This window comes from Cheilinus undulatus, linkage group 9 (assembly GCF_018320785.1).
Source record: "Cheilinus undulatus linkage group 9, ASM1832078v1, whole genome shotgun sequence".
Taxonomy (NCBI): Eukaryota; Metazoa; Chordata; class Actinopteri; order Labriformes; family Labridae; genus Cheilinus; species Cheilinus undulatus.
Window position 1 is genome coordinate 10,773,739 of NC_054873.1, and position 111,197 is coordinate 10,884,935.

At 39.3% G+C, this 111,197-nt stretch overlaps 3 protein-coding genes across 6 annotated transcripts; 2 read left to right on the plus strand and 1 right to left on the minus strand.

The window, feature by feature from the left end:
* The first annotated feature begins 11,599 nt into the window (after positions 1-11,599).
* Positions 11,600-43,642, plus strand: sin3aa (SIN3 transcription regulator family member Aa). 3 transcript variants are annotated; one of them, XM_041795471.1, is made up of 21 exons: positions 11,600-11,644; positions 18,340-18,556; positions 18,881-19,063; positions 19,562-19,668; positions 23,168-23,462; positions 23,580-23,828; positions 25,729-25,881; positions 25,988-26,143; positions 26,253-26,342; positions 26,763-26,881; positions 26,982-27,192; positions 28,712-28,828; positions 30,387-30,625; positions 30,922-31,105; positions 31,429-32,005; positions 32,377-32,546; positions 32,641-32,814; positions 35,713-35,805; positions 36,822-36,916; positions 37,135-37,327; positions 41,820-43,642. In XM_041795471.1, the coding sequence occupies exons 2-21, from the start codon at positions 18,371-18,373 to the stop codon at positions 42,048-42,050; spliced, it is 3,822 nt and encodes a 1,273-aa protein (XP_041651405.1). In that variant the 5' UTR covers positions 11,600-11,644; positions 18,340-18,370; the 3' UTR covers positions 42,051-43,642. The 3 variants fall into 3 exon arrangements, with proteins under 3 accessions (XP_041651405.1, XP_041651404.1, XP_041651406.1); XM_041795470.1 differs by lacking the exon at positions 11,600-11,644 and adding an exon at positions 15,767-15,978; XM_041795472.1 differs by lacking the exon at positions 11,600-11,644 and adding an exon at positions 15,767-15,978 and having other exon boundaries at positions 26,256-26,342.
* Positions 43,643-60,755: 17,113 nt separating this feature from the next.
* On the minus strand, positions 60,756-92,570 carry crabp1a (cellular retinoic acid binding protein 1a). The gene is made up of 4 exons (XM_041796048.1): positions 92,274-92,570; positions 84,796-84,974; positions 68,699-68,812; positions 60,756-61,120 (listed from the first exon to the last, which is right to left on the minus strand). Exons 1-4 carry the CDS (start codon positions 92,341-92,343, stop codon positions 61,070-61,072), a joined length of 414 nt encoding a protein of 137 aa, XP_041651982.1. The 5' UTR covers positions 92,344-92,570; the 3' UTR covers positions 60,756-61,069.
* Positions 92,571-99,190: 6,620 nt separating this feature from the next.
* Positions 99,191-110,702, plus strand: wdr61 (WD repeat domain 61). Of its 2 annotated transcripts, XM_041795825.1 has the most exons (12): positions 99,191-99,293; positions 99,652-99,709; positions 99,818-99,845; positions 101,869-101,974; positions 103,157-103,329; positions 104,753-104,901; positions 105,169-105,262; positions 106,632-106,725; positions 107,807-107,899; positions 108,293-108,371; positions 108,568-108,646; positions 110,444-110,702. In XM_041795825.1, exons 2-11 carry the CDS (start codon positions 99,698-99,700, stop codon positions 108,613-108,615), a joined length of 876 nt encoding a protein of 291 aa, XP_041651759.1. In that variant the 5' UTR covers positions 99,191-99,293; positions 99,652-99,697; the 3' UTR covers positions 108,616-108,646; positions 110,444-110,702. The 2 variants fall into 2 exon arrangements, with proteins under 2 accessions (XP_041651759.1, XP_041651758.1); XM_041795824.1 differs by lacking the exon at positions 108,568-108,646.
* Positions 110,703-111,197: the final 495 nt, after the last annotated feature.

The following is a 111,197-nucleotide window of genomic DNA, read 5'->3' on the forward strand; positions in this document are numbered from 1 at the left end:
AAAAGACAAAGATTTCACTGTTTCTTTAAATTCAAAACATGAACAAAATCTACTTTGAAAATATGTTGGCATTTAAAGGCTATCAAACGTAACTAAAATTTCTCATTTATCTGATTTAGACAGCTGCAACAGTGATGTTCTAACATAGATTTGATGGGTTGCGTTTCACTTTAATGATATGATTGGAGATAGATTTTTCTCTTGCATGCAGGGCTAAACATTAACACATTAAGTTTTTTAGCCACTGAATTTTCACGAGCCCCGGGTTTCTTGTTGTAAATATTATGTATGATTAAGGTTGACTATGGCATACTAAAATTGACTTAAACTAGATCATTTGAAATGCAAATAAAAATTTTACTTCCAGCTTCAAACTGTTTTCCCATCCACTCTGGAGAAGACATAAATTGACTGAGAAAGCTTTTGATCAAATATACAAATCTAGCACTTTGCAGTTATTTTAAGGAAAATTGACCCCTTTATGTGCAAAAACGGCCTCTTTGCAATAAGCATCTACCACTGAAACATATTCACAAAAACTGGCGCTAACAGCTGAGCACAGTTAGAATAAAGCACAGGATGTACATCAAACTTACACCCCTTATCCCGTTTGGGATCACAGAGTGCTGGAGCCTATCCCAGCTCATTAGACGAGAGGCAGGGTACACCCAGGACTGGTCGCCAGTCAATCACAGGGCAACAGCCCCACTTAGACTCAGACCTATGGCCAATTTAGAGTCATCAATTGACCTAACAAGCATGTCTGGTGGTGGGAGGAAGCCTGAGTACCTTGAGAAAACCCACATATGCACAGGGAGAACACACAAACTCCACACAGAAAGGCCCTGACCAGGATCCTTCCTGCTGTATGGCATGCTAACCCCTGCACTGCCATGTAGCAGCCCAGCACAGGATGTGTCGCAGATGAATTCAGCCCACAGAAGGGGCTAGTGGGAGTCATTGCACTACCTGCCACAGCTGAAATCCACCTGCATTTGGCTAGTTGGAAGGTGTTAATGACAGGCCCTGCTTGCATGTAGACACCTTGGTCGGACTAGACTAGACTAAATGCTCTGCACATTCTCGGTGCCAGGCTTAGAGCCAAAAGTTGAACAGAATAAAATCTTAGCGTAGCAGGAGTTGTGCAGGAGTTGTACAGTTGTCAACCTTCAGATACTACCATGAGTTAGATGCAGAAAGCACAGAGTGTATAGGAAATGTACAGAACTGTAAAGTTTGTTCAGACTTGTTAGCTTCTTGCATAACCTGTTTGCAAGGTCAACCGGAAGAAGGTCCTAAGTCAGGCAAGCTCCTGTCTATGAGTCGATTCTTCCGCTGTGCTTCAATACTAAAAAGACAAATACCCTCAGGAGTTGTAATTGTAGCTTGACTTTACTGTGCATGTAAACATACTGACTGTAACTTTTCACCATGGAAAATATAAATGAAGTCTCTTTTTACAGGGTTCTGTAACTGCTGCTTTACAGCAGTTCAAATAGGCGTAGCATATTAATAAAAAGAAATTCTTTGAAAGTCTAGTCATTAATGATCATGTTTCACTTTATTGTGTTAAATGGAAGCATCAGTATTAATTTAACTCATCACAGGAGTTTTAACTGCTATGAAAAGTTACTTGGAACCAAAAGAAAGCAAACTTGGGTAATATAAAAACAACACAAAAATGGTTACGAAATGTTGTCATTGGAGTTAAGTGACATGGCATGCAAGGAAGAGAAAACATTTATTTGGGCTGAAATCCTTTAATTTAGAGCACAATTTGATTCCACTTGAGGAGCTCGATCTCCACTGCCATGCAACAGTAAATGTTTAAGCCAAGTATGTGTTCAAACAACCTTGTGTGTGCAGGAAATTCTGCATTCTTGTTAGTGCGTTACTAGTTCATGGTGTTTGTCACGTAGATGGTACGAGCTTGTTTTGCAAAGTCTCAGGAGAGTCTTACTGAACACAAGGATGCGAAACTGCCCAACAAGCCAAAACACAGTTAAGCCAGTTAGGAATCGATTACCAAGAAGTTGCTGTCTTGCTTTGAGGTTGCCCCTGCCTCGGTCAGCATCACTGATTTCCAGTAAAGAGGGGTAAAGCACATCCTAAATGACACATCTCTTTGATCCAAACAAATCCTCTGAAACCCAGACCTTCTGTGTCACCTTCATACAGAGGTTCCTGTCTCGCAGTACAAACAGTGTCTTTGCTCACTAGCAGTGCCATCATGCTTTAGTGATCGTGGGAATGTATTGCTAAGCGCCCTCACACACACACGTTTAGAGCCGTCTGCAGTGACTATACCATCAAAGTGTACATCTGTGGGAGTCATCAGTTAAGACCTCATGAGTAGTGCAATACTTTTGTTCCTTTTTTGTACACAAATTATGTTTTAGCACTTTGAAATTAATTTTCCCATTGTGCTCAGAGATTAGATGACATAGGGTGGGATTACAAATAAAAACCTTGTAGTAATTCTTTAGGTCTTCATGTCATGCTGGATTGTTAAATTTAGTAATGCTATGATAAGTGGGATTAATGTAAACATCTGCATATAGCTTTACTGGAAATAATGAAACCTAAACTTAATGTTAGAAGCTTAGCTGAATAAGCATGAACACATTTGTGCCTACACCCTAGAGTCCCTCTTGGGCACTTCAGAGTCTGAATCTTTGTCTGACTTTAATTTTTATTGTGTAACCTTTAAGTTCTACAAGCTGTGGTTGTTATCCATACTCTCATCTGGTCCAAGTATCTTGCCATTATTATAGAGTACATGTACAAAAGCCGAGTGTCCGTGTCATATGTTCGCATTATGTTGCTGCCAGGTGAAAATAGAAAATGTGTTCTTTACTACAGAATTCATATTGAATTTGCTTGTAGTGAAGTATTCTTCATTCTGCCATCCTCATGCACTCTGAATTGTTTTTTCCTTTCAATGATGGACGCAAAATGTGCCCTATTTTATTTTTCTATTGTATTCAACAACTGTTTTCATACGATTACCCAGGATAAACAGTTATCTACATTAATTTTATATTTGTTCTATTATAACCTATTACTTTATCATTCGTATTGAATCAAGCTATACTGTATTAAATACAAACTATGTCAATGTAAACAGTTGTGACAGTGTCTTTATTTGCCCTAAAGTTACAAATAACAATATTTTAATTTTTTGAGCCGGGAGTTTTTTTTAGTTTTTTAAATATTATTTTCAGATCTCATTCAAACAGTTAGCAATGCATAGATAGAAAACATTAATGCATTTGCAGAATTTGATGTTACACTTACTTTAAAGGGGACATATTATGCAAATTCACTTTTTCAGGCTTTTCTAACAAAAATATGTGCCCCTGGCCTGTCCAGTCTCCTAGAGTGCCAGAAAAATCCAACCCCCCTTTCTCCACCTTTTAGAAAATGTGTGCTGAAACAAGCCATCCTAAGATTTTCCCCTCATGATGTCACGTGGGAATTTAGCCCCCCCCCCCCCCCCCAGCTCGGTTGGCCCTACAAAAATCCAGTACTGGAGTGTTTTTTTCATCAACAATCTTTACGGGCATGTATTGGGACCTCTGAGACCTATATAAACTTGTCTTAAAAGGGTAAAATATGTGACCTTTAAAGCAACACAAACCACTATTTTCACTTTCCTATAATCTTTGTTTTAACAGTCATCCAAATGTGCACACCTACCATGTCATACAAGGTGCGGCTATTAAATAAAGAGACTGCTCTTAAGAGGATAAGCGAGTCACATCGAGTCTCATATATCAAAGGTTGTGTATTCAAGCACAATTGCTGTAAGTTTCCAATAAGTGACATCTTTAGTTCACTGCTAGCTACTAATTGAAGTGCATGTGTTTATGCTAAGGTGCCGAAAAGTTATTAGCTTGAAAGCTTCACAGCTTTTTGAATCTTTTTACAATTCACTGAAGTGTGAGAGGAACACTACATGCCATGTGCATGTGTGTTTGAACAGTACAGAAAATTTTGTGAAGGCAGAGAGGACGCCCAAGACCAACATTCTGGGGTGCCATCAAGGACTTACAAAAAAACATTCAACAAACTGAACAAATCGTTCAAAATGATCGAAGACTCAATATTAGAATGATAGCAGAAATGGTCTCCACTGATAAAGAGACAATTCTGCAAATTTTGCATGAAAATTTGAACATGACAAAAGTGTGTACCAAAGTTGTCCCAAAACCTCTGATTCCTGATGAAAAAGAAAACACATGAGCAAATTTGTGGAGACATTTTGGAACAAACTGAATGAAACCCAAATTTTTAGAAGTGACTACACGCAATGAAACTTAGATCTTCCAATACAATCCTGCCCTCAATGCACTGGACAACACAATGGTCACCACCAAGGATAAAGAAAGCATGACAAAGCAAGTCAACATTCAAGGCCATGTTGATTGTTTTCTTTGACATTAAGGGCATCGTTCCAGCGAGAAAGTCAGAAGAAAGAGACAATTGTGGAAAAATTGTTTCTTTCTCCGTCAAGACAACACGCCAGCTCACACTGCACTCTCGGTTAATCTGACCCAAAAACAAATCACAGCGTTTGATCACCCTCCCTATTCACTTTCCCCTTTTCCTAAGATCAATTCCGTGCTCAAAGGAACACGTTTAGAGTCTGTGTCAGAAGTTAAGAACCACAGAGGGCCTGACTGACAAAGACCTACCGCACTGCTTTGATCAGGGGAAGACCTGAATGCGGCGGTGTGTTGATGCAGAGGAGGAGATGATTGGAGAAAGACACTGAGAAATGTTTGCATTCAATAAAACAGTTTTACACCATTAGACTTTTTATAATAGCCATACCTCGTATATCAGCAGAACATTGATTATACCAGTGTTTCACTGCTTAAAATTAAGAATTACATTTGTGGTGTTTTAAGTAGGACCTACAGATCTACCTCAGCCTTTTTTAATGATTTTGGGGGCCTTTGGTGTCTTTAATGATAGAGGAGGACAGTGGATAGAATCAGAAACAGGGATGAGAGAGCTGGGGAGAGACATTCAGGAAAGGGCCACAGGCCGGATTTGAACCCAGGCTGCCCATGTACATGGGGCTTGCCTTAAACCACAAGGCCATCTATGCCCCCTACCTCAGCTTTATTTTTATTTCCACCCTCATTCGTTAAACTTTTAAGTGTGTTCAAAGTTTTGGGGTGTTAGGTCTGAACTGCAGCCATCATGTTTGTGTACGTTCTCATTCATCCAGGTCATGGTTATCCAAATCTTGGTCTCAAGGGGCAACTGGACTAGACTGATAGTTCAACCTCAATGCCCCTTTGGACCAAAATTTGGATGAATAGCTAGTTTAAAAAAATATACATTTCAGTGTGTACTTGTGCAATTTCAACCACTTTGTCAGGGTTTGAAGGACAGAAAAGTCTGGATATGTCAGTATTATATTGGTATCATTTAGAAATAGTTACGAAAAACTGCCTTATCTAATATCTGGTATCCTGGAGCCCAAATTCAACGGTTTTACCAATCCCCAGGGACATTGGTTGGGCACAGTTTGTAAATAACATATTTCAATGAACAAAAGGATCAGACAATAATTTATACAAAAAAATAAGATAAAACATGGGAAAAGATTTGACAAATAATTCTAGACAGATAAATATATAGCTGAATTAAATATTTTAGCTCCAGTATAGAGACGTAGTCCTGAATTGGTCTTTCCTCAGGACTTTACTCCACTGATGTAATGAGAAATCACGGAACAATAATCTTGACATTTTCAGCCACTCAAATTTATTTAATAAAAAAACAATGAAATTTGTACCTTACATGGAACAAAACATGACTGGACAAAGAGAGAGGGCATGAATGCATATATCATTATTACTGTGTTTCTTTGGATAGAATGCAAATTTTAGCTGTTTTAAGGAGCTTGATAAATTAATACATAAGCATAGGAAAACTGGGTTTATTATCACAAAGTAAAAAGACAAGTTGAGAAAACAACCAAAATGTACACATTATCAAGGCATGAAAGAATACAATAAAATGTATGGATTAATGTCCGCCTAGGGCTTCTGTACATTATAGATTATTTTGCATGCAGACATTCATGACCCACAGAAAACATCTCCATGACCCACTTTAGGGTCCCGACCCATCTGTTAAGAACCACTGATAAAGAGCTCAAGAGGTCTCAAATAAATAGGCTCTTAAAAACAAATCCTATGTCAATTTAAAGGCCTATGGTAAAACCAAGGAATTTGATATACTTTTGAAGAATATCTTTTTAGTCGCAATATTGCTTATCAGCTGTTTCTGAGTATTTCACACAATGAATTTCAAGCTTTATACTTATCCTTTTTATAACCTAAACTATATCAAATTACAAGGCGAAGTAATGATTACCAGTCATTCCAACATCCAAAACATCACTTTGGTCTTAAAATACAGCACTGGTGGTTAGAGTACGACTCCTACATTGCTGCATACACTCAACAAATAAGACTGAGCTTAGTATGACTGTTCGCGGCCACACCAAAGGGAGTAGAGTAAGCAACAGTGACGTATACTCTGTATGTTTGATACTGCATCTATGAAGCATGCTGGGAGCTGAGTTCATCACAGTGTGGGTATTTTTCTCTCAGCAATGCTATCTTTTTGTGGGTGTAATGTTTTCAGGGCAAATTCTTACACTATATTGCAGCAGTAAATCTTACTCAGAGCAATGAAGTCATCTTTCTTCTTCTGTAATATTGATTTGTGTTTGACCCTGAAGCTTAAGAAGTATTTTTTGGCTTATAGTCACAGTAATTGTACTTTTCAACATTTAGAAATGAACGCTATGCTGAAATCCCCTTCAAGTTTCTATCAGGTAAAAACTCAGGGCCATCATCTTTTGTCAGCCTTATCAGGAGTCGTCTGCAGTTACAGAGCAGCTTTACAGCATAATTGTGACAACTTTGAGCCTGTTTTTTGTGTTAACATGAGACTCCACATGTCATTACATCAACAACCTCAATCCCACACCTGATATCTCTGCAGACTAAACTTTAACTAGAACATTTCATTTAAAATCTAAAACCTCTAATCTTCCACCCCCTACATCAGAGAACCGAGAAAACAAACTTTTTTGAGATGTCTGATGTTTTTGTTGCTTTCGACTTAGTCTAGACCTTTGAAATACAATCACTGATCACTTTCTCAGGTACACCTCTTCAACTCCTCATAAATGCAAATACTTAAACAGCCAATCACAGGGCAACCAATGCATTTAGGCATGTACATAGACACCGTAAAGACAATCTACTGAGGTTCAAACTGAGCATCAGAACGAGGAAGAAACTCCTGTCAACGACAAACAGGAGACTGAGGCTACCATTCAAGCAGGCTCACCAAACTTGGACAAAAGATGACTGAAAAATTGTTGCCTGGTCTTATGACACTTGACTTTTGCTGTGACATTTGATGGTAGGGTCAGAAATGTAGTGAAAGCCTGCCAGACCACCAACCACAGCCTATTCAAACTCACTAAAACAACCTATCTCCCCCATTCTGATGCTCATTTTGAACTTCAGCAGATCGGCTTGACCATGTCTACATGCTTAAAAGTACTGGTTGCTGCCATGTGACCGGATGATTACATTTTTTGTTACCAAGCAGTTGAACAGGTGTACCTAATACAGTGATCAGTCAGTGTACATACAGATAGTTTGCCTATAAAAAGTATTAACCCCCTTGGATGTTCTACCCTGTTATTGATTTTACCAATCAATGGGGGTTGATATAGTTTGGCTTTTATTTTAAAGTGACCTTTAAAATGACTGACTTAATTCAACAGAGATCCAGCCAATTGATGCAAGTAGTCTAACAATTCGTGAAATGGGGATCAGCAGAGTGCAGTGAATGTGTCTCAAGTGATTGTAGTATAAAGACACTTTTGTCCAGTCACTGGTAAATCAGTATTCCTGACTACCATTACAACATTAGGACAAAAGAACACTCCAAGCAACTCAGAGAAAAGGGTTTTGAAAGTATAAGTCAGGGGATGGATACAAAAACATTTCCAAGGCACTAAACATCCCCAGAGTTCAGTTAAAACCATCATCAAGAAATGAAAGGAATATGGCACATGTGTGAATCTGCTTAGATCAGGCCATCCTCACAAACTAAATGACCGTGCAAGAAGGAGACTAGAGAGAGAGGCCACCAAGACACCTATGACTACTCTGAGGGAGTTACAAGCTTCAGCAGCTGAGATAGGAGAGTGGAAAAGAGAAAGCCACTGTTCAAGAAAGCTCATTAAAATTTCCACAAGATTTTGCCAAAAGACATGTGGGAGACTCCATGGACAAGTGGAAGAAAGTTCTTTGGACTGAAAAGACCAAAACTCGTGCTTTTTGGTCATCAGACAAGACGCTGAGTTTGGCAGACATCAAACACTGCACATCCCCACAAACACACCATCCTCATTGTAAAGCATGGTGGTGGCAGCATCATGCTGTTGGGATGCTTTTGGCAGCCGGCCCTGGAAGGCTTGTTGAGGTAAAGGGTAAAACGAATGCTGCAAAAACACAGGAAAATCCTGGAGTGATATTCAGTCGAATCTTAATCTTCAAGAGAGCTATGGCTTAGGAGAAGATTTACGTTTCCAGCACGACAACAACCCGGAGCATACAGTGAAAGCTACACAGAAATGGTTTAAAGACAACAAGGTGAATGTTCTGGAGTAGCCGAGACAAAGTTAAGATATCAATCCAATAGAGAATTTGTAGCTGGATTTGAAAAGGACTGTTCACACCCGATTCCTGTGCATCCTGACAGAGCTTGAGCAGTTTCAAAGAAGAATGGAGTAAAATTGCAATGTCCACATGTGCAAGCCTGATTGAGACCTATCCACACAGACTCAGTGCTGTAGAGGCCAAAGTTGTATCTACTAAATACTGACTTGAAGGGGGTGGATATTTATGCTATCACTTATTTTATATTACACATTTTTATTTAATGGACATTACTTTGTAGAAATCTGTTACCACTTTCATAGTGAAGAGGCTTTGTTGTACTTTTTTTGTCAAACAAGCCACATTATATTGACCATGACTGATTTATTAAATCAATAAATGGGTAAATCATCAGATGTGAATACTTTTTATACACTCTACATATATATATATATATATGACCCCACATATGCTCTCAGACAGATCTTTAAAGTAATTTTAAGTGGCCATGTTGCATGATTTCCTGGTTTGTTTTGTAAATTAATACTATTTGAAATAGAATCAATAAACGTAGATAAAACAATGACTGTCAAAAAATGTCAACTGAAACTCTGAAGCATCTGTATCTCGACTTACTTCCTTGTTTAAGAAAAAAATCCTTTATTAAACAGGGAAGTAAATAAAAGACTTTGTATCACATCAGAGTGCATCAGAGTGTCAGTGAATTCTATCCTGCAGGCTACTATGGATGTTTATGTTGTCTTGAAGACCCCAACAACAACTCTTACTACTTCCACATCTACCCTGCAACTTGAAGGATGAAATGAGCCTTTTCTGCATGGATGTGACAATTTTTGAAGAGACGAGAGATGTTAAGACTTGACCTTACAACTCTACTTACTGTACTCACATACAGCTGCATTCTTGCCCCGTGTACCATGGAGATCCATGCCAGTGATCACCTCTTCAAGTAGACTCAAAGACATTTATACTTACCAAATGGCAAATGCATGCAACTGCCTGGGGGTTCCTAATTCAAGGGGGCTCATTGGCTGTATACCAATGTCTAAAATCCCTGAGAGTTCAGTATGCATTTTGGATGTAAATTAAGGCCAAGGATTGAGTAAAACAGCATCAAAATAAATGCAGATTATCCAAAAAAAAAAAAAAAACACTTGGGAAGGACCCAGGCTTTTAGGGTCATCGCTCTACAAAAAGACCCAAAATATCTTATATGTGGATTGCTGTGTGGTAAAATGGCATATATAAATATATTTTTTTAAATTAATGGTTTGCAGCTGAAGCGCGATTCTTGCTTTAGCTTCATTAGCTTTAGCTAAAGCTGACATAGCTATGTAATTAATATTACTACATGAGCCAATGTAGCCAAGTTAGTTTTAGCAACATGAGCTTGAGCGAACTTTGCTAAAGCTAATGTAGCTACGTAGACAAGGTAGCTACTTAGCTTACATAGGTGCTTTGAGGGATTAACTTGAGCTATGTTAGCTACATAGCTACACTAGCTTCATAGCTATGTTAGCTTGCTGCATTAAGGCTCATTTATGCTCTATGTTTGAAACGGATACAGATGGAATTTTCTGTTCGTACTCTGCAATCATTTTGTCTGTTTTCCATCCGTTCTCTCGAAGCTTAGGATACGACCCAAACTTTGCTACATCACCCCCAATCACTGGGCAGTGCTGAGTAATGCAGCCAACAGTTCAACCCAGAGTAGCAAACACAACGAAGAAGAATCATTTGGAAAAAAGGTGGAACTTAATCAAATTTTCTGAGGAAATATTGCTGAATATTGAGTGACTTGTTCGAAAACACAAACATATCAATGATGTTAGCTCACCTGGGCATAAAGACAGACAACTACAAGAGCACAGCAGAGGATGGACCGTTCTGTCTTCAGTCTAAGGGATGAACTGAGCAGCTTCAAAGTAGCTCCATGAAAGGTGGCATCCTTTAGTGGATTACTTTTTCAATGTCCACTCCAACATAACAGTCATACGTCAGTATGAGGGTAATGTTGGTTGTAAAGTTTTAAATGCACTGATCTATTTTGTACATGCGTAGAGCTTAAATGAGCCTTTAGAATGGTTTCATGGCTTTTGTCCTGCTTTATTAAACATTTTGTAATCAGGTTTTGCGATCAGGTTTTTAACTTTTCTCTTTTGGTAACCTAACCATTACCTTAACCCTATATTGAAGTTTTATCTGATTTTGTTTTGAAAGTTTTTATTTCCAGTCTGCCCAGGACATAGTCTCAGATGAAGGGTCTGTGAGAGTGGCAATCAGACACGTACAGTGTGCAGCCAGACCCCGGTCAATTATACTGGTCTCTGCCTGTGGCCTTCAAATCACTAAAAAGGCCCCTGCCAAATGGAACCAGACTTTGAGGTCAACTGCATGGATCTGATTCTGATGTGAAATCATCCTCCTAATAACTTCATAGATATAATCAATCAATTTTCATAGTTATGCTTCTTTACTTCTGTTGCTCTAAAATTCCAATCAGCATAAATATCAGTCTGTTTAGCTAAATAAAAAACTCTCACAGGAACTATAGAGAACTTGAAAGGCTAACAGAGTACATTTCTATTTGCTACTGATGATTTGAGTCATAATCAAAAGATCATTTTCATATGAGGAATAAGATCCAAGAACATATATTTATGGAAAAGGTTGTACTAAATTCTCTCGCCACCTTTTCCCAACTATTTTCTAACTGCAGAATGGATAATGCTGTAGTCCTCATAGGTGTTGTGAAATGGAGACTCGGTGTTATTTCCTGACGCTGCCTCGGTTTTAGCGGGTGATATTCAAAATAAAGTGACGTGTACTGTAGTATGCGCCAATGCCAACGGAGGGGGGCGTCTCCAACTATTTTGTTACAAACACGAATCCGGAGTAAGGAGTCTTTTTCCTGGGTATGTAACAGCTGTTTAAACTAAATAATATTTACAGAGCTCATTTTATATCAAGTTAATGATATGTACGGTGAATCTAGAAGTGTTGTGTGACCACCCGCGCCTTTTGTGTCTTTAAATGAATTGAAGGGGGCTTTCTTGATGGTCGTAAGCGGCTACAGAAAAAGCCAAATACATAACGTGGTAGATGGGTAAATCTGCAGGTCGTCATTTTGTCGGCTAGTAAACAATGTGTCCCCGGGGCTGTGTGCTGATAATTTGAGGCATCCCGCTGTCTGGAAGTGCAAACATTTTGTCTGCAGCGCTGTGTGAGCATGTAACGCTAATGGATCAGTAGGGGGGAGGGAGTTGTTGTGGTGAGGCAGGTTAGACATTTTACTCCCGACTGTTGAAGTAAACAAAGAATAAATAGGCTTAGGTTTGTTAACAGCTCGGTCTTTTAGATGTGCAAGGAAAACGAGGGCTTCGCTTTAAGACCGGAGGGGAATGGCGTGGCTCCGCCGTGTTTCCAACACCGCGACGCCGCCGTAGTTCCCATTTCGTTTGACTTTGGCATTGTTTAGTAAGGGCAACTGGATCTGCTCTTGCCGCCCAGAAAAGATGCAGTGTTGCTCGACTAGGCCTCTTTCTTTAGTGCCAAACGGCGTTCATGCAAGGCGTCAATTTCCCCAGCTGATGCGTTTCACTGCCATGAGCCTTTTGTTTGGAGAGTGCACATCGACTGACGCGTAGAGCACGGACTAGATGATCCTCCAGCCCGTGTAGATCGGTGTTGTGGGGATCTCCACTACCCGCACTGCGTTGTCTCGCATGCTTTTGCACAAACTTGACCAAAAAAAGCACACACAAAAACACTGCAAACACGCTTTTCAGTGCGTTTAAGCCGTGCGTAATGTTTGCCCAAAGCTGGCTTTATGGGTATTGCGCAATGAGGCGTGTAATTCTGTAAAGAAAACCAGTCTTGATAGTGGAGTACTATGCCCGTGTGTACGTGTGGATATGTGTGTGTGTGCTGCAGCCTACGGTCGCTGAATCCTCCGCCTCGGCTGGAGGGAGGAATCCCGGGCTGGTGTTGCAGCTCCGCCTGTCGTGGGCGATGGTTTATTTTGGAAGTTCCACCTTTTTGGGATTTGCAATGACGGCTTCATGCAACGATTGGCTGAGATGTCCACAAAGAGGAGGGACCCAAGTGCAAAGACAGACTCCCTCCTATACATCGTCACATGTCTGCAAACTCCAGGAAGTAGCTTGTCCTGTGGCTTGACACTGGGGGAGAAGATAACGCACAACAAAAGTCGAAATATATCCACATGAAGTGGTCGGTTGTTTGCTGTAGACTTACTGGTTTACAGTTTAACTGTGTGAGTTCTTTTGTTAAATCCTAGGGTATGGGTCTGACTAAATTACCGGAGATTTACTCGCTTGCAGAGAACCAGGTGAAAGGTACTACAGCAGCAACAATCGTTTTTTATCCGTTATTTAACACGGAAAAAGTCTTTCAGATTGAATTCATCGGTATTTGGTAAAATCTGGGAGCAACAGCACATATTAAAATTTCAAACAATGAAAAGCCACAGATAAAAAATTTTGTTTTTTTATATGTTTGTGGCTTTTTTACTCACAGGAAACTTTGCTCAAACGAAGTGCTCACCATTAATCTCATAGGTTAATAAGTGGGGGTGGGTATCATTTGGGGTTTTTCTCTGATACCAGAGCTAAATTGCTACTTTTTAGTGTTGGTGCCTAAACAGTGTCTGAATTATTACTTTTATGCATAAAAAAGTGTGAACAAAGCGGGGAATTAAAAGTCACCTGGGTATAGTAATTGATTCACAGTAATATCTTTATAAGATGCCAGTTGCATATGAGATAAGAAAAGGAAACTGGTGTATCTTGACACATAAATCACACAAATTCCATAACGATTTCCTTTCCTTTCATTTGGAGTGGTGGGATATCTAAATTAACTATCAATATTGGTGTTGTAATTCAGCCTGATAGGTATCAGATGTGTGGGTACTGGATTTCAATACTCATCCCTATCATTGGACAGTAAAATAGGGGTTGATATAGACAGCGCTATAACCAAAAAAAGACATTTGTGGTGACAATGATAACAAACACTTGGACACTATCTGTGTTTAAACAGGCCTGCCCACAAAGTTGGGTGGGCCCCTCACAAACCCAGTGAATGGGCCCTCAGTTGTGATTTGTTGATAGTATTAATGTATGCATGTTGGACCTGTAGCCCTGGAGCTACTGGCCAACAGTAACTCCATTTTTTAGCTGAAAAATGTGTCAAGCTATTATTGGGTTCTGAATGTTGGCATTATTTACAGAGGTTGTGCCACTTTTTAACCCATTTATGCCACTTTTATTGGCCTTAGTGGATAGTGGATTTGATTTATTGGCCTTTTTCATAAATTTTGTGCACTTTTTTACCCATTTTGCCAGATTTTAACCCATTTTCATCATCCGCCCCATGTGTGCCACTTCAAACATATTTCTTCCACTTTTAACCCCACTTCCTGACTATGTTTTATGCCTCTGTTTACCATTTTTTGCCACTCTCAACCCATTGTGCCTCCTTTAACCAATTTTGCCACTTGTTTTTCCCTTAACATACACCTTTCTGTCCAGTTTTTCACTTTTAAGCCACTTGCCATGTAACAAACTCTCTACACCACTTTTTCTGCAATTTTTTTTGCCAAGGTTAACCCATATATACCATGTAAACCACTCTTCACTACTTTTATCTTAATTTTTGCCCACCTCAACTATATTTTGCTTTTTGGTTTACCCATTTCATGAAAACCTGTTGTGAACCATTCAACGCAAACCCATTTTCTCCATTTTTAATCCATTTTCACCACTTCTTCTGCCCATTTTTCACCCCTTTTAGGCCATTTTGTCACTCACAATTCCTTTCGACCACTTCTTCTACCTGTTTTAGCCAATGTTAACCCATTTTTGCTACTTTATGTATACTGTTGGCTTTGTTAATCCATTTATGTCTCTATTAATCCCCTTTTTTTTACATTTTTATGCCAAACTTAAAAATTTTAACTGCATTTAACTTTTTGGTTTTGCCACTGTAAACCCATTTCTTTGCCAGTTGTAACCACCCTTTCTTCCTGTTAATCCACTTTTAACCCTATTTTTTCAACTTTCCACTTTTTTGCCTGTTTTAAGAAAAAGGGTTAACATTTTGAAGAAAACTATAACTTGTAGCATGAATAAAACATATTTGTTGCTTTGATAAAAGTGGTTATTATTCAGGTAAAAAAATGAAATATGGGTATCACAGATAAACTTCACGATGGACCGTGATCTTGCTGACATCCATGGGTCCCCATATGGCTGGGCTCTAAAAAGCTGTCCTCTTTATCCCCTCTTATGGATGACCTTGTGTATAAATGAAGGAACAAAAATAAAAAATATGTAAATAAACATCTAGTTGCTCCGTAAGAAATATTGAATGCTCATAGTTGACTTTTGAAAGGGGAAATCTGTCCAATTAAGTCAACTACGAATTCAGACCCTGAACCTATCATAAAAATAATACTCCAGAGCCTATCATCCATATCTGTTGGTACTGATACATAGAGATGGGGAGAGTTCATTGGATCAGCAAAATTATTTTTCCCATTAAAAATACACTTTTGTGACATATTCCCTTATACCTCACCCAGGTTTTTTTTTTTTTTTAGTACACAGAAGTCTCACGCATATCTTGCAGATATTTTACAGGATAGTAAATAGTCTTGCAGGAGCTATGATGAGTTAAAATGACTACATACAGCTAGAAATGTCAGTATTTCAGAGGTAAAGTAAATAAAACAATATGATAGGACTTGTCTACAAATATTTACTTCACATTCATACTGTTACCTTAAAGGTTAGTGTCCTCAGATTATACAAGCGGGACTTCTCTCACTGGCATTGTCGCGCTTCAAGTTAAAATGGGCGTGCTTGGTTACTGTGCAATAATTCCTTGATTGACAGTTTAAATCCACCAACCCTGGGTCGTCACCCCGCCCTTGTGTGGGCTCTCGGAGCAAACTGACCAATAGTCAGCGCCGGCGGGCGGTGCTGCATCTGAAATCCCGCCTCTCGCCAGTGCTAACCGAACGGAGATTGTTTTCCTCTCTCGGGGAGATTTTCAGTTTGCAGCCCCACTGCTTGATTTGTTTATTTTAAATCACACGCCACTGATAAGTTGCTTTAAGCGCTCACTTTGGAGTCTTTCCCAGCCAGAGGTTGAGCGGTTCACCCACAGTTAACGGATTATCGAAGCATCATTTGGGATCTTCAGCTTGCCATTTAGGAGAGGGGTGAGTTCATTCAGCAAGCTAACACAGCTAGCTTCACATCTACCGTTAGCAGACGTTTTTAGTAATCCACATAGGGGATCGGCATTTATTTGCGTGTCGTTCACTTGTGACCCAACCTTTCACGAGTGATCTAACACATCGATTGCCAATGCGCGTTGTAAACAGCTTGTTTCAGCAATAGTGATCGTTAAGAGTTAGCTGCATGTGCTTTCCTGCTAGCCCCAGACTGTGCTCGGTGTCGGGCTACTCATGTTGTTTACATTAGCTAGCAGCTAACAGGCTGCTCACAGTCCCTGACGACTAAACAAGTTTTCGGCTTAGCTTAAGGAAAAATGCTTTCGTGGACTTTAAACTGTGACACGGCGAGTAAGTCAGCTACATTTCGTGCTTACCTGCTTGAAATGGAGGGTAAATTGCAGCACTCCTGCGCCACGCTCTAAATGGCGGGCGTGGGGGAAAGCGTCGTGCTGTAACTCGAGGTCGGTGCTTGTGTTGCCAGGCCATAAAGGGGATGGTGAAACGTTGTTGTCGGCTAGCGACTGTTAGCATGTAGCAGACACAGCGGTAGTTGTCTCCGTCTGACTGTTACGCTGCTACACCAAGTGGAGCTGGGGTTATCTATAAATACTGCAGTCTCGCTTTCGCTGCTTTCGCTGCTCCCAGCCGTTAGGAGCGACGATTTTACTCGTTGAACCGCTCCGTAATGTCTCAACTGTCGGAAGCGTTACAAGTACTCTAACACTTAACTTGTACGTTTATTGTGTCACCATTACACTATATTTGAGTGTAGAAACACAATTAAACATCTAGAGGCGTATTTCGTTTTTCCTTTTATGCTAAAGAGGTGTTGCTGTCTTGAGGAAGTTGTGAATGGCAAGCTTACTGGTCTCCCACGTTCACACAGCACCTGTTTGTTGCAGCGGTGACGTAGGCTGCCAGTGTTTCATTGGCTCTGGATGCTGCAAGTTTTACATTCACTGCATGTTAACATTTAGATGCATTTCAAGATGTGCTTCTTATTGTAAGTCAACACTTGAGCTGCTCAGTGTGACACAAGCAACACGGGAAGTGCTATGTCAGTGTGCTGCAGCATTGTGCACCCTTTTTGTTGCCTTACAGGTGAATCTAAAGAATTAAACACCATGAAAAGTTAATTTTATTTCCTTGTTTCTTGATTCATCTCATAGAAAGTGAAATATTAAAGACTTTTTCGTTTTAATCTTGATGATTACAGTTTGTAGCTCATGCAAATCAGAAATCAACAAAAGTAGAAGTAATATTAGGCACCAAAAGTTGGGTACTTTCTTGTTTGCAGTAATCAGAATTGCTGCAAAAGACCTGTAGTTTCTACATTGCACACCAAAATTGAAAAACATTTAGACAATGTTCAGGAGAGTTCTTGGATTTTTGATGGATTTCTGTGCACCTGTCTTTTGAAATAGATGTTGTTTTGTAGTTTCTGTACTACTACATTATAAAGATCATTAAAACAAGAGACGGCACCATTTTAAAACATGAAGCATTGACCACCTAAGAATAACGGCAAAGGTTCATTATTTAAGATAGGAAAAACATTAAAGATAATGCAAGAAATTGTAAAATTATACTGTTCAGAACTATATTTTATGCAGCAAGTAATTCCTATGTATGTTTTAATACGATTGGTATGGGGAGGGTGGGGAGTTTATCATCATCAAATCCAAAGAGAGAATCTGGTGCAGAAAAGGAGCAAGAGTTGTGCATTGTTGTTCCAATGTGCTTGATCCTGCCTGTTTTTGCTTCCTATCTGTGTATTTTTGTCAAAATAATCCCCCCCAGTGTGCTCTTTCCATGTGTTCAGACTGTTGCAGCAATATCTCCGTGATGACGTTGACACGCTGTTGTTATGCATGATGATGCAAACAGTGAAGCATCAGGTCTGCAGCTGATAAGCACATCTCTTATGTATACAGTTCTGCTCCCATCTTGGTTGGAGAGCTATTATAAGACACTTGAAGTTGTCACTGACTTCACAGACATCCAAAAACTATAACATAAACTATAATCTGCACACTGCATCACAAGCTAGTAGGTCAAAACAGTCCCAAGAATTTAACCTCAGGCATGTGCTGCTAAAAGGATCAGATATTTTGATGGCTGGATGGTCAGAGACCATGTCAGAGTTTTTATTACAAGCTGTAGGACGGAGGTAGCTAGCTGGCAGCGTGTGTGTCCATAAATGTACAGTTCAAGTGTAACAATTATTTCCATGTGTTTCCAAGCAAATTATTGAATGACATCAATGAGCTGATTTAATGAATTCTGATCACTTGACTGAGGTCTGCCAGCTTGAAATGGGATCCATATGCTCTTTGTTCCCAGGTCTCTCAGCTCTTCCGAGTATGAGTTCATAATGAAGCGGCGTCTGGAGGATCAGGAAACGGTTTTTGCGTCCCAGCAGCGGCGCCTCGCTGGCAACGCGGAGGCTTTCCAGCATCGGGTCCTGGCCCCTGCTCCAGCCCCGGCTGTGTACGAGGCCGTGTCTGACAACATGCAGCCCACAGCAGGCGTTCAGTACTCCGTCCCCCAGGGATACCAGGTATTTTCCTGTCTGTCCTCCGCAGATTTCTTTTAAGCTTAATGTGTTTTAGAGTTTAAAGTAGGTCAGACGCAGCAGATTGAAGTCAGTGGAGGCTCATAACTCAAGATGTCATTCTGACTGTTCGACTATTAGCGTGTGCTACTACTTTCAGCTTGACTAAGACCTTTTTTTCTGTAAGCATTTCTCACTTTTTCTTAAGATTAATAGCTCTAAACTCACTGCTTTTGATTATTTAAATGAGTTCCCATTGAATCATATAATGAACTTTAGAGTTAAGTCTTCACAGTTAACTGATCTTGTTACGTTTCCCTGCTTACCCAGGTTCCCACTGTGGCCCAAAACAGTGGAGGGCATGGGCACACTCCGAGCCCAGCCGTCCACAGCGGGTCCCACCACCACAGTCCGGCAGTCCAGTCCCATGGGCCATCAGTGATGTCAGGGCACAGCCATACCGCTGCTCCTCAAGCTTCTGCACAGGGTCAGCAGCAGTTCCAGAGGCTCAAGGTAAGCCAGACAATTTTATTTTGAAAGGTTCTTTGCAGCTGACATGTTCCAAAAGGAAAAAACTACTGCAAATATCAAAGAGTTCCTATTGTCAAAGAAGAAACATGCCTTTTCATGGTTGAATGGAAACTGTGCCCACTGTATATTTAGTGGATTAGTTGGCTGCTCATAGTTTGAGAAACTTTACTGGTTGTAATCACACAAAAAATTGATTTCCCCTGAATCCTAATTTCTTCCTGCCATTTAGGTAATGCATGACTTTCCAAAGAGAAGTGTGTAAACAAGATTATGCTGTTAAAGGTTTAGTCAATTTGACACATAGGTTAAGGTGTGGTCTATGCTCTGGTTTATTCTTTTTGTCTGTAAAGGTATTAACAAATACAATAATGGAGTAAATTTATATTGTTGAATGTCATAATTCTCCATCCCTGAGATAGATTGGTGAAGAGCAACCCACTAGCTCGATGAAACTGACTTCCTTTCTCCTCTGTCCTGAAGGTGGAAGATGCTTTGTCCTATTTGGACCAAGTGAAACTGCAATTTGGCAACCAGCCTCAGGTCTACAATGACTTTCTGGATATAATGAAAGAGTTTAAGTCTCAAAGGTGAGTCCAATGTTACACTAGACAGAACGAATGTGAAATATAAAGATGCACACTTAAAGTCAGCCAACTTTTTGTAAATTTCACAGAACTGATATATTTTTTTGCCATTCCCTGCACAACAGCTTCTACAACTAATAAATGCAATGCATCACTCGTTACATAAACAATATGTCTGTGACTTGCTAACATCAGTAAAATCAGTAAAAATATACAATAAATCAGTTTATGCACCAGTTTTAAGGTCCACTGAGGCTCTGCAGCTTGTTATCATAGCTTGTTCTGCCATGCTTTGGCTCAGCGTCTCTAATATCACATGACCGCAGTGACCTTTTAACTTAACTTTTTACATTAGCCGTAGATGTGTTGCACTAAGCAATGCCGTAAAGTCTTACTGTTACAGTTCTCTCCCCCATAAATGAAGTCGTGGACTTGATGTGAAGTAAGGACAGCATTTGTAACGGCTGTAGGCTTTGGAGAAACGTGATTATTTACAACAGCTTATAAATATCACCAGAGTTAAAGTTTAGCTAAGATGCTAACACTAAACATAGCACAAACAGACCTGAATGTTAAACAGTTTTCTTAGTTACATTTCTGGTTATCGTGTTATCCACATCCTGATTTATTTCCTGGGTTCAAACCATAACGTGTTGTTGAGAGATTGATTCAGTGGCATAATCAATACGTCTGAGATGACTTTGACATTAACAGAGAGAATTCCACCCAGCTGGACATCAGTTCAAGAATGAAAACAAACCAGGAGGTCACATACAAAGAGAGAATGGAGGTGCAATGTTTTAGTGGCATTTAGACTAAAAATACACATCAAGAAGAACTCGTTATTCTCATTATTGTACTGTACTAGCAGACACACAGAGCTCTGTCTATCCAAATCTCCTTTAATTGGTAGATTAGCAATTGTGCTGCTTGGGAAAATGTAAGATTCAGTTTTTACTGTTATCAGGATCAGGGAGGTACAGAAGGACAAAGATTTATAAGACAGTCTGGCTGCAGACCGCTCATCGCTCATCTCTGTCTACCATTCTCACAGACGGCACATCTGAGACGCAGTGCATCCCAGAATGTAAACACATGCTAAAACTCCAAAAAATAAAATCGGTTTAAACTTCCGCTGTAAATCTAGCGCTTTCAGGGCTGAAATTAACACAAACCTTTCAAAATTAAACCAGATTACACTTGCGGATTAGGCGTTTTAGCTATACATCTATTTATAATGAGTTAGACAGTTGAAGCCTTTGTTTTTCATTTGAGGTGTGTTGTTTGTTAGAACCGTTACATGTGAAATAGTCTACATCTGACAATGTCACGTCCTTTTTTTCTTCGTTGGTGTTTATATGTGGTTGGCATTCGCTTCCTTCATCTTCTGCTATTACCAGTACTTAGCTTTTGTCTGAGATATGCGGCGTCTCACATAAGCGGTCTGCTGGAGGGCTGTTTGAGTTTGATGTCTGCAGTCAGACCCCTCTCAAAATGTATGGGCCAGTAAAACATTAATGATGATTAATAATGATGATGAAAACTTCATCTCATAAACATCATGTCAGAGTGTTTGCACAGAAGGACTGGGATTTAGTCTATTTTATAAATAACCTCAAAGACACTTAGACTTATGAAATTATCTTATTTCCCCTTTTGTTTTTCAGTTTTGTTCAAACAAAGTTTTTTGGATTCCATAACCAGTTTGTACTTGGTTGAATCCAATCAGAATGAATCTTTCTGTATTTTAATGAATCGTCAGTGCATTGAACATGGCCTGTGAATTGAAATTCGAATTGTCTATAAAAGGAAAGATTCAAACCCCTACTTCTTATGCATTTTTATGCACGTCCCCTTCCTTAAATACAAAGTCTGCCATCCCTCATAGTTTGGAGCCTGGCGGTATCTTGATAAATGTCACCTCTAAAGTTCACTGGGTCAGGCTGCTCTTGGTTTGGTTCATTTAAATTCCAGAGGCATGAGTTTGACTGTTTATACTGGAGAAATGAATCTCATTTAAAAGTAGAGGTAAATAAATGAGAAGGAATCTGTGGATAGATAATAAACACAAACAAAACATTGTACTTTTATTTTTTAAGTGGAATCAGGAGCCAGAAAATCCTCATTAGTGTTACTTATTCTTGAACTTTGCTTTGCTTTTTTCTAGATTACTCTTAGTCATCAATAAAACTTTTGCCCACATTCATGTTTTATTCAGAAGGTAAAGCAGTTTTTAACCACTTTGTGAAGTCATTTTAGAGTTACTTTTATGAGTTGTTTTTCTGAGAAAACTTTTGTAGATCTTCACTGGTTTCTGTGGTTTTAAGACTGAAACTTTGTACAGGCTGTGAAAGTTTATATACTATGTTCACACTCCCTGAGCTTTTTAAGTTATACCCGTTTAAACACAAATATCTAATCAGCCAATCGCATAGCAGTTTTCAATGCATGTAAGTATGAAGACATAATCAAGGTGATTTACAGAAGTTCAAACAGAATATCTGAATGGGAAAGAAAGGTGATTTAAAGACTTAAAACATGCCATGGTTTAGGTGCCTGACAGAGTGGTCTGATCTACTGGGACTCGCAACCATCTCTAGGGTTTGCAGAGAATGGTCTGAGAAAGAGAAAACACCCAGTGAGCAGCAGTTCTCTGGGCCAAAATGCCTTGCTGATGTCAGAGGGGAATGACCAGATTGGTTTGAGCTAAAAGGAAGGCAACAATAACCCAGAACTGCTTGTTAGAGGTGTGCAGAAGGGCATATTTGAACGCACAACACGTCAGACCTTAAAACAGATGGGCTACAGCAGCAGAAGACCATACAGGTGCCCCTCTGTCCCCTAGAAATGGGAAACAGGACCTACAGTTCACCAAAATAATACAATGGAAGACTGGAAAACACTGCTGGGTCTTGATTTCTGCTGCAACATCCAGATGGCAAGATCAGAATTTATGGTATTATTTATAAAGCCTGCTAGACCCCCAACAACCATGGTATGTTCAAAGTCACTTAAATCGCCTTTATTCCCAATTCTCAAGTTTGTTTTGAACTTCATGCCTGTAACTATGCATTGGTTTCTGCCATGTTATTGGCTGTGCAGACATTTGCATTATAAACTGTTGAACAGATAACAAAAATATTCAGAATCTTTTATAGTGCATAAGGACTCTTGTCTTACCTGTTCCAGCATCTGATAATAAAGACATATATTGTAGAATGCATTTCAAAATTAATGACAGGATACCATACCCAGTGAGGACACTATAATCTTTTTTACATGTTTCATTTTGCTTTAACCCCTTTTTTTTTTTTTTTTTTTTTTTTTTACCAACAGTCTTCCCAGATAATAAATCTTAGATTTTTCAGATCTGCCTAATTGTGTTTTTAAAATGACTGCCGTGCCTGTTTGTTTGTCTGTTACTGAAACATTTTAACCCAGATAACAGTGTTACATGTTCACAGCAAGAGTAGATTAAAATAAAGTCTTCCCTTTTTTTTAGTATTGACACCCCCGGGGTCATTAGCAGAGTGTCACAACTTTTCAAAGGTCACCCAGACCTCATCATGGGCTTCAACACCTTCCTGCCTCCTGGCTACAAGATCGAGGTCCAGACCAACGACCTGGTCAATGTGACCACGCCTGGTCAGATCCACCACATCACCCCACACGGCATTTCAGTCCAGAACATCCCCATAACAGGGGCAGCAACCCAACACCAGGCTCAGCTCCCGTCTGCTCCAACCACCACAGCTCCGCCCCACCTGACACAGCCAACACCTGCTAAGATGAGCAAGGTGAGGAATACAGAGTGAAGGCCATCCACAATCAAGATTCTGGTTTTAAAAATAAAAATAATGCCTTTTATGTTTACCTAAATCCTCTAAAACCCTCTGTGTTATTTTTCTCTGCAGCCTCTTCAGCCCCAAGCGTTGACACCAAGCAGTCAGAGCAATCCGTCCATACCTGCGTACACCTCGCCACGCTCCCCGCCCATGCAGCTCCATCCACCACTCAGTGGGACCCCCACCGGGCCACCAATTCAAAACAACCAGCCTGTGGAGTTCAACCACGCCATCAACTACGTCAACAAGATCAAGAACCGCTTCCAGGGCCAGCCCGACATTTACAAAGCCTTCCTGGAGATCCTCCACACATACCAGGTCAGTCAGTGAAACTGAAACCTCAGTCAGGGGCTACATCTGAAAAGATTCAGTTCAGTTTTTAATATAACATGCAACATGTTGTCCTATTTGTCAGCACCAAACATACTATAACCTTTTCCACTGTACTCCTGCTCTGAGTCTACCTTGTAGCTCAACCACATTGGTTTATGCTGTTTAGAGCACCCCATACTTGTGTGTTGCCATCACACTGCAATACTCCAAAATGCTGATCAGCAGTTTGATTTTGGATAGCAGTTCCCAGTCCCGCCTCCATATTTCCTGCTTGTTTTGTGTCTCGGAAACCATGTCAAACGAAACCAGGCATATTATGTTGGAGTTGGAGCTGATAGATATTGAACAGCACTTGATTATACTGCAATTATTGCAAAGAGGAAAATAGGGGAGACGCTGGAGGAGATGGAAAGTACGGCAGCTGAAACAGCTAAGGGAAGGGGAATTTGTAAACGTGTTCAGCCACTGAGAGAGACATGGAAAAGGAAATGCACCGCTGACAAGTAGATTTGACCAGTTGTATCATTGCCTGTAGCTATTTAGCTCAATCTAGAATAACCTCAATAATTCTGTAGACATGGAGGCAATGCCTGCTTAGGTTCAAATAAAAGCAAATAAAGTTGTGCACAGCTACTCTACTCATTAATAGGCCCTTCTCATCACCGGTATGAGAACAACGCAAATGGACATAACAGCCTAAAACATAGTTTTATGTTACTAGTATATGATTTCAAGAATGTCTGGAAGCAGAATATAAGTAATCGTTATCTGTAGATTTACAACGAATGGATAGACTGCATTTAATTATTACATCTTTGTTTTAGGTCTCGCCAAATGAGTATGGTTATAATTTAGATTAAACCCATTTGATGATTATATTTTCACAATAATTGGTACAGTATACCATTTGAAATCATCAAAACATCTCTTAGTTTTCTTGAAAGGTATATCCTGACCCACCTCTCTTTGTCTCAAAACCCCACTTTGGGAACCACTGCCTTCAGGATCAGTCAGACATAATGTTAAAAATGATGCGCAGTAATCAAATGTTTTTCATTTAAAGTTCCAATGAATTAAGGATGCCTTTTGTAGCTTTAAAGATCAAGTTTAAGTCTGAATATAACACAGTAATTAACGGGTGTATGTTTTGTGTTTACCACCGATTAGGAGGGAAAAGTCTTTTTCATCGTAGATGAAGGTTTCTCCATAAAAAAGCTTACTCATCCTATTGCTGATATTTCAAAACGCTCCATACAACGTTCCTACTGATCCTTGAAAAGTCTTTAAAGGTTTTAAAATAGGATTTTTTTAATTGAACGCCATAAAAAGTCTTACTTTTACTTGTGAGAGGTCTTACATTTTAGAAGAAACTTTGACTAAGATGTGTTTTAATCCAATTTTCATTCCTAGCTACATTGTTCAATATTTATTTGCCTTATGCCTGTAGCATTTGTCATTATTAAAATCACTATATGTTGTATTGATAGAAAAGAGGAATTAAATGTGCCAGAAATCATCAAATTTGGGTTTCTATGACCCAAAAATGTATCATATCAATTACTGGTCTAGTCCGCTTGACCATTTGCCACACAAAAAGTGGTTAATTTTTCTCAGCTCAGGTTTTTAAAGGTCTTGAATTTGAATAATAAAAGTGTGTAGAAACCTGTCCATGTGGTAAGTCTAAAATGTAGCTTACATTAGTCAGGTTTCAAGTTTTCATTTTTAAGAAAAAACAGCAGAAAAGGAGATTGGAAAGGGTTTTCAAATCTGTTGCCGATTTTATCCTACTGGATTCTGAATGACAGAATAAAGACCAGCTGGAAAGTATTTTAAAAATTATATTGAATGGACTTACTTACATGTAATCTTGCGTTTACCCCCACAGAAGGAGCAGCGTAATGCTAAGGAGGCTGGTGGCAACTACACACCAGCTCTGACCGAGCAGGAGGTCTACGCTCAGGTGGCAAGACTCTTCAAGAACCAGGAGGACCTGCTGTCAGAGTTTGGCCAGTTTCTCCCAGACGCCAACAGCTCAGTGGTGAGCACGATCATGATATCAAATTCCTCTGTTGCTCTTGACTTCAGAAAAGTAGAGGATGTAGTTGTGCTCCCTTGTCTAAGTCACTGTTGTGCTTTTGTCTCAGCTGTTAAGTAAGACCACAGCTGAGAAGGCAGAGTCTGTGCGAAATGATCACGGTGGAACCGCCAAAAAGCTGCAGCTAAACAACAAGCAGAGGCCGAATCAAAATGGCTGTCAGATCCGTCGACATCCGACACCAGGGGCCACACCCCCCGTCAAGGTACAAACGTGTATTTGCTACTACATTTCTGCTTTAAGTTTTCTTTTTCATGTCACTGATGTTATTGCACCTATATTTTCTCGTCCCTGTCCCATGCCTTTCTGTGTAGAAGAAGCCCAAATTACTGAATTTAAAAGATTCCTCAGTGGCAGAGGCCAGCAAGCATGGAGTTGGAACAGAATCTTTGTTCTTTGAGAAGGTGAGTTTTAGTTTTTCAACCTTTTGTTTACATGAAAACCCTACAGTCATCAAGTAAGCAGATACAAAGCAGCATGTGAAGGAAGCAAAGAGATCACAGAGTAACGCAGAGCAAAATTTTGTTTTGATTAGGTATTTTTAAGAATTATGCTCACCCTCAGACAGTTAAACTCTGTTTATAATTAGCAATTAATAATAATATTATATTATTATATTATATATTGTCATTATAATATTATATATATTTATTATTATTGTTATTATGAATATATTAAATAGTCCAAAATTTAAACTACAAATACTGTTAAGGTGAAGCTTAAACTTTTTAGCTTGACTGAGATTTGAATAAGTCCTGCATTCATTATAATTTGCCCTCACTTGGCTCTGTAACACATTGTAATCTGTTAATTTCTCTCCACAGGTTCGTAAAGCCTTGCGAAGTGCAGAGGCCTACGACAACTTCCTGCGGTGTCTGGTCATCTTTAACCAGGAGGTGATCTCAAGGGCTGAACTGGTGCAGCTGGTACTGCCCTTTTTAGGGTGAGAACTCTTTTCTTTCACTTATAAAATTTCATTCATTTTGTTTTATTTTTTACACTGTGCATTTATGTAAAATTATTTTCTTCATGATGTCCTACAGGAAATTCCCTGAGCTGTTCAACTGGTTTAAAAACTTCTTGGGATATCGGGAAATGTCACACATCGAAACATACCCTAAGGAGCGGGCCACTGAGGGCATCGCCATGGAGATCGATTATGCTTCCTGTAAGAGACTAGGCTCCAGTTACAGAGCTCTGCCCAAAAGTTACCAACAGCCCAAGTGTACTGGCAGGACCCCCCTTTGTAAAGAGGTAAGACCTGGAAAAGACATTCTACGATATCAACAAACATAGATAATATCATATTTTATTATTATAATGCCACAATCCATTGCCAACGGGCTGTCTGGCAGATAGCTAGTACACATAAGCCCCCTGGAAGGCAAGTGCTGACTATGCGGAGCTGCCTTAGAGTCATCCACAACCAACGGCCTGCCTGGCAGGTAGCTTGTATAAGCAACCTGGAAGATATAAACATGTCCCCACCATGTCTTTAGCTGCCTTGAAGTCAGCTAGGCTTAATATGATAAGTTACTAATTGGAAGTCGTCCAGAAGCCTACCAAATAAATAAGCTTCACTTGATTTGCTAAGGAGATTCAACTGGGTTGATTTTGTTTGCCAGTTTATTTTAATCACAATAAACATTATTCAGATTTGACTAAAGGTAGTTAAAATTAACAAACTTTTGCCTAATATAGAAGCTAGCAAGCAAGCTAGCATAGTTGTCTGGGGTAGCAGCTTGCTTGCTTGCTTGCTTGACACAATGGTGACAGGGGATTGGATGAGAGGTTAAGCTCATGACTTCACCTGATTGGAAAGGCGTTGGAGGGTGAAATTAAGGGCATAAAACACCGTAGAGCTTCAATGTGAGGCAGTGGTACCCATCAAAAGGGCATGAAAATGGTTTGGGGGTTTAAGTCCAGTACTCAAGAACAGATCTGATACCTGTCCAGCTACAGGTCATACATTTCATACAATGTCTTAAATAGTCTTATTTTTTACTACAAACAGGTCTTAAGTTTTCAATGGGACTTTAACTGGGACATGTCTGAATGTTTGAATTAAAACTAATGGGCATCATATTACACTTTTTCACAAGTTTACTTGGTCAGGTGACAATTCATGGTTTTTATGGCATCATTTTGCTTCTACTCAAAAGGAAGAGAGAAGAAGACAGTGAAATATATGTTCAATGAAATCAGGAATGTACAGAGAATAGTTTTCAGGGATACATGGTGATATTGTGGTCACCTGCAAGACATGCAAGAAAGCTTTTAAACTTTGGAAGAAGTCATTTTGTCACACATGAAATCCCAAAGCTACCACTATTCCACAGTGTAAAAATTGTATGAGGTCTAAAAAAGGTCTCAAAAAGTCTTGAAGTTAATTTTTTTAAAGGGTGCAGCATCTGGGGCTTGAATTGCAACCTGCTGGTTTCCAACCAAAATCCTTTTAAACTAAGCTACTGCCGACACCAAATACAACATCATCAAAAGTAAAGTCAGACCAAGAAACCAATTCAATATAAACAACAACATCAACATTAAAAACCAATAGTAAGCTCATACAGAAGTAGTAGTTTCTGCTGAATGGAAATATGCAAAAGTGCAACGTGGAGGTGTGTAGATGTGTAATAGTTGTGCAAGAAAAGAACATAAATGCATTGAGACGATGTGTCATTTCGTGTTGTGAAAGTGTCTACATTTGTTAGCATTTTCCTTCGGCTTCACATTAAGGTTTGTTTGTTGTGTTTGTTTCTATGTTGTCCAGGTCTTAAATGACACCTGGGTCTCCTTCCCTTCCTGGTCTGAGGACTCTACGTTTGTCAGCTCAAAGAAGACTCAGTATGAGGAGCATATCTACAGGTGTGAGGATGAACGCTTTGAGGTGAGCAGAAATATTTAACACTTAATACCTTTTGATTGAATCACTTGTACATTTTTATCTGCAAGGATGAAGAATTTTAATTTCTTTTTCATCAGTTATCAGTGGTGTACAACAAGACTAGATAAAAACAATCATCTTTTTTATTTGGGAAAAGTAATCTCAAGACATTATTGCAAGACTATCATCAAACATGTGTGCATTTCAGCCCATATTTACAGACAGCAGGCAGCAGGAAATGCAGACCTTGTGATTCTTTTTTTTACAGCTTTGATCTTATTTGGCGCTTCCAATGATCTTTTTCTCTTTCTCTTAATTTTAAGTAACATTATTTATAATTATTTACAAAGAAACATGATAAGCTGTCACTTTGAAGAGGTACAAAAAGGAGAGGAAAAAAAAGAAAAATACAAAGCAGGCTAAAGGATACAGAAACTGAACAGGTAAATTTTGCATTGGTGTTTAAATAAATTGTTTGGACATGATTTAGAAAGGCACACACCTCTCTATAGAAGGCCTCACAGCTGACCATGCATATCAGAGCAAAAGCCAATCCATTAGGTGAAAGGAACTGCCTGCAGCTCAGAGACAGGATTTTGCAAGGTACAGGTCAGGGGTAGGTTAAAAAAGATTTCTTCTGCACTGAGGGTTCCCAAGAGAACAGTGGCCCCCATAATTCTCAAATGGAAGAAGCTTCCACCAACAAGGACTCTTCTTAGGGCTGGTTTCCAGGCCAAACTGAGCAATCAGAGGAGAAGGGTCTTAGCGGAGATAGGACAAAGTTCCAGATGGACAACCATCACTTCAGCCCTCTGCTGATCTGGACTTTATTGCAGACTGGCTAGATGGAAGCTTTTCCTCAGTGCAAAACACACAAAAGCCCACTTGGAGTTTGCCAATAAGAAAAACCATGAAGGACTCTCAGACTGAAAGAAACAATATTCTGTCATCTGATGAAACCAAAATTGAACTGTTTGGCCTCAATTCTAAATGTTATGTCTGGAGGAAACCAGACAATACTCATCACCTGCCCAGTACCATCCAAACACTAAAGCATAGTGGCGGCAGCATCATGCTGTGGGGGTGTTTTTCAGCAGCAGGGGCTGAGGGACTAGTCAGTATTGAAGGACACCAGAATGGAGCAAAGTACAGAGATATCCTTAATGAAAACCTGTTCTGCAGCACCCAGGACCTCAGATTGTTGCCCTCTTCCTAATCTCTCCTTATGTTTTTACCAATTATATGCACAGTGGAGAATTATCAGATATTTTGAATGTCTAGCACTAACAATTTTGTCTTGTTTTAGGCTTTGAGACGAAAAAAACGAACTTAAAATTAAAGATCTGTTTTTAGCTAGTCTTATCTTTGTCCTGCTCATGGAAAAAAGGTAGTCAACTAATATTTTTGTGATAGTTTTAGTCAACAAAATGAACACTGAGCTGAACCATTTGAATTCCGGTGTATTTGGCATATTCCTTTCCCATCATGAGCCATTTCATTAGAAATAAATGGGAAGCAACACACAGACAGGTACTCAAACCGCTGTGTTGTCTTTCTGCAGCTGGATGTTGTATTGGAGACAAACCTGGCCACCATCAGAGTCCTGGAGACTGTACAGCGGAAGTTGTCCCGCATGTCAGCAGAGGAGCAGGCCAAGTTCAGATTGGACAACACGCTGGGCGGCTCCTCCGAGGTCATACACCGCAAAGCCATCCAAAGGATATACGGAGACAAAGCACCTGACATCATCGATGGCCTGAAGAAAAACCCTGCTGTGTCCGTCCCAATCGTGTTAAAGAGGTGAGATATGGGACAACAGCTTCAGCCAAACAGCCAAACTACAATTTTGAAGACTGCATTTTCATTGCAGCGGAAGCACAAAGCATTAAAATAAGACCTTGCATCAACAGCATTTAACTTTCATACTCATGCCTTAAATTCATCATATTGCAGCAGATTTTCTGTCCTTCTGTGATGATGCAAAGTAACTGAAATTCTTCCTTGCTGTATTTTCAGTTTGATTTTTGTCAGTGATGAATGTTTAACACATTCTTATGTGTACACTCCTTGACTTTGCCTTTTTTTTTCCATTCCAGGTTAAAGACAAAGGAGGAGGAGTGGCGGGAAGCCCAGCGAGGCTTCAACAAGATCTGGAGGGAGCAGAACGAGAAGTATTACCTCAAGTCTCTGGACCATCAAGGCATCAACTTCAAGCAGAATGACACCAAAGTGCTTCGATCAAAATCCCTGCTGAATGAAATCGAAAGCATTTATGATGAGGTAAGTTAACACTTTGTTATAATGTCATGGAAGGTTCAAAAGCAACACCCAAGCCAAGCATTAAAAGCAAGCATATCTTTCAAGGCAATCATAGGTTATCATTCTGACCAAAAAAGTCATGTAGTTTGGGAAAATAGGGCTGAGTTTTTTTGCAGAGCTTTATGAACCTGCAGCTTCTTTCTCCTGCTACTCAAAATAGGCTGACACTTGCCCCTGATGTCAAGTTTATTTGCATCAAACTTCATAAAAACCTGCCTCACAGCATGTCAAAAGTGTCATCTTGTCATCCATAAAGCTAATATAAAATCACTTTTGCCCTGCAGCGTCAGGAGCAGGCATCTGAGGAGAACGCCACTCCACCCACAGGCCCACACCTGACACTAGCTTACGAGGACAGCCAGATCCTGGAGGACGCCGCCGCTCTCATCATCCACCACGTCAAACGGCAGACCAGCATCCAGAAGGAGGACAAATACAAGATCAAGCAGATTATTTACCACTTCATCCCGGACATGCTCTTCTCCCAGCGAGGCGAGCTCTCTGACGTGGAGGAAGAAGAGGAAGAGGAGGACATGGACCTGGAGGAAGGCGCTTCCAAAAAGCACAACGGCGTCCCTGGCAGCGGAAGCCCCTCAAAGTCCAAGCTTCTCTTCAGCAACACAGCAGCGCAGAAGCTACGTGGCTGTGACGATGCCTATAACCTTTTCTACGTCAACAACAACTGGTACATCTTCCTGCGGCTGCACCAGACGCTGTGCTCAAGGCTGCTGCGGCTGTATGGGCAGGCGGAGCGGCAGATTGAGGACGAGGTCAGAGAACGAGACTGGGAGAGGGAAGTCCTGGGACTGAAGAAGGAGAAGAATGACAACCCGGCCATCCAGCTCAGACTGAAGGAGCCCAGTGAGTGGCTTTCATACATGAATTCTGCTCTGCTCTGTTTTCTTTTCCCCCTGAGTTCAGAGAATAAATCTAAATGTTGTGGGCACATTCCTGCTCTCTAACACATAATTGACATTCCTCTTTTTCGTGAGAAAATCTGAAAAGAATTTAATAATGTTGCTGGGCTTAACAAACAATGGACAATAGGGGAAATATAAGTAAGCTAAAATTTGATGACATTACAAGAGTAAGTGAATATTGAATCAGGGAAATGCTCAGACTTGGACAAAATTAGACAAGGCTGGCTGAGAATAATTTGAAATTCTGCCAGTCTTCCTGTCATGTGCTGACCCACTTATCCATTTCCATTTTTTCAATATTTCTCCTCTCAGTGGACATCGAGGTGGAGGATTACTACTCAGCCTTCTTAGAGATGGTAAAGAATTTGCTAGATGGAAACATGGAGGCGTCTCAGTATGAGGACTCCCTGAGGGAAATGTTCACCATTCACGCTTACATCGCCTTCACCATGGACAAGCTCATCCAAAGCATCGTCCGGCAGGTTTGTCCCAGCATTACTTGTTTGATTAGCAGCCACTTTTAGCTTCTTGATTGTTGATTTAATCCCTTTGACGTGATTCTCTCTTTCTGTTCAGCTCCAGCACATCGTAAGCGATGAGATCTGTGTCCAGGTAACAGACCTCTACCTCTCAGAGAGCTCTAATGGAGCGAGCGGTGGAACCTTGTCCACTCAGTCTTCAAGGAGCTCAGCAGAAACAATCTATCAGAGGAAAGCAGAGCAGCTCATGTCAGACGAGAACTGCTTTAAGGTAAATTCACAAAGCACCGACACACTAGCAATGAAACTGCTTCAGGTTTTAATGATAATGGTGATTAAAAACCTGCCATTCAAATTTTAATTATCATCACTGTTTGCTAGGACTGGACTATAATATCACAGCAAATAATGTCCAGCGAGTAGGTTACTTGAGTTCATTTTCCGAGGTGAATGGAAAAAACATCCACAATTCGATTGGGGAAGTAAGGACACATCTCAGGGAAGAGGAGACGTCGCTGTCTCTGTTCTTTGCTTACTTGCCTCCACCACTCGCTGTCAGAGTATGCTGAGAGGCATCTGGCTGCAGGTATCCATAAGCTCATGTGCCCTTAGACAGCTGTAACTTTTTTTAAAAATGGTATTATTTTTTTTTAATCTGTTATCTCCAGCTCTGCTGAACAAGTCAAAGTGATGAAGTAAAAGAGGCAATCCTAGAGCTTTTTAAATTTGCTTTCAATGGTGCTAGGAAGTTTTACAGGGTGTTGTGCTCCATCCACATTGTTTACCTGCTATCTTGTTTTTAATTGAGGTGTCTTTTCATTAAAAACTGAACTCCATAAGGTGAAAGTTCTTAGCAGTAAACCAGTGTTTCATTTTTGTGGATGAAATCCACATACTAATCCTGATAGAGAAAACCTGTTTAGAAGTGCTGACATTCCCAGCTTATGGTTCTGCCAGACGGGAGCCACACAAAGTATTTTGGGAACTTGGGAAGGCCAGAATAGGTCGGCACTTATAAAAACAGTTTCTTTCTAAAAATGTGAAATTAATCCACGAAATTGAAACATCAGTTTACCATATAGTACAAACACCTCATGGAGTTTGGTTTTAATGAAAATGCACCTCAATAAAGATAAAATATAGTAGGCAACATGCATGCATTTATGAATGTCCAAGTTGCCATGTGTTTTGGATGTCTGACGTCTACAGCCTGACCCCCTTACCACATGTTGGAGTTCAGTGCAGAGTCGCAAGCCAGTAGACCTAAAGAGCACTTTAGCAGCAGGATAATCAGTTCATAAACTCAATGCACATCAGCATTTTCATCAAATCAAATTAAACCAAAATGCAGTAGTCTGCCTTTGACTGTCTGCTAGAGTAAAAACAGAACATTCCTGACTGTGGGGATAGTGTGCACTCACTGGCTTTTGATGCACATCTGCCCAGGAAGGCTGTGAAAATCACCCTAAACTTTGTTACAAGTCCTGTTAGATAAAAACATTTTTCCAATATTGAGACTATTTTGAAATCAGCGGAAAAGAGGTTAATTAGTCCGTTTGGTGAGCCGACCTACAGTTATATTATGATGCATTCATGGTCAGCTAAGTAAAACTTTTGGGAGTATGTTATTAAAATGTCCTGATGTGTTCAAATGTAACATCTAGAAAAGAAAAATTTAGATTAAACTTGAAACTTGACAGTTGTGAGGAGGGAAAAAGTGTTTTTTCAGCACTTACTTTCAGTGTTTATATGTGGATGTTTCTAAAACATAAAGCATATAGTATATATATGTGCTGCTAATTTGATGTTTTGTTTTTTTGTTTTTTAGATAAACAAAACGTCATACAATTGTTTTAAATGGTGAACCAGTCCTTTCTTAACATTTTCAGCAAATAATAAAAAACTAAGATAATACTGAAAGCTGATATTTTAGGCCATGGTAGTCATGATGTGAAATTTTAATATTATTGCATCTCTACTATACACCTTTTAAAAAGGAGATGTGTTATTCCTTACTATTTCTTCCCACAAGACTGCAGGAGTTGCAGCGTCTAAAATTATCTAAAGCAGTCATTCTCGTGGTGTGGTGAGGCAGACTGGTATGCCTTGAGGCAAGTCTAGGTGTGCCGAGGGAATTTGTACGAACATGTTATTACTACAACTATACAACAATGGATAGTGTATCATGTGTTACTGCCGTTTTTTTGCATGCGTATTAATATGGTGTGAGATTTTAACTTGATACGAGTTGATTTATAGTTTTCAGATTTTTTAAAAGTATTTGTAGAGCATTCTCACAATACAGACTTGTTTGTGCCTGGACACAATTGCTCTCCCCTCCCCAGCTCGTCGGTTTGCACATTAGTAACATCTTTCCGTGCCCAAGCACACTTGCGTATGTATTCTGTCTGATTCAGTAGGTGTAGGTGGAGGTTTGAGGTAGTTTGTTTGCAAATCTGCCAAGAAAAAGAAAAAAAGAAACAACCATAGTAACCACTCAGGTCAACATTTATTTATGCTCTGTGCAAACAATGGTCCATCCTGCAGTCTACAACAGATGTTTTTTTTTATTCTTTTAACACACTAACAACAGCACTTGTCCTACTTCAACATATCACATGCAACTCAGAGGATGAAATTGGTCTATGCTATGGATGATTTAGCCTTTTACTGAATATATAAATCAATCCTAGTCAATATAATTGAGCCTTTTTGACAAAAAATGTACAAAAAAACTCTGTAATGTCAAAGTGAAAACAGATTTCTTCAAAGTAATGCCGATTAAAAAAAACCTGTAATGTAAAATAAGTGATGCATGGATATCAACCCCCCTTTAAAGTGATTGACCTAGCCTATTCATCAAGTTTATCCCTGTAGTTTCATAACTGGTGATCACCTGAGTGTAGTGAATGTGGCTCAAGTGATTGTAGTATCAAGACACCTGTATCTGGAAGGCCCAGTCACTGGTTCATCAGTATTCTTGGCAAAGCTTTGTGAAGGAGTGGCAAAGAGAAAACCCAGACCCAAGTATCATGTCAAAATTTCCTGGTTTGAACATAAGATTTCACTTTTACAGCTACATGTTTTTACCCTCTGAGCCCTCGGTTATCTTTATCTCCGCACACTGAAATAATTTTACCTCCTACTTGATGTGTCTGTCACTTCCCAGGTGATGTTTCTGAAGAACAGAGGGCAGGTGCAGCTCACAGTGGAGCTGCTCGACACAGAGGAGGAGAACTCAGATGAGCCCATGGAGGCTGAGGTAAGAGAACAGAACAAATATAAGTCAGTTTAAAAGTTAAGATTTAAAGAAAGGAGTCTGGATAAACACAGTGACACTTTGAATCTGTAACTCGCTGCAAACTATCAAAGACAGAGAGAAGCTCATTTTTTACCAAGCACTCCCTTCATACGTCTTTAGAGGGATTTATTGAAGTTACTGCACCATCAATCTGTCTTTGCAAGGTCATATCGCTTTACAGATAAAAAACATGCTCACTTAACCTGACACGCCAGATGGATTTGTTTCACACATCCACTAAGCGTTTGGGAAAGGACAGAGGCTTTGAAAAAACTCAGTGTATGATTGGATGAATGTTCTGTCACATCTTTACGGGCCAATCAGAGTAATAAAACGTGACATAGCCGTGACCGAGGTGCCATGCACAGGTACAGAGGAATAACGCGAACCATGGTGACTATAGACATGACAGTACATTAATTTTGTTGTTTTTGAAAAGAAAACAACTCACTGTTGTTCTTTGTTCTTCTTTAAACAAAGAAATTTCGTCAAATTCTGATAAAACTGGTGCTTTAGCAGTATCCACACTAAGCTCTTCCGCCATAATTGCACCGGCCTCTTGTTGCTGCTTACTTACGTCAAGACTCCACTGTGCTCGAAAGTACTGCCCCTCGTTGCTGATTGGTCCTGTCACTTTCTAACCGGGCCCAGACGGTTCAAACGGAAGCTTTGCAAGATGGATTCGTCAGTGAGAAACAAGGGAACTGGCATATCCATCTGCTTTGCAAGGTTAATGCTCACTTGCATAATTGCAAAGTATTCTTTCATTGTTTTAGTGACATCTGTCATATCAAGTAAGCTTGTTCGGTTTTATTAAAATAGATGTAGTCATTAATGTAGTCTTCTAAACAGGTCAACTTTTTCAGTTTTGGAAATACTGATTGTGATGTGTTGGCAGCCTTTTCAGAATGCTCCTGTAAAAGTGCTGTTTTCAGTTCGTGTCTTAAACTTTATTTACTTGTTTTTTTTGTGTGCAGCGTTGGTCTGATTATGTTGGACGCTACTTAAACCCAGATTCCACTACACCAGAGTTGAGGGAACACCTCGCTCAAAAGCCTGTTTTTCTTCCCAGGTGAGGTTTTTTTTATGCTTTTTTTTTTAATGCAAATTCTTTCTTGAATTTTTAAAAGTAAGCTAGAGTCAGCATAGTTTTTACTGCATTTGAGGGTTTAATTATCCCTGAATATCAAATGGCAAACATGATTAAGTAAACTCTAATGGATTGGTTCTGACACATTCACACTCTCATTCGTTACTTTCATCTTGTTTTTCTTCATGCTCCAAAACCAGGAATCTGAGACGGATCAGAAAGTACCAGAAGGGCCGGGAGCAGCTGGACAAAGAGGCCTGCGAGGGAGGCAAGAAATCCCTAGAAAAGGAGAAGATGGAGTGCATGTTCAAACTCAACTCTTACAAGATGGTCTACGTCTTTAAGTCCGAGGATTACATGTACCGACGCACCGCCCTGCTGCGAGCTCACCAGGTATGCACTAATAATACTGTCTGCTGGAGTTTAACAGGGCCAAAGTGATTCACCCAGTTACTCCAGCAAATAGATTACCTCCTCTCTTTGATTGGCAAACATTGATTTTGTTTCATCCTTGAGTTTTCTCTCTTATTTTAGAGTGGAGCTTAGGATTCATAGGTGTTTAATCTTATTTAAAACCTGATAACCACTGGGGTTAAACAGGATGGCCATTGTTTTTTTGTTTTGTTTTGTTTTTTTGTTTTTTTGCCAGGTATTCATTTGGAGGAAAACTTATGTTAAAAGACTCTGACATGAGAAAGATAAGGAGGAAAGATAGGATTCAAAGACTGATACCAGTGTACCATCTGTCTTGTATATAACTGCTATTTTAGTTTAGCATAAAAGAAGAAAACGGCAGATCCAGCTCTGTCTAAAGGTGGCTGTGTATCAATCCTGTCACCTTATGTTCGACAAGGGGTTGAACGAGGAGGGAAATTAATTCTGAAGCATTTTGGTAACAGCCAACTTTGCATTCAAGCTGTAAGTGCTCATCTGGGTTTTTCACAATAAAAAAGTCATTTAACCTGATGCCAAAAAAAGACACAAGCGCTGTATTCATTGCATTTCCACTGTACCGCTGTAACAAATCTCAGTCTTACACATAGAAAATATGCCTAATATCGGTGTCCTGGTTTGCGATTTCACATTATGGCATGGAGTTGTGGCAGCACAGGAGGAACAACATATGGATATATAGCATTTTACTCAAGTACAAGTACAGTTACTGGGGTAAAAATTTTCTTAAGTAATAGTACTGGTCTGTAAATCCACTCAAGTAAAAAGTATTTGATTTAAAGTTTCCTGTAAGTACTGAGTAGCTACTAAGGAGTTTGACACTACAATAAGAACTTTTCTTATTGGCAAGAACAACAAGAGAATAGATCTCCAACCAGGTTGTTCAGCTGAAGTCACACCCTTATAATGTGAAATACACAGCAACATGACAGTGTTAGTTAAACTCATATAGAGTTGAATGTAGCACTTATAAGATTTCTATGTTGGTCCACACATAATAGGGTTAAACTTTTAAACATGTGAAATGTGAAATATTTTACAGTATGACAGAGTTGAAGTAACTCTTGAAAATCTGTAGAATGAGTGGGTCTAGCAAGAACAAAGCAGAGAGTCAACCAAATAGTAAAGCAGTTCATACTGATGAAGTATATGCACTATGCATTCTTTAGAACACCTGAAGTTACAACTGAACTAACTCACTAGACAACTTCACCCATGGTGCAAATGTATCTCCTATGAAAAACAACAACAATCGACCGGAAATATGAGCAAAAGAACCCAAGCAGTGATCACAGTACAACAGCCATCATCCAAGCACAACTAAACACATCTAAACACTACACAAGGGCATGATTGGAAAGTCCGACCACACACACACACACGCACCCCGACTCCCAGATTAGAAAATTAAAATTACATGCTGTGAGTAAAAATCAACTCTGAAATGTTTAAGCCAGATATATCAACATTCCAGTTCTTGCTGTTATGGGATGTGCTACTGTGTACAGAAATGGAGGTGGAAAAAGTACAAGAGTAGTGTTTTGAAGTATAAGTGAAGTTACTCTGGTAAATATAGAAGTAAAGGTGATTTCAAAATGTACCCAGAAAAGCACAAGTACACAAAAACTACCCAATTAAAGTAATCTGAGTAAATGCAATCATTTATGTCTACCCCTGGTTACTGGAAGACACCACAACAGGGCACATGAGAGAGCTCAAGCTGTTACAGCTACCTGTTGTGTGGGATGTAAACTACAAACATGGCAACCTTTGAGGAAGTGACTATAATGTGAATTCTGTGATCAGAACTCAATTTATACTGACAATAGTCATCAAAAACACCATCAGAGCTGCTCAGCCTGTTGACCAGAGTTTAGAACACACCTTTTACAATCCATTTCTTTAACATTTCCTCCCCATACAAACAAAACACAACAAGTGTTTGGGTTTAATAAGCCACCGTGTTAGCTGGTGACTTTCAGGCAGCTCTGGTTGTAAATGTTTTTATTAGAACAGCTGTTGAGAACAGAAGGAGCGTTCATAAATGTCACTTTGTTTGGTTTTCATGTATGTGTTGGATGAAAAATTAAATTAATATAAACACAGTCACAGATGCACTTGACTGAAAGTCACCAGGTTGCAGATGCTTGCCATCACTTGTTGAACTGTAACACTGATCTTCGTTATTTTTACAGGTTTAAACGTTGACTTCTGAAACAAAATGTATCTGTCCCAGCTCATTAGACAGGCATGTTTGTCTCTATGCAGAGACGACGACACACCAGCTATGTTGATAATTGTGGACTTTATTTATTTATTTATTTTTTTTGTTGTTGTTGTTTTGTTTTGTTTTTTTGTCCGGCCTCCTTCACGTCCACGTTGCATTATGTTTTGAGGACGTGTACAGCTAATGCATCAAATGATGTGTGGCGGCCATGGTGCGTATTCGTAGTTAACAGCATGTAAAGCTCTGGCCTCATACCTCCATAAAAGGACACAGTTTGAAATATCTTACCTTGTTCTGTCAACATGTTAGCATTGTTGGATAAGCTGCCTTTCCCTCCCAGTGCTCTATCATGGACTTGTCCTCCACCAGTAACAAGCCAGAGCACATCAGTGTGATGTGGAGGTTTTGCTTTGGGCCCTTTTTCTTATTAGATATTGCTGTGTCTTGCTGTTTTCTCAAAAGTTGCTTACCCCAGCTGTAATGTACTCTCAAAAATGAAAACTCTCACTCTAAGTTTAGCACTTACAGACTAGTTAAAGTAAAAGGAGATCTTAAATCACAGCAGGGGCCGGATTCTTAATTTAGTTCTTAAGTTAATTCTATCCTGAGAGCCGAACTGGATCAACATGTAACCATAAACTGTCAGACTCATTTTCACCAGTAATAGATTATGGATAGAAAAACTTAGGACTGATGATTAATGATGTTGAGATTAAAAAAAAAAAAGAAAAGTTAAAAGGCTCACAATCTGAGATTAGAAAATAAACCTTTAGTTCAAAAAGTCAGAACACAGAATTTGAAAAGGTAAATATATGAGATACAAAGGCAAAATCATGAGTTTTAAATGTCATAATTTCAAATAAAATTAGATATCATGACCATAACAGATTAAAATATGACAGAGTAGTCAAAATCACATGTTTAGAAGGTCAAAATAGTAAGATAAAATTTAAAATTCTGAGTTTGAAAGGTTAAAGTATGAGATAAAAATGTAATTTTTGAGTGTTAAATGTCAAAATTGTCAAAGTTGGGAGTTGAAAAGGTCAAAACGTGAGGTAGAATTCAAAATCATGAGTTGTAAAGGTCAAAATATGAGATTAAAAATGAAAAATTATGACTTAAAAAGGTCAAAATTGGCATAAAAAGTTAAAGTAATAAGTTTAAGCCATAACTGTGAGATGTGAAATTGAAAATATGAAATGTAAACCCAGATGAGTTTCTTTTCCCACATTCCTGAATTGTTATCTAATTATTTTTACTCTTCATTTTTAAAATTTTTAGGATTTAACAAGGACGTTGTATATCATCAAGGTTAAGTTTTCATTTTTATACTGGAGGAAATCTGCAGACCTCATACTGGTGGGCCAGTTATAATTAAAATATGATTTGATCTTGCAGGCCGTGTATAACTGTACTTCAAGCCAGATTTGACCTTGAGTTTGACACCCCTGTCATAAATCATCCAGTCATTAGAGTCAACATCAGTCACCATGTTGGGACAGAATTGGCTCTATTTGAAAAACAGTTTTAATAAATTTGTTAGCCTTCAGCACGTACTCATAAAATGCCTGCATGGACAAAGTTAAGATATATTTAAAGAGTCGAGGGTTGATTGTAATTACAGACACAAAGATGTTAAATATGATGGATTGGAAGACGATCAAAACATTGTTATCCTAAAAATATGCATTGTTCATAAGCTTAAAGTCATTAAAGAACAGAAAAAACTGAATGTCATAGATCCCAACTATTTAATTGGAGGCCCTGGGTCTGGGTCAGGCCCCAGAGGCCATTTTCGTGGCCTTTTAAAGGGACTACTTCTCCTTAAAGATGATATTTAAAAAAAATTATTTACATTACTACATTTTAAAGATCTTCCATCCTAGGACTCATAATTTTGTTCTTGTGGTATCCAAACAGATACTGAGGTTGTTAGAATTTTAGTGTTGTTATGGATGTTAACTCTGGCATCTGTAGACCTCAGTAGAGAGGAGGATGTTGTTGCTTTAAATCACCAGTGAGGGGTGCTCCAATGCAGAATATCAGTCAATTTAAGATTCAGTCAATTGAAGATTTAGTATTCAACATCTGTTCTCTTCATGTTCACATTTCCTGTCACTTCAGAGTCATATTTCTAACATTTTTGTATAAATGTAGTTGATTAGTATTCTACAGATTCCTAAAAAGTTTCCCTTTTTTCCTCAGTCACATGAGAGGGTGAGCACGCGGCTGCACAAGCGCTTCCAGGCCTGGGTGGAGGCTTGGGTTAAAGAGCACGTCACTCGCGACATGAATGCTGAGACAAACAAGTGGCTGATGGGCGAGGGGCGTGACGGCCTTCTACCTTGTACCACGAGCCGGCAACCGGAGGTCCTTCACTTCATGAACATCAACAAATACAGAGTCAAGTACGGCACAGCCAGCAAGGCGCCGTAACCGAGGATGCACAGGAGAAAGAGACTGATTTCTGGGAGTGTTTTGTCTCAAATCACACAGGTCAGGAGTAGAGGTAGGGATGAGGGCTTATTCGTGTGTTTTTAAGGCCCACATGGGAGCACAATTAAGCTAGCTACCGTGTGTGTGTTGCACCCGGGGCGGCAGGATTACTGATTTTACCAGCGTTTTTAGCTGGGCCCATTTTTTCACAGGGCCTTCGGTGCCAAAACTTAGGAATGGTCACGATCCGGGTTGCAGATCTGAGCTCATACCAGCACTCAGAGCCGGTTCTCAAACAAACCTCCCTTGAGCCTTTACTTGACAGTGTGAACAGTGAGCCTGTGAGAGATAGAGTGGTGCTTTTTGTACTTTACCACAACTGAGCTTCGGATTTTTTGACGGATTCATTTGTGTGAAGCCATCAGGATCAGAGTACTCCTCGTTGATAGTGTTATTCAACAGTATCCATGGAAAACAATACGGTGGACAAGTGCACTTATTTAGTAAGAAAGAAATGTCGTTGAGTGAGTTTTGTATTTTAGATTGGAGGTTTTGGAGGGGGCACAAGAGAGTCTGAGAGATCTGGTTCAGACATTCCTGCGTTAAGGCCAAATCACAATAATGTATCGTTCACTAGACGGACAGAGGGACGCGTTTCCTTTTCCGAAACACATGGCAGCATTATTAGAAACTGTGCCTGAGCCCCAAACAGTATTGTCAGGTTAACATCCTGAAGCACTGTTGCATTTATGTAAAAAAATTAAGAAAAAGACAAAAAATTAGCCTCACAACACTGTTTGGTCTCAGACTGTAAAATTGTATAGCTCGTGAATGTCAGATACTGACATGTATTCCAGTGTATGTGTTGTGTATATATATTATATATAGTTCTATTAACACAATGATCCTCGCCGCCCTGAGAGTGTCAACGTTTTAAACTGCCCTCCGCCAATACACCAGCTTCAACACACATCAACAAACACATTGATCTGGGAAGACTGTCCACATTAATGCCGCTCACTTTGTAAATACACTGTAAATAGTCTCAGACTTTTTATGACAGATCTGTGTTGTTGTGCTAGTAATACTTTCCAAGCTTACTGTGGACTTTAGTGATAAATGGCTAAAGTTAGTATGTATATGAAAAAGACAAATGCAAGACCATTTATTACAGTTTTTACCAAAGGGAGTTGATTATAAAAATAGCTGTTTTTTTCCCCTTTGTGTGTCCCTTTCTGTCTTCTCTTTTTAATTTCTGTAGTAAAACGTGGAAAAGTAGAAATGTATCCAGGTCTTTCCGTTTTTATATATAAAAGTTAACTTCTTTTCTCCTCTGAATGTGACATTTGGTTCAAATCACTGCCCCCCCTACCCCCTTCCTTTTCAAAGCGACACCGTCCGTGGTGATGGTGGGACTCCAAAACGACACATCGGTCTCACTCTGTGATGCACGCTCTTTTCCTCCCTGGATAGATTTCTGCTGCAAACTTCACCCCACACCATATTTTTGATAATGGAAGAAGTCACACGAGCATGTCTTTAGTCCCTTTATTTAGACATTATTTAAAGTAATAATAAAAACGACATTTGTAGCCTATGGAAATGTGGAGTTGTTGAGTCACTTATTTTATACACATTCATATTTTACCTTCACTTATTTACCATCACATAAACTGATAGAGCAACTTTTCTTGTTTGCCAGTACACAAGCAGGGATTTTATTTGGTTTTCCAAATATGGTCATTTGGAAGCCTAATCCTCGTTCACATCCTGTGAAACTGTCCGATGAATTAAAGCATGTTTATATAGCCTTAAAAGTCGACAGATGCAGATTCATCCCCTAGGACAGCAGTTTCCAATCACCAGGCCATGGACCAGTACCAGTGCGTGGGTCATTTGGTACTGGGCCACACAGAGACAACAAATAACTCGATTTATTATATATTTAATTTTCACTGTAAAATACTGAACAGTAACAATAGCACAAAAAAGAAAGGTGCAAGACAGTAGATCAACGGTCAGTATCTTACCTTCAAACTCTTAAGACAGAGCTTTTAAGGTAAGGGACAGTCCGTCACCAAAGGCACATAAATCAACAATGACAAAGAATATAAAATACAACAAAGGAAATATGACAGATAATATAAAAAACAACATGTATCAACTTAATTTATTTCTATTTTATGGACTATCACAGTCAGAAAGACGTTTAATTGAAATTAGACCAGAATGTCCTCCATTATGTCATCTGCCTTTTGACCTCTTGAAACATGTCAAGAATCTTGTATCAGTCACATGAAACCCAAAAATTAAGCCCACAATTTAGCTAAAATTGGTTTAAAAAAAAAAAAAAAACATTGGAGAGCTTCTTTGCATAGAAGAAAAGGCTCAATAAGGAGACAGAAGTGGAGCCTACAACTGCAAAGAAAAAGAAAGTCACAAAAGACAACATCAGGAGTCTAACTTAAAATACGGGTTCATTGTATAATGACTCAGTACTGTAGTGAGTTGTATTTTTCTGCACTTTGTTTTATGCCATTTTATTTTTGTTGAAGTGTATTTATCCCTCAGACATTGATGCCCAATCCACTAAAATGTTGTCTTTCGTGAAATAGGTCTGTTTTACAGAGAAGTTTGGGGGCTGCTGCCCTAGGACACAGGAGATTAAAAACCTTTTCAGCACCCCTGAAATAATAAGATATGTGCCCCACAAGTTTTTTTTTAAGGAACCCTGCTTAATAAGATATGTTGACAAAATTAAATTAACATCAGTTAATATAATTGAGATTAATTAAGGGCCACAATTAGTGTGTTTGTATTTCACCAAGTGCAATCAATCACATGATGCACTGGCCCTCTGACCACAGTTCCCAGACAGCTCAGCAGACAAGTCAAAAGTCATCTGCACCTTGTGTGTAATAAAACATTTACCTTTTTACTGTTCTCTTACTTCCTTTAAGATCCACAACAAGGCCCAGGTTCAGAGCAGATGGCTATAGAACAGAAAAAAAAGATTATTTACCTCTTTTCATGAGGAAAAGTCCAAACGTTTTCAAGAGACTCCAAAAAGGATCAAGGTTGGCAGACATTTTTCTATAAAGCATTGTTAATAACTGCCTGGAAAAATGACATTATTACGGCAAATACACTGGGCTACTGAGAACAACTGCACATTTTAAATGACACAAAACTAGTCCATGGATCTTTATGGATGTAATTGTTTTTGGATTAAAAATTGGACTGGATTTTAGAGTATGGGGGTTAAGTGTTCAGAGGGAGGAGAGATGCAGGTGTACTAGGGTACTGGTTCTGTGGGAAACACTGGGAAGTGATGCCATATGGCAGCATTGTTCTTCCTAAAGAGTTTCATCTTTCAAACCTTTGTTATTTTGAATCATGTTTAGTTTAAAGAAAAAACAAGGGAGAAGTTACTGTAATGTAGACAGGTGAGTACGATCAGAAAGACATAGAAGACGAACTAAGCCACTTTAATACATGAGTGGATTGCACAAAAATGGCAGCCTACATTTGAAAACATTTTTTCCAGAATGAAAGAATCTATTATTTTTCTTTGTTCAGTATAGGTATGAAGACATAAATACTGATTCAACCAAGTCCGTATGCCCTAATCCACAGGGTTCTCTGTAAATGCTGGAGGAATTTCATAGGTATTGTTTTGACATGCGTTTTTTTAAGAATCAAAACTTCACATTTTAAGTCAAACATGCTCCTCTACACCCGCATATCTGCAAAGGCAACCCCGTCAGAAGACTTCAAGTGCTTCATACACATAGAAAATACTTAACTTGACCATTAACCCTGACGAAACCGACTTACTATTATTTACGAGAAAGTGAAGGGATAGAAAGATTTCTACACAAATCAGCAGATGTTTTTTTGGCCATATTTTCCTTTAAATTCCTGCAGGAGGAGTCCTCTCACTGTCCACAAACATGAAGAGGTCTCTGGATCTTAAATGCATTATTGACTAATAATCTACCTCTTCTCCCCAGTATTACTAGACCAGGGTCTCTATTTACAGCCAGTTATATGTTGGCCACAATATCAGTAACACCAGTGGGATCACCAAGTTTTATTCTGAATCAAATATGTTGGATCTTAAAATCCTTTGGTCAGTCGGCTCATTATTGTGACAATAAATTATTGGTGTTATTGTCTCAATTACTCATGAAACAAAAACTGATATTTAAGGGGTTCTTCTCAAATTCCAACTCTAAAAGCAAGAATTACCTGTATTCTTTCTAAAGGCCAGCAGGGGGCAGTGCCAGTGTTAGCAAAGGTAAATCTGATGGTGAAGAGTATGAGTATGAGAAACTGCCAAAGTGAAGAAGAAACTTGCCTTGTTTCTCCCTAAGTTTTATATCCAGTACACATTTCTCTAACATCTCAATCCCTAATTTTAAGTTGTCTTCAAGGGAGCAGTGAAGTGTTGAGTCTAACGGTCACATTTCATGGAAATCAGACAATGCAGCACAGTAACAGTAAGCTTGTTTAAATTTATTTTTTAACATGACAATGTCTTTTACAAAACAACAGACACAAGGCAAATAAAATGACAAATGAAAACAAAGCTTTATGGGAGAGTGGCCACTGTTGAGGAAAACTCGTATTAAAACTTGATTAGGGTTCACCAAAAGGCATGTGGGAGACTCTATGGACCAGTGGAAGAAAGATCTTTGGTCTGATGAGACCAAAATAGTGCTTTTTGGCCTTCAGATGACACTATGTTTGGCTGACACCAAAAACAGCATCTCACCACAAACACACCATCCCCACTGTGAAGCATGGTGGTGACAGCATCATGCTGTGGGGATTCTTCTCGGCAGCCAGACCTGGAAGGCTTGTAAAGGTAGAGGGTAAAAATGAATGTGGCAAAATATAGGAAAATCCTTGAGGACAATATTTTCCAGTCTGCAAGGAAACTACAGCTTGACAGAAGATTTATTTTCCAGCAAGATGATGAGCCGAAGCATACAGCAAAAGCGACACAGAAGTGGTTTAAAGACAAGATGAATGAGTGGCAGATTTAAAGCCCAGACCACAATCAAATGGAGAACTCAATTTGACTTGAAAAGGGCTGTTCATACCTGATACCCATGCAACCTGACAGAGCTTGAGCAGTTTTTGCAAAGAAGAATGGAGTAAAACTGCAGTGTCTGTGCAATCCAAATTGAGACCTATCCACACAGACTCAGTGCTGTGATTGCAGCCAAAGGTTCATCTCCTGAATGCTGAAGGGAGTGAACATTTATGCAGTCACTTATTTTACATTGCATATTTTGAAGTTAAGAAATCTGTTTTCACTTTGAGATTGAAAGGGTTGTTTGTATTTTTTTTTGTTTAAAAAAATCAAATTATATTGACTATGATTGATTTATAAAAACAAAAAAAAGGGTAAAACATCAAAGGGGGTGAATACTTTTCATAGGCACTCTATCTAAGATCCCAGTGATCTCAAATTTGACCAAAAGTTCCTTTTTAAAAAAGTTTACTTAAGGCTTTTTGCCTTTTTTAGTTAAGACAGATGAAGAGAGAGTACCAAACAGCGCCGGGACCACATCCAGCACGCTGAAGACTGAAGTGTCTGTTTATGGGTGCCTGCTCTGCTAAGCATTTCTAAGCATGCAAACACAAAAAAGCTATTTCTTTTTGGATGGTTTCCTATATCCCTATTTAATTGATAATTCTTTATGCATCAATTTGACCCCCATACGCTTGACTGACTCTGTAATCCCAAGTTTAGTACAAAACATGCAGCTGCACCATTAAAGAAAAAAATATTTCCACCAGTCATGCCCCAGCCCTTCTTCTTGACCCACCACTGTACTCATTAGGCATACACCCACCAGGCGATACCTATAATTCTGTGATGTAAATCCTGAATTCCTTAGATTAATTGACCTCATTCCTCCTGCCTCTTTGGGTGGTCTAACATACTGAACATTGAATTAAGTTTACAGGCAACTGAGTCTGAACATTCCCAAAAACCAAACTTCCCATCACTCGCAGCACCTGCAGCTTTCAAACCCTTAACAAAACACATCCTCTCATGGACACACACCCTTTACCCACTTGGCCGCCGCTGAGGCCCTGACGAGGAATGAGGCCGACACATGCCAGCAGAGCCCTCCATGCCTCCCACTGGCAGTGCTAACAATGAGTTCCTCAAAGGGAGTATCGGCTAAGGGGGAGTGAAGGGCTTTTTTTTCTCAAAGCTCTTCTGCGTGATTTCTTCCTTGGAGTGCACGCTCCTGAACTTTCAACAGCTTTCAGCTCCCTAATGTCGCCGCTTCCGCAACTTCTGACTCAGGGAGCCCAGTTATTGTCACAGCTACAGAGCCCGTATTGTCCCTCCTGCTCAGAGGCCTTGGCACTCACAATGTGGAGCAATTAACTCACTGAGAGTGACCACGAACATTTCTGTTCCCTACGTTTGAACACAAGGAGGCGGAGGATCTACAGTAGTTGCTGTTCTTCAGATTCAATAGGCACTTTGGCTTTTTACAGTACATTTGATGAGAACAAACCTTTGAATTCTTCTTGAAGGGGCAGAAAATCTTTGCAAACATGGACAGAAGGTTACAAAAACTGGAGGGGACTTGAAGTGGTGAATAAGTGGTGTACATTATTTCTGGAGTAACGCATTTTAAGACGAGCAGATTAAACAAGTAAGAAGTTTGAATTGGAGCTGCTAAAAATAGCGCACAGCATCCGTCATTTTTCTCCAAACTCATTTTTCTTACATTCAATAAAGTGGCCGATTTATATCCCCTGCATCCAGTGGCTGTTTGTGTCTTCATAAGAGGATGTTTATGTGTGGTGGTGGTGGTGGATGCATCGCCCTGCTGAGACATCTGCTGTGCTGCCTGATCCCTCTTAATGATGAGAAAGTGCCTCCCTGCAGCCTCCTCTGCTCTGTCAAAGGATTACTGAAGTCTCTTACATAACCACTGCAAGCTCCTGCAATGAACAGCTGAGTTTTCATGCTCAACTCTAGCAACTTTAACAAGAATGAAGAAAAGTTAACCTTTTCATAGCCAGTCTACTGCAGAGATTTTGCGTCCATGTCTGGCCTGCTTGTACTAATTATTTTGTGCTCCTACTATGCAATCCCCTCCAAAAGTAAGACATAGCAAAGCCAATTCTGTTGTTTTTGCTGTAGACTGAAAACATTTGGGGTTGACATCAAATATGAGACAAGAGGTCAACATTTCAGCTTTTATCTCCTGGTATTTACATCTGGATCTGATACACATCTTTGAAAATGGCATTGTTAGTAAGTAAGACTTAGTATTTTGCTTTCAATATCTGCATCAGGCCTGTCACCCACTGGCATCACCAAACTTTTGCATTCTTTTGTTGTGATGCTTCTGCAGGCTTTCACCGCAGCCCCTTCCAGTTGTTTGTTTTGGGCGGTCTCTCCCTTCAGTCTCCTCTTTAGCAGGTAAATGCATGCTCTATAGAGTTTAAGTCTAGAGATTGACTTGGCTAGTCTAAAACCTTCCACTTCTTGCCCCTGATGAACTCCTTTGCTGTTTTGGCAGTGTGTTTTGGGTCATTATCTTTCTGCATGATTAAGGATCTCCCTAACCTTGCAAAGCAGATTGATACGCCCGTTTCCATGTTTCTCACTGGTGAATCCGACTTGCAAAGCTCCCGTTTGAGCCGTTTGGATGTTAGAGAGTGACAGGACCAATCAGCGACAAGGGGCAGAATCGTGACGTAAGCAAGCAGTAACAAGAGGCCAGTGCAATTATGGTGGAAGAGATTAGCGTGGATGCTGCTAAAGCGCCAGTTTTATCAGAATTTGACAACATTTCTTCATTAAAAGAAGAACAAAGAACAGCATTGAGTTGTTTTCTTTTCAAAAACGACAAAAGTCATGTACTGACATGTCTACAGTCGCCATGGTTCGCGTTATTTCTCAGTAGCTACGCACACACACCTTGGTCGTGGCTACATCACGTGTTTTGTTGCTCTGATTGGCCCGTAAAGATGTGACAGACAGAACGTTCATCCAATCACCCTTTTTTCAAAGGCTCTGCCCTTTCCCAAATGCAGTCTATGAGTGGTTTACCAGATGAATGTGTGAAACAAATCCATCTGGTGTGCCAGGTTAGGATCTCCCATCATCAGTGAAGATTAATGAGCCCATCCCAGAAGAAGCCATGCAAGCCCAAGCCATGACACTACCTCCACTGTGTTTCACAGATGAGCTTGTATGTTTGGGATCACCATGAGCAGATCCTTATTTTCTCCAAATGTTAGCCTTTCCATGAGGTTGGTAAAGGTTTATCTTTGTCTCATCAGTCCATTAAACTTTGTCCCAGAATTTCTGAGGCTTGTCTCTGTAATTTTTGGCAAATTCTAGCCAGGTCTTCCCATTCTTCTTGCTAATGAGTGGTTTGTATCTTCAGTTGTCGCCTCTGTTCTTTAATTCATGAAGTTTTCTGTGAACAGTAGATGGTGCCCTCTGGAGGTTGTTGCTGATGTCATTTTAGGGTCTTTCTTTACAGATCTCACAATGTGACTGTCGTCAGCTGCTGCTGTTTTTACTTGGTCTACCCGCTCAACATCTGTTACCAAGTACACTATTTTTTTCCCCTCCTTCAGGACACTCTAAATGGTTGTACGGGCTATGGCCAGTGTTTTTGCAATTTCATCTTCTCTCAGCTTCATAATCACTTCTTCTTCACCCACAGACAGCTCTCTGGATTTCATGTTTGTTACTCCTCTTACTATAAATGTAGTCTGCACTGGCAAAATCCAAATCTGAAACTGAGTGTAGACATTCAGGGTTGTTTTAATAATCAGTGTAATAGGACACACCTGGGCAACAAAACACACCTGTCAGTCACATGTTCCAATACTTTAGCTTACATGAAAAGTGGGTGGGTTCGAACTAAAGGTGCTATCCAGATGTAAATACCAGGAAATAAAAGCTGAAATGTTAATTTCTTGTCTCATATTCATCTTTTGATGTCAAACCCAAATGTTTTCAGTCTACAGCAAAAATAAAGGGATCGGCCTCACTGTTCCAATACTTTTGGAGGGGAGTGTATATCCTGACTAAGCCACAGACCACATGTTGCAGTGCTGCTGAAGTAGAAACACCATGCTACAGCTCACAATTTCTTATTTTGCTTGAAGTGATAGATCAGGGGTGCAGATGGCCTAACAGCAGGGCCAGAGCGGGACTCATTCTGACTCACTCAGCCCTGGAGTTTCATGTCTCAGACCAGCCCACTTTATTCCAATCTAGATTTGGTATTACTTTAGGTCATTTAGAACATTATGGTGTTTTACTCATCCATATTTCCAGTAACACACATGCTTTGAATCAAACTAAAACCCCGACTACTGACTCATGTTTAGATTTGTTAACACAGCTGGTTTAATGTGGTTCTGCCCAAATTAAATCAAGTTTATCAGACGCCAAGGCATAAAGTTTGGTGTGAAAGCAAATAACTGACATTAAGATTAAAATGTGATTTTAATAAAAACCATGAAGTTCACTGTAGTCTGTTTGGACCACCCCTGGCTTTTATTCTGCCTGTGCTGTCTAAATCAATATTTCTGGTTCCTAAATGCAGCGGATAATCCAAACAACAGATCAGCACCGTTTCTTTATCAGAAATCCAAGGATGACATTTTTAATGTGAGTCCTTTATCTCTGCCAGTAAACAGCAGGGTTGATCGGAAACATGGAGCCAAACATGAGAAACTCACCCATGATCTCATTATTAGAGATGATAGACTTAAGTGATTTAAATGACCTTTTAAAAAGCTGTACTTTGACAGAGTGGTTAGCACGGCTGCCTCTCAGCAAGAAGGTTCCTCGCTGGATTCCCAGTCTGGGTCTTCAAGTGTGGAGTTCCCATGCTCCTCCTGTACATGCAGGGTTTACTCCAGGTTCTATGTGTCCTCCCAAAGACATGAGACACTTGTTCAATTAAAGGGATATTTCTGTATTTTTTTAAGTTGGGTCATATGTGGTTCTTGGTGTTAGAAGTGGCGTTGGCTTTCAAACATTCATTGAGTGTTGCACCTTTGAGAGGAACTCGCAAAGGTGCTAGGGTTGCTAGGCTATACAGCTTGGGAGATGGGCATACTATCTCAATGTCATTTAGGGAGTTTTAGGCAAAAATGGGCCAAAAAACAATGTTAGCTCATTTGTATGCTATATTGAAATTTTTTTTAATGTTTTATTTTTCATCCAGAAAGTGAAAAAATGTGAGCTTCTATGTGCTTTCCTGTCTCAATTTATCTAAACAGCTGTTGCTTGAGAGAGGGCTGTCTGGGCTGACTTACTTTACCTGCTGCCAATACAACCTGACCTTGGATAAGTGGATGGATGGATGGATGGATGGATCCACAAAATACTCATACAGTTTATTAGCATTTATTTATAATGGGTACCTAAAAAGCTAATTATACTAATGTCTTTGCCATGGTAAAAGTTTTCCTATGCTGTTCTAGGAGCAGACATTCATGATCTTAGACTGCAAAAAATATGACTTTACTCTCACCGACCACTTTATTAGGTACATCTGTTTAACTGCTCACCAATACAAATACCATATCAACCACTGCATTCAGATAATCTGCTGAAGGTCAAACTGAGCATCAGAAGGAGAAAGAAAGATGTTTTAAGTGACTCGAAAATGCCGTGATTGTCTTGTCTTTGCCTATCATTCATTGCCACAGCAGAAACTGAGACTCAACAGACGAGGCAACACTTTTCCAGTCTTCCCTTGTCCAATTTTGGTGAACCTGTATGAATTTTAGCTGACAGAAGTGACACCTGGTGTGGCCTAATGCTGCTGTAGCCCATCTGCTTCAAGGTTAGATGTGTTGTTGTTCATAGATGCTCATTTGCGTAACCTTGGTTAGAAAAAGTGTCTATTTGAGTTAGTGTCACCTTTCTATTTGCTTGAACCCCCTTGGTCATTTTGGCCGAGAGCAGCCACTCATTGAATATTTTCTGTTTTTGTCACCATAGAAACCATAGATTGTTGTTTGTGTGAAAATCCCAGAAGATCAGCCTTTTCAAAAATATTCAGACCAGCCATGCCACATTTAGTTTCACCTAAACCCCTTTTTTTTCTCCCATTCTGATGCTCAGTTTGAACTTCAGTAGATCATCTTGACCATGTCCATATGCCTAAATGCATTGGTCTCTGCCCTGTGATTTGCTCTTTGTATTAATGAGCAGTTGAAATGGTGTACCTAATGGTGTGTACTGAGTGTATGTGTGACAATTATTGAGACTTGAGCATGACTAAACATACCACCTGATAAAAGGCACTGAGGATGTCAAAGGGTAAAAGGCATGCCGGGTAATTTGATGTGACAACACCCTCCTCATTCACACACACACACTGATGGCTGAGTGTGACCTTTTCCGTCCTCCCCTTGCTGTTCATATCTGAAACATGTTAGTTGATGTGCTGCTTTTTACACCTTCTACACCAGTGGAGGGTTATTCAACACCATCTGCTTGGGTTAAATACAGGTGCACTGATTAGCATCATGTGACACTTTGGAAGCCTCTTCTGCATAAATTTAGCAGTGTCATTTAAGGACAGAATATTTTTGATCATTTAGATAAGATCTGGTTTTAAGTTTGGCCTAAAATTGTTTAATTTGTGGCTGACCTTAGTTGTTAATTTTGCACTTTGTCTTCATTTAATTTTATAAATTATCGTGGCAGACTTTTTCTGTCAGGCTTTTGTATAAAACCAGTCTATTTGGCTGCTCTTTTTTTTTTTTTTTTTTTTACCTCATTTGGCCACTTGTTAATGCTTTCAGTGCTTTCCCACACATTTACAACCAAATGGAAACACTCATTCCTGCTATTATTAACAGAAATGGTGGTGGTGGGGAAAACAAACACGTCTCCCCTCGGGATGCCTCCTCCAATGCCCCGGCTGAAGGGCACAGAGGAGAAGAGCAACCTTTATTCCCACAGCTGTTGAGCTCCTTAACCCTCCTAAACAAACTGTCAATAATGCAACTACCTCCTTTTTGATATGCACATTACAGATCCTTCTAGTATTAGATCAATTTATATGGACCACTTAACAGTCACAGAGTGACTCTAGTGAACATTTAACAGGCACTGAGTTACTCTGATGAACACTCAACAGTCACAGAGTTACTCTGATGAACACTCAACAGTCACTGAGTTACTCTGATGAACACTCAACAGTCACTGAGTTACTCTGATGAACACTCAACAGTCACTGAGTAACTCTGATGAACATTCAACAGTCACTGAGTTACTCTGATGAACACTCAACAGTCACTGAGTTACTCTAGTGAACACTTAACAGTCACTGAGTTACTCTGATGAACACTCAACAGTCACTGAGTTACTCTGATGAGCACTCAACAGTCACTGAGTTACTCTGATGAACACTCTACAGTCACTGAGTTACTCTGATGAACACTCAACAGTCACAGAGTTACTCTGATGAACACTCTACAGTCACTGAGTAACTCTGATGAACATTCAACAGTCACTGAGCTACTCTAATGAATACTTAACAGTCACTGAGTTACTCTGATGAACATTCAACAGTCACTGAGTTACTCTGATGAACACTCAACAGTCACTGAGTTACTCTGATGAACACAACATTTCTATTTGTGCTACTACCCCTATTATACCCCTATTATATGTCGTCCATTTCATATATCTGTTTATATCTTTACTGATTTGTTTGAGATTGATTTCCCTCTTTATATACTTGTTTCCAGTTGAAAATTTTCCCTTTGCACTACAATCATTCTTGGCTTTTAATTTCTTACTGTAATAGAGCAGCTTGGTTCATATATTTAACTGCCCTTACTGTCAATATCTGAGACCTATGTTCAAAATTGTCTGTTCATAGTGTTAATTTTTGCATATTGACATACATAACACCATATATATGTTTTAAATCATCTCCTTTCATTGTATATTTTTATATTTTGCAGTTGTGATTTTTTTTTATAGACTTCTGCTCTTTACTTTTGGTAATGTTGCTACTCTGAGCATCTTGAATGAGGACAAATAACGTTTTTTTTAGTTGAATTAAATTTAATTGAAAATAAAGTGTTTTCTTCTTAAGAAACTCCATCCAAACTCAGAGAAGCTCTGGGAGGAGTTAAACTGGGACACCAAGTGGCAAAGAGGAGGGAAACTTTTGTTTGTTTTTTCTCTAGGAAGCGACGCTGCTCTCGGCTGTACTCACAGAGGCTCCACTGTTTCGTGCCCAGAAGAGAGCAGTAAGACTGGCAGAGGGGGCCCCTTCCCCTACGAAATGGAGCAAAAAAAACACAACAATCCCTTTATTCGGCTGTTTGGACCTGCCATCTGAACAGCGGCTTGTCATTAAATTAACATCACAGCAGGAGTGCGCCCTGGCCCTTGCTTCCCAGAGCATTGTGGTGCACTCAGGAGGAAACTCATTCTTTCAGAGGATACCAGGTCAAAAAGCAGGGGTGGTATAGACTCGACCCAACAGCCTTGGCGTTGAGAAATGGGAACAGTCGTCGTGCCGCAGTGCAAGTCCTCGCGAGGCCGAGTGTTGAAAGGACAACCTTTTAATCCCTGGCAGCCGTGAAAGACAGAGACAGATTTGCTTTTTGTTTTTGATGTGCCATTTTCTCGCCACATCCACCCTGAGGACACGACTGTAGTCCGGGCCAAGGCCTGCGCCACTGACGAGGCTGTTACACATTCACTGCAACGGGGCTGTGGCTGTTTTGGCCACAGTTGTAGACTTGATTGTTGCACACCTGCTTCAGTGGAGAGTGTTGCATAAGGTCCCCAATGGTTTTCTAAAAGAGATTTGGAAATTAGTTCCGGAGTAGCCCTTAGCTACAATACAAAAAAGACAAACCCTACTCTTGTAAGAAAACGGAATACTTCACCTTTTATCGCTCTCTAATGTGAATAGATATGGTTTATCCAAGGTACACTACCGGGCCATGGAGTCCAACCAGTGTGACTGAGTTCATCTATTGTGGTCCACCAATTCTCTTTGCCCCTTGAAAAACCTGTCTGGCAAAGAACCAAAAACAATCCAAGCTAGAAACAAATAAACAGAGAGTCCTCTTCCTACAAGCAAAGAAAGGGTGACGTCTAAGTACTGGTAGTCAGCAGCATACTTAGAGGAGTTTGGATTACTTTTTTTTCTCATGAAAGATAGAATCATATTCTAAAGACATAAAAATGTTTGCGTCAAATCTTCTAAGACCTATTAACCCATCATCTATTCATTTCTTTCTGACTCACCATTTGAGTGATAACTCAAAGTCCCATTGTCCGTTCAGCATTAATCCCTGTATAAAATTTGCAGATCTTCCTGTGGGATTTCCTCAATTTTGGGGGACAACTTGGATCTCAGGTCTTGGTCATTTTGCCATCCGGGTGGGATCAGATGGTTCATCCTTACTGGGGGCCTATATCTCTTGAACTGCTAAAGAGGTGCGGCAGAAGTAATACTAAGTCAAGGCCGTTTTAGACTGGGTGTGTGGCGTCTGCATCTTGGTGCCTGACATGGATCTCATGCGCAGAAAATCTAAAGAATAGAAGGCTCACCTATTTTCTTCATGAGTCATGCTTGTCTCTCAGCCAAAATAGACAAGAAAATGATCAATATAGAGCCACATTTACCTTTATTTAAAGGTAGATATGTCCATATCGGTAGAAAAGGTATGCAATGTGATTCATGATGACCCTGATGAAGGCTGCAAGCCTAAGTGCATCAGTCTAATAAAGATCTACGATTGCTGGAGCTACAGAATGCTTTTATTTAAACACTATGAGCAGTCCATTATAAGGGTTCATGCAGTACGTCAGCATATCAATGCTGTCAGAAGGTTTTCGAAGGTTTTAGATGGGATTGTTGCTGTTACGGGATGTAATGTTGTGTTTTTTGTCTGATCTCTATTTATGTATTTATTGATTTTGTGACTGTATTTATTCATACATCTATTTGGAACTTTGCTGGCAAACTTAGCATATACAACAATGAAGTCACTGGCAGGGAGATTTACTGAGGAAAAAGTGTGAAGAAAACCAGGTGATGACCATTTAAAATCATTTATTCTGTGTGCAATCCGAGGAAATTTCGTCAAGTTCTGATAAAACTGGCACTTTAGCAGCATCCACACTAATCTCTTCCGCCATAATTGCAGCAGCCTCATGTTGCTGCTTGCTTACGTCACGACTCTGCCACACCAGAAAGTACTGCTCCTCGACACTGATTGGTCCTGTCACTTTCAAAACAGGCCCAAACGGTTCAGACGGGAGCTTTGAAAGATTGACTCACCAGTGAGAAACACAGAAACGGGCGTAACCAATCTGCTTTGCAAGGTTAGTTACCTGCTGTATCAGACTGAATACATACGCAAGTGGTCTCGGACAGGGACTGATGTTGGTGGTGTGAAAGCAAGCCAGCGGGGGAAAGAGGAGGAATCACAGCACGGTTCGAAACAACTGGTCCTAGTGTGAAAGCACCCTAAAAAGCATGGCTTTAAAGGACTATTTCACCTTTTCCATGTCTTTAAAACAAGAACAAAAATGAACGTAAAGGAAACAGTCTCTTAAACAGTAGTCGGCTCCTGTCAATCACAAAAGGAGCCAGCTCTTAGAGCAAACTCCCTTATAACATGTCTTGATAATACATACTACAATAATACATCAGTAAGTCATTGAAAGCATGTTCATCAGCCGTTAAAGAAGCAGTGGGTTCACTCTACATAGTATGGAAGTCATGTATGGGCTGTTGTTTGCTTAACAGGCAGGCAAGTGACTTCCAAAATCTGGTCATCACTGAAACCGTGTTGGTAATGGCATAGTATGAATGCACTTAAGTGGCATCCCTTGATATCTGAATGTCCAATGCATTGTCCAAACAACCCAAAAGACCAGGTTGTGGAAGTCCTGTCACACATGATGCTGATTCTCTCTGCACTAAAGAGTCAAGTCCAAGCAATAAATCTCTTTGACAAACCTTTGCATGTTTCAAATAAATGGTTTGTAGTCCATTGTGTCAACCTTGAACAACTATGCAAAACCCCAAAATGAAGCGTCTTTAGCAGAACTTATTAAATAGAGTACCTTCTTATCCTGTTAGTTTAGTTTCAACAGTCAGCTGTTAAAATAAAAGTCAAAACTTTGGTTATCTTAAAAAAACACCTGTTCCTAATACTGCGTATCCATGTTCCTTTTTATTAGACTTCATTTATTAGACTCAGTCTGATTCCCTTGCTGGTACTGTAACTAAACCAGACATCAGTTTGGAAAAGCAAGTGAAGCAAAAGAGGTCAGATAGACAAAATGACCACAACATCCCTGTATCTGTTCATTTCAATAACTTCATCTCGAGATGATGGGACCTATAGTCAAGACATGAGGATGTTTTTACCTGATTTCTTTCCATAAACATGTAAGAAATCACCAATGTACCCACGTGCCTCTTCTGGATCTTAAACCCGATTGTGAACAATTAAAGTCGCCCCTCTCTGTGAATAGATGATCCATGGAAATGTGAAACTGTGTCATTAGTCACGCCGGAGCGGCAGGGTGCTGCTCGGAAGCTTTCGACTGTATTCGCTCCAGTCTGTCTGGTCTTATCTCACCGCCCCACTCCGTCTTTAATCTTGTTGCCTCGGTACAGCTTCAGACACAAAGACGTGTCTCTCGGGAGCGTCTGGGATGAGACGAGCCAGTGACGAATGGCAGCAGAGAGCAGGGAGCTGGAGCATTATGGGATGTGAAGCTCTTTTTGACAGGCAGTTTAGAGTGTTCATGAAATCAGTCTGAGTTTATCAGAAGCTGCCGTCACCATTTGTTGTCAGGTTAGCCTGAGTGTCAGACCAAGGGAGGTTAATCTTTGATATGCTCTGAAGAAAAATGCTAAACAGTTTCCCAGACAACCTCAAAACTTTATGTTCAGGATGACAATTTCATAAAGATCTGGAGGATTTATCCAGTAATAAGTGACATCTAAGCCAACATGCTTTACCTCAGATCTGCAACTATCTTTACACTTATTCGTTCTGGATCAAGCACTGTTGTAAGGGTGTGTTGTTTTTTGCTTGTTTTTTGTTTGTTTTTTTTTCTTAAAGAAGACGATAAGTTTCATTCACCAGATGAAATTTGTTCTAAAAACTCACTTCCACATTTTCTGACATTCACCAAAGTTTTCTTATCTGTGGTTTGTTCTTATCCGGACTGAATCGAAAAACTCTACAGAGCATTTTTGCACACATTTGAATGTTGATATAGAAATGGGGATGAGAGAGTGGAGGAGAGACATACGGGAAAGGAGCTGCAGGCCGGACTTGCACCCAGGGCCACTATTGCCAGACAGAGCTGATAGTTTCTCTCCAAAAAAAATCTCTCCCAGAAGGGTTTTCTATTTTAAATGTATTGTAATTCATATTAAAAAACCACCCAACTCACGAAAAACCAGTCCAGATTATGTCCAACCACCCAAACTTCTTTAAACCTGTCCAATCTAACTGAAAACTACGCAGTCGGGCAGCATTGCCAGACAACATTGGACAAGACCTAGACACTAGGCCATCTTCGCCCTGTGATTGTTTTACATTGGACATTATTGACATCTTGCTACACAGCCCTGCAGTTACATGTCTATATATTGGCATAAAAGAAACGTTTCTCTATACGAAACTGGAAAAACATGCACAAGCTTCTTACTTATTAGAACATGGCATTCATACATCTAAGAACACATCATGAATCTTTTCTGAGTTACTGCTTTAAGAACAAATTGTGAATTAGAATCAATGGCACCTAATAACCAACTATTTATCAGCTTCTGTTTTCTATTGCAGGAGGTAATGCGCAAATCAGTTCCTATTTTCTCTGTCTTTCTTTCTTTTCTGGGGGGCCTAGGTATTTTTTAAGATAAGACAAATAACATAAAGCAGTTGACCACAGTCTGCACAGCCATGTAGCCAAGCTTCCATGTTGGCACTGCAGCTGGTATCCTTATTTCCATGTGACTGATGTCAGAAAATCTGTAAATATATATATATATATAAAATTATATATATAATTTTCTGTAGCCACAAAAAGAGGATGATGTTGTCTCCATTCAGTAGCTTGGAACTGGTTTAACAAATTAAATATTAGTTTATATGTTTACTAACCCATGCCTTCTAGGTTAGCACATTGTCATACAGTCTCACTGAAATCTGCTGCAAAGTTGAATTTTTTCACACACTCCAGAAGAAAATATTACAGAGGGGAGGATTTTCTTAGGCATGTTGGATATCACTGAGATTCCCATAGGAATAAATGGAGTTCTGGTAGACCCGCCTCTGTAACCATACGCAAGTGGAAACAAGGCCTATGGAGCCACACTGACCAGAATTTTTGTGCTTGCTATTGTAAAGTGGGTTCATCCCCATTTCAAGCACTATTCCTTTAGGATGCTTAGTCAAGCTTTGGATAAGTACTGGGGCTGTGGTGCATTGTTTTAGTAATTGACTGTTTAAAAGATGCAGATATTGACATGGCCATGCTAGCCACTAGTTTCTGATTTCCACTTTAATACACTGAATACTGAGGATATCTTTTAACAGAAAATATAAAAGCTAATTTCAACAGAATTGTAACATAAGGACAAAAAGAATCTCTGATATGTTTGTTCCATTTTTATTGTTTCCTGTCATTGAACATGGATTCATAATCAATGCAACTGACAACAAAATACCTAGGTAAACATCTGACACCAGAATTGGAGATATGGACACCGACATATCCAGCTACTGTTGTGCTGAAGCAACACTCACTACTAATAACCAGATTACAGAGACATCGCTATTGTTTTGTGGAGACTAAGCAGTTTGAGTGAAAACACAGACAGATTTGCACATGTGAAAGTGTGTTAGCGTGGCAGAGTGCTGTTGGCTTTGAAAGAAGGTGTGGTCCAATCAGGTTCCTGCCTCATCCTGATGAAGGTCGTGGGGCTTCATTCCCGGTAGTAAATCCGTGTGCACACTACGTCATCTGCCCCGAAAGTCTGTAGGAAACACAAAAAATTCTGCATTTTAGACACAATAGTGAGTTAGATAAACCAACAACAACAATTCATTAAGTACAAACATTTAAAAAAAAACACTGGCTGTAGAAATGTAACTTAAAAGCATTGACCACTACTGACACTCAAACAAAGGGTGGAATAGGTGAAGTGGGACTGAGACCAAGTGTACGCCATTATCTCCTGATAGTTTGCTAAAAAGGAAAGATAAGAAAGGCAGCAGCTCTTAGGGTTACAACCCCAGAATTAACCTTGCAAAGCAGATGGAAAAGCCCGTTTCAATGTTTCTCACTGGCGAATCCATCTTGCAAGGCTCCCGTCTGAACAGTTTGGGCCCAGTTAGAAAGTGACACTATCAATCAGTGTCGAGGGGCAGTACTTTCTGGTGTGGCGGAGTCGGGACGTAAGCAAGCAGCACCATGAGGCTGCTGCAATTATGGTGGAAGAGAATAGTGTGGATGCTGCTAAAGTGCCAGTTTTATCAGAACTTGACAACGTTTCTTTGTTGAAAGAAGAACAAATAAAAGCATCGAGTTGTTTTCTTTTCAAAAATGACAAAAGTTGTTTACTGACATGTCTACAGTTGCCATGGTTCATGTTATCTATGGAGTTTACTCCTTGGTAGCTGTGCCTCCCTAGCTGTGCAACTCGGTAGCCACTACGTCAAATGTTTTCGTCTGGCGTGCCAGGTTACCCCAGAATGCAATCATTTGCAAATCTCATAAACCCATTTTATTCATTATTCACAACAGAACATAAAAAAGATACCATATGTTGAAAATTAGACATTTTACCATTAAGGGGTAAGTGCTACTAATGAAAAACAGCTGGCTGAGCATTTTGGAACTAATTAGGTTAATTGGCAACAGGTCGATAACATGCCTAGGTATAAAAGGAGCATTTTAGAAATGCAGAGTCACTCAGAAGTAAAGATGGGCAGAGGTTTACAAATCTGTGGAGAACTGAGTCTAGAAATCGTGAAACAATTTCAGAAAATTTTCACCTACATAAAATTGCTAAGACTTTGAATATCCCACCATCTACAATACATAATATCATCAAAGGATTTGGAGAATCTGGAGAAGTCTCTGTGCACAAGGGACTGAAGGTCAGCGTTGGGTACTCGTGATCTTTAGTCCCACAGATGGTGCTGCATCAAAGACAGGCATGATTCTGTACTGGAAATCACTGCATGGGCTCAGAAACACTTCCAGAAATCAATGTCTGTCAACACAGTTTGTGGTGACTTCCACTAACGCAAATGAGAGCTAAATCATGTGAACACAATCCAGAAACGTCGCTGTCTTCTCTGGGCCTAGTAGTTAGGTAGCATCCCGTGTACGTAGGGGGGCCAAGGTTCAAGTCCAGCCTTTGGCTCCTTTCCCCAATTTTCCCCCACTCTCTCATTCCTGTTTCCGGCGTTTTCCACTATCATCCTCTGAGGCAAAATGGAAAACTGTTCTGTGGTCAGATGGATTGAAATGTACATTTATTTTTTGGAAACTATGGATGCCTTGTCTTGTAGACTAAAGAGGAGAGGGAGCATCCAGCTTGTTATCAGTTCTAAAGCCTGCATCTCTGATGGTATGGGGTTGCATTACTGCCTATGGCGTGGGCACTATCAATGCTGAAATGATCTAGACGTCCCTCATTCAGGGAAGGTCTTGACTATTTCAGCAAGAAAATGTTGACCACATCCATCACAACAGCATGGCTTCACAGTAGAAGTAAACTGGCCTGCCTGCAGTCAGGACCTTTCCCTAACAGAAAAAATCTGGAGCATCATAAAACAAAATGTCCGACAAAGAAGACCCAGGACTATAGAGAATGCTACATCAGATAAGAATGGGACAACATTCCTCTCCCAAAACTCCAGTAACTGTACCCTTCAGTTCCCAGATGTTAAGAGACTGATGTTACAAAAAGAGGGGGCACTACACACTGGTAAACATAGCCCTGTCCCTTTTGAGGACTTTTTTGAGATGTGTCGCTGCCATTAACTTCATAATGAGCCTTTTTTCCCCATACAGTGGTAAAATGTCTCAGTTTCAACATCTGATCTGTTGTTTATGTTCTATTGTGAATAAAGTATGGGTTTATGAGATTTACAAACTATTGCATTGTGCCCAACTTTTTTGAAATTGAGTTTATATGATGATAAACTCCCTGCCCACTGGTATGATCCAAACAAGATGTTCTAAAATTCACAGTGAATCCCTGCTCATGAAATAAACCTTGATGTTGCCTGTTTATTCTGCGGAACTTATTTGAAGCTCACTAAGTTTATTAGAAGTACTTTATTAGCATTATGAGTCAAGTCAAATAAATGGGCTAAAGCTTAACTCCAAAATGTCAAGGACTCCCAGTTAAGCAATGATGTATGTGTCACAAAATCATTTAAATTTATGCCCACACTAATTTAGGTCAAGCTGCAAACTGTTGATGATGAAACTGAATGAAACTCTTTCAGTGATCAGTCCAATCGTCTGATGAGCCTTCATTTCTGGGTTTTATTCCAGGCTTGACATAGCTGAAGAAAATCCACACAACTCTGCCCCTAATGTGTTTTCCGACTAAACCAATTAAACGGATCATGCAAATGGTATGGAAATGTGCCCCACTTACAGTGTGAACTGCCACAGACAATCAGACCTCTGCTTTATGATCTCCAGTCCTCCTTCCCCAGCCAAAGCCCTGCGATTGTTGGCTTGTCTCTCTGTGTCAGACGGCTTTTTTGGAAACAGCTGTGATTCAGATTCAGACAGTGTTTTGGTTTTTTTCTATTTTTTATCAAAGAGAAGGAGGTCACCGGGGAACAAAGATGACTCATGCCTCTGTTCTCTACTGAGGTGAAAAATATTTGTGGATTTCAATACGAAAGTTAGCACAATGAGAACCACTTGAAGAAGAGTTTCTTGGTTTGTTAAAGTTTGGCCTGATAAAGAATAAGAGGGATATTTTTACTGCTGCTGTGAAACACCACTGATGTGAATTCTGATTCATCTCAGTAGATCTGCTAGATAAGTTTAAATATATGACGAAATATACACACATAAGATCCAGCAGAAGTCAAACCAAGAATTTGTGCTGCACTGATCCCAAATGGTGGCCTGTGGACTGGTCTGGTTCACCATTGTGGATTATCTGGCCTGTGTGGATCTTTGTCCTAATTTTGTACAAATTTACATTTGCCTTAATTTCATATAAAGGGTAAAATAAAGTGATCTTGACAAAGTTTGCCATGCCCACCCTTTATTCACCTGCATCTTTAGTAGGGGTATGCTACAGTATTTCTTATTACTTCATTACAGGATATGATCATTTTGAATTATTCTACTGCCTGTACTGATAAAGAGATACTGAGATAAGGAACTAGCAGCAGCATTTCTTTCTCTGTACCAGAACTAAGGTTGCCAACTGTTCCATATTAGCTAGGATGTCCCGTATCATTTGCCAGTTTTATTTGTAACAAGCAGGACGCCCCTTGTCTCAAATATCGACGTTAATTCTCTGAAATCACCAGACAAAACTTTACTGATCCTGTATCAGATCATCTGACACACCTACAGCATTAAATGCCACAAACCACGCCGAGACAAGTTTTGTTTTTGAATGGCTTCTTTGGTTGGCACCTAAATGGGGTTAAAATACGGATACAACAAGGAATGGGAAGCAATGAAGACATGGCTCAAGCAGTCAATGGCGACCTGAATAAAGCTTTTCTTTTTTAAGGCCACAGAGATGAGATGACAGAACACAACATGCTGCAACAGTAGCTGTGTTTACATGGACCACTTGTAATCAGAATCAATACCTGATCTGAATAAAAACGCTTCATATAAACACTTCATTTGGAATAAAATCCTCCGATCTGGCTCATTCATAAAGAAATTTAATTCAAATTGAGACTGGTGATTTATGCCGATAGTCGTTCAGATCAGTGTCCATGAAAACGTTTGGTCTGATTGTTTCTACCCCTTAGCCCTTATCTTAGCCCTACCCCTTGGTTTTGTGCGTTCATGTCAGGTGAAGTGATGTCCCAATTCCCCTTGGCTAAGGGCCAAGGGCTACATAGCCCTTGAAACGAAGATTTTTCAGGACCACACTTGAAACCAAGGGGTATGATGAATTTCCCCTCCATGCACTGCATTCAACTGCGAAATGGCACAATAGACTATGAGGGAGGCGCATAAATGAAAAAAATATTTTCGGCATAATGATATAGAAAACACAACAGTTGTATTTTCTTATATATTCAATCTTTATTGAAGTTCATTGTATTTTTGGCGTCTACACGAGTAAATGAGGGTTATTAATTGTATAAATAAGTGGAGAAGATCAACGCAGTATGAATGAGATGGTTGAAGCTTTATAGTCACCTCCGATGACACAGGAATGCAGTAAGGCCACACTAGCAAAAGATGCCAGCAGTATTAGTGCCCTTCTGAGACAGACAACATCAGAAGATTAAAAAATGTAGCATGAGAGAAGCATGCGTATGTGCTCCTCAGGCACCTGGTGCAGGTGCAGCACAGAGCTGAACTCTTTATGTATGGGGTAGGACTTATCATGTAAGAACTTTTTTAGAGTGTGTGACGGGACTAAAGACTCCTACAAGAAATATCTATGATAAAGTAAACTTAGTGAGTCATGCCTCTCTTTTACTTATTATCTTAGGCTCCATGTTAACATTTATTTTAAGGTTTATTTGAGCGGTTCTCAAATAAACGGGGTTCAGGGACTGTCAGAGGTCAATAAGGGAGTAAGAGGGGGGTCAGAAGTTAATAATCATCTTTAAATGACAGAATCTAAAACATTTTTAATGGTTTTATTAATTTTCTATAATACATATGTCAAAAATGATTCTCAGATAGAGGTCTGTAGTACACAGTACTTGCTGACAGTACAGTCCTGAATCATACACACTGCTGTAACTTTGAGCTCAAAAAATAATATCATATCCTTATTTGGCACTGAAAAAGTTGGAAACCCTAACCAGGACTGTGCAGGTTGTTCACAAAAGAGGAAAACTCTTTTTAGTGTTCCCTAACTTTTTTCATTTTGCAGAAGTGGTATAATGTATCATTGATAGTGAAAATTCATTTTTACCTTTGCACTAAAATACGTTTCAGAGCCTGTGCTCTCTCAGTTTTTCCGGACGAAAGGAGTTAAAGCAGTACTTCGACCTTAATCAGTCTTTTTTCCACACAAGTTTCTGTACTTCTACTTAAGTACAGAATGTGAGGACTTTTGCCACCTCTGCTCTGTTAGAGATGGAGTTTGATGAGTCAGCTGATTATTTCTTACGGTTGCTGGTTCAATTGCAATCGCAATGCAAACAAACCACTCCAGGGTTCATTTGAACTGAACTGAGACCATCACTCCCATGCGATCCCAGTGTGCTTGTTGTCTTTCCAAACAGTGTTTAATTGTCGTCAAGCTGAAGGGAGAACCCCCTTTTGTTTTTGATCAACCCCTCTAAACAAACCTGGCATGGAAGCGTCCTCAGCCAACTGAGCAATTTTACCAAAGACAGACTGCTGCTGTACTGACTGTCAGCATAACTACAGCTTTGGTGATATTAAACTCTACAGCATAGTGATGACGCTTTTACTCAGCAGTTCTACAAGATGATTAGCACACGTAAGCAACAGCTTATTTCTTTTTCTTTGGACATGCAACAAGGACGTTAGCCATGAAAACACACACATGCACAAACAGGATCCTACGGTGCTCTAACTCCAAAATTTAACTGGAGCAAGGAAGGCCGTTTTTAACAGCTTTTCTCCCTAAATATGTGAAATTCATCCATGAAAGGAAACTAGTGCTTTACTGTTTAGTAAATTCACCACATGAAGAGCAGTTTTTAAATAGTCCTCAGTTCAAAGAAGACATGAGCAGCAAAGGTGGAGAGAGCTGAGCGTTGGGTCTTTGCATGATTTGAAAATGCTCATGAAGCCACGTTGTTACAAGGGTGGGGTGAAGGGGGACCCTCAGTGTCATCTTTTGTTTTTATTAGTTATTGTTCTGGCCTTGGAATTTAAATACCATGCACTTAAGCGTCCTTGCAAACAACTATAAAGTGCCTATGCTGAACTTTTAGACTCAATAGAATCAAAAAGCATAAATTGAAACTGATTTAACTCCAGTTGTGTGCACCAATAAATACATACAATATTAAGACCACAACTGGTTTTTGAACCAGGCTCTCAACATCTAGCTGTAAAAGGTGGCATTTTTGTATGATAGTCAATGTAATTTCTAGGCCTTTGCAGGCTGCCTCTAGTGGGCACTCGATGAACTGCAGGTTTGCACACATGACTTGGTTAATTTTCTTTACACCAGAGGTCGCTGCGCAGCTTAACCCAGCAGGCCCAAGCTGATGCGGCTGAGAAACTAGGCCAGATGTCTCGGGTGAATGATGACAAGATTTACTTGTTAGTGTTGTCATGGCACCAAGTACCAGCTGGAAGCTTCAGGAGCCAACTTGACAGAATTTAACTATCCAGTATCCTGATACAAAATGGGAAAAGCTTATATGCATAACTTACAGTCTGACTGAACTCTAAAAGTGTTCTCTCTGGTCGTTGGATGGTGTGACAGCAGGGAGGACTGAGGTGAGAAGAGCAGAGACTCTTGACCAGATCAATCTCCATCAGCACACGAACGCTTCAGCTCCTCCAGGGCAGCGGGGCCAAAGTGTCACCAGAGGGCCAGGCGCTTTAACACATTTTGCTTTTATCGCCAGACCAGAGGAGATTACTGCCCACTTCACAATGCAGAGTCATGTAAGCACTGTACGTTTGATTAAAGCTGCTCTTTTCCTCAGCATTTGCTTCTGGGAGGTAAAATAAAGCTAGGAAAACATCCTGTGATTACTTTCTGCTGCTTCGAAACCTTCTATATTGTTGTTTCAAGCTTTTGCCTTTTGGACATTCATCTTGTAAGCACTTGAGGAACAACAGAGCAGAGCGTGGGAGCGAAGAACGATGGGAGAGTAAAGCTGTGGAGTCCCTGAGAACTGTTCGCCCGGTCCATTGGTCTTGGACTGCTCTCCTGCACATCGTTCGAGGGGCTTTAGACCCATTGACTTCTGCCCATATTAATCTGGCTAAATACAGGGGTATTACTGTGATGTTAGCATAGCAGCTCCTCTTGTTCTCCTTTCACATCTCTCTGCAGGGTGGATGAAAGCTAGGCTGCTTGGGAAACGGCCTCTCTTATTTCCTTTATGGATGAATCTCCGGGGTGGCTTCGTACATCCACTGCCTCGTTTCATTAACCGTTTCTCAAACAGAGCTGCTCATCTCAATTCACCCCCCATCTCCATGAGAAAAAAGCCACGTAACAGACAAATCATACAGATTAGTCACCCACCAGATCACACTTTCTCTATACTTAGAACAACATTTTAGAAAGTCTTCTTTTTGTTGAGTCAAGCCTGAAGTAGGAGTTCATTAATCCACTGAACTTCCAAGCTTTTGTCTCTCTAAAGACGCTCTTTTCTGAGCAGTAATCTATTAAGAAGCTTTCACTAAGATGATGAATCATTGCCCTCACCAGCGTGAGCTCATCTCCGTTCAGCTCTCGGGTCCAGTAGGTTTTGGGGCCATTGCCATCCACCAGGGTCTGCTTACAGTAAATCTTGTTCTCTGTCTCCCAGGTGGCGAGGCTCTGCAGACAAAAAGGAGAGACAGAAACACATTTATGAGACAGATCTTGAAACAGTCACTTCATAATGGAGTCACTGATCAGTGGTGGGCAATGACGTACTGATACGCTCTAAGATGCATCAGATTTACAGTTCAAGGGTCTGTTTTACCAAAGCTTTCTTGTACTTACAGAGCCTATCTTCTACAGGTGCATTTCACAAAATTAGAATTTCATGAAAAAAAAATCTCAATCAAAAAGTCTGAAGTTTCTCATCTTCCTCTTGACATTTCTCCAGATTTTCTTTGGGGTTCAGGTCAGGCCAGTTGGCTGGCTTATCAAACACAGTGGGTCTGGTTTCTGGAAACCAGTTTCTGGTAGTTCTGGCTTCACTGTGGGCAGGTGCCTAGCCCTGCTGGAAAAGGAAATCAGCATCTTCATAAAGCAGATGGAAGCATGAAGTGCTCTAGATCTCCTGGTAGATGGCTGTTGACTCTGGACTCAATAAAGCAAAGTGGACCAACAGCAGCAGACAATGTAGCACCCCAAACCATCACTGACTGTGGAAACTAAACACACTGGATATAAGTTAAGTTGGATTCTGTGCCTCTCAGATCGTCCTCCAGACTCGGGACAATGATTTACAAATGAAATTAAAAATCTACAGTGATCTGAAAACAGGACTTTGGACCACTGAGCAACAGTCCAGTTCTTTTTCTCCTTAGCCCAGGTAGGCAGCTGATGAAGTTGTCTGTGGTTCAGGAGTAACTTGGCAATAGGTTGTAGCCCATTTCCTTGACCTGTCTGTGTGTGGTGCCTCTCAATCCACTGACTCCAGCTGCAGTCCACTCCTTGTGCAGCTCCCCTAAGCTCTTGAATCTGCTTTGTTTGACAGCCCTCTGAAGGCTGAGGATGCTTGTGCACCTCTTCTTACGACACATTACCCTTCCAGTCAACTTTGCATGAATATGTTTTGATACAGCCTCTGAGAACATTCGCCCTTTTGTGACCTTATGTGACTTACCCTCCCTGTGGAGGGTGTCAATGGTTGTCTTCCAGACAATAGTCAAGTCAGCAGTCTTCCCCAAAGGTCAAAAGGGTCTCAAAATATTTCACTTTGCATGAGATAAATCAAGAAGATATGGATTTTTTTTTCTGAAGTAAAATAGGAAAAAAAACAACTTTAACACGATATTCTATTTTTTTTCAAGATGCATCTGTAGTACGGTGTTTTGGAGATCAGCGTTTTAAGTGTAAAAAAGGCCTCGACATCAAGGCTCCCTGCTCGAAACCCATTCAGATACAGACAGCAGTTTCTGTCTGTCAGTTTCTGTCAGCACCATTTTCCAAAATAGTTGGGACAGGAGGAGGAGCATGTTAACCACAGTCTTGCATAATTCTTTCAGCAACACTCTGCAAATGTCAGGGGGCTGAAGACACCAATGATGACATATTGAAAGTGATATTCTGTCCTTTTCTTACTCAATGTTGATCTTAAGTTGCTCAAAAGTTCGGGGTTTCCACTGTCATATTTATGCTTCATAATGCCCCCTACATTTACAGTGGGAGACAGGTCCAGTACCCACACTTTTCACCGTGAAGCCATGCTGTTGTAACTCATGAAGAATGTGGCTTGGTGAGTGTCACTGAAAGGAAGCATGCATTGCTCCAAAATCTCTGTACCTCTTAATATTATCAGTGCCTTCAGAGATATGCAAGTTACCCATTCCATGGACACTAATACACCCCCACACCATGAAAGGGACCCAGTGCAACAGCTGGTTGTAAATAAAGTTGTTAACTGCCCGTGAGATGTAGCAATGACTGACTCTGAGGCCTGACTTTACATCAAGTTTAACAGAATAGTTGAAGCTGCACTTGGTCTTAGCCCATGCTATCATCAAACCCATTAACTGTTGGCAGAAGATTTTAAAAATCAGAAGTGTCTGATAAATATTAATGTGCCTCATCTGATGTTTAAAATATCCCTCATGTCTGCCCTGCTTGTTTTAACTGCACCTTTTTGTTTTTGACATTCACGAAAGATGACAATCAAAGGGTGAACTTCCATGCCTTATGGTCTCAACGACCTCACCTCAATCACAAGCTTCTTTTGGGGAGGCTGCACAATTTTCTATAACTTCTGTAAGCTTTACTGACTCAGCGGTTAACGTTGCCTCATTTCTTGTCACAGAATTTTCTATACGTATGTACTTGGCTCCCCAATAACCATACTAAATAGGACTAAAATTGTCAGCAGAAAGCTAAAAACCTGTCTGAACAACATCCCAGACAAAGGATTTGGATGTTCCACTGGCACATACAGCATGAGTGTAATATGCAAGTCCTTTATCCATTTATTCCCCAGTCTACTTGACTTTTGTTACATGGTCATTAATTCATGGCTAGACTTCTAGGAACAAAGAAATATGATATTATAAGTCAGTGACCTATGTCTTTAGCAGACAGCGAACAAAAAACATCAAATCCTCTTAGCAATTAGGTCAGCCAGGGCCCCCCCTCTCTGCTAATTCACTTTGATAATATTTCTAATGACTTCAACAGGATTAGTCAGAGTCTGACTTCAGGACTAATTTCTCTTGAAGCCATTGACTCAAATTACCTCTCTGAGCTCAGAATTCATAGAAGATCACGACCAGGTTCACCCCCCTGGTGCTAATTTGTGTTAATGGTCAGCTTAGGGTCCATTAAGTGAGCTCTTATTTCATTGCCTCAATTGTTCATAGTCGCTAATCGACAGGGTTAAGGAACAGCTTGACATTTTGGGAAATCCATAAGCCACAGAGTCTGAGCTGTTAATTTACGTACCAGCGGACACAGGGATAAAACAGATCACCTGCAGGACACACGGTTACCAGAAAGCCAAATAAAGCTCTAATACTTCTCGTATCGTCCTAACATGTCACCTTATTTACTGTGCAAAATGCTATTTCAAGTGCTGAATGTGATATAGATATCTTTTGCAAACAGCGCAAGGATTTCTCTTGCATAACTATTAGTAATTTCTGTTTTATAGAGGGCCAGGAGTATGGAAAGCATAAGGAAAACTCAGTCATTGAATAAAATGATTTAATTGGTAGAAAACCACTCATCTGCATTTTTAATTGCTTCACACAGTTAAAAAAAAGGAGTATTAAGAGCGTCATTTAGTAAATAATACATTAAAATACAAATATACATCAGATAGGAGCCTAACAACTGACGATTTCTTTTTCTAAGCTTGAATACAAACAGATAAAACACACTTATATCTCACAGGTACACACGTATACAGTGTTGTTGACCAATGCTGCTTGCACTTACATTATTACAAATATTTCCTGACAGCAGTCAGTCAGTCAGACAGAGTTCCACAGACATTTCCTTTTTGTTCATATCACTCTTATTTGGATGCCCCATCAGACAGACACGCCTGTTTTTGCCGGTTCTCTCTGACAGTTGAAGTTAGGAATCGGCTCAACTATACTCTTATCATGCTTGCATGCAGTCACAGGATTCTTGTGGAGCCTTCAAAAGTCAAAAAAAAAGGCTTGAACTTGACAGTTGAAATCTAAGGCCTCAAAAAGTCTTTTATTTTATTTATTTATTTTTTTAGCCAGTGAGAGGTCTAAATTAGAGTGGCTAAATTCACTAAGAGAGGACTCTTTGTTGTTTAAGGCTGTTCCAGAAAACAGCAGAAAATGATGGTACCGGCATGACAGTACAATAAGCATTGAATATTATGATTCTATTTGTTGGGCTGTGTTCTGAGTTCATGTTAGGGCTAAAATAATGTGCCATATTTCCACAGCACTGTCAGTCCAGAAAGTTTCTGCCAGTATCAAATCTGACTGGGTATCAACTAGGGATGTAGCGGTTTACATATTCAGGATTCGCTGCAGGAAGTCAGACGCATGCATCCAAACCATTGAAAAAATAAAAAGAAACACAAATGTCACAGTATTTATCCACCAATCTTGGCAGCAGTAATGCTGGTAAGCGTGGTTGCTAACCCACCAACAAAGAAGAGGAAGTAGCATGCAGAATAAAACCAAGCAGCAGCCTCCGGTCCTGAAAAATTAAGCCAATGCTGAAGTGCAAACAATTGCAATATGCGAGTGTCCACTTGAGGCTGGCTGCAGGAACACTAAAAGTCACGTAACCAACACATGTTAAAACACAATTTTTTACACTTGAAATAAACTGGTATGGGCGCGCTGGTAGTCGAGTGGTTAAGGCACGCACCATTGTACGCTGGCGGCCCGTGGCATCATTTCCTGCATGTCTTTCCCTGCTCTCTTCCCTGTTTCTGAGTCTATCCACTGTCCTCCTCTATCTAATTAAGGCACGAAAAAGCCCAATAAATCTTAAAAAAAAAAAAAGAAAGAAAGAAAGAAACTGGTATACTGCCTGATTCAAAAAACGAGACGTGTCTCATTAGCTAATGTCTTCATGAGCATGATTAAAACACATGAAGAAGAAAAGTCTGCTCTCGGCTTCCACAGCAGAGCAGCGAGGCCTGCTGTCCTTTTCTCCCCCTCCTCATCTCCATGCTGTTTTAAAGAAACCTTGGGATGGTAAAGCAGAGAGAGCTGAAGATATAACTGCTTATTTTAAAAACTGTACACGGACCGGTAGAAGTAGAAAGTGATACCAAATGTGTTTTTAAGTGCTCTGCTCAGACTTTGTTGTAACGTCCCATCCTGTGTTTACACGAACTAGTCTGGGATCCTTCACTGACACGGGAGTCAGGATTTTGGAGATACTGGGCTGTTTTCTGGTTTGCTTTCTGTTTTGCATATTATTTTGTTGAACTGTTTTTGTCACATGTTTAAGACCTTACAGGCTGTACCATCTATCGCGGATAGTTCTTAGTAAAACTAGACATTTGATCAATTTTGATCAATTGATTCAAATTCATATATCAAACATCTAAATAAAGTAGCTTTGCTATCATTGGTGAAAGATAAAATTATAAGTGAGGGAAATCTTGAATTATAAATTTGGGCCTTCTCTTTTTTTATTGATGAAATGAACAGAACCGTGACCTCCGTGAACCGTTACACCTCTAGTATCAGCTGATACCCAAGGCTCTCAGAATGGAAAAAATGGTATTGGAACATCTGTAATTGTCACTCTTATTTAGTCAGCAATGGTGAAAGAGAAACTGGCTGTAATTAAAGGGGACATATTTTACCCTTTTAAGACAAGTTTATATTGGTCTTAGAGGTATCCAAAGTTGAGGACCTGCCTGGGATTTGAACAAATCTTCTCATAAAGTCTTTAATCCAAGCATTATCTTATGTATCACATGTCCTCTTAAGTGTTGGCTCCTCACTGCTATCTGAATTTGATTAAATCTTCCCACCCTGCTGGAAACTGTTCCCCTATCAGTACAGCCAGCTGCATTACTCCTTTTCAGTATCACATCTCAGGTCAGTGATCTCGCCCCAAAGCTGAAACTCATCAAAGCTGACATTACTTCATCCAACCCGAGCAAGACATCTTCATCCAGTCGAGTTAAAATCTGGAAAGACTATCATAATGTTTCCAAGTATTGTTTGTGTTGTTGCTCATAAACAATTTGTTTGACAGTTTAATTTTGTGGGCGTTCTCCATTTAGCAGCAGCCTGAGTTTCTCAGCAGTAAGTGTTAATCACCATATCAAAGGGAAGGGAAGCCATCGTGGATCCCTGCAGGCTGCCGTCTACACTCTGCCAAGCTGAACAACAGCGGGCCTTTCCACAGCTTTCCCTCTGATTTTTTTAATAAAGCCGGAACCCAGAGAGGCGATTAGGCACGGCTCCATTTTAACGCTAGCATCAGTCTCAGCCTCTGACTTGGATGAATTTTCTCTCATTCTTTCTGTTGAACATTAAGTCAAAGACAAACTCTAACACTGGAGAGCTAGTGCACACAAACAGAACGACTAAGACATCCCGCTTTCTCTGTACCTACTAAAGCGAAGCTGCCTTTGGATCTGGTTCGGTTTATGAAAGACATTTGAGTTTGTGTTGCTTTCAGACACAAACAGCATCTAGAAAAGAAGAACAGTATCTCATTTCCTGTGAGGTTTAAAGTTTTATGTTGGGTTTTATAACGTTTCTCCAAACTAAAATCATAAGCCCACTACCTCTTGGAGTTGACTCTTCCCACAGTTTGATCACATTACAGCTCCCAGGCCTCTCTCAGTGTTTTGCATCGCTTCTACAGACCTCCGGTGCCTCCGTTTTCACCTTAGGACAAAAATGTTCGACATGTTTGCTAACAGGGACTAAATAAACACTTATGAGTGCTGAAAACATGCAAATGGGCCTCTATCTGTAATCTGTAAGAAAGAAACTGACCAAACAAAAACCTGCTCATTGCTATGATGCATGAGCAGGTGCTGTTTGAAGATTTGTCAGCATGGATGCATCCAGCCAGATTTTAAATGAGTGACAGAGCCACAGGGTCGCAATACAAAACAATCTAACACATTCTACAAATTTTCGCAGTGAAGGCAAATAAAAACGCAAAGGACTCAGTGTGCAAGGTTTGAGTTTTTTCAGACTGCGGATCTGGAAAAAAATGCATCCGAAAATAACGGATCCAGTGTGTAAAGAGCTTTAGGCTGGGAGGAAACAAACTTTTTTTTGGTTCTGCAATTATGTTCCTTAAAAACGGTTAATCTCGCCAGCCTAGGAATTCACGACGATAGTAAGCAGGTAAGCTTGCTCGGCCGGATGTGCAGCAGAAAACACAACACGTAACAGGCAATCCACTATCCAAGTTGATGAATGAATCCGGTGAATTATGTGGTGTTAGACCCTACAATTAATCCCTCAGCCTTCATTATGCAATACTGGAAACATTACAAACTCACATCACAGAAATTTAAACAGGATTAAAATGTGATGATGTGACCAATTAAGAAAGAAGTGGTGACATGACTGATGCTAAGCCGTTGGATTGTCTATTAAATTGCCTCTAATCTCGAGGGCTACATCAACACAAGTCTCAGACAGAATGACGCAGGGTTTTTCAACCTTCAGAGTGAAGAGACAGATCGTACAAAGGCTCTGCAAATCCCTAACCCAATATCTTTGCCCTCAGTTTATATTAGACTCAGTCCAAAAGAATCCGTCTCCCCCCTCGCCTCTATTTCAACAGATTTTTGATTTGCCTGTCATTTGCCTCAGGCTTGTTCCTGCTGCTCCATGCTAAATGACACACTGTCAGAAGCAAAGAAATCACACTCCAGTCTCAGACACACAGGGCTACAGCTGTGGAAATACAGCCACACTTTTATCATTTCCCCAAAGCCTGTGGTAAAAAATGTTCCTCCCCATCATACTGGATCACCTGTCTGGCAGCTGGCTTTATAATCCATTATGTTTGGATACATACAGTTTATCCTTGTCCTTTTACTTTTTCTCTATATATAGGATTTCTGGAGGAGTGGTGTTCATTTTTCTTTTTATAGTTGTTTTAGATAGTTGATAGTATTTAATGTATTATGGTATGATACAGTAGTTCCCAACCTTTTTTCTGTTGAGCCCCTTTTCACATATCTTTAATTTTAAGACTTATTTTGTTCATTTTGTGATTATTTGATAGAGTAGGACAGTGGATACATTCAGAAACAGGGCTGAAAGTGGGGAGAGACATGTGGTGAAGGGCCAAAGGCTTGATCAGAACCCAGGCCGCCCACATACATGTGATGTGGCTTGAACCACTCGGCCATCTGCGCCCCCCCCACCTTCACATATCTAAGAAGAGCTGCGCACCCCCAGGATCCACGCCAAAAACAAGCAGTGCCATACTGCTGTCAAAATACACATCAAATTGAATTATTTTCATCACTTTAGGCAAAACAAAATAGCCAAAAACACAAACTGATGGCCAAAAGATTTTTGTATGAACAATTCATGTGTTTTATCAGTATTTTGGTAGATTGAGTGACACTAATTTTACAACCTCAGAGTGGACAGACCTTCACGCCCCTTCGACCCCAAAGGGAAGCCTGGACCCCAGGTTGAGAACTAAGGGTATAATACATGAAACAAAAAAAGAAGAGCAGCAACACAGAAATGAGCACCACAGAAATTAATCTCCTTCATTTTTATTAGCAACGATAAAAAAAAAAAAAAATCCAATTTAAAAATGCAAACTAAAATTCGTGCTTTTAGATCAATGTAATAAATTTATGATGAGTGCCTTGACACCATCCTGGCACACAGTAAATCGTCATGGCAGACTTGTGCAAAATCATGACTCATGTAGTTCAGTGAAAGACCCCAGACTAGCTTATGAAAACACAGGGCAGGACCATGTAATGGAGCCTGAGCAGAGCACTTAATTGCATGGTTGTAGCGAGGCACCTCTAATACTTTATATTTGCACATGGCTTTTAAACGTATTAACATCTTTGATGTCTTCAACTCTCTCTGCTTTCACATCCAGAGCCTTTTTAAAAATAGCGCCAAGAGGTTGGGGAGATAAGAGGCTGACCGGTCTCAAACCATTACACTTCAGGACAAATACTTAACAAAAATGCGTCATCACTTCTCAGTCGTCCTCCTGAGAGCCCCTGTCCAATGAAGGAGTCCCCCACTGTGACATGGATGTATGAACAGCCTGCCTGAAATTTTCCGGAACTTTTCAGGAGTATTAGCAGCTTGTGTCAGCTTTTAGCTGAATGCCCTATTTCAAATCAGACTTCTCAGTTGGACCTACATGTTATGTAAGATGAAAATACTGCTGTATCATAGACGCTGTTTCACTTCCAAAACTTAAGTCATTATCCAGAAAAACAGAACCTCTAAGCAGACAAAAAACTGCTGTGCTCATTTTTGCCTCTAAGCTGTTTTTCCGTACGCCTCCATCTACGAGAGCAGGCTAAAAATCGCCTCATTACGACTCCCTCTCTGTGATGTACCCCGTCTAGTGTCTGTTTCTCCTCTGGCACTGGGACTAACAGAAACTGCCTCATCACTTTCTCCTCCTAGAAGTGAGAGAAGGCCGTCTGATCCTGGAGCGCTCTCACAGATTAACTGGAGCTTTTTAACCTTGTGGCGGTGTTAATCAGACTTCTGCTCCTCGCCAGGCAAAGATCAGCGTGTAATCCCTTTAACCAACAGGCCTCAGCCAAAACCCACATAGGACTTTCCTGCCAGACACCACCTGAGAATCAGCCAACACCCCACACACCCCTCACAGCTCCCGTCACCCCTCTGGCACATGTTAAGAGTGTCAGTGGGCGCTGCCTCCTGCAGGTCAGGATCCACTCTTGCGTGTGATTGCAACACAAAAGCACCACGTTCTTGTAGCTGAGAAACACCTCCCTTATTTTGTCTTGATAAACAATGATAGATGGAAAACAGTCAGAATGATTAAGAGATTTTTTTTCTTGTTGTGTGAGCTTTGTTCAACTAATTAGTTAGAAAATAAAGCTTGTTTTTCAGCTTTAATCTAAGGTAAAAAAATCATGATTAGATGAACAGAGTGGCAGATGCAGTGGCAGTCTCCCAACTTAAAGGGACAAAAAAATTTAACAATTCGACAGGATCTCTAGAAAATGCTACTGTTTTGGTTTTCATCTAAACTGGTTTTCTCTTCCACGCTTGGGCGCGGCACACTTCCCTGGCTCCAGCACAGAAGGACGAGGTGGGTCAAAGCACGGCACAGATGCAAATAAAGGAGCATGTGCGTGGGAATGTGACGTAATGTGGACCTAATACACATTTACATCCATCTATTATTAACTATTTGTTATTAAGGTAAAGGAGAAGGCCAAGCTGATGCACTGAATGGTTTAAATGAGGCATGCTAAATGATCTTTATGGCAAAGAGTAATATGGATCAAAGGATGCGCTTCAGAGCGCACAGCTGCATGCTCACCAGACACGCTATCCGGTTTCACAAAGAGGTTTTTGCTTTGTAAGGCAAAGCTGCTTCTTTTGAGCCACAAACAGCTAGATAACTAACACTCTCATCCACTGTGCCAACAGGAAAGTCTGCCACATACGTGGACAAATGTGTGCGGTTAATCTCCTGACTGATTTAACCTCTGATTATTTAGTTATAATGCAAAATTAATCCATCTATCATCTTCCACTTACTCGTGGTGGCAGTAGGCGAAGCAAGTCAACCCAGATGTCCCTCTCCACTGCAACACTTCCCAGTTCCTTCTGAGGGACTCAAAGGTGCCCCCAGGCAAGATGAGATATATAATCCCTTCAGTGAGTTCTGGGTCTCCTCTTAGTAGGACATGCCCGGAAGACCTCCAGGAGACATCCTGCAGATGCCCGAACCACCTCAACTGGCTCCTTTCGACGTGAAGGAGCAGCGGTTCTACTTCCAGATCCCTCCGGATGTCCGAGCTCCTCACCCTGTCCCTAAGGCTGAGCCCAGACACCCTCCTAAGGAAAATCGTTTGACTGCTTGTACCCGCGATCTCATTCTTTTAGTCATTACCCAGAATTCATGACCATAGATGAGGGTTGGGACATAGATTGACCAATAAATCAAAAGCGTTGTCTTTCGGCTCAGCCCCTCTGCACCAATCCGCCTGTCAATGTCACGGTCAATTCTATCCTCACCAGTGAACAAGACCCAGAGATACTTGAGCTATTTCACTTGGGGCAAAGACTGGTTCTAGGCACATAATGCAAAATTAATATCTACTGAATTCATTTACTTATGATTTAATTTCACAGTGACACTCTGGTCTTGATCACTTACGTTATGGTGTATTTACCTCCAGCTCTAATCAGACAGTTCAAATTCCTCTTGTCATCATAAGAAATACTTCTATAACTGAACATATAATCCTAATCTGGATACAGGCTTTCCTAAGAGTCCCGTGCGTCTTTGCTCCAACACAACTGCTCAAACTCCAAGCCTCCACCTCACTTGCTGCAATATTTTAAATGACCTTATAGGCTGGTGGATAGGCATCTGTTGCTAACACATTGCCCATTTGAATCTTTATTTTTGCATCTATTTTGTTGGGTTTTTTGTGTGTTGCAATGAAAACTAACCTGTCATTTTGGATTTTATTGTTTGGCCTCTTCCCAGACATACTGTCTCTTACTGCAGCTTTTACTGCTATTTCACATTTTTCACCTTGTTTCAGGAGCTCTCAGCCTTCAGCCTGGTCCTCAGAGGAAAAGTCTCGACAGTTGGAGTCAAAAAGAGAAAAGTTTTCTGCATATTTAAACCCAGCTCAGGAGTCAGTTGCTGAAATAACTTTGGAAATTTAAGCAAAAGAAACCTGACTGTGGTGGATCATTTACAGAACCAGGCAAATACTTTTATGGTGATGTTCAAACCCAGACAAGTGGATGTGGTAAATGTGTGCTGACAACTTGACCAGCACAGACATCATGTAGCCAGAAGTCGTACTGAGAGCTGTCTAGCCCTGCCCAGTACCCAGCATGCCACAGGGCACAGACAGAAGGAGCAACACTGTCTCCTGGAATCAGAAGTAGGTCAATTCTGCTCGCACTGACTGCAACATGTTGTTCCCACCATAAGGAAAAAAGGTAGGTGACTTCATTCATATGTTTGTGAATACAGTTAATTTAAAATGTCATTACATGTAAGTAAAGCGAACAAAAATGAATAAAAACACTGATGAATTTCGTGTCAACCCTCTTGAGAAGGGCACCGTGGTTTCAGCAAGACTCGTACGCTAAATTTCTTGCACTTTTGGCAGACTATCTTTGACTTAATGTGCTACACTTAAACAATTACATATCTTCTCCACACCCATGAATATCACAGCTTTCTGATGCCAAATAATTTTTGAGGGAGGAAAGTATATTTCTTTCCCCAGCAATTTTTGTGCAGAGGCCCTGGTTTATTTTTTGTTGATCAATATTCATATGTTTATTGGTTTTATGCCAATTTCCCCAAGTTTGAAGCTTCCTTCTAATTTGATCTGAGAAGTTTTCCTCTAAACATTGGCTTACAAAAACTAAATACATAAAAAACAGTCTTTCAATAACTGCACACATGCAACTTTCCTCTGCTACACTGCGACAACAACTGCAGCTCGGGCCAGAAAACCTGAATTATTAAAGACCCTTATCCATCGCTGACTCTGTGACATAAAACTCTTGTTTCCATTAGTTTAAAAAATTAATTTTCGAAAACATCCTGCTTTAAGACATCCTAAATAGATTGCATACCTAGATGATTGAGTGATTATTTATTTTTCTGTTATAAATTAACCATTGCTTTGTATTTGGTCAGTGACCACCTGAAATTTGCTTCTAATTTCAGAATCAGATTTATTGGTCAGGTATGCTCACACAGGAAGGAATTTGACTCAAGCTGGCTTTGCTCTCAGAGTACAGGAATTCAACATTAAATACAAGAAGTAAATAAACCGAGAAAAGTTTAGATTTAAATATGCACACGCTCGTTTAGGTATTTCTAGTATATACAAGTCTGTGTGCATTGACAGTATGGTTGCAGGATAGTTGATCAGTGAAATGTGTGTATGAAGAGAGCCTTTTTACAGCATTTAAGTGCAATGAATAGATTGAATTAGTTATACAGTAATTAGTGCAAATATGCACAGGAAGTGGGGCATTTTACCGCAGAGAGCCTTCTTACGGCATTTGAGTAAGAGTGAATAGAATTTTTTTTTGCAGCATTTTAATATGGTAAATAGATTGAAAAAGTAACGAGGGTAGGCAGATTGATAGATCTTAAATTAAACAGGCAAATACTTTCACATGTGCTCTTTCTTTTGCTGCTGTTCGAGAATAAATACATATATTTAAATCAAATTAATTGTATGGAAAGATACAATTTTGCTGTATTACCTTGGTTGCACCACCTGACATGGAAAGTGTACCCACACATAACTGTAATTAATCAAGAAAAAAATTTAAATGGGATACCTTGTTTACCTAATTAGAAGTAAAGTAAATATTTAAATAATTTTATTTATGTCATATCCCAATATACCTGCAGGGATTCAAAAGGGTTTTTTTTTTTAGAATATAGAGTTTGCATTTAATTCTTTGAAATGAAAGCATTAGAAGTCTTGCATGTGGTTTGGGAAGTGTTTTGTGCACAACATAACTCTTTCAGTGACAGTCTCTTATGCTATATCAGTACAGATACTACTGATATGCAGTGTATACTCCCAATAGATATAGGTGGTTTAACCATTCGACAAAGGTGGGAAACTGCCTGGGGCTTTATGCATCAAGGAGCCTTGAGGTAAAGGCAAAAGTGAGTATCAAATGTGAGGATACATTAAAAATTATTTCAGTAATTAAGATATTTAAAATGTAAGGCTGCATAAAACAGCATTAGAATAGAGTTTGATAGTTCACAGAAATCCCTGGGATGGATCCCTGAAAACAGAGTATATGAGAGCTCTGGCATGAACGATCTGTCAGAAAAAATAAACTTGTTAAAATATCAATTTCAATTAAATGTGCTCAAAAAACATACATTTTTAATGTAATAACATTTGTGATTATGTCTGGAAGAATTTAAAAGCTGATTCTCATTAAGCATATTACTTCTTCTTAAACCTTTATTTCATCAATAAATGTCTCAGATACCAAAAGTATATCTTTTGGTCCTTTATAATCCATCCATATGGAGTGCATAAAACTTGATTGCTGATGAGTGTTTATCTCATTTGCCCACATTTTCCTAGTTTAAACTTAACAACTCTCCTGTTCTCTCAGGCTGAGGCTTTGGTTGCCAAGGAGAGGGCGATAAACAGATGTCCGTCTCTAGATCTATAAAAACATATCTCTTTACCTCAAATGACTCAGTGTCAATGTCTGTGCCATATCTTGTATTTATTTACTTCAACTTGAGAGTGTTAATCTGCCTTAATGAGGGTAGGTGCAACACAAGTGACTCAACAACATGTAACATCTAATGCCCGTGCTTCTTTTTGGGTGAATAATCATTAGCCCCTTTTATATTGCCAGTTGAATGCAGGATATGCAGGCCCCTAAATGTCCTGTCTTCAGTGTCAGTGCTAGAGGTGTTACCATTCTGGCTCTGTGAGGTAGCAAAGGGATACAGAGTGGATGTAGAATGTAATAAATTACAAATGATGCAAAACAAAACCAATAACATCAGAGCTTCATTACATGGAAAATGGCGCTCTAAAAAGGCCTGTTGATTCATGGCTTTGTGTCTCTAAAAGAACCTCAAAACGCTGTTTCAATTTATGATATACAAGCAAATCAAATTAGATAAAGTCATAATGTGTCTGCACTTTATCAGATTCAGTCAAGCTGTCTAATCCCCTTAATTTAACTGTTCCACCCATATATTTGTTACATAGATGACATAACCATCTCAGTACTGAGATAATATCAGATGTGTTAGGCAATCAGGTTACTCTTATTACATGTTAAAGGCCATTCCCTTTATGTCAGAGCCTGAGCACTTATTTCCAGGGAGGGCTTGAATAAACAGGCCACTGATGCTAACAGAGAGAAGTTTTAGCCTGGAATCTGCACCTGAAAGTTACAAGAAAAAAAAAGATACCTCTAAATGGATTAGAATCCTCGTCTATTCACATTCCCACTGTAAATAAGTGACAGGTGCTTTGCAAGGTTACAAAGTTGGTCCACACAGGTGGGACTTCTCTAACTGAGTGGGCAACTTCACTCATGGTGCAAAGGTGTCATCTATGCAGATTAAGGGATGATTGTCAAATAATTTGAGTACAATGGCAAAAATACTTAGAGTGATTGGGTACTCTTTAATTAAAACTTGGAATTTGTGCTATCAAGTCAGATAAATAGAGTTGAAATAGCTATTTTGGATTTTTGAATTAACACCCGTTTATCAAAACAACCTTTGACTGTTCAGTGCATGTAAACATACCGATCAGCTGTGTGAAGCCTTTGATCTTTCCTGGTAATGATTCCATCATCACATGCAGGCACTATCAGCAGTATTCAATTATTCCCCTCATGTGACAGCAGAGATAATTATCATTTGAAACAGAATTAAGATTATTACCTCAAAAGACCTTGGCGTTCTGAGAGAAAGAGCCTAAATCTCTCCGCCTTCTCTCCAAACCTGTGAAGTAGCTCTGACAGTGTATATGTGAGAATTCCCCCTCGAGGGCTGAAGAGGTTCAAAGAGAAACTCGAGCTGTCCTAATCCAACTGCACAGACGTGAGCCTGATACAAATGCATGAAACTGCAAGGAGTTATAAATTTTTCATTCAACCCTCAGCAACAATAGCATACAGATAGCTTTGAAGGCATTGAATTTTCAAACATGAAGACAGAGATTAACCTGATAAATAAAATGCTACGAGCAGGTATTACATCAGATATCTGTGTATGATAGGATTACAGTGCTTCTTCATTGTTAACACAGTAAATAAGCTTGATTTTGTCACTTGTTACCTCATTTAGAAATAAAATCAAAACAATTGCCTTCAATCTGTAGATACTGTTAACCATGGGGTACTGAGGTTTACAACAAATTTTAAGTCCTGGACTCATCATTGTAGTCCGTTTGATCGAGTTGGTTGACTTTCATTGAGCACCCTTATTTATTAGGCTTGACTAAATCTGCTTCCATCATACTTGTGCCATTTTATTCCTGTGAAAAGTGCTGGAAGCTGCAGTCTTCACTTTGTGACTCAGTCACAAAATTTACTTATGCAATCTGTTCCCAAAGTCTGCCTCGAAATGGATAAAAGGAGTTTCAGGTACGCCGCTACTGCAGCCTAGAGTCTCATTCTGGAATTTTAAGGTAGATTGAAGGTCTTGGAGGAAAATGCATCAGGTTCTAGATGTTTTGACTGATGACTTCTGCTCTGTGACTCAGGATTTGTTTTTGTTTCTGTGATTGTAATTGCTCTGGTTTTTATGTCTGTGTCTTTGTTAATTGTGCTGCTGCCTGTCTGCAAGGACATTCTTGTAAATGAGATTCTTAATCTCGGTGAGGTTTTTCTGGTTCAATAAATTTAAATAGAATAACATAAAATTGCAACAGTAATTTGCAGTCCTACCTTGCACTTGCGCCCATCCACCGTCTCCTCGTCAAACTCTTCACCGATGTGGAAGTTGATTTCAGTCGTGCGAACACTGGTGGATGTCTTGATGTAAAACTGCTCCCCGTCTTGACGGATTTCCACGTGGGGGTTGGAGGCCGCTGCCACGGCAACCTTCCTCAGCATGCTGTTCACTCCTGACCAGGAACAAACCAGACGAAATTTGAAGAAGAGACGTGGGCCAGTTTCCCCTCATAATCAGATTAATCCAAACATTCAATATTGAATTATCCTCGCCTCACTGTGCTAACTCTTTGTCTTCCTTATGGGTCATTGATTACTGCTCATGAGTCAGTATTGTACAGTCAGTACTTTGTTTTTTGTTGCTCAGAATCAACCGAGAACTAAATAATGGGCTGGGTCGGAAACTTCTGGTCAGAGAATGGAAAGCGAGGGATCTTCCTTTGCCCAGCCATTGGTTTACCTAATTGAGTGTAGTTTCGGCTTATGAGGAGGTGACATATAGGATGTTAAATCAACTAGATTTATACTACGCTAAATGGGGGAAGTACATCAGCCTTGTTACGAGACAATGACTCTCAATTTGGTCAAGACAACTGTGTTTTACAAACAGTCATAACTGCTCTGCTTTGAATAAAAGCTGCAATCTTAATATAGGTTAGCAGAACCTAACTAACACAACTGATCCTATCTTGGTGAGCTAAGCCAGCAGCCCCCTGCAATTTTCTGGTGACATTAAAGCTTGTATGTTGGAGACAACTCAGTATTTATTTTTAATTTAGATGTATTTTTCATTTTCCTCTTATCTCTTTTGATAGGATTTATTTCTCTCATGTTTTTTTTCCTTTTGTTTGACTGATTACTTACTTGACATTAAATATATTTTGTGTTTTATCCTTTAAGCTTGGTCTTTTGTCATGTATTTTATTGTTGTTAGATGTTTGAAAAAGTAATACAAGTTTGGTCACAAGAAGTGCCATTTCACATGCAAAATAATTAAGGAAGATGTGCAAAAAATAACTGTAAATGAGGGTACCTGTTATTCCACTTGTGTTTCAAAAATAATTGGACATAGATCTGCGCCTGTAAATCAGTTTATTTATCTCAACTTTGTGGACGCATGAAATCATGAAAATATCCCCCATTGTAATGTATTGTATGTAGTATTTTGTCAGTGTATAAAGTTTTTTGAGAGTTTGTTAATTGAATAAAAAAAAATTATTTACTTGTAAAATTATTCAGCTTGTGTAAAAACGTCAAAGGGCGTGGCTGTATTGTCTGCTTAAAGCTTGATGCCTCGCCATGGTTCAGAAAGTAGCTTTTACTGAAAAACAAAGACAGTTCCCTCACCTAGCCCTAACCTTTTTTTTTTTTTATAAACAAACAAACAAAAAAGGATTATTTTTGGATTTCCTATGCCCTCATTGCCAGCAGAGAACAGTGGGCAGAACCAGAAACAGGGACGAGAGAACTGGGGAGAGACATGGGGAAAAAAAAACCCCGAACCCCGGCCGACTGCGTACAGGCCTCATCCGCCCACCCAGGTCCCTCTTAAATTAGTTTTAAGCATTCATAAATCAACTCTCCATGCTATCACGTAAAGCTTTTGGTATGCAGCAACAGCTGTTGCCTTGGTGGAGCATCATTTGCCATGAAACAGGAAGTAGATTTTTCAGGAACTTAAAACACCTGTGCTGACTTTTGGACGGTGGATGAATTAGAAGTTTCATATGGGTTTCATCAGTGAGCAACATGTTCAATAAGGCTGCAAGAATGAATCAATTAAACCCATAAAAATCTGCAATCAAAAGTGGTGGCAAAGACTTTTTGCATCAGTTTGTTGTGATGCATGTTTATGGTATCATTTGATTCCCTTACAGGTTGACAATCCCTCTTAAAATGGGTTTCCGGGGTGTGCAGATGGCCAGAAGGCGTGACCCATGTAAGCAGGCGGCCCGGTTTCGAATCAGGCCTTTAGCCCTGTGCCACGTGCCTCTCCCCATGCTCATCCCATTTCTGACTTTCCACTGTCCTCCTCTGTCGAATAAAAGGCACTAAAAAGCCCCAAAATACATCTTTAAAAAAATGGGGGTTCTAACATCCTTAAATAAAATCAGCAAGCTGTCACATGAATCTTAGAGGTCTGTGACAACAGCTGTTGCCTTGGCAGAGCATTATTTGCCATGAAACAGGAAGTAGGTTTGTCAGGGGCTTGAACACCTATCCTGCCATGTCTTGATAGACACAAGGACAGTGGATGAAATAGCAGTTTCTTTGGGTTACATAAGTGAGCAACATGTTCAGCAGGGCTGCAACAATGAATCGATCAAACCTAACAATCAACAAAAGTGATGGCAAAGATTTTTTGCACGAGTTTGTTGTGTTCTGCAATCATGGCATCACTTGGCATGGTGTGGATTTTTGTGTCACTGAGTAAACTGTAAACTGAGTTCTTCTCTGATTATAATCTGATTAACTGAATATGGGGAAATGTTCATCAGCATCTGTTTACCAAGATGGAGACATGACGCTGGATATCTAAAAATAGATCTTTCTCCTAAACTCCAAGAGGACCTGGATTTCATTTTCTGTTACAAGATTTGACAGGATAAAAACTGTCAGCGGTTGGCTGTCAGAGATTGATTTCATCCATATTTCCCCAGTTAACTTCATGTTTTAGTAAAAGACCAGACAGTTCATAGCTGATAATGCTTTCAGTGTCCAGTTGGCATCAGTGCTGCAGCATTTTTTGCAATATTGCCAGAACCCTAACATGCACCTTACCCTGATGTGCAGGGACGTGCAAAGTCCTGTTCAGTCATGCTTGCAGCCCTAATTAATTTTGATGTTGCAGTCTTGACCAGGGCCTTAGTACCTAACTGCGTTCCTTCCCATGTACAACTTGTGGAAAGACAACGCTTTTATGAATTATTTGTGGTCACAGAATGCGCGCTGTTTTAGTAAATCCTGTAAAATCTATCCACTGCATGTAAATCAGTCCATATTTTGCATGATTTGATCATTTTTATCAGTTTATCCCAACATCTTTCATACCCACCACCACTGCACTAACATGCCTGGTCAGTAAAACTTGGTCTGATTCAGATTTTATATAAAAGAAAAAGGTTCTTATCATTTGATTATATGGTCTCTTTTTGTTCCGTCGGTGCATGCATTTGCATCAAATCTTCATCCAGTATGTTCTTTTGTCTCTTTTAGTCTGCCTTACCCCTCGACCCCACCCACATTTAGACCTCTCCAGGCCCCCATGCCACACTCTATCAGACTCTGGACCTTAAATACTGGGGCTCCTGCTGGCTGCATGTCTCCTTGTATTTCTCTTAAATGGTGAACCAGAACATCTCTCAAGCTTAAAATTTGAACAAAGAATGATAGAAATGTAGTCATTTAAGTTAGAAGAAATAAACAATAAATGCTTTGTGGCTCTAACAGAAGCAAATTATTTTTCCACACAGAGAGAAAGCGAAGGAATTTTGGCTCTGACCCCTGCATTGAGGGATTATTTGGCCATGTCCTGAGGAAAAAAGCGAGCCTTCGGATAGGTCAGGGCTGGCTCGTCTTTTGTCTGGTGATTGTGAGAGTGGAGGTCATATTTGTGGCACTACCCAAGCTTGTGGCAACACTTTGGCACACCCAGTTTGACTCTGCAAGGCCATCTGGCTTTACGTCATGCCAAAGTCCTCAATCTCTCTCCATTTTTACTTCCAGCTCTGGAAAAAAACTACAGAAAAATCTTTTAACAGGAATGATTATTTATTTTTTGAAGATTTAAATTTTTTAAAATACATTTTAAGACATTTTCCTAACCAAAAACAAAAAAAAGTGTTGTTTGGTCAACAGCCATGCTGAAATACATCGATTTGACAGCTTACACCCGACCCCACCCCTGATCTGAGGGATCACGCCATGTGTTTTTATAACATCAAATATGTATGAGCATCAGTAAGCCAACCGGCTGTACTTGATTTTATAAATTTGACATCTTCTCGATTTTAAATTCTCTTGCATTTTTAAATATTTTGACATTTTTGTGCAACATGCAAGTCCAAATAGATACTACAATAGCAATAAGCTTACATTTGCTTTGACCAAGCTTTGTAGCAAAACTTCCATTAACATCTGTAGACATCACTCAGCCAATAAGATTAATATTTAACTAAGAGACTAAGGTAGTGGTACTCAATCCTGGACAGCCAAAGAGCCAAATTATTGAAAAAATACCATTGCAAGAGCCACAATCTGAAAATAAATTAAAAACATACAAATCAGAGCATACTGAGAGCTTGTTTTGACCTTTCATTTTCATCATTTTTCTTTATCCATTGTAATTTAAGATAATTATTTGGGTTAAAATAAGCTAGTCTAAGCCATTAATTTTATCCCCATTATCGACACCAACACTCTGCCATGATTGTTTTGTTCATTTTACAATGGACAGTTATAATTCCAGCTAATCTATATGCAATAAAGGCTAATTTATTTTAAAAGATTAGTTTAATATGGTTAATATTAAATATAAAGTTGGAAAAAATTCTGAGATAACATACTTCAAAACAGTGTTTTTTTAAATGTGTGAAATAATGTTTTGTATTACTAAATATCATAACTGAATACGGTATTAGAAAACTGAAACATTCATCTTGATTAATAAACTAAAAATTAAAGAGATGTTAGTGTGTCTGACAGAGTTCACAAAAATCAAGATATTTTTGGCAAAAAAAGACGGATTTTAGAAAAAAAAAAAGTTGAATTAAAAATCTGTGTCTACACACAATTGCTAACTGAGACCTCAACTTTAAAATATTGTGGTAAAACAGAAGTACAAAGTCAAATTAGGAACCTGTTTTGACCCTTTTCTCAAGAATCACTGATATATATCTTGCATGTTCTCTCTTGTGCACATCTGATGGAAATATACAGACAAAAAAAAAAAGGTTTACGATTAAGATTAAATTTTCTCTTTTTAAGGTTTTTCTTTTTCCAAGACACACTTAAAAGAGCCACACACTGAGTATCAGTGGACTAGGGTTTCTGCTCGTCACGTTGCCCCAATTCAAATTTAAGTTTGAAGTCATTTGGTTTAATCGTGAGCAAATCCAAATTGTAGCTCAGTATTGCTCATGAAGTGTGCTGCGGTTTCAAATTCTTTGATCTCAGTTAGCAAACTCTGATCCTGATTGTTTTGTACGTCTGGGCTTACTCAGCATGTTGCTCTGCTATCTGCAGACTGAATGCAAAAATTCCCTGCTACTGAAGGGATGCATTCTATAATTATGAGGATGTTGATGGAGAGTGGTGACACTGATGACAACTCAACAGCCACAGGGTCTCAGGAAATAGAACTTTAATTTAACAAGCACCTTAGCCCTGCTTCATGTAAAATGTAAAATATCTTGCACCATCTAGTATGGCTTCACTGTAGCTTCACTACTGTGACAATGCTCATTGTGGTAAAATACCTCACCTCATATGCACATGTCCAATGATTAATCTATTAACTGTACCTTAATACTGTAAGAAAGATCACTGTGGTAAAATGCCTCACTTCTTGTGCAGATTTGCACTATTTATTCCATTTACAGTACTAATTTCTAATTTGATCTATTTACCATATTCAGTTACTGTATGTAATCATTAATCTCTCCACTGTAACTCAAATTCTGTAAGAGGGCTCTGTGGTAAAATGCCTCACCTCATATGCACATTTGCACTCAATAATGTAAACTATCCTAAACGATCTTGTATACCTCATGTATCTGCCACATAATGCATACTTTATACTCTGTCTGTTCAGCATTATTGCAGCCTTTGCACATCCTATTTTTTCCAGTCTTTAATTCCTGTACATTGAGAGCAGAGCTAACTGGACTCAAATTCCCTGTTGCTTATGCAGCTTTCCAAATATGTGCAACACATTACCAAAGAAAAAATAATGTAAGGGTGGATTAGAGATGTTTGATGTTTGATAATGTGTTCATGAATTGATGAGGTATTTATTAATGGAGAGACTGATTTCTCCTTGCAGCTGCAATCCCATTGTAGGAACGACTTTGCATTTAACAAACAACAGAAAAGTTTCTAATTGAATAGTAAATATGTTCAAGAATAAAGTGATGACTTCCTTGTTGATTTTTGGGCATTAAGATAAATTCAGACTAATAAAAATACACCAGAAGTTGTTTTGCAACTTTAAATCATTGAATAATCCCATGCAGAGCTAAACCCAACTATCAATCTCAGTTTCTAAATAACTATTCTCATTTCAAACCCAACTGATTCCCACTAAGGACATAAAACCAGTGCAAGCTGTAAGCAGGTGAATTTTTACAGGACTATTTTTACTGATGTGGTGATAACAGGTGCAGAACATGTTATTTGTATTTATTCCAAAGAAACCACAATATTTAGGTGATGATTTAAGACAAAGCATGCAACAGTGCAACACTTGTGGCTATCTTTATTGTTATTTGTAGTTAGCATAGATTTACATCTGCAGGACAGAGTAATAATGTGTATACCTGCAGTAGACCAGGCTGTGGCTACAAAGGGAAACCTGATTCAACCTGATAAAATCATTGTTTTAGAAATTGAAGGCTGCCAGCAGCCTTATACTTAAAGAATACCATGTAAGAAAGAATTTTAGGTGTTAAAAGGGAGCTTTAAGAGACAAATCAGCACTCAGAAACCTCTCAATCGTGCACCATGCTTACTCGCTGCAGTGATGCATGACTAATGTGTCAATTGTTTCAGCTTTTCAAATTGCAAAACTGCCTCAGCATTGTCAGATTATACTCAAACAAGGGCATTCATGTTTTAAAAAGTTTTAATAGTTGTCCAGTTTTATGCCAGTAGAGTTTTTGCAGCAGCTCCCTGCACCCACAGTGGGACTTCTCCCTAAAGATTTCTACATTATTCTAAAGACAGCCCGCCTTTGGCCGTGCCCGGTCTGTTTCAGAAGTGCCGGCGTGACCAAACGCTGCAACACAATTGAATGACCCAGTTAAAGTGGTCCAAATCTAACCCATCACAATCATCAGCTACGACTAAGAAGGGTGTTAAAGAATGAGAAAAGATAGGACACAAGAGAATAACGGGGCTCCAGAGACCTCCCCTGGCATTGCTAATGCATGCCCTACTTAAATGCTTAACATGAATAATGTTGTGCCCCCCTCCTCTATTCATGTAACAATACCACGTCTGTTTAGACTGGAATTCAGCATCCAGTGTTTCATATCTCCTGTAAAGCTGAGGGATTTCCCTTCAGCAGCATCTCCCTGTAGATCTCTGCGTTCTTTTCCCAGGGAGGTTCTCCGAAAACAAAACCATGTTGTTAGAAGTCAGGCATACCGGTCTCATAGAACAAGAAAAGCCTTTTTCAGTATAGACATGATGGATAGTCAGCCTCATCCAGGGAGGGATGTAGGGGAGAGAGAAACAGGCAGGAGAGGACTTACCCAGGGCTTTAAGAAGTTCATCAAAATTCTCACTCTTCCTCATCTTCCAGGTGCCGGCAAAGTTAGGCATGTCTGCTGAGGCCGAGTGTGAGAGCTGCAGAAAGAAGAACCTGTTCCACGCTGTGATGCTCTCTCTGTCCTCTTCTCGTGTCTCTCTCTCTCTATCTCTCTGACTCTTTCTCACCCTCCTCCTCCTTCCCTGTGCTCCTCTCTCAGCCTCTCACTCACACTGTTACACCCAACTGTGTCTCCGGGTATCTTTATATCTTGTATTTTTCTTCACACACCCTTGCTGTGGCTGTGTGTCTCAGTGTGCTCTCTGGCTCCTTTATAGCTCCTGTTTTTAATGGGAGTCAGAGGAGGTCCCTCCCCCTGAAAGCTCTGTCCCATTAATGCGGAGCAGCATAGACTGACATGCTTTCTCTGGGGATTAATGAAACTAACTTATAGAGAGTGAAACATGTCAAGACTTTTTTGTTAAATCTTGATGATTATGACGTACAGCACATGAAAATCGTAAATCATGTGGTTCAGTACACACAACTGCAATCATGGGGAAGACTGCTGATTTAACTATTCTCCTGAAGACAATCACTGACACCCCCACAAGGAGGGTAAGCCAGAGAAGGTCATTGATGAAAGGGCAGGCTGTTATCAAAGCAGATTCTTGGAAAGTTGACTGGAAGGGAAAAGTGTGGTAAAAATAAAAAACTGCCACAAGGAACAGGGATGAGCTCATCCTACAGAGGATTGTCAAACAAAGAAGATTCAAGCATTTAGGGGAGCTTCACAAAGAGTGGGCCGAGGCTGGAGTCAGTGGATCAACAGCCACCACACAGACGGGTCCAGGAAATGGACTACAGTTGTTGTATTCTTAGTGTCCAGACAGTCCTGAACCACAGATTTCAGAAACGTCTCACCTGGACTAAGGAGACAAAGATTTGTACGGTTGCTCAGTGGTCCAAAGTCCTGTTTTCAGATTGAACTAAATTTTGAATTTCATTTGGAAATCAAGGTCTCGGAGTCTGGAGGAAGACCAGAGAGGCACAGAATCCAAGGTGCTTAAAGTCCAGTGTTTCCAGTTTCCATAGTCAGTGATGATTTGGGCTGCCATGGGATCTGCTGGGGTTGGTCCACCATGCTTTATCAAGTCCAGACTCAGCACTGTCAGCCATATTTTAGAGACCTTCATTCTTCCATCTGCTGAAGAGCTTTATGGAGATACTGACTTCTTTTTCCAGCAGGACTTTGCACCTGACCACAATAAAGCCAAAACTAACTGGTTTGCTGACGGTGGTATTACTGTGTTTGACTGGCCAGCCAACTGGTCTGACCTGAACCCTGCAGAGAATCTCTGGAGAAATGTCAAGAGGAAGATGGGACTCAACAATACAGACGAGCTGAAGGCTGCTATCAGAGCAACCTGGGCTTCATAAAACCTCAGCAGTGCCATGGACTGATTGGCTCCATGCCAAGTCACATAGATGCAGTACTTTCTGGGAAAGGAGCTCCAACCAATTACTGAATGCATAAATGAGTACAATTTTCCAGGGGGTCAACATTCCTGTACTATAGATCCTTTTCGGACTAGTGTTTTGTAATATTCTTACAAAGTGTTTTGTTTTTTTTTCTGTGAGCTGTGAGCCATATTCATCAACATTTAAAGAAAAAAGGGCTTGAAATGTTTTATTTTGTACAAGATTAATCTAAAATATATGGAAATGTAACTTACTGAATTTCATCACAGAAATAAATGAACTTTTTAATGATTTTCCAATTGTTAGATGCATCTGTAGAGTTAACATTAGTGTCTTTTTATGTTATAACTGCAGTTCCAAAATAGTTTGGACACTAAATTTTGAATAGATACAGAATGCAGTGATTTGCAAATGATTTTATATTCTGGAGCAAAGCCAAACACAGACAGAATCCTTGAGACCTTCAGTCCTTCTGGTGGTGCTGCGTTAAAAACAGGCATCATTCTGAAGAAAAAAAATTCTGGTGGGGAAAAACTAATTTCAGTTAACACAGCACACTCTGACGAGTCCATTTCAAATTGTTTTGCCCGTCAAGACATCTGGGCTGAAGATGAAAAGGACCATGCAGATTGTTATCGATATTAATTTCCAAAGCCAGCATCTGTGATGGTGTGAGGGTGTATTAGTGATCATGGCATGGGTTACTTGCACATCTGTGAAGGCGCCATTAATACAGAGGGGTACATGCAGGTTTTGGAGCAACATGTACTTCCATCCGGACAGCATCTTCAGGGACACGTTCTGCACGAGTTACAACAGCATGGCTTCACAACGAAAGACTGCGATTACCAAACTGACCTGCATGCAGTCCAGACCTGTCACTGCTGAGCAACTTAAGATGTGCATCCTTTGTATACTTCATCACCTGTATGTATGGGACATTCTTGTGAATGTGAGATCTCAAAAATGATTTCAAGAGATTTTCTGTAAATGATGCACAAATGTGCAGAGACTGAAGGATGAACTCATTAGATTTTGGAGGTTGTAGGCCAAAGGTCAAGGTCATCAGACCTCAGGTCAGTCCCTTGCTGCTGAGTGTGATATCTCATGAACACTTCGAGAAATTTTCTTCAAAATTTTGCGTAAATATCTCCTTGGACTCAGAATAAATTGAACACATTTTGAAGGTGAAAAGCAAAGGTCAAAAACCCTTATAGCCCTCCTTCTTGACCCAAGGCTGTACTTTGTATACCTTGCTGACAATAAGGGGATGGTGCTGTATTGGTGTCCAATCATTTCAGGTGTCAGTGCAAACCTTGCATAGACTGATACCTGGGTCTATCTTTGACCTGCTCCATCCTTGTTACTCTACTCAGGTCTTCTAGGTTCTAGTTGTTTTCTAGTGTCAAAAACAAGGGACATGATGATGACTTTGAATATGTGCTTCAGATACTTTAAAACACCTGCCAGCATCCTTTAAAGCTCTCTAAGAGGACCTTAATACATATTTTTTGAGTTGGCTTTAAACCACCCAATGCAGTTCACACAGTTGTAGTTTTTATGTGCTTTAGTAGATTTAGACCTTTTTCTGTGAAAGGTGCTACACAAGATGAGCTTTACTTGCTTAGTTATTACCTGCTAAATCAATATAAACAAAAGTTTTTGCAGGAGGTTTAACCTGTCTTGTACTTTGTTTATCTCTATATTTGCATTACATAATATGACCAAATTTAAGAGGACAATAAAGAATGTGGTGACAGGCATGCGGTTGTTTTTCTTGAAAGTCTAAAAACTGTTTCTCATGGGGCCAGGGAGGTTTCAATGGCTTTTTTCCCCTTAAAGGGTGCATATTTTGTACGTCTCTGTCTCCACTTTTCAGAAAATGTATGCTGAAAGAAGCCATTCTTAGATTTTCCCCTCATGATGTCAGGTGGGGAGTTAGCCCCGCCCCCAGGTTCAGTTGGCCCTCCCTGCTAGGAAGAAAGTACTGCCCTCCACTCCTGATCCTCCTCTCGGCTGCCAGCTCAGAGGAGGATCAGGGGAGCCACGTCCATTAAGCCACATCCATTTCCTGAGAGGGGTGTGGTCAGGGGCGGAGTCAGACAGCACAGTAACATTTAAAACCACAGACACAGAAACAGCTCATTCTGAGCAGGGCTGAAACAGAGGGGTATTTAGGCATACTATCCTATACTGGTATGTCTTTCAGCAACAGACTTAACAGGCTTGTTTTGGGGACCTCTGAGACCAATATAATATTGTCTTTAAAGGGTAAAATATGTCCCCTTTAATAAATTAAATCAACATTTAAAAACTGCACTTTTGTATTTACTCTTTTTTTGTCTAATATCAAGATTAGTTTAATGATCTGAAACATTCAAGTGTGACAAATATGCAAAAATACAAGAAATCAGGAAGGGGCAGATTCTTTTCACAACACTGTAGCTTCTTTGGCATTAATATTGAGCTTTAAAGCTTATTTTTTTATGAGTTAGTCTTTTTTATTATTATTTCCAATGACACAGTAGCCAATCATATCCCATAGCCAGACAGGACTGATCATTTAATAGCAAAAGACGGAAAATGACAATCGCATAAGGAGCTGACAAAGACTTTTTCAGTTTATAACTTCGTCAAGTTGTGTCTAAATGACATTGCAAATACAAAGATTAATTTTCTTTAGCTATGAATAAGATATTTATGTCGATACATTATGAGAAATGTTTCTGAAATAAAGTTTCTGTGATATGAAGCTTAGTATATGGATATTTTTCTGAAAACCAGCTATCTTTTTATCCTATGTGCACATTCATCTGATATGAAATAAATGTTTATTGTTTGTCCTGCTTTTATTTAAACCTCTTGAGATCAGCAAACAAGATGAGTAGAAAATTACATACATGAGTGACATGCTTGATTGTTTCTGTCATCCCAATCTGAAAGCACTTCATTTTGTCCTCTCAAAGATAATGGCAGAAGATATGCATGTTTCTTTTTAGCATACAGCAGCTAATGCCATAAAGTAAAGGTTCATTACCCTCTATTATTAATGCCCTGAAAACATGAATGAATCACTTGGCTGAAAATAGCAGCCGCAGCATCATTACTGCCCGAAGGACCAACAAAAGCAGAACACACAAGTGTCTGAAAAAGACCATACTGATATAATTTCAGGGCTGGAGAGCAGATCCGTTCAACAGATGTTATAAAATTATTTGTACAATTATAGAGGCAAAGGAAAACTTTCAGAGGCTGGTAATGTTGTTTTTCTTGCTTTCATTTAGAAAGCTGTACCTGGTACAACAGTCTTAGGAACAATTCTTTTGCAATAACTGTTGGTTTCAACCAGGATTTCTGCAGTTCCACTGTGATTTGTTTGTTCACTAGGTTCAAAGGAAGATTTTTGGAGTTGAAAGAAGCCCAGAAAGCACTTAAATTTGCCCATCACTACTCTTAAGTTGCCTAAAGACTTTATAAGCATTAATCAGATGCAGAAGTTTATGCTACTTTTATGGTGAAACAGCTCAAATTGTTTATTTTCCATTGTGTTTTCTTTTCTAGAGTAACGATCAACATTGTACTTGGTAACATATTCTCTGTTAAAGGCACATTTTAAGACTTTGGGTTGTATTTTGTCCATTGAAATGACGATCTATAAGACACTATATGATCAGTTCACCCCACAGAGCACCCAGGCACCCTGAAATCAAAACTTAATTCAGTTTTTGATCACAGTTTAAGCTTTCTGTGCACCTTAGCTGGACAGGTTTAATACACTATTTAGACAAAATGAGCCACGCCTGTTAATTATTGAATTCAGGCATTTCAATCAGACCTGTTGCCACAGGTGGATAAAATCAAGCACCTAGCCATGCAGTCTGTATTTGCAAACATATGTGATACAAAATGGGTCACTCTGAAGAGCTCAGGGGCTGCACAGCAGTGCAGGGGTTAGCACTGTCGCCTCACAGCGAGAAGGTGGGCCTTTCTGTGTGGAGTTTTCATGTTCTCCCCGTGCATGTGTGGGTTCTCTCCAGGTACTCCGGCTTCCTACCACCATCAAAAATATGCTCATAAGCTTAATTGATGACTGGTTGTCTGTCTCTGTACGTCGGCCCTGTAATTGACTGGTGACCAGTCCAGGGTGTACCCCGCCTCTTGCCCAATGACAGCTGGGATAGGCTCCAGCTCCCCTGCAACCCTCAGTGGGATAGAATATGGATGGATGAAGAGCTCAGTGACTTCAAGCGTGGTACTGTGATGGATGCCACCTTTGCAAGAAGACAGTTTGTGAAATTTCCTCCCTGCTGGTTATTTCACAGTCAACTGTGAGTGATATTATTAGAAGGTGGAAGTGTTCAGGAACAACAGCAACTCAGCCATAAAGCAGAGGACCATGTAAAATCACAGCCAGTCACCTGGCTGACTGCATGGGGCCAGCTGTGAAGTTTGGTGGAGGAGGGATGTGTCGGGCTGTTTTTTAGGGTTTGGACTAGACCCCTTATCTACAGTAAAAGCAACAGCTTAAACCTCCACCATAGCAAGACATTTTGGACAATGCTACCAACTGTGAAACAACAGTTTGGGAAAGGCCCTTCTCTGTTCCAACATGACTGTGCTCCAGTGCACAAAGCAAGACATGGTTTGATGAGTTTGGTGTGGAAGAACTTGACTGGCCCCATGGAGCACTTCCCTGAATATTATGCCTTTACAGTCCCTGTTGGTGTAATGTTTAGGTGATCAAAGACATGGTGTAGCTCTTCCATACCATTGGTCTTTTTATGTCCTCTTGTTTTTAGATTGGCCTTGTGTTTTTTTGTGTTTTTATTGTTTTTGATTTTCAATGTGCAGCCCTTTGGTCATCTTCTAGTTGTTTTTAAACTTGAGTAAATAAATACATTTGGATCAGACTGGATTGTATGGTTTGGATTGAGTTGGAGGTTAATTCATTACTACAAAGCTGTAGATAAATTGAAATACCTATAAGCCCCTTAACTATTATGTAATGAAATATAGGTTATGATATTATAAACAGTCCAGCCAATCAATGTAAAATTTCATGTAACACTCTTAGAATTCCTCTATTCTGGTCTTACTTTAAAGACAGAAAATATTTCTGAATGCACAAAATGAACTAATATCATTAATGACTTAATGTTTGTCTTTTTTGCACTTAAATAATTTTTTTCTCAAGTTTCTTCTTTTTTTTTTGTCTTTTTAGTGGATTTTTCATTTCGTATTATGTTTTTCTATTACCTTGTTAAATCTCCAATTTGTGCTGATTTTGCGAGTGTTTTGAAAGATTAAAAAAAATAAAAACTTTAAAAATAGAATCATCTCAACAAAAGAAATCGTTTCACGGACATTTCCCTCCACTGTACCACCGGTGGCGCTAGTTCACTCCACACGTTGATTTCCAACCCGTATGTAACAAACGAAGAAGAATCAAACCGGAAGTTACGCTGAATGTTGTTATGGCGTCTCACATGTAAATTATCAAGCTAGAGAATTAAAAAATACAACTTTATTAGAGGGTTTGAAGGTACGTAGTCACGTTTTATATTAAAATGTAAACGAAACAGTCTGTTTTGACACAGTAAGTCCGTTAAACTGAGTTATCTCGCGATAATCTTTTGACTGAATCAGCAAACTGCACTTTGTTGCTGTCTGGATGCAGCGCCAATCTGCCACAAGTGCATGCGTTAGCCACGATATTTTAGCTGTATGTTGAATCCTTTAACCTCTATGAATATTTAGCTCTTAAACTTTAATCATCCACTAATTTGTTAGCTTTTGTCTCTATCTGCTTGCAGCCATGCTATCTGTTAACATTTCGGTTTTAAAAATGAATGAAAATGCCTCATCATGTCAAAACTAGCTCACTTCAATGTTGTTTCTAGGTTTAAACAATCCAGCTGGCTGTAAAACTCCTACAGGACCAAAGCAATGAGCACCCAAGTAAGCAACACACTCACAAACCAACATCTTTACAATTATTTTGCCAAATTTGATTTTGCTGGATGGAATAACTGAAAAATTGACTGTAAGCTTGTTCTTTAATTTCAGTACAGCATCCTTTTCAAGCAAGAACATGGTGAGTAATATAATAGATAAATACACCTTACTGTTAAACTGAAATGAGTTAGCCTACTCTCTATTACTCTCCTATTAAAAATAGTGTCATTCAGACTTCCTACAACTGCTACTTGTTTTTTATTTGACTCAGTACAAGAAAAGGAATCTAGATAAACTGCACCAAAAATAGAAAATATGACTTTTGGTTAATACATTGTCTTTTATGTGTAATATTGGCACCAGTAATTGTTGTTTGTGGTGGTAATTCAGGATATTTGTGTGTTCTAAAAAAGTATTAAAAGATAATAAATCAGTGTAGCCAAAATACTTGTAATTATTAAAAATAATAATTAAAATAATAATAATTAATTTTATTTATGAATTAAATTATTTAATCATTCATTATATAATAATATATATTAACTAATAACACAAATAATGTACATTTATATTATTATAAATAAATTGGTATTATGAATCATTATAAAATAATAATTTTTAAAAAGTCTTAAATCCAAGAATCATATACATGGTTATCATATACACATTAATGCTTTCAAATGAGAAAATGAGAAATACTGAGTATTTTATGTGTCCTGAGAGGCATTTATAGCTTGTATCTTTTTTTTCTAAAAACCTAAATATATGCTGTTCTACTTTTTTAACTTCAAATGCAGTGCAGAACTTGCAAATCAGTTCTTCAAGATTGTGGTCTAACTTTTTTAGGCCACCTAAGTAAAAAAAAAAAAAAAAAAAAAATAAGACCTTACATTCAGATTCCTTATGGTAGACATTTTTTCTCATAGATGAATCTCAGAACTTTCCAAGAACTCCTAATTTGTAAACTATGACAAATACTAAGGGCATTTAATTTTTTTTGGCACATTTTTGTCTTGCTATCACGACAGAACCCATACCCATGTCGTTAATTTACTGGGTGAGGAAATTAAGATGCAGTAGTCTTAAAATGTATTAAGAGGGTCTTCAAAATGCCTTAAAAAGTATTAAATTTAATGTCAGTTTTCTCTGTGAACCTTGTGATTAAGGTCAGTGGGCCAGGATTGATGGCATTAGCATTGTTCCTACCTAGAGTTTGCATGTACAGAGCTCGTTTTGTTTTTTTAGGGTGGTATTTATGTAGCAGCTAAGGGTAATGTGCTACAGTAGGTTTTATACTTTATCTGTAGAGCATATGGTCATAAATGATTAAAGGGGTCTCCTCACTGAGACCTTATCCTGCCATTCGGGCAAGTATTTTATGTTTATTTGAAGTTGTTAATAGATCTATTTGAGTATATAGATTAGATTATTAGATTATTTATTTGTTCTATGGAGCTTCTCTGTGCTCTGAAATCTTTTAAGTTTTCATAAAAGTTAACGGAAAAATAGAGAAACACAATATTACTGGTATTTATTGGTATTGGTAGATATTTGGTTAAAAAGTGAAAGAGTATCTGCACATTTTAAAAAATTTATGCCGGTATTTACAACCAATATTTTGGCTAAAAAAAAATCTGTCAATATCGGGTGTGAATATTGACTGTACCAACAAATAATTAAGTAGAGTTTTTAGGTTGGACCAACAGACCTACACCAGCTGAAGTCTTTCTTTACTCACCATCATCCCTTACACTTGAAAGTCTGTTTTAAGGACTGAAATTTGTTAATTGATTCTTCCTCAGACTTAAGTGTGTTTTAAGGACTGAAGTTTTAAGTCTGAACTACATTTAAATATCGGTGTTGGCTTGAATTATTTTATAAATACTGGCATATAGGATATCTGCAAAACATCCAATATTGTTCTTCCCTATGAAAAACCGCTAAGATTTACATCATCAGGTGAAAACATGAGCAGTAAGCCACAGGGAGTCTAGTGAAGTCTAAGTATATAGAATCATAGACAAGAGAGGATTTCTTCTGTGTTTCAATGGGAATTGTTGGCAATAACAAAAAATAGAATTATGTCTGGGTTAAAATAAGTATGTTGTTCTTATCTGTACTGTGGATATCTTAAGAGATTCAACCTGAGTTTGTCTCCTCAGCACACGATGATGCCATCTGGACGGCAGCGTGGGGTAAAAGTGAGGCAGATGGGTCAGAAACTATCGTCACCGGCTCGTTAGATGATATGGTCAAAGTCTGGAAATGGTGAGTGTGTTTTCTCTTCCTTTTTTCCCTTTTTACATCTCTATTCTACATGATAGAATAGTGTATCATAAATGTGTTTTAACACGCACGTCTAGATGGATGCACAGATACTGATACCAGTGTCAGGTATCGATGCTTGTATCAAGCCTAAATTCTTGTAATCGTAAAACATTGCAGATACTGTACTTGGTGTCATTTTAAAGCATAAAATCAGCGTGTCATTATGTGAGTATGATGTCAAAGTTAAAGCCATGTCTGCAGTTTAGTGATATATTAACAAAAAGGAGGATGACAAAAGTAGAGGAGAAGGAAAACTTTGCACTGATAAATTGTCTGGAGGACAGATAAAGAGTATCTCTTCTAATAAAATAAAAGCCTCTTTCAAAATAGTTCAAAGAACAGTTATTATATTATGTAGTGCTCAGATTTGTAATCCGTATCAGTGAGTGCCCAAATTTAAGTACTTTTTTCCTACTTCGTCTGGAAAAAATGTGGTACCATCCCTATCTAGATGGAATTTTTTTCTTCCCCAGTATGGTACTTTTTTCTTCTTCTTTTAGATTATTGTTTTTAAGTAACATTGTATCTTCACACTCATATCATCCTTATGTTCTTAAAAAAGGTAAAAATCCAGATGAAATAAAAGCAAAACAATATTACATTAAAAGCAAAAACAACCAAAGTTATGAACAAACAGGTTAAAATTATAACTATTACTCTTGAGCTGAAATATTTGTTTGTTTTAACAGTATTGTTTGTCAGGCAATCATTTATGATCAAAGATTGACTGCAATAGCAGAGCTTACTACAGCTTGTTAAAAGTAATACCTTAGTAATGCCTGAACCTTTAGGGTTATAGTTGAAGGGTATTTTCTTGGTAAATTGAGGTTCAAAATGCATGAATGTAGATTTCAGTGTTTGCTGGATACATTCTCTACAAATCAAGCATACTTGTAGCATAATCATTGAGATGTGTCAGCTCTGTACCCATAGTCATATTCTGTGCATGCAGTAGCATCCCTGAACTTTATATTCAATCCCATAAATATTCACCAGCAGACAGAGTTTGCCCACTTCTTGTAGAATTGCAGATTTTGGAAAATGCCTCTTGGCGCAAGAGTTGAATTGACTTGATCTGGTGTGACACGGCGGAATAATCTGGTTGCCTCTCTGTTCCTGCAGGTCAGACGAGAAGCTGGAGCTGCAGTGGACTCTGGAGGGCCACCAGCTGGGCGTGGTGTCAGTGGACATCAGTCACAACGGAGCCATCGCAGCCTCCAGCTCCCTGGACGCTCACATCCGCCTTTGGGACCTGGAGTCTGGAAAACAGATAAAATCTATGGATGCTGGACCAGGTACGACCCGGCCTGAAAGGACTGTCTCTGTTCATGATGTTTATTTATAGGGGATGGAGGTGCTTTGACCCTGGAGGGCTTGTAGGTAGAGGGAAAAAATAAATGCAGTAAAATATGGGAAAGTCCTGCAGGACAATCTTATTCAGTCTGCAAGAGAACTACGATAATGACTCATAGCATGCAGCGAAAGCTAACCAGAAATGGTTGAACAGCAAGGTGGATCCGATAGAGAATTTGTGGCTGGACTTGAAAACTATTTTTCATGCATGATCCCTGTGCAACCTAACAGAGCTTGAGCAGTTTAGCAAAGAAGAATGGAGTAAAATTGCAGGGTCAAGATGTGCAAGCCTGATTGAGACCTATCCATGCAGACTCAGTGCTGTGATTGCAGTCAAAGGTGAATCTATTAAGAACTGATCTAAAGGGGGTTAGTATTTATGCAGTCACTTATTTTACATTGCATATTTTTATTTAATTGATTTTAGTTTGTAGAAATCTGTTTTCACTTTGACATTAAAGAGTTTTTTTGTCTTTTTTTTGGCAAAAAATCCAAATTAGATTGACCATGATTGATTTATAAAATCAATTAAAGGGTAAAAAATCCAAAGTTTGATGTCTTTTGATTTTCAAATAATGAAAACTTCCTATTCTCTTTTACCGATATTTAACATGTTTATTTGATTACTAAACTGATAATATATCTTGTTAAACACACATTTTTTCACAGCCTTACTTTCACTTTCTGCTTTGTTTGTATGCCAGTTCATTTTTGATAGCTTTGCTTTTTCTTTAACTTTTACCTGGATTAAAATTTGACCTTGTGAATGTGGTCTTATTTTATTAATCAAGTGTTTATTTACTGAGTTTTACAGTGACTCTCCTAAATAAGGTAATTACAATGAAAACTGTCACCCAGTTTTTGATAAAACAGACCTTCAGGGGCGATAGCCCGCCTCTCTGCTGTGTGGCCCTCTGAGCTTTGTTTTATTTTTTTACTTTCACCTCCCAGAGACCCCACACCCTCAAATGTGTGTGTGCTGTTGTGTGTCTTGAACCAGGCTGTACTTCATCTAAATGCCATGTCACCTTCTATTAGTGACACCTTGTTTCACACAGTGGTTGGTCTGGGTCAGTGGATTTAAAACCTTCTATTCCCCGCCTTGGACCTACTGTATCTGGGCATATTTGGATTTCTGTTACTGTATAAACCTGCCTTTCTTCCTCTTTGTTGATCAAATAGTTGGCCTTCTAGGGTGACTATGGGAAAGAAAGGAGGGTTTTTATTTTCTTGGGAGCTGTTAGTTAAAATACACATTTATAAATAGGCAATATAGCTGTATTGGAGGCTGTAAAAAATGAATATTTCCCCTATAATGATCTGTTTTTGTGTTTAATGTTCCATTTGTCTGTCTGCTTTCTCCAGTCGATGCTTGGTCGGTCGCCTTCTCCCCAGACTCTAAATACATCGCCACAGGAAGCCATCATGGCAAGGTCAACATCTTTGGTGTGGAAAGCGGCAAGAAGGAATATTCCCTGGACACTCGAGGAAAATTCATCCTCAGTATAGCTTATGTAAGAAACTATAAATTGACATTCTGGTCAGTTTGGTGGTGACTTCTAAAGCTCAGAGTTTCAGCAGGCTGATAGCTCTGCTTCAGTTTTACAGTGAATTATATCATTTTGGTTTATCCTCATTCACAGCAAGGTGCTTTGTGATATCTTATCCTTTATGTTCTTGTCTACATTTTTTATTTAAAAGGTTACTGCTCATCCAGTTCAAATATAACATTCATAATCCAGAGTTTCATTGTTTGTCTTTTCTTCTTTTCTGCACCCCAGAGCCCTGATGGTAAATATTTGGCCAGTGGAGCCATCGATGGAATTATCAACATCTTTGACATTGCCACTGGAAAACTGCTCCACACGCTGGAAGGTGACTGAAACTACTGATATTCTTTATTTAGGCTTTAAGTGACCCATGTCTTTTGATAAATGATTGCAGCACTTTATCCACAATAAATCTTAAAGGAGAAATATGATTAACCTTCTGATGGTGTGAAATTGTTGATTACATTCAGGGTGTGTGACCAAAAATGGCAGCCATATATTATAATAATAAAAAGTATATACATATTTTTTCCCAACTTTTTTTACTCTAACTTTTCGATCAAGGTGAGAATTGATCATATATACCAAATAAAAATTAATTTGGGGGAATTTAACCCCTTAAATGCCAGGTTGAGTGCCAAAAAACCCTGATGGTTATAATGTAAAAGAAATATTTTCCATACATTATGTAAATTGGATTTCCTTCATAAAAAGTCCCTTTTTGCATTGTTTAACAATTGATTATTTTATAGTAATTTAATCTTTAAATGCAAGTTTGAGTGACAATTAAAAAAACCCTGACCCCATGATTTTTATCATGTAAAAAAATACAAAGAATTTAATATTTTTTATATACTACATGCATTTTGAACTTTTTGAAGGGGGTTATTACAGCATTGAAAATGTAAATCATGATCAGCAACTGTTTTTTTTTTTTTTATACACTATTTATTTGTTTTTTTTATTTTAATTTTGATACTTGAATTAATTGTATTGCTCAGGGTGTAAGTGGCCAAAAATGGGTGCTATACATAAATAGCAGTATATATTCTTAACTTAAAAAAGTTATCCCTGTATTACATTAATTTTTTCAATCAAGATCAAAACTGTTCATAAATATCAAATATTGATTAATTTTTAGGTATTCAACCTTTTGAGCGCCAGTTCAAGTGCAAAAAAACTCTGATATTTGTCAGAAAGCCTAATATTATAAAAAGTGTGGGGTTTTTTTCTTTTTTTACTGCAACGCTGGGGGATCAAATTTTGTGGTTTTAATGAGTTTTAATGGGGCATTTTTGGTTACAAAGGTACTGAGTGTATACAAAAAGTGTACAGAGCTTATTATGGACTTGTTATAGGTTCTGATATTCAAATTCCAAAATTTTATTGGGAAATTACCCTCAAAATTATGTGTTAGCATTAACACAGTAAAAAAATTAAAAGAAGAAAAAAATTTCCCCCAAAAAGCCATAAATTGACCTCAACACCCTTTTTTGGTTAAGCGAAGGAAATTGGACATGAGGAACTAAGCCTACAACACAGAAGAATTGAAACATCTTGCTGTCTTTTAAGAATAATTTCTGCAAATGCATCGATATAATCACATTTTACATAGATAAAAAAAATATTTCTCTATAAAGTAAGAGGAGTTGTCAGCAGCAGTCATGATGCTAAAGCGTGTCCTCTCTCCTCAGGTCACGCCATGCCTATCAGATCCCTCACGTTCTCACCGGACTCTCAGCTGCTGGTCACAGCCTCTGACGACGGATACATCAAAATATATGATGTGTAAGTACGATCTGCAGTTTGTGGACACTGCTGTTAAGCCATTTCTTTTCATGTGATTTTTTTCCTCCTAAAGGAAATACATTTATTAGATAGAAGTAGTAAAGGATGCAGCTGCTGTTATGCTAACCAAAAGACATTCACAATCACTTTAGTCAGTAGACCTGCTCATTGATGTAAATGTGAAGTTGCCCAAACACATGGCAGCAACTAATGCATGTAGGCATTAAGTGACTTTGAAGATAGCATGGTTGTTAGTGGTCTGGCTGGCTTTAATGATGTTTATATCAAATTTTACACCTACAATCTGAATGTTGCTGAAGATACTGAGAGTCATTAGACCAGGCAACAGTTTTCTAATCTTCTTTGTCTAATTTTGTTTGCCGCATGTGAATTATAGTTGCAGCTCCCTGTCTAAGCATGTGTGAGCTTTTTGCTGCTGTAGCCCATCTGCTTCAGGCTTGACTTGTTGTGCATTCAGAGACACTCTTCTGCATACCTCAGTTGTAACAATGGTGGTCTATCAGCCAGGACCAGCCTGGCCATTCCCCTTTAACCTGTGCAACCAACAATGCATTTAGGTCAAGAGAACTGCTGCTAACTGGACATTTCCTCCGTAAACCTTGGAGATGGTTGTGCATGAAAATTCCAGTAGATCAGCAGCGACTGAAATATTCAGATGAGCCTGTCTTGCACCAACAACCATGCTACGTTCAAAATCACTTTCCTCATTCTGATGCTCTGTTTGAACCCAAACAGAGCATATGTACATGTCTGTATGCTTAAATGCATTGGTTGCTGCCACATGTTTGGCTGATTAGATATGAGCGTTCATGAGAAGTCAAACAGGTGTAACTAATAGCATGATCAGTGAGTGCATTTTCGAGGTTACACATTTTTTTCTTCACCATTTATTTTCATCATTTTCTATTGACAATCATGTGCCTGACATGTAAAATCAAACCATGTTCACACAGTTTAAGGGAGGTAGGAGTTGCATTGCAGATATTATACAGGTTAAATAAAGATAAAATGTAGAGAAAAGATCACAAAGGTGTTTGGTCAAATAAATTGTGTTTTACAGGCAACATGCTAACCTGGCTGGAACGCTGAGTGGACATGGATCCTGGGTTCTTAACGTTGCCTTCTCCCCAGATGACACTCACTTTGTCTCAAGGTAAAATTTAACATCTCCAAACAGGCTCAGAAGGCTTCATATCAAAGATACTATGTGACACTGACAACATTTTTCTTTTTCATGCTTAAAACGGCAGTAAAGCAGCGGGGTAAAGCACTCAAGGTCCAGATTTATAGACGTCAAGTAGACCATGTTGTTAAAATGTGCCCTCTCTTCAACATTAGACAGCTGGGCATGTTTTTCCTGTCTGCTTTCCCATGCATACACTCTTGGTGTGTAAAGCAGTTGTCAGCTGAAGCTGTTTTGCAGAGAAAGTTTCCAGCCCACCTTGCCAAGATAAACTGAGCAGATCAGCCAGACAACACAAAGTTCTGATTAAAAAAAGCTGTATAACCCTTCAGATGTTCTCTCTCTGTCCTCTGCTGCTCTCAGCTCATCTGACAAGAGTGTGAAGGTGTGGGACGCCAGCTCCAGAGCCTGCATCAACACGTTCTTTGACCATCAGGACCAGGTGACAAAGTTAACCCCGAATCATCCTCGCTAAAGTGTTTATAATCAGATCCAAAGTGAGAGAAGATGAGGGCTGAAGGTGCTGATGTGTTAAGGAGGGAAATCAATACGTCCAATGTCTCTCACATGACCCGTTTCTGGTGTTTCAGCTCAGGCTAAAGCAATAATCCCAGCTGTCATTAAATCTCTGTTTGCAGGCGCCTGTAGGGAGGTTGATCTTTTTCTCCTGCAAAGCCTCTAACTGAAAGCATGGCTCCTCAGAGAAGGAGACCAGAGGTAGTTGACTCTGCCATATTGCTATTATGTCTTATCATGAAATGACACATCAAACCTACTGGGAATATTAGTAGCCAATGACTCTTGACTTTTGCTTAATCTTCTATTGAAGGCATTTTTTAAATCAGACTTTTAACATCTGTGTAGTCACCAATTGTTTTGATGATTTATCTTTTTAAAAGTCAACCACTTGTGGAAATGCTTCATAGTGTTTTCATGGGATGTCTTTAAATTATTTCTTCTTGAACCAACACTTGAAATCCAAAAGAGTTTACTTACTATCATAAATAAGTCAAGTTGATTTATAAAGCACACTTAAAACAATTTATATTGATAAAAGTGCTGCATAATTAAGAGTGAAAATAAATTGGCATAGGAGAGCACTGACATATACAAAAAATAACAATTAACTATGGCTGCAAGCAGCACTGAAGGGCCCTTGCACTGTGTAGCACGCCGTGCTCAGTGTGCTACAACCGCGAGAGTGAAGCTATTGCTTGCACCGGTGTAAATAAACTGCAATGTGCTGCAGATTGTGGGCATATTGTACTTTGTGTATGAGGTAGTACCAGCCAACAACACTAGGTGGCAGTATGACAAAGCAAGATGCTAGTATGTAAATGTGATCTGGGCAGGACTGATATTTATCATATAAAATTCAAAGAAATGAGTCATTTTATGTCAGAGGAATGTGGAGAAGAGCAGACTTTGATCATATGTGTGCAATTTGAAGGGAGTCAGAGGTTTGGTATGAGAGTTACACCAACTTCCTGTCTAACTGGCAGGGTATCAAAATGCTCACCATTGCCAGACATCCTTTAATGAAACATGTCCTTGTTGTGGACAAATATTAAGGCCTTATATTCATAGTAACATAGTAATATAATAATAATAAGGCCCACAGATACTACAGGGTCCTCACTCCAAGGTCAGTGCTCATGCTGTAATTAAAATGAGGTAAGAAAATAATTTAAGAACCAAGACAAACCCATAAAATATACTCATAAAAGACTGGCTGGCTGCTAAAACAAAGGGAGTAACAGGACATTAAAAAGAGATGTGTCTTCAGCATTGACTTAAAAATGTCAAGAGATTTGGCAGATCTTATCTGAGTGTTTATATGTATATAATAATAATGATATGATGGTGCTTTTAAAACTGTAAAAATAATTAATAAAATGTATACATCCATCTATCCGGGAAGCCAATGAAAGTTACTGACAATAACAGTAGTCCAGCCTGGAAGTTGTGAAAGCATCAACTGCTCTTTCAGAGTAACTTTTACTGACGTTAGGTTTTACTTTAGCTAAAAGTTTGAGCTGAAAAATAGTCGGTTTTAACTTCAGAGGTGATCTGCTGTCGACTGATCATAAAGTATAAGAAGCAGCAAATCTGAACACTTGAGAAGCTGACACCAGCAAATGTTTTACAGTTTTGCCAAAAGGAAAAACAGACTGGCAGGTAAATGAGTCATCAAAATAGTTGCTGATAGATGTTTTTGTTAATCCAGTAATATTTAGGTCTATTTTTAACCTTTGTCTGCTAAAAATATTGCCCTCTTCACTGCTGTGTTTCTTTTAAAATGTTCGTGGAATTATGTGTAAAAACACAACGAAACACAGCAGTCACTATTTTTATCCTGTAAACGTGCACTGTGTGTGCAGGTGTTTGCCATACATCATGCAACTTGCATTTATTAAAAAATAATATGTATAAAATATGGATACTAGGAGTCATATTAGTTTGTATAAGTAACTCAAATCCCATATTCATCCCTTCTATCCATGTCATCTACAGGTGTGGAGCGTGAAGTACAACAGCAACGGCTCAAAGATCATCTCTGCCGGAGACGACCGTGCCATCCACATCTACGACTGTCCAATGTGAAGGGACAGATGTGTGTCACATGAGACAAAGGGGGCCAATCTTTTAAGCTGTCGACCCCGATCATGCAGTTAAAGTTGGTTATCAGAGGGTGGGAGGGGTAAAATTGTAAATGTGGTAGGTTTTTTTTTTTTGCACTGGCCCAGTGGGGTCAAATAAAGGGGCTGATTTTTTAGAAGTTTGGTTTCATTTTGTTCTTTCTTGCAACAGTTATTCATCACTAATTCAGTTGATCTGATCCTGTAACGACAGGTCAATATTTACAATTTCTAATCTCAATCTACTCATAGTCTGTCAAATATTTGTTTGAATAGAGTATAAAACGAAATAAGATCAGTATTTTAGTCAGTAATTTGCACAAATAACTTTACAAATACTTTATAAAAACTATAATATGTGAAGAATTAATAGATATTTAAATATAGTTCAAAAAGCATTATTGATTTATTCATGTCATTCATTTAAAAAAAAAAAAAAACATTGGCATATCCCAGAAAATGATTGCTTGCTTTGGCAGTAGAGATTAGCCCTATTCTGTATTTTTTTTTAAGATTTATTTTTGGGCATTTATTAGATAGAGGAGGACAGTGGATAGAGTCAGAAACAGGGTCAAGAGTGGGGGTGAGACATGCGGTGGAGGGCCTCAGGCCGGATTCGAACCCAGGCC

Bases quoted from the DNA above. Each gene is read 5' to 3' on its own strand.
- sin3aa (XM_041795471.1), top strand. From the start codon at position 18,371: ATGAAGCGGCGTCTGGAGGATCAGGAAACGGTTTTTGCGTCCCAGCAG. The intron at 27,193-28,711 runs GTAAGACCTGGA...TATGTTGTCCAG, and splicing joins GGACCCCCCTTTGTAAAGAG to GTCTTAAATGACACCTGGGT. The intron at 32,547-32,640 runs GTTTGTCCCAGC...CTTTCTGTTCAG, and splicing joins TCCAAAGCATCGTCCGGCAG to CTCCAGCACATCGTAAGCGA.
- wdr61 (XM_041795824.1), top strand. The intron at 103,330-104,752 runs GTACGACCCGGC...TGCTTTCTCCAG, and splicing joins ATCTATGGATGCTGGACCAG to TCGATGCTTGGTCGGTCGCC. The intron at 108,372-110,443 runs GTGACAAAGTTA...TGTCATCTACAG, and splicing joins TCTTTGACCATCAGGACCAG to GTGTGGAGCGTGAAGTACAA.
- crabp1a (XM_041796048.1), bottom strand. From the start codon at position 92,343: ATGCCTAACTTTGCCGGCACCTGGAAGATGAGGAAGAGTGAGAATTTT. The intron at 84,975-92,273 runs GTAAGTCCTCTC...GTTCCTGGTCAG, and splicing joins TGAACTTCTTAAAGCCCTGG to GAGTGAACAGCATGCTGAGG. The intron at 68,813-84,795 runs GTAGGACTGCAA...TTTTGTCTGCAG, and splicing joins TGGATGGGCGCAAGTGCAAG to AGCCTCGCCACCTGGGAGAC.